Here is a 144,179-nt window from a genome sequence, read left to right on the forward strand (position 1 = left end):
CCGAGCTAGTCAAGTGGATATCCAAGGTGACTTTTAGGGTCTGAAACAACCAATGTTAATGAGATTAAGGCAGGCTCAAATTCAATCCCCTTTCAAGCAAAGCACCGGAAGCAGTTTCCCTTTTCATTCTCACCCATCCACTCACAAGTCTTCCTCAGGTGTAAACACCAAAGGGGAGGGCCACGCTTTGCCACCCAAGTTGGGGATTGTGAATGTTCTGCACTTCCTCCACAGGGTAAAAATACCCAACAGCAGCCTGGCAACCTCAGCTGTGGCTGCAATTGTCATCTGCAGTTTATTATTATTATTATTATTATTATTATTATTATTTAATGTATATCCCGCCCTTCCTCCCAGCAGGAGCCCAGGGTGGCAAACAAAGCACTAAAAACACTTTAAAACATCATAAAAACAGATCTTAAAATACATTAACAAAACAGCGTTAAAAACATTTTTTTAAAAAAAAACTTTTAAAAAGGGTTTAAAAACATTATTAAAAACATATTAAGCAATTCTGACACAGACGCAGACTGAGATAGGTCTCAAAAGGCTTGTTGAAAGAGGAAAGTCTCCAAAAGATGCCGAAAAGATAGCAGAGATGGCGCCTGCCTAATATTCAAAGGGAGGGAATTCCACAGGGTAGGTGCCACCACACTAAAGGTCTGTTTCCTATGTTGTGCAGAACAGACCTCCTGATAAGATGGTATCTGCAGGAGGCCCTCACCTGCAAAGCGCAGTGATCGACTGGGTATACACAGAGCTTGGAAGATTACTTTTAAAAAGTAATAAATTACAGTTACAGTTACATGGCCCAAAAAAGTAATCACTACAATTACATTTCAGTTACTTTAAAAAACCTCCTACAAGGTGCTGGCCTTGGCTGCTGCACATCTAAGTAGCCTAAAACAACATTAAAAATAAACACACACATACAGAGGTAGTAGAATAATTATTTTTATCCATAAGATAGCAATGGTGGTCTCTCTGCTGGTAAGGGAGGTGGGGAGGGAGGCAGAGGCCACTACGCAGAACATTGCACGTCAAACCAAGTGCAACACCCTCCCCCACTCAGCCAACAAGCATAATCTCTCTCACTCAACCACCTCCCAGACCCTGCCCTGCCACCAACTAAGGGACACTCACTCAAGCAAACATTTTCCCCTGAGATGCAAAAATGTTAAAACACTGCAAATGCAGCACAGTAGCCAGAGAGGGTGGTGGAGGCCACTTTGTGTGCCAAGTGCAAACACAGTATTCTCTCTCTCTCTCTCTCTCTCTCTCAGACACACACACACACACACACACACACACACATGTTGTCATCTTTCACCTCCACAGTTCTTAATCTCCATTCTGCTGCTGCCTCCTTCTCCTCCTTTATTCATGTTCTTGACCTCCGGATCCTTTTTCCCTCCACTCCATTCTTTACCACCACTATCCATTTTTTTAAATGATTGTTTTCTCCACTCCACCCCGTCTCACTCTCCGCCTCCTCCCCATCCACAGAGCATGAGGAAAAAGCGACACTGCACAGAAGCCCAGTTTGAGGCACATGATTTTCATCCACAAAACAGAGGAGCAGAAGACTTCCCCTGCTCCCCCCCCAAAGTAATGCCCAAAAGTAATTCTGGAAATGTTACAATGACTCCACAAAAGTAGTAAAATTACTCCTAGTTCTATTACAATCAAAATATAAAGGAATTACCCACTCGTTACTCAAAAAAGTAATGAATTACAAGTAATGCGTTACTTGTAACTAGTTACTTCCAAGCTCTGGGTATACATTACATTAGATCTAATGGATTACATTAGATCAGTGTTTCTCAGTGGCCCGGGAATCACTGGGAGGCCTTTGGCCACTTTCAGGTAGGCCTCAGTGCCACAGCCTGCCCATTGTGGGCAATCTTTGGTCCTCCAGATGCTCCTGAACTACAACTCTCATCATCCCTAGTCTTCGGCCATGCTAAGGTCAGAGGCAAGACTGATGAGTTGCAATTATAATTCCCAGTGGTAGAAAATCTGGCTTGCATGCAGAAGGTTCCAGGTTCAGTCCCTTGCTTCTCCAGGTAGGCTGGGAGAGAACCTTACCTGAAATCCTGGAGGGCTACTGCCAATCAGTGTAGAGAATACTTAACGAGATGGACCAATGGTCTGACTCAGTAGAAGGCAGCTTCCTGTGTTCCCAATGCTTTTTGGCTTGCTTCATGAGGTGGATGTTTTTAGCAGTTAGCTAGATACAAAGCTCCATTGCCACCATATACACCATACATTGAGCTGTGCCCTCCCAACTTGACACATTGCTTAATAAACATTGTGTTTATTTATTTATGTAGTCGGGGGTAGCCAACATGGTGCCCTCCAGTTCAGCAACATCTTGAGGTCCAAAGGTTCTTCACACCTGATGTGGAGGGTGAGTGTTGTAAAGAAGAAGGAAGCACAAGCGTCCCTGAAGCCTACCTCGCTCCTCTTCTCCATTTGACTAGAAAGCCCTGCATTCCTTACTCCAATTCTCCCTGGGAGAAACCACTTGAGGCTTCTCAGTAAAGGGCTGTGTGTGGCAAATTCACCCCCACTCAAGCATGGGAGCAGCATATCCAATCAGAATCAGAGCTTGGAAAAGTTACTTTTTTGAACTACAACTCCCATCAGCCCTAGGCAACATGGCCACTGGATTAGGCTGATGGGAGCTTTAGTTCAAAAAAGTAACTTTTCCAAGCTCTGATCAGAATGGTACTGTTACCAGGTCTTGCAAGTTATTGAGCATTGCCAGTTTGCCACACAGGAGTATTTGCGCCTCTTCCAACATGCTGACACCCTAAACGTTCCTTATCTTTCATGAAAACTCAGCTCTGCTCCCAATAATTTTCATTTTTTAATGTGTGCTGTTCATTTAGGCTTCCCTATCAGGTGCCCAAAAGGATATCCCCTAGGAATATTCCCAGCACTCTTAACAAACTACAGTTCCCAGGATTCTTTGGGGGAAGTCATGTGCTTTAAATATATTGTGCATATGCAGTCTTTGACTGGCCTTATTAGGAGGGGGCACTTTAGATCAGGGTGGAAAACCTGTGTCTCTCCGGAGGTTGTTAGACTCCAGCTCCCATCAAACCAGTTTGGTCCAGTGATCAGGGATGATGGGAGTTTTAGTCCTACAATCTCTGGACAGCCACAAGTTCCCCATCCGTGCGTTAGTTAGTTATTTTATTACATTTATATACCACCCATAGCCAAAGCTCTCTGGGCAGTTTACAAACATTAAAAACAAATACACAATTTTAAAACCATACAAAATTTAAAACCATGTTAGATGGTAATGTTTATTGCTTCACTTACCTCTCCCTTTGATAAGCTAGCCTTGCTGCATTTGACAGCCCTACTGCTCATTCTGCTGAATGGGACCCTGGAATTCTGCCTCGGCGCCTGTTCTGACAGCGCCGCTGCATGGTGTTTCTGTTTGCCAGCAGATTCCCTGTTCTCTCTCCCCCACATAGACATTCTGGGAATGCCCCATCACACACACGCATCACCAAAAATCAATTTGTCAGGTGCAGTGTTGCCATTTCACAGCTGGGGGGGAAATGTCATTTTCAATCTGATCTTGGTGCTACATTTCCTAGAATGAATGATGGTTGCAGGAATTAATCTCCACCTACTACCAAACACGAGTACCACCGTGCAATGTTTCGTTTTCATCCACCATCTCCCATCAGCCCCCAACCAGCATAGCCAAAGGTCAGGGACAATGGGAATTTAGTCTAGCACCATTCGGAGGACCATGGAACCCCCAAAACTTTTTTAATAGGTGGTATAAGTTGCAGCAGAAACACACAGTGATTGGGGATCAGACAGAAATTCAGTTTGGTTCAAATGCAAACCTATCTAATTCACACTTTGCAAAGCAATACGCGGACTGAAAAGTAGGTATCTCTTGAAATTCCTGGTTCTTCACATTTTACACTGCAATTCTCTGCAAACCAAATTATGTGCAGAAAAATGCACACTAGGGGAAAGTGTGCCTAAAAAGTCACAGATCAGTGAAAATAGCATAAGCAATTGCATTGCATCAGGAAAAAAAATATTGCAAATTGTGTACATTAGAAGAAATGCTCACTAAAATGCTGAAGATTTTTCATGAGTTTGCTTTTTTTCAGCAAAAACTGGTGCAGAAATGTGGCAAATGGAATTTAGTATTGGGGAAAAAGACAAACTGAGAGAAGTGGAAATGAACAGTTTCATCTATCCCTAACAGTGAGGGAAGAGGAAGATGTATAAGGTTTTTAAAGATATTTTGGATCAGCCCTACAAACTTTTCTGGAAAACTTTTTTTGAGATCCTCCTGAACTGTCAGAGAACTTCTGTCCTCTCTGAAGCACATTCTGTGAAATCCCCTCCCCCAATTTTGCCATCCACAAATAACATGGGAAGTCACTTTCACAGAGTCCTAAGGGATTTTCCTGCCTCCCTTTCCTCTGTCCTCTTCACCAGTCTGATACCCTGGGTAATTACCAGTCTGATGCCCTGGGACTCCCCGCCCTGGAAGGAGCCGGAAGCAGCAAAGGGACACCGGCGGCGGCAGCACTGAAGCAGGGACAGGCCCAGCAGTCGCCTGCCTCGGTGGTGGCAGCGGCAGCCTTCGCCTCCACCTGGATTCAGACAGCCTTGACTCTTCAGCTGCTGAGCCCGATCTCCTCTTGGGCATTCTGGACAGTCTGGATCCAGACATGTTCCTGCACTGTGGTGGCCCAGGACCAGTCTGCCTGGAGAAGTTGCACCAAGAAGGGTGTAGAGGAGAAGCAGATTCCGTACCAGCCTCCCGCATTTCCACTCGGGGGCCCACATCACCCAAGCTGGAGACCATTAATGAACTGATCTGGTTTGACCATGAGTATACCAATTAATGTTTATGTGAATTTTGTATACATTTGTATATTTGTATCATTTTCTTAATAATGTTATTTGTTATTTAGTTTAATTTTTGTAAAGTGTATTGCTTTCATCGATGTATTTTTATATTTGTGTGTGTGTGTGTGTGTGTGTATGTATGTGTGTGTGTATATATATATATATATATCTGCCTTGAGGGCCTTTGGCTGAAAGGTGGGGTATAAATAAATTTAATAAATACATAAAATAAATTAGCATACAGGGTGCAAAAGTCCATGGGAGATGCATTTAGTCTCCCTTCCCCTCCTAGTGCTGCTGCTCCAATTAAATGGGAACTCCATTCTCTATGGTTTCTTTTAAGTGGGGGGAAATGTAGAAGATCCAATCATGGGCTTTCCTATCTCCAGGGCTGGCCCTGCCATTAGCCAAAGTGAGGCAACCATCTCAAGTGGCAGATGTTGGGGTAGTGTTGGCAGCCACCTTCTAGCCCAGGAGTAGCCAGTGTGGTGCCCTCTAGGTGTTGTTGGACTCCAGCTCTCATCAGCCTCAGCCAGCTTGGCCAGTTTTCAGTGGTAACGAGGAGGAGCCATCATGTTGACTTCCCAGGCTCTGGTCATTTCTCCTGAGATCAGCAACCATTGGTGGCCATCACTATCTCCTGTAGGAGTGAATTCCATAGTTTGACTAGGATCTGCATGAAAAAGAACTTCCTTTTGTCTGTCCTGAATCTTCTGACATTCAGCTTCATTGGATGTCCATGTGTTTTAGTATTATAAGAAAGAGAGAAGTTCTCCCACCCGTACACTATTCTCAACATCAAATGTCCTCCTCCGGGTGCCTACTCTGAGGGAAGCTGGGAGTCTGGCAACAAGGGAGAGGGCCTTATCAGTGGTGGCCCCCAAATTATGGAATGATCTTTTTGACGAGGTGCTCCTGGCGCTGAAAAGATAACAGTGTTGGTGCCAGGTTAAGACTGGTCTCTTCTCCCAGGCATTTTTAACAGCATTTAAATAGCGCATTTTTAACTTGCCTATCAGTTTTTATGGGTTTTAATTTGGTATGGTTTTAAATTTGTATACTTATTTTCAATGTTTTTAACTGTAAACTGCCCAGAAAGCATCAGCTAGGAGGTGGTATATAAATGCAATAAATAAATAAATAAACCCAGACTTTGTACAGATCACATAATGAAAAAGGCAAAGGAGTCAAAAACTATTTATCAATACATTTATTTCCTTTTAATGTTAATTTAATCCTGGTTATTTTTATTAACATTTTTTGAGGAGATATTTGAGGAGAAAGTGTGTGTGGCTTCTCCCTCTTCCGGTTCTCTCTCTATCCTCCTCCCTTCTCAAGAAACAGTAGACACTTAAGTAGTGCAATAGTACAGTTGTTTAGCATTTCTTTTCCAGGTTACTGAAAGAGGCTTGCCTTGGTTCAGAAGGGGTCCCTGCTGCCACAGCTGCTTCTCTGCTGGGAGAAACTGTGTGTGGCCTCCACCTCCCCTTACAGCCACCCCTTTCCTCCGAGTTTTCCATTATTTGGAGCATTGGTTCAGAAGGTTTCCATGCTGTCGCACTTGGCTATTTATTTATTTGTTTGTGGCCTCCACCACCCCTTACAGCCACCCCTATCCTCCAGAAGATTTCTCATAATGTCATATTGTATACAAAGTTTGCTCAGTCATCTCTCAACTGACAGCATTAGCAAGGCTGTCATCTGAAACAGCGTTCCTCGGGAATGTCTTCATCCTCTTCAGAGCTTCATCCTCTTCAGAGCTTCATCCTCTTCAGAGCTTCATCCTCTTCAGAGCTTCATCCTCTTCTGCTTCTGCTGTTGTCATAGGTATAGTCATGACGATTCTGAGTAACGTTTGCTCCAATGCTGGCTCCAGATTGTTCTCCAAAAGAAGGTATAGGAGCATGGAAACATCCCTGCATTTGTGCAATTCTGTCGTCTGGTGTAGGATGAAGAGCTCTGTCTTCAACCAATCTTTCTCCAGTATTAAATGCCTGCTGTGTTAATCTTTGGCTGTGTGTTGGAATCAAAGTCCCCTGTATCAGTGATGAACTTGAAAGATGACTGGTGAATACAAATTGTTCATTGGCATGTGCGATGATGATATCACAGGTTTCCGATGCCACGCAATGCAGGATCACCTTTGATTTGTTTCAGGGAAGGTGAGATTCCAAAGGTAATTCAGCAAACAAGCTTCAAATGGACTCTCTCACAATATCAGTGGAATTCCCAGACTCTGACAGAGATGTCTTCACTGCTGCAGAATCCATGGCTGTTCTTTGGAATCTATGGTAGAGGACATTGGTGGGAGACCTTATTCTATGGAACAGAGATAGCAAGTACAGGAAGAGACCACAGGGCAGAATGAAGGAGGCCGGAGTGCCTGGAAGCAAGATAAGCAACCCCAGGACAGGGGAGAAGGAGACCAGAAGAAGAGAAGAGGGCCCACAGTAGGGGTAAAGGAGGCCACTGGGCCTCAAGGTAAGGGAAGAGACACAAAAGTATGGGTGAAAGGAGGCAAGTGCAGTGCTTGGAAGATTACTTTTAAAAAGTAATAAATTACAGTTACAATTACTTGGCCAAAAAAAGTAGTAATTACAGTTACAATTGCAATTGCTCTGAAAGTAACTGATTACTTTACTTTTTCTCAAAAGTAATCACTACAATTACATTTCAGTTACTTTTTTAAAAAAATGCCTACAAGGTGCTGGCCTTGGCTGCTTCACATCTAAGTAGCCTAAAACAATATTAAAACGAAACACACACACACGGGGTAGTAGAAGGGTTGGAATCCCCACATAGCCATGAAGCTCATTGGGTGACCTTGGGCCAGTCACTGCCTCCCATGAAAACCCTATTCATAGGGTCACCATAAGTCGGAATCAACTTGAAGGCAGTACATTTATTTTTTTTATTTTGAAGAAGATGATTATGATAATGCAGCATCTCAAATTAATTCTGTATGACAAGCATTCCATGCCAAGCTTGGAAAACCAAGGAGGAGGTATAAAATGTAGGCAAAAATACTTTTGACAAAATGCCATTTATCCTTTATATCTATATCTATAATTAACCATACAGCTGAATGATGTATGTATTTTTCTCTTTCCCTTTTTTATTAGTATTTTAGTACTACTGCTAAAGTTCTGATGAAAGAATAAAGCATTCATTAGCCACATTCAAATGGTTAGAACACATCACATAAATTCCACTGAAGTTGGAGTTTTTGCCATAGAAAAGGCAAAAAATACATACCCTATGATAGCCCAATAGACAATCAGAACTAATATAAAACCCTATTGCTTCTCATTTGCAAATGTTGCAAGATCTAAGGTAACTCTAGATCATGTGAGTTCAGGTGATGCATGTTATGTAAATTTGTATAGATATTAGCAGAGATTGTCAACAGTCTGAGATGTGTGTGTGCCAATGTGTGCGTTTACCTAAGTGGCAGGCTTTTACCCTGCACTGAGATCACTGAGACTTAAGACTTAGTAAAATAAGAAAAGCTATTTTATTTATAGAAATACATAGTAGATAGGAAAGGCATACCTAGTTCTAACTAACTTGGAGGCGCAACACTCAGGTTTGGGAGTTGCCCTCCTGGCTCAGGAGGGAGAGAGCAGAGACAAAGGTGTCTCCTCTCTCTTGGATTACTTTATTGCTTAACTGCATTCTGTGTTTGCCTCTGTAATTTTCACTTTTTTTTACCCACTATTTGAATGTCTTTTGGGAATGCCTACTGATTATTTGTTATCATCTTGGACTGATTACCTTCAGCTATTATCTCACCAAAGTTGCATACAGATGACAGATTTAAAGCACGTTTCCACCACCACCCCAAAAAAGAATCCTGGGAACTGTAGTTTGTTATGGGTGCTGGGAATTGTAGCTCTGTGAGGAGTAAACTACAGTCCCCAAGATTCTTGTGGGAAAGCCATGTGCTTACATGTATGGTGTCTACTGGGAGACTCTTACGGATTGATTCTATACTCCCAGAAGTAAATCCTATTTACTGCTATGGGAATTACTTCCAAGTAAGTATGCTTGGAATTGCAGCTTTTAGGTCATGCTTAATAGCCACCTTGTGTCAAACTGAACAGTTTCCAATCAGATTTAAATACTAACCACTTAAACTGGTCAGAGTGTCATTCCCTCTATTTCTGAAGCTCAGGCTGGAAGTGTTGTTGCTTATGTAGCCATGGTATCACCATCCATACCACACATAATAAGGAGTATTAGTGGGCAAGAGGGAACCCCAAGTGTTGCAGAATACAAAAAAGTGAGAGAGAAAACAGAAAGGGGGTGACTCCCAAAACAGCCCAAATGAGTGCTGAGCATGCTCTGTTATGAAATGCTCAGTGGCTGTGTGTGTGAGTGAGTGAGTGAGTGTGTGTGTGTGAGAGAGAGAGAGATGTCTCAGCTAACAGAAAATTATAGAATAGTAGAGTTGGAAGGAACCTTTAAGGTCATCGAGTCCACACCCCTGCTCAATGCAGGAATCCAAGTTAAAGCACACCTGACAGGCCAATTCCCCCCACAGAACTCCAGCCACAGAATTGTCTGAGAAGAGGGGCTGACTGTTAAACCACTCTGGACATTGGAGCTCTGTCGGGAGAATAGGAGTCTCCTAATAACACTCAGCACCCAGCACAAACTACACTTGCCAGGATTCTTTGGGGGAAGTCATGACTGTTTAAAGTGGCATAAATGTCTGGCGTGGGTGTGGCCAGAAGGTCATCCAGCGAGTTCATGGCTGTGGTAAGATATGAACTCAGAACGTCCCAGCTGCACCCAGCATGGAACTACACTTTCAGCAGCAAATACCAGAAAACCAACTAAATGTGTGCTGTCAATGTGCAAAGCATTTGCTGGGGTGCATTTGGGTAGGTGAAGCAGGAGATAGATGGAAGGGGCTGTTTTCCATGCTTGCCACTTTACCAGTGCAATGCCCCATGTTTTTCCTTATTGACCTCCATCAGCTAGGGAAAAGTGGCCAGGGAAGGGGTTGCAGATAAAAAGTTTCAGCAGCAAATTACCCCCTCTCATCACTTCTCCCTAACAAAATGCCCCCCACATCAGTAGCAGACACCAGCAGGGAACTTCTTTTTTGAGTTGTAATTCAGCTCTCGTTCTGTTAATTCCCAAACTACACCAGTTGTCATTTTGACCTACATGCATAGGGAGAAAGACAGTGTAAAGGGTGTGCACAAGGGGGAGGGGATGACAAAGGATTTAGGACTTAAAGATTTAATATTCCATGAGTAGAAAAAATACCCTATGCAAATGTCTATATTATTGCAGAAAAGTTCAGTTCTACATATGTTTGCCATCTTTTCCTCAAGAGCAACTGTTTTTGAGATAACAGTCTTATTCTCTCTTGCCCTTCACCAAAAAGCCATGTTAGTTGTCCAGTATGTGAAATGACTACAAGCAGGTGCAGCCCAAGACATTTTGCTACTTGAAGCAGAAGAGCAAATGGTGCCCTGCCCCCAAGTCAAGGTCATAGTACCATAGCTTGAAAAGTTATGTTGTCATCTGAGGCAGAAAATCTCACAAGTACCTCTTCCTGACAGTAAATATACAACAACCAAAACTTAAAATAGCTAATAATTTGTTGCATGGTGCCCCAAATTAGTTGCTTGGGGTAGTCATCTCTTGCTGCCTAGTGAGAGTCGCTCTATGAGAGGCACCTAACTGAAGCAAAACACACAAACAGAAGTATGAGACTGCACCTACCTCCTAGTCTCTTGCCAGTTCCCAATTTTCACCCTCTCTGGAGGGGTGCAAGGACAAGCGGAGGGGATGCAGAGAGGGTGCAAGGACAAGCGGAGGGGGTGCAGAGAGGGTGCAAGGACAAGCGGAGGGGGTGCAGAGAGGGTGCAAGGACAAGCGGAGGGGGTGCAGAGAGGGTGCAAGGACAAGCGGAGGGGGTGCAGAGAGGGTGCAAGGACAAGCGGAGGGGGTGCAGAGAGGGTGCAAGGACAAGCGGAGGGGGTGCAGAGAGGGTGCAAGGACAAGCGGAGGGGGTGCAGAGAGGGTGCAAGGACAAGCGGAGGGGGTGCAGAGAGGGTGCAAGGACAAGCGGAGGGGGTGCAGAGAGGGTGCAAGGACAAGCGGAGGGGGTGCAGAGAGGGTGCAAGGACAAGCGGAGGGGGTGCAGAGAGGGTGCAAGGACAAGCGGAGGGGGTGCAGAGAGGGTGCAAGGACAAGCGGAGGGGGTGCAGAGAGGGTGCAAGGACAAGCGGAGGGGGTGCAGAGAGGGTGCAAGGACAAGCGGAGGGGGTGCAGAGAGGGTGCAAGGACAAGCGGAGGGGGTGCAGAGAGGGTGCAAGGACAAGCGGAGGGGGTGCAGAGAGGGTGCAAGGACAAGCGGAGGGGGTGCAGAGAGGGTGCAAGGACAAGCGGAGGGGGTGCAGAGAGGGTGCAAGGACAAGCGGAGGGGGTGCAGAGAGGGTGCAAGGACAAGCGGAAGGGGTGCAGAGAAGGTGCAAGGACAAGCGGAGGGGGTGCAAAGAGGGTGCAAGGACAAGCGGAGGGGATGCAAGGACAAGTGGAGGGGATGCAAGGACAAGCAGGGGGGGCCAGGAAGAGCAGAGGGGGTGGGCAAGCAGGCTGAGGGAGGCAGGACGAGCGGGGGGGCAGGGAGAGTAGGCTGGAAAGGGTAACACATACACTCACCTCCACAGCTCTTCACTTCCATTCTGCTGCTTCTGCCTTCTACTCCTCCTTGCCCTCCAGCTCTGTCTGCCTCTCCACTTCCTCCCTCGTGCCTCCATAGAGCACGAGGGAAGAGCTAAACAGCGCAGAAACCCAGTTTGAGGCACATATCTTTCCTCCACCGTTCCACCAATCACAGCAGCAAATGATTTCCCCTGCTTCCCCCCCAGTAACATCCAAATGTAACGCAAAAAAGTTACATTTGCAGCTCAAAAGTAATGAAATTACCACTTGTTATGTTACATACAAAATGTAATGAAGTTACCCACTCGTTATGCAAAATTGTAACAAATTACAAGTAACTCGTTATTTCTAACGAGTTACTTCCAAGCTCTGGGCAAGTGGGCCTGGAAGCAAGAGAAGAGACTTACCCAAAGGTGGGGATGAAGTAAGCCAGTAGGCCAGGAAGGAGATATGTGGGATTAATATATTGTCATTCCTACAGTGCTTTTTTTGAAATGGTACTTACCGGTGCAGAGACCCGTCACCTCTTTTGTTGCTACCCAAGGAAACCATTTTATGCCAGCACGCATGGCACTTTTCTCAAGATATGACTCCTGGCACCTCATTTCTTTCTCCACTTTGACCCCACACTCGGGGAGGTCATTTGCTTCCATGCCATTCCTTTAACCGCACACTGGGATGGGGATCTCTTCTTTTGTTTCCTGGCCCACTGCCTTCTTTCACCTAAACTCTGTTGTATGTGTGTGTGTGGTTTGGTGCGCTGGCCCGGTGCCTCGTTCACTGCAACTCTGAGGGTGGTATCTCCTCTTCCTTTGAGGCCTGCTGGCCCAACCATAAGAGTCATGCCATCCCCTAAGAGAAGAGACCTCAGGGAGTCAAAGGAGGCCAGTGGAGTTGAAATTAAGAGAAGAGGCCTCCCTGAGGTTAGGATAAAGAAGGCCAGTGGGTCAGAAGGTAAGAGAAGAGACAGACCCGAGGTTGGGGTAAAGGAGGCCAATGCATTTTGGCCATCAAAACAAAATGCATGGATACAGGATGGGAAATACCTGGCTTAGCAGTAGTGCATGTGAGAAGGAGCTTGGAATTGTAGTGGATCGCAAGTTGAACATGACCCAGCAGTGTGATGCTGCAGCAAAAAAGGCAAACGTGGTTTTGGGCTGCATAAACAGAGCTATAGTTGTTGGATGTTGTATCTGGTGCAAGCAGGTGCCCAGGATGCAGAACAGAATAGTGACAGGCTAGATTCCAGTTGAAAGCACTCAGCCAGACAAGTAATAAATTTTAAGAGTCACTTTACTGACAATAGAATATATCACAAGCTCTCTCTCTCTGTACAAACTCCTCGACCCCCACACTCACAAGTGTCTGCTGGCCCTCTATATAGATAAGGCCAGCTGCCCGAGCCTAGGTTGCATAGCAACGTGTCCTTGAAGATGGCTCGAGCTCTGCCAACTTTCGCTTCTAAGTCACGTAGCTCACTTGTGGAAATTTAACCTCTGCTTTCTCGGTTTAATAGCCAACAATCCCCCACCTTAAATTTCCACATTCAGCCAGTTACATTTCTTTTCCATTTACATGTGTTACATTTCATATTTACATTTGCATCATCTGGTTTTACAGCCATTACATTTCATTAGAATCTTAGCATCATTTTTATTATATACATTTATTACAGCAATTATTCTTCATGATTCCCATCATCCCACTTTTTCCAGTTACTGAAGTCTATATGTTTAATGGAATTTATTTTAAATCTAACAGGTGGAATACCTTTGGTTGTTCTCTCTGATCTGCGTGGTTGTATTTCTGCCTTAGTGTCTGTGTCTGTGTCAGGTGATTCCTCTGTTTCTCTCTCAGAGCTAGAACTTGATTCACGAATGCTGCCTGTTTCTTCTTGTTTTATAGGTACTGTGTCTGCCTGTTCTTGTTCATTACTACCTTCAGTGTTTCCCAACTCCACATATGTTTTCTCTTCCCAATCCTGCTCTATTGCTTGCACGCTTCTGCTTAACACTACAGACCTTTGTTTTGGCAGCCATATTCTGTAATACGTGTTTTCAAATCCCAGCATGTACCCTTTGTCTGCTCTCCTTTGCAGCTTCCCTGTCCTTTTATTTTTGGGAACATGTACCCAGCATTCTGCTCCAAACCTAATCAAATGGTTTAATCTGGGTTTTCTGTCATACAATTTCTGATAAGGAGACATTCCAGTGGCCTTATGGAATATTCTGTTTTGAATGTAAGCTGAATACAGAACACACTCTCCCCAGAAACCTTGTGTTAAAGAGGAACACAGCATTGATCTTATTGAGTCCTGAAGCAACTTGTTCCAGCGTTCAGCTAACCCGTTCTGATGAGGACTATAAGGGGCTGTTAACTCCTGTTTTATTCCTCTTTTATCCAAGTATTCAGTAAAAGAGTGTCCTAAGAACTCTCCTCCTTGATCTGATCTTATTCTCTGTATTTTGACACCAAACTGCACTTCAATTTTTGTAATAAATCTTTTCAGTTTCTCTGCAGCTTCACTTTTAGCTTTTAGTAAATAAACAGTGCAGAATTTTGAAAAATCATCAACTATTGTCAGGAAATATCTTGCACCCCCCTGAGTAGGTTGAAATGGCCCCACTAAGTCCACGTGTATTAATTGATAAGGTGCATTTGTGCTGGGCATGGCTTCTTTGTTCTTTGCAGCCACAACTGCCCTAGTTTGTTTACACACGTGGCAGTCTACATATTTTTCACAGTTTCTCAATGTCACATCATTACTGTTCTCTGTTGTTTTCACCACATTTTCATATCCTATATGGCCTAGTTTTCTGTGCCATAAATGAACACAATTATTATGGGGTTTCTTATTAGCACACATGAGTACATGATTTGTTTGTTTCACGTGTAAGAAGAACAATGAGTTCCTCACTATTCCTTTCATGAATATTTTTTCTCCTCTCATTACATGCACTGAACCCCTTTTGAACATTACTGTGAACCCCATTTCATTGAGTTTCGACACAGCCATAATGTTGCATTCAATATCAGGAACAAACAGCACATCTGTCATAATGGTATTGAAACCTGCTAATTTCACTGTTCCTCTACTTTTGATAAGTTTCTTAGATCCATCAGCCATTATCACATGATCCTCTACGTCACAATATGTATGAAACATGGATTTATCTTTGATTATACTATTTGTTGCCCCACTGTCAATTGCCCATACATCTTTAGTTATTTCCCTGCTCATTGTTAATACATTGCTTATTCTTACTAGCATAGATCACCTGTACACATGGTTTTCTTCCTCTTTCTCTTCTTCTTGCTTCACAATTCCTTTGAAGATGTTGTTTGGAACCACAAAAGTAACATGCTTTTTGTCCATACAGTCTCTCTTGTGCAGCTTTGTTGTTCTGCTTTTCCACGTTGTGTTTAGACTCAGTCTTTTCCTGCTTTGCCATTTCCTGCCTCCTTTGGAATTCTTGTAAAAGTTTGCCTTCTATATAATCCATATTGAGATTTGCATCGTCCATTGCTTCCAAAGAGCTCACCAGACTATCATAACTTGAATCTAGTGAAGATAATGTGATATACACTTTTTGCGTTTGAGAATGTTCAATTTCACGTTCTGACAACTCAGTAAACAGTCTGTTTATTTCCAACAAATGCTCTGACATGGTTGTATCTCCAGATAAGCGCATCTGATACAATTTTCTGGCAAGATATATTTTAGAACTAGCAGTCTTTTTCACATGAATATTTCTTAAAGTTTCCCAGGTTTCCTTTGCCGTTGTTGCATCACGCACGTGCAGTAATTGAGAATCATCAATAGCAAGAACAATTAACGTCTTTGCCCTCTCATCCAGCCTTCTCCAATCTGCTGGAATAGGCACTCCGGCGGGTGGGTCTTCTGCGATAGCTTTCCACAGGTCTTCTTTCACTAGAAAAGCCTGCATTCTCTGTTTCCAAGTGCCATAATTTTTCCCTGTCAGCCTTTCCAAGGGAATCCCGGCCGATAACGTAACAGACATACTTTCACTTTTCACAGTTCACCGCCTTTGTAATTAGAGCTTCTCACCTCTGTCCTTCAGTCAGGTTTTTTTTTTCCCATGGCTCTCTCACAGCTTTCAGCTCAGCTTTCGGTTTCGCCGTCTCTCTGCTGTTATTACTCGCTGGTCTGCAGTTCTGGCTTTTCTCTGCCACTTTTCTGCAATTCTCAGCACCAGGTAACCATCAGCACCAGGTAACCATCCTCTGCTACCACTTGTTGGATGTTGTATCTGGCGCAAGCAGGTGCCCAGGATGCAGAACAGAATAGTGACAGGCTAGATTCCAGTTGAAAGCACTCAGCCAGACAAGTAATAAGTTTTAAGAGTCACTTTACTGACAATAGAATATATCACAAGCTCTCTCTGTGTACAAACTCCTCGACCCCCACACTCACAAGTGTCTGCTGGCCCTCTATATAGATAAGGCCAGCTGCCCGAGCCTAGGTTGCATAGCAACGTGTCCTTGAAGATGGCTTGAGCTCTGCCAACTTTCGCTTCTAAGTCACGTAGCTCACTTGTGGAAATTTAACCTCTGCTTTCTCGGTTTAATAGCCAACAATAGTTTCCAGGTCGAGGGAAGTAATAGTCCCACTATATTCTGCATTAGTCAGGCCTCATCTGGAATACTGCATTCAGTTCTGGGCTCCTCATTTTAAGAAAGATATAGACAAGTTGGAGCGGGTTCAGAAGAAGGCGACGAGGATGATAGCCGGTATGGAGAACAAGTCTTATGAGGAAAGGTTGAAGGAACTTGGCACGTTCAGTCTGGTGAAGAGAAGGCTGAGGGGTGACATGATTGCACTCTTTAAGTACCTGAAGGGCTGTCATATAGAGGAGCGTACAGATTTGTTCTCTGCTGCCCCAGAGGGTAGGACTAGGTCTAATGGTTTTAAGTTGCAGGAGCGTAGATTCAGATTGGACATTAGAAGGAACTTCTTGACAGTAAGGGCAGTTCGGCAATGGAACCGACTGCCTAGGGAGGTGGTGGGATCCCCTTCGCTGGATGTCTTCAAGCAGAGGCTGGACAGCTATCTGTGGGAGATGCTCTAGCTGTGGATTTCCTCCTGTGAGCAGGGGGTTGGACTCGATGGCCTACAAGGCCCCTTCCAATTCTATGATTCTATGATTCTATAACAGACATAACTAATTTGTTTTGTTATTTTCAAACTGATTTTAAAGTGTTGTAACGAGTGTTGCTCGTGGGAGATAAGAGAAAGTTGGGAGATATAGACCTGATGTTCAATGGGGTAAGACTACCCCTGAAGGAGCAGGTCCGCAGCCTTGGGGTCATCCTTGACTCCCAGCTCTCCATGGAGGCTCAGATTTCAGCAGTGAGCCAGGCAGCTTGGTATCAATTACATCTGATACGGAGGCTGCAACCCTACCTTCCTGTCCACCTACTACCACGGGTGATACATGCTCTGGTCTCCTCTCGCTTAGACTACTGTAATGCGCTCTACGTGGGGTTACCCTTGAAAACGGTCTGGAAATTACAGCTGATACAGAATGCGGCGGCACGTATGATTAAGAATGGCCGTCACCGTGATCATATCACTGCTGTGTTAGTAGACCTACACTGGTTACCAGTTGTTTACCGGGCCCAATTCAAGGTGTTGGTGTTGACCTTTAAATCCCTATACGGTTTCGGCCTAGTTTATCTGAAGGAGCACCTCCAGCATCATCAATTATGCCGCCTGACGAGATCAGCCACACAGGACCTCCTCTCGGTCCCGTCGGCCAGAACTGCTAGACTGGCCCGGACCACAGAGAGGGCCTTCTCGATTGTGGCTCCCACCCTCTGGAACTCCCTACCTTTTGACCTTCGCCATGACCCTCCCTGATGGGGTTTCGCTGAGCCTTGAAGACCTGGCTATTCAGGCAGGCCTACGGTATTTCTGGAGGGGATTAATTTTTATGTTTTTATTAACTGGAAGATGTTTTAGACGTTTTAGATGATTATTGAATTGTGGCCTTTTGGTCTATATATTGTAATTGCTTATATTAATGTACGTTGCCTAGAGTGGCCGTTCATTCGGCCAGATAGGCGACTCACAAATAAAATTTTATTATTATTATTATTGTTATTATTATTATATTATTATTATAAATATTAATAATAATATTAATAATAACAACACCATCTTATCAGGAGGTCCGTTCTGCACAACATAGGAAATGGACCTTTAGTGTGGTGGCACCTACCCTGTGCAATTCCCTCCCCTTAAATATTAGACAGGCGCTGTGATGACTGACGTGGGTCCTGCCACCCCGCCCTTCACCTTCCCAGGAGCCAATTCCCCACCCTGAGTAATTGATCCTGGCAAATATCCTTCCCTGCCAAGGCTGTGCACACTCACAACAGCCCTGCAGTGTAGGTAGCTGCCGCCCCCCCTTTATCTGATTAATCACCCTGAGCCAAGGGGAAGCTCAGAGCCCCGTAACTTGCCTGGGATCCCTAGAGACAAGAGACAAGCAGACACTCCTTGCCCTGGGGCCCTAAACAAACATCCCCATTTACACAGTAGATAAAAACCATGTGCTTCCAATTGGGCTTCTGTGCATAGGAGGCAATGAAGGAGGAGGTGGAGAGCGAGACGGGATGGAGAAAACAATTGTTTAAAAATGGACAGGAGTGGGGGGAGAAAAGAGCTGGAGAGCAAGGAGGCAGCAAGGAGACGTCAGTAATATGGGCACGAAGAACTGGCTGCAGAGGTGAGAGACAGGAGCAGAGCCAAAAGCAGGGCTTCAGGGTGGCAGGCAGAAGTTGCAGCAGGGTCCTAAAGAGCTGCTGCTTTGTTTCTTGCCTTCCCTTTTCCTACCAAGCAGAATGCATCTTTGTCTTGTGAGGAAGATATTCCCTGGAAGCGCTTTTGTGTAAATCCTTCTCCCCATGGCAAATGCAAAGAGTTCCAAACAGGCACTTGTTAAAAATGACTGTGTAGCTGACTTACACTACAATATATACCAGTCTACTCAGAAGTAAGTCTCTTTATGTTTAATGCAGCTTACTTCCAGGTAAATCAAATTGGGTATAGGATTGCACTAATTAGGCTACATGAGGACTGGATGAAGCTGTACCAATTTGTGGGGGGGGGAGAGAAAAAATATGACCCTTTATAGTACAAAGATGCATCAATCTGGTTAAGGCAAGTAAAATTTGATGCATGTAATACAAGGACTAACCTGCAATCCACTACCTGTCTACTCAGAAGTAAGTCCCATTGAGTTTAATGGGACTTACTCTCAGGCAAGTGTGTATTGAGTACACACTTACCTGGGAGTAAGTCCCATTGAACCCAATAAAGCTTACTTCTGAGTAGATGTATTGGATTGCAGCCTTGGTTTCCTTTTTCTCCCATTTTAATTCTGCCTTCTGTATCTTCACAACAGCCCTGTGAGGTAGGTTAGGCTGAGAGTTAGGGACTGGTCCAAAGCAATAAATAAGCAAAAACAATGATGAGTAAAAAATTAAAATGTGAAAATGCTCATGCTCAGAGCATTTTTGTTGCTCTTTGTCAATGCTTTGTGTGTGGGTTTTTATGTCTACTGTCTCATAACTTCTTTTTGCCTGAGAGTGTTGTATTTCTTACTGTTACAGATGTTCTTTTTTAAAAGAAATTGCCCAAATTCTGTGGCGTTTATTTTTTATCTTGAGTTCTTTGCATGGTTTAGGGGTGGCATTGTAGGAGTCCAGTCATATATGTGTCTGCTCCAAATTAAGCCTCATTGGGTTAAATGGATAAGTATATAGGATTGCAGATTATTTTTTACCTCTGAAAGGAATGCACTATCAGACATACTTTTCTGGATGTGTTTGAAACAGATGGGTAGGTGGGAAGAGAGTTGGGTCTTCAACATAGTGCCCTCCAGATCAGAGCTTGGAAAGGTTACTTTTTTGAACTACAACTCCCATCAGCCCAATCCAGTGGCCATGCTGGCTGGGGCTGATGGGAGCTGTAGTTTAAAAAAGTAACTTTTCCAAGCTCTGCTCCAGATGATGTTGGACTACAACTCCCATCAGTCTGGGATAACATAATGATGCTGAAGTTGGTTCCTAGTTCCCAGTTCCAAGTTCACAGCTACAGTAACTCCAAGCCAAAGTTAACGTGTCTCTGAATCCCAAAATATATGTTGGAGTACCCCATATCACATATCATGGTGATCTGGGGACTCTCCCCGTCAAGAATAACAACAAATTTAATCAATAAAAATTATCAGGCTTCTGAAATGCTCATAAATGCATAATGATGTCATAAAATCATAAAAAAAGGAACTGGGTGTGCCCACCCCATAGTCTGTTCTGGGCCAGGACAACTCATACACCCCAGGGAAGGGGAGGGTGTCCTCTACAAGATGCCAGTGTGTTCTGCCTGGCCCAGGGCTTTTGCAGGGTGCAGGGAAGGGATAAGGGCATATATGTACAACCCAAAGCAACACAAATATGCAGAAAACAATAAGAAACTGGGGGTGCCCACCCAAAAATCTGCACTGTGCCAGGCAGTAGTGTAGTGGCAAATTCAGAAGTGCAAGGTCCCTTCATGATAGTATCAGCCACAGCCCGACCCCCCCTCCCTCCTTATTTTGCTCCTGGGTTGAGAATGAGGTCCTTGTTAATGCCTTCTCCCATAACAACTGATGTCCCTAGGAGATGATCAGTATGAAAGGGGAGAGTATTAGCTACTGAAAAGAGTATTCTCAGTGGGTGACTCTCCTTTTTTCACTCTGATTGGCTCCAAGGAAAGGACAAGGAAGCATATTAGAAGACTCTTCTCAGTGGCTAACACACTCCCCTTTCATGTCGATCAGCTCATATGATGCTGGAGACATAGGGACCCTGATCCCAAAAAAGTAAGGGGTAACTTACTGGACAACTACACCCCTGCTGCCAGGACAAATCATACATCCCAGGAAGCGGAGGATGGTCTCTACAAGATGCCAGTACTTCCCACCTGGCCTATAGTTTCTGCTGGGTGCAGGGCTCCCATAAGGTCATCTGTGTAGAACTAAAATAATGAAGAGTAAGTAGAGAAAAATATGTAATTTGGGGTGACCACTCCAAAATCTGCTGTGGGCCAAGAAACATCATTCACCTTAGCAAAGGAGAGAGTGTCCTCAACGAGATGCCACTGCATCCTGCCTGGAATGGATTTTCTTGTGGACACACGAAACAGGTATGTGTATCTATGCACAACAAGCAATGTAGAACGTATACAAGGAACTGCGGGTTCCCACCCTGAAACATGCTTTGGGCACTACAAGTCATACACCCATGCATGCAGGAGAGGGTTCCTACCAGTTCAGAGCTTCTTTTGTATGTATGCTACAGACAAGGGCATATATGTATTAGAAAAATAGTGAATATGTAGAGGAAAGAGAATAAGAAACGGGAGTGCCCATCCTAAAAGATGATTTGGGGCACCACATATCATACTTCCCTGCATCTGGGAGAGTGTGTTCTATGAGATGCCATCCATGCATACTTTAGAGTGTCATCTATGAAATTACATCTTCTTCAAGAAATTGTTGTTTGTTGACCCTGCCGCAAGTCCTTCTGTCACCAACATCAATGGCTTTTAATAATAATAATAATTGAGCTATAACAAAGTAAGTAACAGGGAAGACCAATACATTTTTTTTTTAAATCCACATAGATCATAAGCACTGGCTGTGAGCACTGGCATAGCATAGAAGACACCCTATCATTTGCTGCGCTGTCTGATTTATCTTGGCCCAGAGAAGATTTTGTGGTGAACACCCCCAGATATTTATTCTTTGCTTTGCTTTTTGTCTCCTTTGGTTGTGCATAGATGCTCTTATACACGCCCTGAATCGAACAGAAACTCTGGGCTAGGTGGGAAGCATTGGCATCTTGTAGAAGATATCCTCCACTTTCCCTGGGTGTATGATTTGTCCTGGCCCAGAGCAGATTGTGGGGTGGGCACCCTCAGTTTCTTATTTTCCCCCCACATCTTTTTGTCAGTTTTGGTTGTGCATAGATGCCCTTATCCCTGCCCTGCATCCAGCAGACACTGTGGGCCAGGCGGGACGTACTGGCATCTCGTAGAGGACACCCTCCTCTTTCCTGGGGTGTATGATTTGTCCCGGCCCAGAGCAGATTTTGTCTGATGTGCTCTTTAAGCATCCTGTTCTTTTGAAACATAACAGAAATGTATTGTAAAAGCAGCATTTCAAGTGTAAAATTTGATTTCGAGTGAATTATGTGTGTGTTGGGCTATCACCATTGCTGGAGGTGGAGTGGGAGGATGTGAGATTCTGTTAATCTTACAGATAAAAAAAAAATTATTCTAACCTCTGTGTGTGTGTGTTCTTATCTTTAATGTTGTTTAAGCTACTTAGATGTGCAACAGCCAAGGCCAGCACCTTGTAGGCAATTTTTAAAGTAACTACAATGTAATTGTAGTGATTACTTTTGAGTAAAAGTAAAGTAATCAATTACTTCCAGAGCAATTGTAATTGTAACGATAACTACTACTTTTTGGGCCATGTAACTATAACTGTAATTTATTACTTTTTAAAAGTAATCTTCCAAGCTCTGAATGGAACAGAGCAAGGAATTTCAGAAGAAAATCACCCTGTGCTTTATAGATTACAGCAAAGCCTTTGACTGTGTAGATCATGAAAAACTATGGAATGCTTTAAAAGAAATGGGGGTGACACAGCATCTGATTGTCCTGATGAGCAACCTATACTCTGGACAAGAGGCTACTGTAAAGACAGAATACGGAGAAACCGATTGGTTCCCCGTCGGAAAGGGTGTGAGACAGGACATAGAGATAAGGCAGGCTGTACTGTCTACACTGATATCAGCAAGCCTGGAATATTAACCCAATTGTGGCTGAAATAATTTTTTGTTTCTGTGGTTTTAAGAATGGCAACCAGGAAAGTGATTGAGACCATGGAAGAAATTATGTTTCAGAAAATAATGGGTGAGATTGAGATAACGAAACAAACCCTGAGACAGGGTAGACAGGAGATGAAAATTGAATTTAACAAAATGATGCAGGAGCTTAAAGAAATAGTGGATTCTGTGAGAGAGGAGTTTGATGGGATTAGAGATGAGAAAAGAAAAATTAAAGGGAAGCTACAAGCCCTGGAGATTGGAACAAATGTGAAATTGGAAAAAGATTTGGAGTTTATGGATGTTAGAAATAAAGTTTACTGTTTGGAATTCAACGTTGTCTCTGAAGAAATTAATGAAGATTTTGGTGGTAAAGTTATCAATGTCTTGGATAATTTTCTGGACTGGAATGATGTGATGGAGCTTGACATAGAAAAAATCTATGGAGTTGGCTACAGATATGTGACAGTGGAGAAACTCTTAAGAGATGAGCCAGTGCATTTTGTAAAAAAGAAGAACAGAGATATGACTTTGCAGCAATATTTCAGCAACATATTCAGAATTCTTGACTGGAATGATGTGATGGGGCTTGACATAGAAAAAATTTATGGAATTAACTACAAATATGTGACAGAGCAGAGATGCACCCAGAGCAGAGATGTGACTTTACAACAATATTTCAGCAACATATTCAGAATTGATGGCAAGGACATATTTGTGATGGGGGAAATTCCCATCAGACTCTTGTTATATGACTATGGCTATGACAGCAAGATCATCATAGGATACTGATAATGGATGAATGGATACTGAAACCACTGGATTTAACAGGACTATTGAAGATGGAAGATGGAATTAATATTGATAATGGAAGAATGGTTATGGAAATTATTGGACCTAACAGATTTGACGAGATGGATTAATCGATATGTTTATTTGGACTATGGCTATGACAACAAGACTATTATGGGATACTGATAATGGAAGAATGGCTACTGAAATTACTGGACTTAACAGGATTATTGAAGATGGAAGATGGAATTAATATAGATAATGGAAGAATGGCTATTGAAATTATTGGGCCTAACAGATTTGAATCAGATGGATTAAGCGACATGTTTATTTGGAGAAAAATTGAAAGATATATCTCTCAAGGAATTGAAACCTCTCTTTGACTTTTTGTGGAAAGAATAAAGTGAGACACCCTATTTTTATCACCCTATTTGTTTAATCTGTATGCAGAACATATCATACGGAAAGTGGAATTGCACCAAGATGAAGGAGTTGTGAAAATTGGAGGGAGAAATATAAATAATTTAAGATATGCTGATGATACCATACTACTACCAGAAGCCAATAATGATTTGAAACAAATGCTGATGAAAGTTAAAGAGGAAAGCACAAAAGCAGGACTACAGCTGAACGTCAACAAGACTAAAGTAATGACAATAGAAGATTTATGTAACTTTAAAGTTGAAAATGAGGACATTGAACGTGTCAAGGATTATCGATACCTTGGCACAGTCATTAACCAAAATGGAGACAATAGTCAAGAAACCAGAAGAAAGCTAGGAGTGGGGAGGGCAGCTATGAGAGGACTAGGTCCTCCAATGCAAAAATGTATCACTGAACACTAAAGTCAGGATCATTCAGACCATGGTATTCCCAATCTCTATGTATGGATGTGAAAATTGGACCATGAAAAAAGCGGATAAGAGAAAAATCAACTCATTTGAAATGTGGTGTTGAAGGAGAGCTTTGCGCATACCTTGGACTGCAAAAAAGACAAATAATTGGGTGTTAGAACAAATTAAACCAGAACTGTCACTAGAAGCTAAAATGATGAAACTGAGGTTATCATACTTTGGACACATAATGAGAAGACATGATTCACTAGAAAAGACAATAATGCTGGGAAAAACAGAAGGGAGTAGAAAAAGGGGAAGGCCAAACAAGAGATGGATTGATTCCATCAAGGAAGCCACAGACCTGAACTTACAAGATCTGAACAGGGTGGTTCATGACAGATGCTCTTGGAAGTCACTGATTCATAGGGTCACCATAAGTCGTAATCAGAGCTTGGAAGTAATTCGCTACAAGTAACGAATTACTTGTAATTCATTACTTTTTGAGAAACAAGTGGGTAATTCCTTTACATTTTGATTGTAATAGAACCAAGTGTAATTTTATTACTTTTTGGGAGTAATTGTAATGTTTCCAGCATTACATTTGGGCATTACTTTGGGGGGGGATGCAGGGGAAGTCTTCTGCTCCTCTGATTCGTGGATGAAAATAATGTGCCTCAAACTGGGCTTCTGTGCAGCATCGCTCTTCCCTCAAGCTCTGTGGGTGAGTAGGAGGCGATGAGGGAGGAGGTGGAGAGTGAGACGGGGTGGAGTGGAGAAAACAATTGTTTAAAAAACTGGATGGTGGTGGTGAAGAATGGAGTGGAGGGAAAAAGTAACCGGACGGCAAGAACATGGATAAAGGAGGAGGGGGAGGCAGCAGCAGAATGGTGATAAAGAGCTGTGGAGGTGAAATATGACAACATAAGAAGAGCTACCTGGGGGGTTGCACTTGGTTTGACATGGTTTGACATTGAGATCTGAGTAGTGGCCTCTGCCTCCCTCCCCACCTCCCTTACCAGCAGAGAGACCACCATTGCTATCTTATGTATAAAAATAATTATTCTACTAGCTCTGTATGCGTGTGTTTATTTTTAATGTTGTTTTAGGCTACTTAGATGTGCAGCAGTCACCTTGCAGGCATTTTTTTTTTTAAAGTAACTGAAATGTAATTGTAATGAATACTTTTGAGAAAAAGTAAAGTAATCAGTTACTTTCAGAGCAATTGTAATTGTAATGGTAATTACTACTTTTTGGGGGCCATGTAATGGTAGCTGTAATTTATTACTTTTAAAAAGTAGTCTTCTAAGCTCTGGTCGTAATTGACTTGAAGGCACATAAACAACAATAGCAGCTGTGAGTCTGGCTTTTAGAACACTGACAGTTGGTTACTGAGCATGCCCAACATCATTGAGTTCAAGCCAAAATTTCTTAAATTAATTAATTAAAAACCAGCCAGGCATTTTTTTAACTTTTAAACTGCAAAAGATGATGGTCAGAGTATGGGACAAGGTCAGAATCAGGATTACAGGTACTCTGTGAACATGGCTGATTTTTAATTAATTTCAACAGATTATGAGAACTGTGAGAGAAAAAAGTCCGAAAGGGGTCTGTTTCCCCCTCTCTCTTTTTAGACTTTGAACTCTTGATTCTCTCTGACTGTTTTGTGTATCACCATGAAAACTTACAGGGTTGTTAAGCAGGCGTTTCTGAGTTCAGGACTATAAGTTTTGTAAGGTTTTGTTTTCAAATGAGCTAATGGGAAGCATCAGAATGGGAAGGAGGGGTATTTTCAATTTAACATTGTGGAATGTAAAACATCCACGCTGGCTATAGTATACAGCCACTCTCTCATAGCAGTTTTGAAATGACTTAACCCATCAGCCTCTAGGACCCTGACCAAAAAACCCCACAACTTTATTTCTGGCTTATAGAGTTGGAGCGATGAGACATACTTCAGTGCAGAGGTGATTCCACAGACATGGAGCCACCACCAAAAAATTATTTGGATTGATCAGTTCTCTTTAATAATGGCCCATCTGCACTATACATTTAACGTTTCCTTATACCACTTTACACAGTTATGACTTCTCCCAAAGGATCCTGGGAACTGTAGTTTGTGAAGGCTGCTGAGAGTTGTTAGGAGACCTCTTATTCCGCGCACATAACTGCAATTCTCAGAGTGGTTTAACAATCAATCCCTCTTCCCAGGAAACTCTGGGAATTGTAGTTCTGTGCAGGGAATAGGGGTCTCCTAACAACTCTCAGAACCTTAAACTATAGTTCCCAGGATCCTCTGGGGGAAACTATGATTGTTAAAGTGATATAAGAGTGCTTTAAATATGGATTATTGTTTCTTGCAAACCTGTTGTTTATTGCTGTCCCCCTTCGAGATGTAAAACCCTCCGTTGTTCCTGGGATATTTGTCAGATGATATGTGAATTTCTGAGCAGATCTCCACCATAAATTGTGGGGTGGGTGGAAATAATTAGTAGGAGGTGAGGCAAAAAAATGCACATGTATGGGACACCATCAATGCACACACATGTGCCAGTGTTATGAGCTGAGAGAAAGGGCTGCAGCTCAGTGCTAGAGCATCTAAGCAGAAGGTCCCAGGTTCAATCCCTGGCATTGCTAGGTAGGTCTGGAAGAAGATTCTGGTTGGAAACACTGGACAGCGGCTGCCAATTAATGTAGATAATACTGAGCTAGATGGAGCAATGGTCTGACTCAGTATGAGGCAGCTTCCTATATTCCTATGTTTTGAACTACAATTCCCATCAGCCCCAGCCAGCATGGTAAATACTCATGAATGATGGGAGCTCTCTGGAATATCGGGAAGACACCAGGTTGGGGGAAGGCTGGGCTAAAGATTTGCTTTTGGGAAAAAATGTAGGTTGAAAATTCAAGGAAGGGACCTGAAACATCCAAAGGTGGGCAGACCTTTGCTCATGGCCATCATCCCATAGCTATGGTTCTCATTGCACTCCAGAAACAGCAGTACCCTGAGATTAATTCTGAGGTTGAGCTTCAGCAAACCCATAGTTTCAGGCAGTTCAAACTTGGGATAAGCAGTGGGGAAAGCAAAATAAATAACAGCCGAATAAATAAGCTGTGCATTAGCGCCAGCATGTAGTATGCTTCAGTCGTCAAAGGGCCAACTCCTGACCTGGCGAAGATCCCATCTTGCCCTGTGGACAAATGCAAGAAGCTAATCACCACTGAATTTGGCACAAAGCAGTGTACAAACATGCACTAATTAATCCACCCAGCTCCCCTGCAAGGCAGGAAGGGAGCTATTAATATTCTTCTTTATGCCCAGGGCATTAACTGTAATGGGGGATTCAGCCACAGAGGTGATCATTACTGGGATTTGCATTAGAATAGATTTCCACACAGACCAGTGAGTTTTTCAGTGCTCCTTTGTAAAGACTTTTATTTTATTTTATTTATTTGGAAGCATTACTACACCACTTAATTTTTTTTTAAAAAAATCCAAGTGGTGTACACTATGTGCAATATGAAAACAATATCAATTTAAAGAAAAATACAGCATAACATCATAAAAGCATATAAAAGTAAATGCGTCCAGGGCTCAGTGGATCATACATAAATCAGGATCCAATCTTGTGGATCATGGAAAGCCTGGGCAAAAAGATATGTCTTTACAAGATGACAGAACCAGCTGACGGCTGCTGCTTCACATGTGGCAAAGGGAAGGGCATCCCACAGAACAGGAACAATTGCAGAAAATGCCTTTTTTGGGTCACCGCCCCACGATATTCTGTAGGGTATAGTCAGGGCCAGCGCCAGCCATGCCGTGGCACTTGGGCACCAGCCTGTCCTGGGCCCTGGCACACACATGTATGCATGCCACGCCCCACATACCTACCTACTGAGCAGGGGGGCAGGACAGTGGGCCGATAGGTGAGCGAGTGGGCGGGGGAGGGCGAGCAAGTGGATGGGGGAGGGAGGAGGAGCGGGGGCCCTGTGGGCCACGGGGCCCTTGGCCAGGGCCCCACCTGGCCACCCTTTGGCGCCAGCCCTGGGTACTGTGTCATGAGTAGAATTTCTTTCAAGTCTATACAGGGGCAGGTGGTCTTTCAGGTAACCTGGTTCATAGTTGTTCAGTGCTTTAGATTTTAACAAGAAGCCCTTGAACAGCCTGGGAGCTGATAGGCTGCCTGTGCTGAGCCCTCAGTGCTCTACTCCACAACCTGGCTGCTGCATTCTGCATCAATTGCAGCTTCCAGACCAATCTCAAGGGAAGCCCCTCCTAGAGCGCATTACAGTGCTCCATTGTGAGGTCACCAGCACATGAATCACAGTGGCTAATGGCTCATCTTTCACTTAAAAATGCAAGTGTCTGGTATCCACTAATTAGGTACTGGGGTGGGGGTTTCAGGGACCTGCTTTTGGATGTATTCAGAATTAAATTGGTAAAAAGCCCTGTAATGGTACAACTCTCATTTTTTTTCTACTTCATAATACCTATAGAAATCAGTACAGATGTGTCGACTCAGTTCTGTGTTTTTAACTATCACACGCATAAGAACATAAGAACATAAGAAGAGCCTGCTGGATCAGGCCAGTGGCCCATCTAGTCCAACATCCTGTTCTCACAGTGGCCAACCAGGTGCCTGGGGGAAGCCCGCAAGCAGGACCCGAGTGCAAGAACACTCTCCCCTCCTGAGGCTTCCGGCAACTGGTTTTCAGAAGCATGCTGCCTCTGACTAGGGAGGCAGAGCACAGCCATCATGGCTAGTAGCCATTGATAGCCCTGTCCTCCATGAATTCGTCTAATCTTCTTTTAAAGCCATCCAAGCTGGTGGCCATTACTGCATCTTGTGGGAGCAAATTCCATAGTTTAACTATGCGCTGAGTAAGGAAGTACTTCCTTTTGTCTGTCCTGAATCTTCCAACATTCAGCTTCTTTGAATGCCCACGAGTTCTAGTATTATGAGAGAGGGAGAAGAACTTTTCTCTATCCACTTTCTCAATGCCATGCATAATTTTATACACTTCTATCATGTCTCCTCTGACCCGCCTTTTCTCTAAACTAAAAAGCCCCAAATGCTGCAACCTTTCCTCATAAGGGAGTCGCTCCATCCCCTTGATCTTTCTGGTTGCCCTCTTCTGAACCTTTTCCAACTCTATAATATCCTTTTTGAGATGAGGCGACCAGAACTGTACACAGTATTCCAACTGTACACAGCATACCAAACACCTGTGCAGATTTAGGCATGCAGAAGGTGATTGATTTGAATGGCCCTAAATGTGCATAGGACTGAGCTAAACCAGTGAGTTGACTAGAGATATGCGTGTTCCTGAGGCATATTAATTCATGAGAGTAGTGCCCCCTTGACTTCCTTAACTTCTCACCAGGCCTCCTCTCCGTGAGACCAAGATTGTTGACTGCATGTACTGGAGGTTGGGCCCAAAGGGCAGTCTAGGGATGCTGCTCTTGTACCGTCCACCCCGCTGCATGACAAACTCCCTGGCTGAGGTACTGGAGATGGTCTCGGATGTGCGTGCAAAGTCCCCAAACCTATTGGTATTGGGGAACTTTAATGTACATTCAGAGGCCATCCTCACAGGGGCGCCTCAGGACTTCATAGAACCCATGGCTTCCTGGGAGCTGCACCTTATTCCAACGGGGCCCACCCATATAGCTGGTCATGCACTCGACCTTGTGTTTGTCTCAGGAGAGGAGGGGAGTGATCTGAAAACTGGGGGTTCATCCATCACCCCTTGTCATGGTCAGATCACTACTTGGTGAGGGTGGACTTCTTGGTGCCACAAACCCTCCGTGGGGGTGGAGGACCCATTAGGATGGTCCGCCCCAGACGTCTGATGGATCCAGATGGATTCCTGAATGCACTTGGGGATTCTTTGGAGCATGCACACGGGCACTCGGTTGAGACCCTGGTGGAGGGGTGGAATGCTGCAATCACCGGGGCATTAGACCAGGTGGCCCCGAAATGCCCTCTCCCCCTGAATAGAGCTCAGACGGCACCGGGGTATACTCCACGGTTGCGAACTCTGAGGTGGGAGGTGAGACGGCTAGAGCTCCAGTGGCAGAAATCTCGCTCTGACGACGATCACACATAGGTCAGAGCGGCTGCGGCAGCCTACCATGTGGCGATAAAGGGCAGCAAAAAAGGATTTTTTATGCTGCCTCTATTGCATCCGCAGAGTGCTGTCCCAGGAGGCTGTTCCAAGTGGTCCGGAGCCTGGTCAGTCCAGTTGCCCCGGAACCGATGAACATGCTAAGGTCTCCTGTGATGAGTTTGCAAAGCACTTTACGGAGAAAATCGATCATATTAAGAGTGCTATTCTGTGCGCTGTGGACACAATGAGCGAGCCAGAGGCGGCCAGTGGTGCTCCAGTGATGTGGGATCGGTTCCAGCTTCTTCCTTCTGATAAAGTGGACAACGTGCTTTCAACCTTCAAGCCAACCACTTGCTTACTCGACCCTTGCCCGTCGTGGCTCATTATGAGCTGCAAGGACAGACTGGGCGAGGGGATCAAGATGGTGGTAAATACGTCCCTGGAAGAGGGAGTAATGCCATCAGCTCTCAAGGAGGCAGTAATAAAACCAATTCTAAAGAAGCCCTCCTTGGATCCCCAAGATCTGAACAACTTTTGCCCAGTCTCAAATCTGCCATTCCTGGGCAAGGCGGTTGAGCGGGTGGTGGCAAAGCAGTTGCAAGTGCATTTGGAGGAAGCGGATTATCTGGATCCATTTCAGTCGGGTTTCAGGCCTGGACATGGGACTGAAACAGCCTTGGTCACCTTGGTGGATGATATGAGGAGAGCGTTGGATAGGGGTGAGTGCACCTTCCTCGTCCTCCTGGACCTCTCAGCGGCTTTTGATACCGTTGACCACGGTATCCTTCTGGACCGCCTGGAGAGGTTAGGCATAGGGGGCACTGTATTGCAGTGGTTCCGTTCCTTCCTCTCTGGTAGGTACCAGAGAGTGGCATTGGGGGATGAGGTTTCGGATCCTTGGCCTCTCACTTGTGGGGTGCCACAGGGCTCCATCCTCTCCCCAATGCTGTTCAACATCTATATAAAGCCACTGGGGGCTATCATCAGAAGATTTGGGCTGCAGTGTCACCAGTATGCAGATGAGACGCAGCTCTATCTCTCATTCAAATCTTCACCGAGGTTGGCTGTGGAAACCCTGTCCAAGTGCCTGCAGTCGGTGAGTGGCTGGATGGGAAGGAATAAGCTGAAGCTGAACCCTGACAAAACTAAGGTACTGTTTGTGGGAGACAAGGGAAGGTTGGGGGATGTTGACCTGGTGCTCAATGGGGTACAATTGCCCCTGAAAGACCAGGTCCACAGCCTCGGGGTCATTCTTGACTCCCAGCTGTCCATGGAGGCTCAGGTTTCGGCTGTGAGTCGGGCGGCATTGTATCAACTCCATCTGATACGGAGGCTGCGCCCCTACCTTCCCAACCATCTGCTCCCATCAGTGGTACATGCCCTGGTCTCCTCTTGCCTATACTGTAATGCGCTCTACGTGGGGCTTCCCTTGAAAACGGTCTGGAAGCTGCAACTGGTACAGAATGTGGTGGCTTGCCTGATTAAAGGCAGCCACCGGCGAGATCATGTCACTCCAGTGCTGAAGGAGTTGCACTGGTTACCGGTTGTTTTCCGGGCCCCATTCAAGGTGTTGGTTCTGACCTTTAAAACCCTACATGGTTTTGGCCCAGTCTATCTGAAGGAGCGCCTCCAGCATCAGCAGTGATGCCACCCAACAAGATCAGCCTCAAAAGGCCTTCTCTCTATCCCACCAGTTAAAACAGCTAGACTGGTGAGGACTAGGGAGAGGGCTTTTTCAATTGTGGCCCCCACTTTGTGGAATTCCCTCCCAAATGATCTCTGCCATGCCCCCTCTATGATGAGCTTCCACTGGGCCTTGAAGACCTGGATCTTCAGGCAGGCTTTTGGAGTGGGTTAGGTTTTATTATTATTGGTTGAGATTTTTAATATTTTAATGTATTTGTATGTTTTTATTTTGTACGTCGCCCAGAGTGGCTGGACAACCAGCCAGATGAAATTTAATAAATAAATAAATAAATAAACTGGCTCTCATCAATGGCACCCCTGAGCAGTTATTCATGATCATGCCTCTTACTCTTTCTCATAAGTGCAATAGGGACTGGAAGGGGAGAGCTACAGAATGTTACTGTTGGCATGAATGCTGTCATGCAGAAGAGATGTTCTGCTGCCCCAGAGGGTTGGAACAAGATTGTCAGCTCGGGGCTGGGATCTGGGCTGTAACTAAGCAGCCAGCAGCTAGCTAGGTCATAAATCTGACAAGGCCAGCAAATAACAGGAGCCGGCTGGAGTAAGGAATGCTTCTAGCAACTGTACCAGTAGCAGTGTCCGTAAGCGTCGTCAAGGTGGGGAAGCTAGGTTCAGAAAGCCAGGGGTTCAGTCTGAAGGGTCCGGAGTCTGCGAACTACGTTTCACATGGAGGTCACGCCCAACGTTGTAGTCAGCAACACGCTAAAGCCAGGGTCTGTCTTTTAAAGAACACCTCTGCAGACAGGTGGGAACAATCACCCCTCTGGCTTCTGCAAGCGTGCCGGCCTTAAACAGACAGGCCGGCCCCTCTGCTGCCTGACTTTCTGTCACCTCCGCTCTGCAGGTGGGAGGGGAGCCTCCTGGTCACTGCCTGATTCAGGCTGAAGAGCTTCAGCTGCATCTTGGACGCTCTCCAGCTGAGGGGGAGTAGAAGCTGCATTTTCAGGAGTTTCCTCTGTTTCCCCTTCTGGGTCTGTGGCTGTTACTCCTGAGTCGTCCTCGTCTGACGAGTCCTCCGAAGGGGCCATGACAAAGATCTAGTGAACTCAAATGACAGGAAGACAGATTTGGGGAAAACATCAGAAGTCAATAGAAGGCTTTTTCCAAGCTGAATTGTAGTGCAGAGTGGGGGGATTTTGGGGACAGGATTACAGTTGGGGAAGGGAGAGTTAAGCCTTCCTTTCCAAAGTTCTGACCCTACCCCGCCCCACGCACAGCCATCAAAAATATGCCCTCGCCGCAATTTGGCTCCAAAGAGGTACAATAGAAGGCATCTTTCAAATTACCATAGAGAAGGAGTGCTGGGGGGAGGCAAAGCTGAAGAGGGAAAGATTGCCCCTTTCTCCCCCCCAGCTGTAACCCCTCACCAAAAATACCCCTTTGCTGCAATTAGAATTCAAAATTAGAATTCAAAAAGCCCTTCTACTAGTCCATGGCCTGAGACTGATCCTGTATCTTCAGGAGAACGTCAGCCAAGTGCAGGTGTTCTTGCAACACTGTAATGAGAAAAACCACAAGGTGGGATGCTCCCTCCCCCCTGCACAACTTTTAAAGATACAGAAGATCTCTTGGAGGCTGGGCAACCCTACCTTCTACTGTAGCCAGCAGCAAGCTTTTTTTAAAAAGTCAAATTGCAAGAGGTGGGAAGGAGCAATTTAAAGGTTGACCCTTCCCTCCCCAGCAGCAACTGCTCTAAAATCACCCCTTCCCTGTGGCAACTAAGCCTAATTGTTGCAGCTGGGGTGAGTGGGTAGAGAGAGGTCATCTTCCAAGAGTCTGCAACTAAGAAAAGCAGGTTAACTTTCCCTCCCCAGCTGCACTCTCTAGCAAGAATACATCCCCCCCCCAAAAAATAGGCTTGAAAAAACACATTTTTTTCAACCATAAATGTTGGAAGGGGTGAATATGTGTGCATGGGGACACGTGTGTGGTACCCATGATTTCTCTGGTTTGCAAATGTGCCCACGGGCCCAACCACATTGTGGACACCTGTGTCAGTCTTTATGGTAGTACTTCAGTACTCTTCAGTGTTACCACTGCAACAGTTACCATCTGTAATTCTCTCTCTGGCTCTTGCAGCTTGTGCAAGTGTAAACTTTATAAAAATATCATCAAATTAAACATTTTATACAGAAGCCACTTTAATAGAGGCTGGAAGCTAAGCAGAGATTGGATTTAATTTAGGGCAATTCTCTGTTGAGCTTCAGATAAAGGACTTTTTTTTCTAATCTAGTGCTGGACCAGATAAAAATACCCCTCTTCTATCCTGCAGGCAACTTTTTTCCTGCCAATTTTCCAGGCGAGAGTGGAGAGAGAAAGAGAGAGAGAGAATATAATTGAGAGGAAGCTGTGCAACACTGAGGAAATTCACATTTTAGGCAGAAAGCCTTTTGGGATCGGGTGCCCCACTTCAACTCGCTGTTCTTGGCTACACATCTCCCTGTTGCAGCTTCATGGGATTTGAAGTGACATCAAATTGTCAGTGATAGTCTTACGGAATAGCACAGGGCTGTTCAGTGAGTCTGCTTTGAAACAGATGGGATCACCTGAAAACAAGAAAATTACTGAACTTTCTCCCTTTTCCTCCTTTTCAGCCATCTAGGCCAGTGTTCTCCAAGCTGGTGCCCTCCAGATGCTTTGGATGGGAGTTGTAGTCCAAAACATCTGGAGGGCACCAGCTTGGCAAAAGATGAACCAGACCAAGCCGAAGTATAGTTGTAGGGTTAATTTATTTGCCTTATTGCCAGCTGTATCCATGCAGTTGTCCACAGCCTTTTTGTGGTTATTATTTTCCTTGGCTTGAGGCTCTGGTAGTAACTTGGTACAGCTGCATCTGTACACGCTTTCAAGGTGATTGGTTCCATTGAATGGAACAATTTGAAAACATGATGTGAAAAATAAAAGGCCTGCCACAGGCAGATTCCTTTTCGAGGTGTGAAGTGCAAAGCTCTTCCGCATTGAACTAAATGAAAGGCTTGGCTCAGGGAAGATACTACCAAGCTTCTATATTTGAATACCGAAACAAAACACATTGTTTTTCTCCTGATTCTCCCGGACTTGGGCCGGGTCATGGAGGGCTGCAAACAGAAGCAAGAAATCTCACTTCATGTGCAATTTGACACAAGTATGTACAACAATATGGGACCCAAAACATAGTCATCCTTTGAAATTTGCACATCTCCAAATTTTGCAGTACAGATTTCCAATCAAATCATGTCTACAAAAATGTATATGCTAAGTAAAGTATGCATAAAGATATATATATATTACTGAAAATAACATACAAAAGTGCATTATGTTAGGGAAAATTGCTTGCAAAATATATTTACTGCGCAAAACTGCCTACAAAAATTTGTACATTTGGAGAAATGCTCACTGAACCGCTGATGAATTTTCATCAGAACCTTTAAAAAAATTGCAAACTGATGTGGAAGTGTGGAGAACTGATATTAAGGTTAGGAAAATGAGAAACTGAAAGTGACAAATTCGCCCATCCCTATTTGCTGCCCAAGAAGGTGAAGTCTGCAAGTCTAGTTATGTGAAGCCATTTTCTACATGCAAAAGACATCTGGATGCAGATTCATTCTCATTGTGCAGATTTATTTATACTTATTTATACTTTCCATGATGATGATGATGATGATAAGTTTCATCTGGGTTTTAAGAAAACAGGGAATTTATTAATAGCTGCAAAAATATTACTTACCATAAAATGGCATACACCCATAATCCCTACAGACATCATTTTTCAAAACTGATTTGCTGTGGCAGCTTGGCAAGTCTCATGTGGCACACTCATGTTCCTCCTCATATGCCTCTAGTGCATCGTTCGGGAATGACTCCTTTTCTACAGTGCAAAACTGGGTTATGCTGAGGCCGAAATGTGACAAAATTGGGTTGCTATTGACAGCAGAAAGATGTAGTGCTTCAGACCCGTTGTCTGCTAATGTTCCCCATTACACATTACCAAAAAAAGATGACAAAAGAGGATGTGGATTTGCATAAAATTTGCACATTCTAATACTGTAATACGATACCATACTCTTAGCAGAAACCAGTAATGATTTGAAACGAATGCTGATGAAAGTTAAAGAGCAAAGCACAAAAGCAGGACTACAGCTGAACGTCAAAAAGACAAAGGAATGACAACAGAAGATTTATGTAACTTTACAGTTGACAATGAGGACATTGAACTTGTCAAGGATTATCAATACCTTGGCATAGTCATTAACCAAAATGGAGACAATAGTCAAGAAATCAGAAGAAGGCTAAGACTGGGGAGGGCAGCTATGAGAGAACTAGGAAAGGTCCTCAAATGCAAAGATGTATCGCTGAACACCAAAATCAGGGTCATTCAGAACATGGTATTCCCAATCTCTATGTATGGAAGTGAAAGTTGGACAGTGAAAAAGGCAGATAAGAGGAAAATCAACTCATTTGAAATGTGGTGCTGGAGGAGAGCTTGCGCATACCATGGACTGCGAAAAAGACAAATAATTGGATGTTAGAACAAATTAAACCAGAACTGTCACTAGAAGCTAAAATGATGAAACTGAGCTTATCATACTTTGGACACATCATGAGAAGACATGATTGCCTGGAAAAGACAATAATGCTGGGAAAAACAGCAGGGAGTAGAAAAAGAGAAAGGCCAAACAAGAGATGGATTGATTCCATCAAGGAAGCCACAGACCTGAACTTACAAGATCTGAACAGGGTGGTTCATGACAGATGCTCTTGGAGGTCGCTGATTCATAGGGTCGCCATAAGTCGTAATCGACTTGAAGGCACATAACAACAACAATTTGTAAGCATAGAAAATAATTTCCATAATTTAAATGGAAAAACAATACATTTAGCCAAAGTGGGGAAGACTGTGATTAGGTGATATGTTTGCCTGCTCAGTCTGCTGCCCAGGTGCTGACTGTTGATGGGCAGGTTCTGGGGTGCTGGAATAAACAATAGTATTTCATTAATGCCTACTATAGCAAAAGAAAAGGCCACTAAAGGTTAACACATTTAAGCCCAGGAAGTTTAATAGCCTTCCTAAGTTCTGAGTTTAGTTTCTCTTTCCCCTTTCTTGCTTGCCTCTGCTGTAACCAGTAATGGCCGATGTTGTTGAGTAAATGGTCCATTTCAGACTGTTTAGCCTAGGGTTGCCAGGTCCATGGCCTGAGACTGATCCTGTATTTTTTGCAGAAGATAAGGTCAGCCAAGTGCAGGCGTTCTTGCAACTCTGTAATGGGAAAAACCACAACGTGGAATTCTCCCTTCCCTCTGCACAACTTTTAAAGATACAGAAGACCTCTTGGAGGCCAGGCCTGGCAACCAAGAGGTCTTCTGTATCTTTAAATGTTGTGCAGGACGAAGGGAGAATTCCACCTTGTGGTTTTTCCCATTACAGAGTTGCAAGAACACCTGCACTTGGCTGACTTTCTCTTCTCCTAAAGATACAGGATCAATCTCAGGCCAAGAAGCTGGCAACCCTAGTTTAGCCATATTTGGAATAAGATAAAGAGCCTCCTCTGCAACACCTTCCAGGCTCCTGCGCTCTTTTTCTTTAAACTGGACTTGGACCAAGGATCCCTTCACATGGAGAATTGTTCTCTGTAAAATAGAGCACACGCTCCTGCTCTGCCAAACAAGGTCCCTTCCCTTTTATTCCTAATAATGCTAGATTGGCCTCGGGGAAACCTGTGCAACCACCTGCAGCTCTATTCTTAGGCCCTTTTTGCCTCTGGCCTAATGGCTCCATTGAGCCCTTCAGAGACTTTCAAAAAACACATTACTGGACAGTGCTCTCCTGCTCTCTGGGCCTGAGTGGTGCTCCTATTCATGTTGTAATCTTGCTGTTCGTTGCTGTTCCCTCAACCTCATTATCTTTAATTTAGCTGTTGCTTTTTATTTTCTCCTGCTCTCAGACTACAGCATTTTTCTCAGCCAGAAACTACAAAGTTACAGCCAGCACAAAGGGAATATGGAAGTGCTCCGGGGCAGGCTATGGCCTGACTCTGAGCACTTGCACACAAGAGAGCCATAGTTTCTTGGATATGGCTCCTCAGCCGTACAGCCATGGGCATCTGCGGGGGGATGACGACAAGAGGGTAGTTGCTCCCCCGGATCATCCATAACCCTCAGATTCCCATCTTTCTTTCTTTTTTTTAAAAAAGGGGGCAAGTTTCCAGCATTTGTAGAACCTGGTGTGTGTGTGTGTGTAGCACTATTCTTTTCCATGCAACCCTCCCTACATTCAGCATTTGGTCTGATCCACTTGCGGGGAGGTTATATAACAATAAGAGTTCATCCTGATTTCATCCTGTTTTGTTTACAGGGTGTTTATACATCTATCCATTCATCATTCCCATTCATCATTTGTTATCCTACAGTTTTAAGTTCTTTCCCCAGTCACTTTCTTAACACAAAAGGCGTGTGTGTTTGGATGGATTTTTTAAAAAATGGATTTGAAACAGAGTGCTTTAATGCATTTTAATAGCAGTACCTTGGCACAATCATTAACCAAAATGGAGACAATAGTCAAGAAATCAGAAGAAGGCTAGGACTGGGGAGGGCAGCTATGAGAGAACTAGAAAAGGTCCTCAAATGCAAAGATGTATCACTGAACACTAAAGTCAGGATCATTCAGACCACGGTATTCCTGATCTCTATGTATGGATGGACAGTGAAAAAAGCTGGTAAGAGAAAAATCAACGCATTTGAAATGTGGTGTTGGAGAAGAGCTTTGCGGATGCCATGGACTACAAAAAAAGACAAATAATTGGGTGTTAGAACAAATCAAAGCAGAACTGTCACTAGAAGCTAAAATGATGAAACTGAGGTTATCATATTTTGGACACATGAGAAGACCTGATTCACTAGAAAAGACAATAATGCTGGGAAAACAGAAGGGAGTAGAAAAAGAGGAAGGCCAAACAAGAGATGGATTGATTCCATCAAGGAAGCCATAGACATGAACTTACAAGATCTGAATAGGGTGGTTCATGACAGATGCTGTTGGAGGTCGCTGATTCATAGGGTCGCCATAAGTCGTAGTCGACTTGGAGGCACATAACAACAACAAAGGGATGGATGAATCTGTCAATACTGGTTTCTATCAGTTTCTCATTTTTCCCAGTCCGCAGTTCAGTTCTCCACATTTCTGCAGAAATTTGCCACACAAAAAAAATCTGAATCCTTATGAAAATTCATCAGTATTTTGACTTCCGGGAAGGGTGACTTAGCCTGTGCCTGCTTTTGAGACGGGTTCCTGCCTCAAAAGAAGCTTATTCAGATATATCAGTCAGATTTTTTCTTTTTTTGACTGATTAAACTTCTCCCGGGTAGGGAGAAACGAAGAGATTAACCTCAAAGCCTATTTTTGTTGGGACGACCAGATCTCATTAATTTATGGGACGAGGTCCAGCCGACGAAGGTGGGACGGATTTTTAACAACAAGCTCTATCTGGAAAAGCGAACGTTCATCTTATCTTCTAAGAGAGAACGCACTAACAGGCAAGCACCCTTCTTTCTATATTTTTCTTTTACTTGACTTAAATTGTTGCTGTTTAAAAGAGATTTGCCAGATTGATCGGTTTTTGACATCTCACTGGGGAGCCATAACTTCTCTCTGCTACTTACTAATTAATAGCTTATCTCTGTTTTTGTTGCAAAAAGCTGTCCTGGATTTGCATTCTAAAGATATACACAGAAGAGGGATTTCTATTCCAGATTTTTATTTTGAAGAATATTATATTGTCTGAGACTACTCTCTTTTTGGTCTATTTTATTTTGACGAATCTGTTTTCTGACGACCGCCATTAATTGTTTCGATCCTGGGAACTGCATTTTGTTTACTTTAGCATGGAGAGATAAGGCTGTCTGCTCTGTTTATACTGTGATGTCACCAAGTTTGGAGTATTAACCCAATTGTTGCTGAAATAAGAAGTGGTTTTCCTATATTTTTCTTTTAAAATGGCAATTAAGAAAGTGGCTGAGAAGCTGGAAATAACTATGTTTCAGAAAATAATGGATGAGATTGAGATAACGAAACAAAACCTGCGACAGGGTTGTAAGGAGCTGAAAATTGAATTGAGTAAAATGAAGCAGGAGATTAAAGATATAGGGGTCCCTGTGAGAGAGGTGACCCTGGAAGGGGTCCCTGTGAGAGAGGAGACCCCGGAGATTGGAACAAACGTGGAACAGGAAAAAGATTTGGAGTCTATGGACTTTAGAAACAAAATTTATTGTTTGGAGACACAGGAGATTAAAGACATAGGGGTCCTTGTGAGAGAGGAGACCCTGGAGACTGGAACAGGGGTCCCTGTGAGAGAGGAGACCCTGGAGACTGGAACAGGGGTCCCTGTGAGAGAGGAGATCCCGGAGATTGGAACAAACGTGGAACAGGAACAAGATTTGGAGTCTATGGACTTTAGAAATAAAATCTATTGTTTGGAACTCAATGTTATCTCTGAAGAAATTAATGAAGATTCTAGAGATAAAGTTATCAATGGCATGGATAATCTTCTGGACTGGAATGATGTGATGGAGCCCAATATAGAGAAAATCTATGGAATTAACTGCAGCCATGTGACAATGGAAAAACTTTCAAGAGATGACCCAGTGTATTTTGAAAAAAAGAACAGAGATATGATTTTACAGCAGTATTTCAGCAACCTATTCAGAATGGATGGCAAGAAAATATTTGGGATAGAGGTAATTCCCATCAGACTCTTACTATATGACTATGGCTTTGACAGCAAGATTATTATGGAATACTGATAATGGAAGATTGGATACTGAAATTACTGGACTTAACAAGACTACTGAAGATGGAAGATGGAAAATGGAACTAATAGGGATAATAGAACAATGGCTACTGAAATTACTGAACCTAACAGATTCTGATGTGATGGATTAATTGAAATGTTTATTTTGACTATGGTTATGACAACAAGATTATCATAATTAGTAATGAGATGGATTAATCGATATGCTTATCTGGAAAAAAAAATTGATAGATATATTTCTTAAAGAATTGAAACCTCTCTTTGACTTTTTGTGGAAAGAATAAAGTAATGTTTATGAGATTTGATGATTAAGTAAGATAACTACTGGAGGAAAGTGATTTTATAATATGACTTAAGAGACAGGATTGTTATATATTATAGACTTATAACTGATTTGATCTTTGACAAATGGGAAGTCAATATTTTACTCTTTATTTTTTATTTTTGTTTGTTTTTTTCTTTTTTTCTTTTTGTTTAACTATTTTTGATTTTGTTTTTTGTCTTTGAATGTTTTATGATTTTGTCTTGTATGTTTTATGAAAATCTGAATAAAAATTATTGAAAAAAAAAAAAAAAGAAAATTCATCAGTATTTTAGTGAAACGTTCTCCTAATTTACCTGTATTCTATATGCCCTTTTGACTAATATGCACCTTTCTCCAAACCATTTCATCTAATATAATGCATTTTGTTATTTTCACTAACATATGGATTGTTATGCACAGTTTCCCCTAGTATATCCTTTTTTTTAATACCCTTCTTTTTGGTTGGAGAACTGCATTGCAAAACTCAGAGAAGTGCCAATTTCAAGGACAATTGCGTTTCGATTTGTATATTGGTTCAAAAAGTGAAAGTGAGATCGTTTCTCATTAAAAGGCAAACAAAATCAAATTCCTCCCCCATCCCTAAACAGTGCAAACCTACTTTTCCAGGAATTGCTTTGATCCCTCCTGCAAAATAACTGACAGCCTGGAGGCAACCTGAGAATCTTCAAGAAATGGAATGCCTTCTTACTTTCAGTTGTCATTATTCCTGGCCAAGAGTAAGTTAGTATAATGATCATGCCTTGCTTCTCTCTCTCCCTCTCTCTCTCCCTCTCTCTCTCCCTCTCTCTCTCTCTCTCTCCAACTTCTAGAAGTGAACTCAGATGGTCAGTGCCTCCAGGACTGCACCCAAAGCAGGTCCACTAAGACAGATGTGGAAAGTATAATCATGCCTGGGACATTATAAGGTTTACAAAAATACAATATATACATATTAAAAAACTAAGGGGTAACATCACCACCACCACCACACCGAGCACTCCTTTCAGAACGCAGGAAGAGGTGGAACATTTTTGTTGCTGCTCCCACTTGTGAACTGATAGACTGCAGTTGCATCTCTATAAAATTATATTCAAAACAACCAACAAGATAATATGTGAATGCAAAGTAGTATATTATTACTGTTAGCATTCACTAGTAAATCACCAAATGTTGGACATTCTCTATAACAAATACAGACTCAAGACAATAAAACAAACAAAACAGTAATTAATTCTATCACAAGAGCCTTGTTGGATCAGAATGAGGGTCTATCTAGTCATAGAAACATAGAATAGTAGAGTTGGAAGGGGCCTATAAGGCCATCAAGTCCAACCCCCACTCAATGCAGGAATCCAAATCAAAGCATTCCCGACAGATGGCTGTCCAGCTGCCTCTTGAATGCCTCCAGTGTCAGAGAGCCCACTACCTCTCTAGGTAATCGGTTCCATTATCATATGGCTCTAACAGTTAGGAAGCTTTTCCTCATGTTCAGTCGAAATCTGGCTTCCTGCAACTTGAGCCCATTATTCCATGTCCTGCACTCTGGGACGATTGAGAAGAGATCCCGGCCCTCCTCTGTGTGTGACAACCTTTCATGTACTTGAAGAGTGCTATCATATCTCCCCTCAGTCTTCTCTTCTCCAGGCTCAACATGCCCAGTTCTTTCAGTCTCTCCTCATAGGGCTTTGTTTCCAGTCCTCTGATCATCCTTGTCGCCCTCTTCTGAACCTGTTCCAGTTTGTCTGCATCCTTCTTGAAGTGTGGAGACCAGAACTGGACGCAGTACTCAAGATGAGGCCAGAATCCTGTTTTCACAGTGGCAAACCAGATCCCTCTTGAAAGCTCACATGTAGGCAACTGGTTTTCAGAGGCATACTGCTCTTGAACATGGAAGTTTTATTTAAAACTCAGTCAACACCAGATCCTGCTGCAGTGACTAAACTGCTCAAATGTTTTCACTTGGTGGTGGAATGTGCTAAAGAGGGGATCCAGGAGGATTTCCTTGCCAAGAAATGCAGGATCCACAGTGTTGGTGCCACCCACAAAAAGTTCCTGTAAGGATAAAAAGTGGTTTACATTTTTAGCATTCTGTCACCACCATGAGCCTTTGGGAAGGAAGGGCTATGAATGTGATGAATAAATATGAATATCAAGTGAGAGAAAGAATATGTTACTGAACTGGGAGGAAAAGGCATTAGGGAAGAAATATCCTCTGTTCCCAAGTGGTACAGATGAAAATGACTAATTAAAGAATAATATTTCATTGGCTGCCAACTCAATCAAAGTTTAGATAGACAAACCAGCAATTACAGGAAGGAGATAATTAGTTATGCATTTAAAAGACTATCTGCCAAGCAACTTGTCCTTTAATTAGATGTGCAATTTTTAAAGAAAAAAATTGGATTGTTCGGAAGTGAAGGAAAAGCAATAATCATATGAAGAGTGGAGTCTCAGTTGGGTTTATCTCCATCTAGCAGGAGCCAATTAAAATACAACAATAAATCACAATTGTTTAGATTGTATTCCGTGATTGCAATTAAAAACACCACATTAGCTATCCCAGATGGAAAAAGATGGCCTAGAGAGAGAGAGAGAAAGTTTTAAAAGTGAATAAATAAATAATACATGATAAAAATCTCAAGATGACGCAAACCTAGTTTTTGCTAATAAACCAGCACCTGGGTTGTACCATTTTAGCCTGTGTGGGGTGGGGCTCACATGACTGATTGCTGCTCCATACAAAAAAAATTTCCCTCCATGTAGAAAACTAGCATGTCGGGCAGAAAATGGCACTAGAACTCTTCTTTCTGATATCAAGTTTTCTTTGTGCAAGGATTTTTTTGGATAGAAGATTCAGTCATATGTTTTACCTTCAGGCTAGTTGCCGTAAAAACAAGAGGCAAGGCTATGTTTCTCTTTCAGCAATCTGGAGGGGGGTTGGGGAAGATGCACGTTTGAGACAAGTACCTTCTGTGCTGAGCACCACCTCTGGCCCCACCACAGTTCAATAGGTTCTGTTCTGCCCTCATGTACCCACCTGTATCTCTCCCTCACAGCAGCATCTTTAGCCGCTTTAGGAAAGCACCTGGGAGCAACTCCATGTTAATCAGCTAAGGCAGAAGTGGAGTGCAGAGCGGAGACATTGTTGGTAGGCACAGACAGATCTAGTTCGGTTTCAGTTTCTCATTTTTCCATCCTTAAGTTTATGTATTATTTATTTATTAAATTTATATCCCGCCCTTCCTCCCAGAAGGAGTCCAGGCAGCAAACAAAAATAAAAGCACTTTGAAACATCTTAAAGACAAAGTACTTTAAAACATATTAAAATAAAACATCGTAAAGACATCTTTAATAAACAACTTTAAAAACATCTTAAAAAGCAATTCCAGCACAGACATAGATGGGGATACAGTCTCTACTTAAAAGGCTTGTTGAAAGAGGAAGGTCTTCAGTGGGCATCGAAAAGACAACACAGGTGGTGCCTGTCTACTGTTTAAGGGAAGGGAATTCAAAGGGTTGGTGCCACTATGCTAAAGGTCCGCTTCCTATGTTGTGCGGAATGGACCTCCTGATAAAATGGTTTCTGCAGGAGGCCCTCACCTACAGAGTGCAGTGATCGGCTGGGTATAGAAAGGGTAAGACGATCTTTCAGGTGTCCTGGTTCCAAGCTGCATAGGGCCTTGTACACTACATTTCCACATCATATACACATTTTGTCTGTAATTTTGCCTGCTATATACATTTTTGCAAGCAATTTCCCTTATACAATATTTGTATGTTATTTTCACTACTATATGCACAGTTATGTACCCTTTCACCCTGGCATATACATTTTTGTACACTTTACTCAGCTAAAGAATTGCATTGCAAAATTTGGAGAAGTGCAAATGTTGAAGGATGGTTGTGTTTGTTTGTATATTGTTTCAGTGAGTGTGAATGAGATAGGTTCGCCTTTAAATCCAAACCAAATCAAATTTCTTCCCCATCCCAAGTTGTTGCACTCCAACGCCCAAGGACCTCCCATCCCATGGCCAATAATCAGGGATGATGGCAATTGCAGTCCAACATCTGTGCCAGCCTCTGGATTGCATGTAAGTAAGAAGACAAATAGGTGGGACCTGATTGAGGGCAGACTGAGATGGACCAGTCTCCAGTGCTCAAATACTCACATGCATGTCTTTCCCCCGCTCAGTCGTCAACCTACACTGTGTTGTGCAGTGAAGGTCTGCATGGGGCTTCTACTTGTGGCTACTTAAATGGAAGCAGAATCCTCTGCACAATCAGGGACCCTGCTTTATGTGACACTGCATCTCTTCCCTGTGTGAACAACACAGAAAGGCTCGGGAATGGTCAGGTGGGGAGGACACACACGAGGGCATTAGGGGTGGGGTTTGCATGCATGCCTCTGCCATGTCCACATTTTGAGCATTGCGCCTGAGGTGCAAAATATTGGTTTGAGGCAGAGGTAATTGCCTCTTGAGCCCCTTGATGTATACACTGGAATGATCTGCATACGTGAAGACAAATCTACGACTGAGTTGCTTACTTCAGATCCAGGATTCTAACAACCTGATTTAGAAGCCTCTTGGCTGTTGCTGTTTTTAATCCATTGGAAGGTGAAGCTGCTTCCTGAAGACCTGTTTATTGAGCATTCATCCTGATTTGTTTGCACAAAACTTTTCAGGGAGGTAATACAATGAAACAGTCAGAATCCCTATGGCATTTTCCGATCACTTTCCTTATTGGAAAAAAAAGACCCACTATGGGATTTTTTAATGTTTGTTGCACAAGAGCACCACATTAACTGTAATAGCACAACCTGAATTTGACAGCATGAAATTGAATCCCATCCACAAAACAGCAACAGCCAAGAAATTCTGGCTCATCTCCTGCAAATGGTTCAGCAATTTACCAGCGGAAGCCAACTGACCTGCCAACCCCAGCCCAGGCCAACTGAAAAAGGAAGAGCCAGGCAAGGAAGCCCAAGCTGGTGCTGCACTGAGATGCTCAGAATTCTCATATTTGAGTGTCTAGGGATGGACAAATCTGTTGATTTCAGTTTCTCTTAGTTTCTCATTTTCTCAGGCTTCAGTTCAGTTCTCCACATTTCTGTATCAGTTTATGTTTTTTTTTTTAAAAAATAGCATTTTAGTGCAAAGTTATCCTAATATAGACATGCTTATGTACCATGTTGCCTGATAAGCAGATATTTGCAAGCACTTTCCCCCTAATTCAGTACATTTGTATATGTTATTTTCACTAATATATGCATTTTGGTGTACACTTTCCCTTAATGTGCATATTATTATGCACACTAACATGCATTATCTGGCTGGAGAACAGCATCACAAAATTCAGAGAAGTGCCCATTTCAAAGGAGAGCTGTGCTTTGGTTCGCATATGGTTTCAGAATGTGCAAATTAAGTAAGTTCACATTCAAGTATGGACAGAACTGAATTTCTCCCCAATCCCTACAAGTGTCCAATATGAGGATGGCAGAGGCCAGCTGCCTCACACAAGTGCCCTCAATTCTTGAAGATGCGCAAGACGTCTTGTGTGTCTGACAACGCTGCTTTGCAAAGGCAGGGTCAGGTTCCCTGTTTCAGTGTTAGGTGTGCACTTTGTTGTTGTGCCTCCAAGTCAACTACGACTTATGGCGACCTTATGAATCAGCGACTTCCAAGAGCATCTGTCATGAACCACCCTGTTCAGATCCTGTAAGTTCAGGTCTGTGGCTTCCTTTATGGAATCAATCCATCTCTTGTTTGGCCTTCCTCTTCTTCTACTCCCTTCTGTTTTCCCAGCATTATTGTCTTTTCTAATGAATCATGTCTTCTCATTATGTGTCCAAAGTATGATAACCTCAGTTTTATCATTTTAGCTTCTAGTGATAGTTTTGGTTTAATTTGTTCTAACACCCAATTATTTGTCTTTTTTGCAGTCCATGGTATGCAGAAAGCTCTCCTCCAGCACCACATTTCAAATGAGTTGATTTTTCTCTTACCTGCTGTTTTCACTGTCCAACTTTCACATCCATACACAGGTGTGCACTGAAGAGTGTATTTATGGGAAGGCAAGGTAGAACTGTTTTGAATAGATAACATAAATAGGGCAGAATAAATAAAATCAATATTGCCAATTTGGGGTAGGCTGGTCTGCTGTGGTCTCCTTTGAATTTTCTCCTGCAGAAGTGAGGACAAAAGAGAACATTTCCTTTTCAAAGCTCTCAAACTTCTAACGGAAATAAAACTGCTTTGAACCAGAGTCCAACAGATGTCAAGGAACTGAGGACATCTCTCTCCTCTTTGCTGGGCTGGGAATAACAATATCTCTGGCAGTGTCTGGCCTGCAGGCAGAGCTACGTTTCATCTAAAGACTGTTGAGGAGAAAATAGCATCATTGTCCCACTACAGCTGTGCCTAACCTGCTCAAGTTGAATCAGGTTGGCACCAGCCCTTCATCATGCCTAACTGGATAAAAACTATTGACTTCCTGCAATTGAATGGTTTGTTTGAGAGCTCCCCCACCCCCTGCGTGTGCACAACTCTTGGTGTGCAAAGGGGACTCCAGCACACTCCATTCCAGCTGGCATCTGCTCTGTGCTGTGCTCAGCTGGATTCTTGCTAGGGGGCAATATAGGGAAAGCAAAAGCATATTGTGGAGAGCATGAATCTCTTTCAGTCCAACAGACTCTTCCGCAAATCAGTCACGCATTTGCTTTGTGTTGACTAGGGATGGAGGAGAAATTCAGTTCAGTTCACATTTAAAGCCAAATTGATCAAATTTTCACTTTCCGAAATGAAACACAGCCCTCCATTGAAATTTGCACTTCTCCAAATTCATAGAATCTCATAGAATACTAGAGTTGGAAGGGGCCTATAAGGCCATCAAGTCCAACCCCCTGCACAATGCAGGAATCCAAATCAAAGCATTCCCGACAGATGGCTGTCCAGCTGCCTCTTGAAGGCCTCCAGTGTCGGAGAGCCCACTACCTCTCTAGGTAATTGATTCCATTGTCGTATGGCTCTAACAGTTAGGAAGTTTTTCCTGATGTCCAGTTGAAATCTGGCTTCCTGCAACTTGAGCCCATTATTCCGTGTCCTGCACTCTGGGACGACCAAGAAGAGATCCCGCCCCTCCTCTATGTGACAACGTTTCAAGTACTTGAAGAGTGCTATCATATCTCCTCTTAGTCTTCTCTTCTCCAGGCTCAACATGCCCAGTTCTTTCAGTCTCTCCTCATAGGACTTTGTTTCCAGTCCCCTGATCATCCTTGTTGCCCTCCTCTGAACCCGTTCCAGTTTGTCTGCATCCTTCTTGAAGTGTGGAGACCAGAACTGGACGCAGTATTCAAGATGAGGCCTAACCAGTGCTGAATAGAGGGGAACTAATACTTCACGTGATTTGGAAACTATACTTCTGTTAATGCAGCCTAATATAGCATTTGCCTTTTTTGCAGCTACATCACACTGTTGGCTCATATTCAGCTTGTGTACAACGACAATTCCAAGATCCTTCTCACATGTCGTACTGCTGAGCCAAGTATCCCCCATCTTGTAACTGTGCATTTGGTTTCTTTTTCCTAAGTGTAGAACTTTGCATTTATCCCTGTTGAATTTCATTCTGTTGTTTTCAGCCCAATGCTCCAGCCTATCAAGGTCCCTTTGAATTTTCTTTCTGTCTTCCACGGTATTAGCTATGCCCCCCCCAATTTTGTATCATCTGCAAATTTGATAAGCATGCTCTGTACCTCCTCATCAAAGTCATTAATAAAAATGTTGAAGAGCACTGGGCCCAGAACTGAGCCCTGTGGTACCCCACTCGTTACTTCCGTCCAGTTTGAGAAGGCACCATTGATAAGCACTCTTTGAGTATGATTCTGGAGCCAGCTGTGGATACACCTGATAGTTGTTCCATCCAGCCCACATTTAGCTAGCTTGCTGATCAGAATATCATGGGGCACTTTGTCAAAAGCTTTGCTGAAGTCGAGGTATATTATGTTCACAGCATTCTCACAGTCTACAAGGGAGGTTACCCGGTCAAAAAATGAGATAAGATTGGTTTGGCATATATTAGGGGAAAGTGTGCATAAAAATGAATGTATTAATAAAAATAACATACAAAAATACAATATATTAGGAGAAACTGCTTGCAAAAATGTGTACTTTAGTCATAACTGCATACAAAAATGTGTTTAGGAGAAATTTTCTTTAAAATATTGGATAATTTTCATGATGATTTTTTTTATGGCAAAATGCTCCAGAAGTGTGGAGAACCAAATTTAAGATTGGAAAAATGAGAAACTGACAGAACCAAGTTTGACAGATCCTTCCATCCCTAGTGCTGAGGCAAATGTTCACAAGTGAGCATTTTCTATACAAAAGGGTGCCTTCAACAGGTGCCCCCTGAACCCTCCCCTTCTGCTTAGTGGTTGTTTGTTAACTGCTCACAGCCCCTCCTGATAGTTGCTCCATTGCTATATTTACAATTAACCAGTCTTGTCTTCTTCTTGCTTCCTTCCTTCCTCCGAGATCCAGCCAATCAGGGATCACATTGCCAGTGAGATAACATTTTTAAAAATTTATATATTAAATTTATATCCCACCCTTCCTTCTAAAGGAACCCAGGGCAGCGAACAGAAATGATACAACAATGAAAACATCTAAAAACAATTCCAGTGCAGATGCAGACTATATCACAATCCAATGTAAGCCTATCAGATCTGACTCAGTGATGACCTCGCAAAGCCAGCTCAGTGTGAGTGCAAGGCATTGCCTCACTCTTAATAAGTGAAGGGTGGTGAAGAGTACAGCTGCAAAAAGTGGGGAAATATTTGCACTCTCCAAACAATCTCTGAAATCGGGGGGGGGGGAGCACTCTGCTGAAAATGTTTCTTAAAAGAGCCTCCCTGTGTGGTCATTGCTACATTTGCTTGTTTGTTTGCTGATTTGGGTTTCTAAACTAACCTCATCCTGAAGTGTTTTAAAGCAAGCAGCTATGTCAGAGAATGTACATAAGCTGCAAACAATATGTTTCTACTGGAGCAGTAATTTGTCTGCTTCAGATTAATGTGAAATTCAACTCCTGCTCTTTGAATTTGCTGCCTCCTTGCCTCCTTTGCCACAAACCCTCAGCCTGAAAAGATTCTAGCAAAAGAATCCCCTTCCTTCCAATATCTATAGCATGTCATTCCTCCAGTCTCTAGACCTCATGTCTACCAGTCCAGTGGAGGCTGGTCTATTCAGTCACCCCAAACACGCCTCCATCTGCTGGCCTTCTTACTTATATTTATTTATTTAATTATGTTTATTTATTATTATTATATCCCACTTTTCCTCCAAGGAGTTCAAAGTGGCGTACATGGTTCTCCCCCTTCTAATTTATTCCCCACAACAACCCTGTGAGGTAGGATAGGCTGAGAGGCAGTGACTGGCCCAAGGCCACCCAGTGTGCTTCATGGCTGAATGGGGATTTGAATCCTGGTCTCCCAGGTCCCAGTCCAACACTCTAACCACTACACCACACTGCCTCATATCCAGTCCAGTGGGTAGGCCTGGTTGTCATCTTCCCCTCCTTAGCATCAGTATTGCCCCTTGTAGAACTCATTAGGGAGGAGGATGAGAAGAAACATATAATTACTTGGCTCTGGCTGTACCTACTGTTGGCCTCCTGCCTTACACTGTACCCGTCCCAATGGATGCCAGCTACCCTTGCAAAGCTGGTGAGGTCTCTACACAAAGTGGTTGCTGTTGTTATGTGCCTTCAAGTCAATTTCAACTTATGGCGACCCTATGAGTCAGCGACCTCCAACAGCATCTGTTATAAACCACCCTGTTCAGATCTTGTAAATTCAGGTCTATGGCTTGCTTTATGGAATCAATCCATCTCTTGTTTGACCTTCCTCTTTCTCTACTCCCTTCTGTTTTTCCCAGCATTATTGTCTTTTCTAATGAATCATGTCTTCTCATGATGTGTCCAAAGTATGATAACCGCAGTTTCATCATTTTAGCTTCTAGTGATAGTTCTAGTTTAATTGTTCCAACAACCAATTATTTGTCTTTTTTGCAGTCCATGGTATGCACAAAGCACTCCTCCAACACCACATTTCACATGAGTTGATTTTTCTCTTACCCACTTTCTTCACTGTCCACCTTTCACATCCATACATAGAGATCGGGAATACCATGGTCTGAATGATCCTGACTTTAGTGTTGATACATCTTTGCATTTGAGGACCTTTTCTAGTTCTCTCATAGCTGCCCTCCCCAGTCCAGCCTTCTTCTGATTTCTTGACTATTGTCTCCATTTTGGTTAATGACTGTGCCAAGGTATTGATAATCCTTGACAAGTTCAATGTCCTCGTTGTCAACTTTAAAGTTGCATAAATCTTCTGTTATCATTACTTTAGTCTTCTTGATGTTCAACTGTAGTCTTACTTAAGCACAGGTTTTGTAGGAGGCTGACTCCACTGTGCAACTTGAACGCTACAAGGAAAATCAAAGGGTGCCATATATTGCTGGCATCTCTATGTGAGTTGAATGAGCAGAACTCAGCAGGGAAGAGGGTGGGAACACCTGGCCTCCCTGCCTTTCACTCTATCAGTCCCAGTGGGCACCAGTACCCACTGTCCCCATCATTTGTCTTCCTTGTTTTGTCTTCTCCGCAGCTTTGTGCCATCCTTTCCTGTTTTCCCCTGCCAGATGTCTGTATCAGAAGCCAAATACAATAAGTTTTAAAAAGAGAAAAGGAATTGAAATAAAGCTGCTGATATCACAATCGCATTGTATAAATCAATGGTGCCGCTGCAGTTGGAATACTGTGAACAGTCCTGGTCGCCTCACCTCAAAAAGTATATTGTAGAGTTGGAAAAGGTTCCGAAAAGGGCAACCAATATGATCAAGGGGATGGAGCAACTCCCTATGAGGAAAGGTTGCAGTATTTGGGGCTTTTTAGTTTAGAGAAAAGGTGAGTAAGAGGACATGATAGAAGATTCTAAAATTATGCATGGCATGGAGAGAGTGGATAGAGAAAAGCATTTACCCTTTCTCATAACACTAGAACTCTGGATCATCCAATGAAGCTGAATGTTGGAAGATTCAGGATAGACAAAAGAAAGTGCTTCATCACACAGCACCTATGCAATTCACTCCCACAGGAGGCAGTAATGGCCACCAACAAGGATGGATTTAAATGAGGATTAGACAAATGCATGGAGAATAAGGGTATCAATGGCTACCAGCCACGATAGCTATGTTCTCCCTCCATTATCAGGGACAGTATACCTTTGAATTACTGGGAATCACAAGTGGGGAGAGTGCCGTTTCACTCATCTCCTACTTGTGGGCTTCCTGTAGGCAGCTGGTTGGCTACTATGAGAACAGGATACAAGACTAGATAGACCCAGCAAGGCTCTCCTTAAGTTCTTGTGAACACCACCTTTGAGCCATTTACCTACCCTGCTGTCATTGACCTCGGCCCCATTTATCCCTACCAAAGTTAGTTCTGTTGGCTGTAGCTACCTATGTGATTTTGTCAAGATTGTCACCAACAGCATAATGCAGGTCACTGCTGGATTAAACAGCATTGTGGGCAGATGAGGGCAGGATCAGTGAGAGGGAGGAGGAGGAGAGGAGGAGGAGGAGGAGGAGGAGGAGAAACAGCAGCAGCCGCCGCCAGAGGCTCACAGACAGCATCATAACAATGCAAATGTATTTTTCTTGGAAATTTGTTCAACTGCATTGAATTGTGTTAAGAGGTCTTAGTGGAGAATTATTCCACGGCACAGTTTGAAACACTGTTCATAAACTGAAAGCAAATCAATATGGATATATGATGCAAAGTGCTGTTTCTACTGGTAACATGATGGCTTGTGCCACAATGAAGCAATGGTCCATTCAGGGTTTTCCCAAAGGCTTCTGGATTAATAACAGGCATTTTTATTTTCCCCATCAGCATTTTACACAGTTGATACAAGAAATGGGCTGTACAGTGATAAATGCATGCAATGACTCATATCCGGTGGTGGTTTTCCCTGAACTCCTCTGCTCAGAAAGCATCTCTGCACATGCAAAGCCGGGCAACCAATTTTCAGCAATCTCCCTTACCCTGTATAGTTCCGCCCGCCCACTGTTCCCCAAAACTCTGCTCCTGAGGGTTGGGTGAACCCTCTAGAACTGTATGGGATATGGTGCAGAGGGTAAGTAGGCAAGTAGGACTGGTCAAAATCAGGTGCTTTGCCTTCCATGAGTGCCAAACCACCATTGGGTACAACCTGTTGCCTCTGAAATGAGGAAGGACTGTGGCTCAGTGGCAGAGCATTTGCTTGGCATGCAGATAGTCCCAGATTCAGTCCTCAGCATCTCCAGGTAAGGCTGGCAGAGACTTGTTGTGCCCCCTCACCTTGCTAACACTCTTCTTTTAGCAGAGGGAGACATGTTTCCCAATTACACACACCAAATATAGCAATGCCTTATTAGGGATACCTTTCTATGTTCCCTCAGCCCTGTTCCTATTCTGGCTCAAGGATCCAGGCAAGCTTCAACTCTCCTCTGACACGTCTCTTTCAAGCTCACAACTCTGAGTTGAGCCCCTGCAACCTGATACTGTCTCTCTCCTTCAGGCCCTTGCTGCCACCACAGATAACTGCATCTGATTCACCCTTAGTATGGCCAGTGATGAGGTGTGTGTGTGTATATATGTGAAAACCAAACGATATTTATTAAAGTACAGATGTATTCAAAAAGAGCAAGTGAAAGACCTGTGTTCATAAGTATATGGTTTCAACATATTTCGCTTGGTCCTTCGCTTAAGCGACTTGATGTTCTTTAAGCTCTTCAAATCCTGCCTGTCCTACGCACACTAAAATCTGCCTACACTATCTCCACCCTTTCACCATCTAATTCCAAAATAATAAACCAACATGCCTGTTAAGCAGACCATGGTTAGACAACATGGTGCCCTCCAGATGTTGTTGGACTCTAACTCCCATCAGTCCCACCTAGCTTGGCCAGTGGTCAGGGAAGATAGGAACTGAAGCCCAACAACAACATCTAGGGCAGCCTTTCCCAACCAGTGTGCCTCCAGACGTTGCTGGACCACAACTCCCATCAGCCTCAGCCAGCATTGCCAATGGTCAGGAAAGATGGGAGTTGTGGTCCAACAACATCTGGAGGCACACTGGTTGGGAAAGGCTGATCTAGAGGATGCCGTGTTGCTGCCCCTGATGGATAATATCTAGCTCAATGGATCAATGGGCAGACTCCATGTAAGGTTGCTTCCTGCATTCCTTTAAGAAGGCCCATAGCTTCATAGTAGTGTATCTGCTTTGCATGAAGGAAGTCCCAGGTTCCATCCACAGCATCTCCAAGCAGGCATTCCCTGTCTGAAACCCTGGAGAGCAACTCCCAGTCATTGTAGACAATACTGAGCTACATGGACCAACGGTGTGACTCGGTGTAAGGTCGCTTCCTCTGCTCTATATTCTTATGAAGGCTTTTAGAGAGAGTTGTGATGACGCCTGCTGGAGTGATTTTATTTATTTATTTATTTATTATTTGATTTATATCCCGCCCTTCCTCCCAGCGGGAGTCCAGGGCGGCAAACAAAAGCACTAAAAACACTTTAAAACATCATAAAAACAGGCCTTAAAATACATTAAAACAAGACAACTTTAAAAACATTTTTTTAAAAGCTTTAAAGATATCTTTTTTAAAAGGGGTTAAAAACATATTGTGGTTTTTTTTTTTTTTAAGGTTTTAAAAAAATATTAAAAAGCAATTCCAACACAGACGCAGGCTGGGATAAGGTCTCAACTTAAAAGGCTTGTTGAAAGAGGAAAGTCTTCAAAAGGCGCCAAAAAGATAGCAGAGATGGCGCCTGCCTAATATTTAAGGGGAGGGAATTCCACAGGGTAGATGCCACCACACTAAAGACCCATTTCCTTTAGTTATGGGATGTAAAAGCAGTGGCTCTTGAAAAATGTTTTTCTTGGGAGGCACAACAGACAGCAAAGACTTCCAAACAGGATGCAGATTTTAATGCTCCATGTTGAGAGAGAGAGAGAGAGAGAGAGAGAGAGAGAGAGAGAGAGATATTAAAGAAAATATTAATTATTAAATGTATTAAATTAAATATTTTAATTTATGAAAATGCATATCCACCTGTTCCCACAGGACTCAAGGCAGCATCCATTCATAAACGTTATTACCAAAATGCACCACCCAATCTGTATTTAAAGACGCCAGACACAACAGAGGCTGAGCTGAATAATGGAGCTGAACACAATTAAAATTTAAAGAATTTATAGTACATTCATGTGGGGGAGGGCAGACTCCACCACACTGAAATGGCTAATTTATTTTCCCTGAAAATCAAAATTAGAAATATTTGGGATATTCTGGATATTCCACAGTGGTAGAATTCTTCAGTTTGCTACTGGACCAAGTTCATGGCTGTTGCCTTAATTCACAAAGCCCTAAACAACTTGGGCCCAAAGAACCTTACAGCTTGCTTCATTCCTTATGCCTCTGAGGTTCAGTCGGCCTTGACCTTTAGTGTGGCAGACCCTGCCCTGTGGAACTCCTTGCCAACAGAAGTCTGTCAGGAGTAATCTCACCTTTTAGCCAACTTGCAAGAACTGTACCATTTAGAGTGACTTCCCTCTTTATCCAAGCTATTGGCTCTTAATGTCTGGAGTATCCGCGATTGGCGGTCTCTTTTAGTGGGATGGGACCTGTAGACCTATCCTTTATTTGTACTCATGTGGGGGTTTTTTAAGGTTTTTATTGATTGATTGGGTTTGTTTTTAAGTGATGTTAATGTATTGATGTGTTTTTAGGTGTTATTGATTGGGTTTGTTATAACTGGTTTTAATGTAAGTCGCTTTGGGTCACTTGTGTGAGAAAAGCGACTAACAAATATAATAAATAAATAAATATAAAAATAAATAATGAATATCAGCAGTTTGTTGACCTTCTGGTTCAAAAATAACTACAGATCCTTCCACAGCAGCTGCAGTACATTTGACTTTGTATTAAGAGATGTGTGTCTCCAAGACTCATATTCTCAGAGCAATTTTCCCACTTGTTTTAATGGACTAGTAATCCAAGAGCAAACCTAATTAATCACTCAACCTTGCTTTTTTTTTTTAAGAAGAAGCTGCAGTTTCAAAAGATTGCCGCATTCTTCGCTGCAAAGGCCAAGCAATATCTTTACTCCACTCTGAATTCTGGGACTTCAGTGTCCTGCAATCCAGTGCTTTTGCTATTTCCAGGTTCCCAGTTAGGGCTGGGTGAGAAAGGTGATTCAGTTCCAGCGGTAGCTGATGGCTCCATGTCAGTGGGACAGTGGAATCCACTCCGGGTTTTAGTCTGGATTTTCAAGGAGCTGTCCAAGGTGCTGAACCTTGAAACTTGGGACTAAAATCCTAGAGCTGATTCCACTGCCCCACTGACATGGAGCCACCAGCTGCAGCTGTTCAGTCCACACTTAATGGCAAGCCTGCCTAATTTGCACTTTCTGAAACAATGCACAATCTGAAACCTAGTTTGCACTTCTTTGAATTTTGCAATGCAGTTCTCCAGCCAAGCAATGTGTACAAAAATGCATATAGTAGAGTGAAAGTGTGCATATAAATCTGTACATTACTGAAAATAACATTAAAAATGCATTATATTAGGAGGAAATTGCTTTGCAAAATGTGTATATTAGGCAAAATTGCACACAGTTTTGAATATTAGAAGAAAGTCACTAAAATGCTGATGATTTAAAAAAAACACTGCGAACAGTTGTGGAAATGTGGAAAACTGCTCTTAATACTGGAAACTGGAAAAAATGAGATTGACAGATTTGTCCTTCCTTAGTCCCAATGGTGACTGAACAGTTCCTTTGTGAAAACTCCATTATTTTGTTATTACAGGGAAAAATCTGATGTTACAAACTTTAAAAATAGAGATGTGAGATGCAGATTTCCATTTGGAAATTTAACATCTAATACATTGAGTTACATCAGAAGTAGTGAACATGGGTCCTTCCAGATATTTTGGACTACAACTCCCATCATTACTGACTATTGGCCATGCTGTCCGGGGTTGATGGAAGTTGCAGTCCAAAACCTCTAGAGGGCATCACATTGGCTATCCCTGGGTTATATATTTTCAAAATATATTTTCACTGTAATCCATTTTCTCCTTGTATATAAAAACTAGAGCCAGTGTGGTGTAGTGGTTAAGGTGTTGGGCTACAGGGTTCGAATCTCCACACAGCCAGAAATTCACTGGGTGGCCTTGGGCCAGTCACTGCCTCTCAGCCTCAGAGGAAGGCAATGGGAAACCCCCTGTGAATACCGCTTCCCTTGAATACCCTAGTCATAAGGTCACCATAAATCGGGATTGACTTGAAGGCAGTCCATACATACATACATATAAAGACTAGAAGTTACTAAGAAAGTTTCTAGCATGTTCTCTATGACACGTTTGTTTTTCTGAGAGTTTGGAGTTTTCCCCTGTGGAGAGCACTGGATTATGCAATCTCACGTTTGCATACAGAAACATTTTTTACTCCTGTTTGTGTGAACTTAGAGTTTGATGTTTTGGTTCAGATCAAAACTGAAGGCTAGTTCTTCCAGATTTCTCAATAGCCATAAATCAAGACCAGAACTGAATTAGGGAAGGGCCATAGCTCAGTGGGGGAACATCTGCCTTGCATGCAGAAGGTCCCAGATTCAATCCCCAACATTTATAAGTAGGGCAGGGAAAGACTCCTGGTCTGAAACTCTGGAGAGCCACTGCCAAGCAATGCAGACAGTACTGAGCTAGTCTGACTAATGGCCAATCTGACTCAGTATAAGGCAAGGTCCTGCGTTCCTATATTAAGACTGTTCTATGTGTCAAACCCAGTGGGGACTAAGGGTTTAAAAAAGCCCCATGGGCATTCTGTGACCACCTGTCACATGTTGTCTACACCTCTCTGATGTGCAAACATTAAAGAGATGAACAATGACTTCCAACAGTATATTAGGGTTGAAATAAACCAAATCTACACACCCTCTTCTTTCAGGGATTTTTCAGCGATTGCTGTGAAAGGGGATGAAAGCTTTCCCCTTGCTCTGAATAAGCTTCAGGCCCTCGGTGACCACTGATTAGCTAGAATCACCCATATGACTGGTACAGAAAACACTGACCTCACTCTAAATTGGCTTAATTTGACCTCAATGCTATTAGACGTACCAGCTAACTGCATAGCTCCATTAAAGTATTACATTCACTACGTGAGCTCTCATTGGCTAAGATCACTTCGGAAAGAAGCCCCTCCTTTTAAAAAAATGGTGCTGAAATAGCAGCTGAGAGGGGAGACAATCGCAGCAAATAACTTTGAAAATAGGTGAACTTTTCCACATTCAAGAGTTTGACGATAACTATTCCTTTTTCCACTGCTTCCAACGTGAGAATCAAAAGGGGCAACCCTACAATATATAAAAGCCCATTTGGGGCCCCTGCGAATCCTTTGCTACTTTGAGATATATTATTCTTTGAAGTGTTTCCTTGCTGGCCAGATATATCCTTTTAATTGTTAGGGCGACGTTGGAATGCAAGGTCTTAAACCCCCCGCGTCTAATTGCAGCTGTGAAGGGGAGGGAGCGGCGAAAGGGTTAGCGGAGCACTGCAGTCTATTTTTGTTTGATGGCTACAACGTTTCTTGTTTTATCTGCCATTACACCAAACAAAGGTCTCCTGGGGGGGTGGGGAAGACAGAGGAGGACACAACAAATTCTATGCATTCAAGTCTTAACTGCCGAATGGGGAAAACGACTTACAAACAAACCCAGAGCCGGCCAAGCGTTTCCAACAGAGAGTTTCCAACCAAGAGAAACAAGAGACAAATGTTCCCTGGGATCAAACCAATAGCTAAAGTGCACATTAAAAATATTTTTCATTCATGTCTATTTCCGGAAGCTAATCCAGTCCCCCGCCCCCCGCGCCCTCCCCAGCCCACAACTCTATCCTGCCTGGTCTCAGTTGCACTAATTGTCCTACATCCAAAGTACATGGAATAGTGCCAGTTATTTCCCGCTCTGTGAATACATTCTCTGTTCGGGATGGAAGGGTTTCATCTGTTAAAGAACTGGTGGAGTTCTGCCTTTTGATATATTGTATTCCAGGAGTCACCAAGGTGGTGCCCTCCAGAAGCTACTGTTGGACTACACCTCCTGTCAACCCTGACCTCTGGCCCTGCTGGCTGGGGCCAATGGAGGCCAAAAAACTCTGGAGTGCAACACCTTGGCTAAATCTACATTCTAAGGCTCTTTATTGTTTCTCAAGTGCTGTTCCTCAACATTAGCCAAGGTGCCTCTTAATTTCTCAGGGAGACCCATGTTTGTTGGGAGTAAAGTACCAATGCTTGCAACAAGAAACCTGAACCAATGGGGGGGGGAATAGAAAGAAAAGCAACCTATTCTTCTCTTGCTGATTCCTTCTTTAGTAACTACTTGTTTGTTTTTCCTCGGGCTTTACTTCCTCCCCTTCTTTGTTAGCCAGAGAGCCTGTGAGTGCAAGCCTCTATAATCAGAATTTCCCAGTAGTAATAAACCTGAAATTTCTTTGTTCTTTCAACTACCAGTCTTACCAGACTATTTATTTCTGCACACATCTGCAATATATACCAATCTCCAAATCAATGCATAACTTCGTGACCCAGGGATTTGATTGCTGCAATGAGGTCTTCATGGGTTTACCCTCAAGGATTGTTCAGGACTTCAAATTATGTAGGATGTCCCAGGGTGCCTCCAGGCTGTCAGTACTTTTACAGGGGAGATTCAAACTCATACTGGAACTTGAGGTTTCTGCATTTGAAAGGGATTAAAGGGCCCTGTTGCCGTAGCGCAACAAATCCACTTAAAAAAAAACACCGCAAACTTTTGCAATTTGGAAAGTGACATGAAAATACACTGAAAAATTTGGGATAAACAGATTATTAATGCGAAGGCTTGTAACACCCCACAAGCAAATTCGGATGAATTCAGGATGAATGTTCATGGTAATAACTACCCTGTAAACAAATCAGAATGAATGCTTAATAAAGACTTGATATAGTCTAACCACTGCATAAGCTTTGTACAAGCAAATCAGGATGAATACTCAATCAGTGGATTGTCTGGAGGAGTCCCTGGTGTCTCAATGGAAGCAGGCCATAAGGAACACATTCTACAGTTCTCTAGAGTAGTATTCTTTTAGCCAATATTCAAGGTGCTGATTTTAACCTATAATACCTTAAAACTATCTGGGTCTGTGTGAAGAACATCTTCATCTAGACAAATTCATGGAGGATATCAGTGGCTGCTAGCCATGATGGCTGTGCTGTGGCTCCACAGTTAGAGGCAATACGCTTCCAAATACTAACTGCTGGAAACTGCAGGAGAGGAGAGTGTTTTTGCACTCAGGTCCTGCTTGCGGGCTTCCCATTGGGGCATCTGGTTGGCCACAGTGAGAACAGGATGCTGGCCTAGATGGGCCACTGGGCTGATCCAGCAGGGCTCTTACGTTCTTATGCTCTGCATTGGCACCTTCAGGCAACAGCAGGCTCTTGGCAATGACCCCCTAAGCATTCTCAAAGGTCGTTCCCCTGTTTCCAAATCTTTGATTGTACAAAGCTTCAGCGGAGGATAGACTACATCCAGTCTTTACTGAGCATTCGTTCTGATTTCTTTGCATAATGGTTACATGACAATGAACATTCATCCTGGTTTGCTTGCGGGGTGTCGATACATCTGCCCATTGCACATTTGTGCATCCCCCACTTTTCTGTATATTTACCCGTCACTCTCCAAACCACAAACAGTCACTTTTTGTCTGTTTGTTTAAGTGAATTTGCTGCAGCGGGGCAACAGAGCCCAGGGGCGTCACTACCGGGGTGCGGAGGGTACGGCCTGCACCCTGGTGTCACCATGAGGGGGGTGACACCCAGAGCCGCCCGCCCCGCGCCGTTGCCTGGCAAGGCTGCTCCAACTCTTCCTCAGAGGCGGGCGGGTGGGCGGACAGGCGAGACCGGGAGCAGCGTCGGCGGGGCGAGGGAGGCGCGCCGGCATTCCCAGACCTTCTCCGGCTGGGTGCCCCTCCAGCGTGCGCCCTCCCAGGGGCATGAATGGGGTGGCTGGCCTCGAGTGCACATGCACGCGTGCACGCAAGCCCAGCCACCTCGTCCATGCCCCTGGGAGGGCACGCACCGGAGGTCCGCACCCCCCCACACACTCCCGTTAGTGACGCCGCTGACAGAGCCCTTAAATCCAGTTTAACTGCGCTGACCCAGCATTCTGGTATGCACTTTAATCCCTCTGGCAAAATAGTGACAGTCTGGAAGTGACCTAAAATGGCTGCCCTGCTGCCATTTTTTTCCCAAGCACCTGGCCTCCAGCTGGAGTAAACCCTAGCTCGGGGGTAGAGAACCTGTTTTGCATGTAGAAGGTCCCAGATTCAATCCCCAACATCACCAGGTAGGGCTGGGAATGTCCCCTCTCTGAAACTCTGGAGAGCAGCTGCCAGTCAGTGCAGACAACATTGAGCTAAATGGACCACAGTTCTGATTCAGTATAAAGCAGCTTCCTATGTCATCATTGTTCCTTTCCCCTCTGCTGAAGCTCTCCCCACACCACGGGCATCTATAAAATAGGGAGCCATCACTTGAGCTCCTTATAGGGTCAGCAATTTGCAGGCTATCTCTGTGTTCCAGAGGTACCTTCGGCCAGATAGGCGACACAAAAATTAAATTATTATTATTATTATTATTATTATCTGCTTGTTTGCTTGCAGCTTAAGGGGACACCACCTTTACAGCTCTCCCAGCTAGGCTAAGCTCATTGTGCAGCACTGCCCTCTCAGCAGCACAGCCCATTACGATGCCACAGCAGCAACCCGTTCCGTTCCTGTCCTTCGATCAGCAAAGATTAATTGACCCAGACTGAATTAATAGCAGTGATTAAAGTTAACTGAAAGTAAATGGGACTGCAATATGACCGAGTTACCATCTTGCCAACATGACCATTCAGCAGTGGTTCCTTTATGCATGGCTTGTTCTTCATCATTATATGCTAAGAGTTTATTATGGTGTACTAATTAGGGAGACACAGCTAATATACACGAAGCATTACCGTCAGCCGCATAACTTAGCAAATTATGTGCAAAGCAGACGTCTTGGGCATTTGGAACTTAGCGCAGAGCTTGTTATAGAAACTCTTTCTATAAACTACCAGCTAAAGGTGGTATTGCTGAGTTTGGGGATCACATAGGTGCCTCTGCATTAGATCCTGCCCAATGATCAAACAGCAGCAAGGCTGATTTAACCAGAGCGGGAGAAAGATGAGAATGTAAGAGGAGCCTGCTGGATCAGGCCAGTGGCCCATCTAGCCCAGCACAGTGTTCTCACAGTGGGCAACCAAATGCCTGTGGGAAGCCTGCAAGCAGGACCTGTGCAACAGTATGTTCTTATCCTGTGGTTTCCAGCAAATGATATTCGGAAGCTTACTGCCTCCAACAGTGGAGGTAGAACATAGCCATCAGGGCTAGTAGCCACTCATAGCCTTCTCCTCCATGAATTTGTCTGCTCCTCTTTTAAAGCCATCCAAGCTGATGGCCATTACTGCCTCTTATAGGAGTGAATTCCATAGTTTATCTGCTATGTGAAGAAGTATTTCTTTTGTCTGTCCTGAATCTTCCAACATTCACCTTCACTGGATGTCTACAAGTTCTGATGTTATGAGAGAAGAAAACCTTTTCTCTATCCTCTTTCTCCACACCATGCATAATTTTATGTCACCTCTAACTTTCCCTTTCTCTAAACTAAAAAGCCCCAAACGTTGTAACCTTTCCTCTTGTTGTTGTTATATGCCTTCAAATCAATTACGACTTATGGTGACCCTATGAATCAGTGACCTCCAATATCATCTGTCGTGAACCGCCCTGTTCAGATCTTGTAAATTCAGGTCTGTGGCTTCCTTTATGGACTCAATCCATCTCTTGTTTGGCCTTCCTCTTTTTCTACTCCCTTCTGTTTTCCCCAGCATTATTGTCTTTTCCAGTGAATCACGTCTTCTCATTGTGTGTCCAAAGTATGATAACTTCATTTTCATCATTTTAGCTTCTAGCGATAGTTCCGGTTTAATTTGCTCTAACACCCAATTATTTGTCTTTTTCGCAGTCCACGGTATGCGCAAAGCTCTCCTCCACCACCACATTTCAAATGAACTGATTCCTTTCCTCATAGATGTTGTCAATATCAAGCTGAATTGATACAAAAAACAAACAAAAAGAATCCAGATGACCAGTTTGAGGAACTGATGGGAAAATGAAGAGAAGAATCCAATCAGGAAGCAAAGAATCAGTTCAAAGTAGCACAGCAGGCCATCTGGCAAAATGAAGAATGCAGAAGATCTGTCCTAATGTAGTGGTTAAGGTGTTGGACTACAACCTGGGAGACCAGGGTTCGATTCCCCACACAGCCATGAAGCTCACTGGGTGACCTTGGGCCAGTCACTGCCTCTCAGCCTCAGAGGAAGGCAATGGTAAAACCACCTCTGAATACTGCTTACCATGAAAACCCTATTTGTAGGGTCGCCATAAGTCGGAATCAACTTGAAGGTAGTCCATTTCCATTTCATCCAAGGTCAGCGAAAGCCAGTCTGCTTCCATGGGGCAGGTATAGCCCTGTGACTCTGAGCCGCCAACAGGCAAGCCTTAGAGTAGCAGACTGGGAGGAGTATAATGCTCAGGAGATTAAACCTCATGGTGGAATTTTTTCCTGACCGGAACAGGGTCCAGGTATTTGAGTCAAGCTTCTTTGGCGAGGGCAAGGCATGGGACAAAAACCTAGTGCTGTCACCTGACTTAGGAGGAGTCATGCTGGGTAAGAACAGAATTAGAACATAAGAATAGGTGCCAAGGAGCATTATAGGAAACTAGTGAAATGTCCCTGATTATTGCAAGGTGTGTGTGTGTGTGTGTGTGTGTGTGTGTGTGTGCGTGTGTGTGTGTGTGTGAGAGAGAGAGAGAGAGAGAGAGAGAGAGTCAAATATATTGCAGCGATATATACAACACGAGGCAGGTTGCACAGTGTCTCTGGATACTTTGGGTACCTGTCAGAGGAGGCCAAGCCACCCACTGTCAGAGGTGGGCTTGATTTCACTACCCTGTTCTTCCCTAATGCAGCACAGATTTTCCCATAGACATCAATGGTAGCCATTAATTGATAAGAACATAAGCAGAGCCTGGCTGCTGGAGCAGGCCAAAGGCCCATTTAGTCCAATATCCTGTTCTCACAGTGGCCAACCAGATGCCTCTGGGAAGCGCTCAGGTAGGACATTAGTGCGAGAGGACTCTCTCTCATCTCTCCTGTACAGCCAGCAATGAATTTTTTTTATAGGTCCTGAAGCCTCACCCAGGTCCTCTGAAAAAAACAAAACACTGAAGCACAGAGTCCTCCCTGTTCTCAAGACTGAGTAGCACAGTGCCAAACAGTGGCCATGTCACATTTGGAGGAGTTGCTGCTACAATGCATGGCTCAAGCCACAGGCGTCCTTGGAGGGAGTCAGTGGCAGATGCAGGCACTCAGTTCCAGCATGGGAGAGGTCCACGCGTGAGCAGGCTTCTGTGTGTGCAGCTAACATGGACAGAGATGGAGATTTAGATGCCTGTCACAATGTTCATCCTCACCCATTCAACTGGACGGATACGGTGGATGTGGGCAGGGACGCACAGTCTTCTGATCCAAAGTAAGAATGGGGAATCATGTCTGTTCATATCAGAATTCACAAAAATCAAATGTATCAAGCATCCTTAAGCCAGAGGCACTTGTTCCTGCCGCCGGATTGGAGCCATTGATTGTCTTCTTTTCACTCAATGGAAGGGCTGGAGCTCAGTGGCAGAGCATCTGCCTTGCATGCAGAAGGTCCCAGGTGCAATCCCTGGCATCTCAAGGTAGGGCTGGGTAAATCCCCTGCCTGAAACCCTGAAGAGCTGCTGCCAATCAGTGCAGACTGTAGTGGGAAACCTCAGCCTCGGGGAAGGGGGAGTGGCCCTCCAGGCCTCTCTTATAGGACCCTCGGGTCTCACCCAGGCCACACCCATCAGTGGCTCTTCTTCACACCCCAGGGTGGTTTGTTTTGTTTTGTTTTGCCTGATCTCGAACTCTGATAATGCCTCTTGCTTGCCTGGGCAGAGGACAAAGAAGGGTGGGTGAGAGTGTGTAGGAACTAGCTTCCTGTACATTCATTGCTTTATCAGCGTTCACCTCTGGCCCAGCCCAACACTGGCATGTGGCCCCTGGAAGGACGCCCCAAAGGAAATGTGGCCCTTGGGTTGATAATGGTCCCCCAGCCCTGCCGAGCACCTTGGACAGCTCCTTGAAAGTTCAGACTAAAACCCAGCACGGATTCCACTGCCCCACTGACATGGATCCACCAAGCGCCACTGGTGAAGACAGTACTGAGCTAGATGGACCAGTCGTCTGCTTTGGTATAACGCAGCTTCCTATGTACTCTCTTACCTGTCTTGCACAGACTGCAAAAAAGTGACCTCCTCCTCCTTTTAAAGAACAAGCCCTCCCTGCCTTTCCCCAAGCCTTTCCCCCCTCCTTGCTTTCTCATCTCACCAGATGGCACGAATTCCTGCACAGGCTGGCATACGTGCAGCCTGAAGCTCATCTTTCTAGGGCGAGACCCTCTGGAGCAGAGCTTGGGAAAGTTACTTTTTTGGACTACAACTCCCATCAGCCCACTCCAGTGCCATGCTGACTGGGGCTGATGGGAGTGGTAGTTTTAAAAAAGTAACTTTTCCAAGCTCTGCTCTGGAGGCAGCTACCCTTCCGCAGCAAGCACTCCCCCAAGGGAACAGCTGCCACCACTCTACCTTGCTGGGTGTCTGAGGGAGAAGGACCGTCTGACCTGGCTGGAGGGATGGAAGGAGAGAGAGAGATACTACCAGGCAGCTATGAATCTTCAGATAATCTGCTTCATGAAAACAGAACTATATTGTACAGTTCACTAATCATTCCCTACTGTGATTGGTCCAATAAGGGATCCTGCAATCTCCTGCCATACTCACAGGAAACCCATATGCTGTCTCCATGGGACCAGAGGGCAAGTATGGATTGTCCCTCCTTCTTGGGGCGGGGGGAGCAAACAAATTCCTAAGGATTTCCCATAGTCACTTGCAGCAAAACTGCCACTTGAAAGACAACCATATTGCTTGTGGCATCCTACTTTACTGCAGGGGTGTGGAACCAGTGACCCTCCAGATGTTGTTGGACTCCACTTCCCTCTGTCTCCAGCCAGCATGGCCAATGGTCAGGGATTATGGGAGTTGTAGTCCAACAACATATGGAGACCCACAGATTTCCCACCCCTGCTTGTTTCTATTGCTTGTTCAGCTCTAGTAATTAACAGGGTAATCTTACACATGTCGCCTACTCAGAAGTAAGCCCCACTGAGTTCAATAGGATTTACTCCTAGGTATGGGATTGCAAACTAAATTTCAGAATCTTCAGCAGGTGGACTTTATATACAAGGCCTTTTTAGACCTTCTGTAGGCTTTTGTGGACTGGACCCCAATCCGTTAGCCTAATTTGACAGGGAAGATAATGGATGAATGGATGAATATCCACCATTTGGTAAATGTCAACATTTGCATGTGAATGGTCGCCATTCAGATAAATCTTGTGGGCGTACAAAAACACAGAGATGCCCCAGTGAATGTTGACAGTCACCTAAAAGTGATTCTCCATGTTCACAGTGTATGTTCGACAACTGGTGGTGATGGGTGGTGGGGAATATAGCAGGAAAGACTGACGTTCGCAGCATTTGCCTGGGATCGTCAACTTCACCAACACTCAGGCACTTATTCTAACATGTAAAAGTGACAGAAGGTGAAAAAAAAACTGCTCACAAGTTAAGATGGAAAGACAAACGCATACTGAAAGGCTTAGGGTCTGACGCCATGGAGAGTCACTGCCAATAAGTATAGATCAGACGTGAGGGACCTGGGATCCAGGGTTCACATGTGACCCTCAAGGCCTCTCTGTCTGGCCCTGAGGACTCTTCCCAAGTTTCACTGCCTTACTCCACACCGCTTTGTTATGGAAATATATATATATATATATATATATATATATATATATACATACATACATACATATGCATTTAGATCACTGAGACTTAACACTTAGTAAAATAAGAAATGCTACTTTATTTATAGAAATGCATAGTAGACAGGAAAGGCATACCTAGCTCTAACTCACTAAGTTGGAGGCACAATGCCCAGACTTGGGTATTGCCCTCATCAGGAGAGAGAGCAAAGATGTCTCCTCTCTCCTTGGATAGTCGAAGAAGACAACAAAGGAAGGAGAGGCAGGTCAGCTTCCCTGAGCATATCAGTTTACAAAGGAAGGAAGTTAGGCAGAGAGCGGCACAGGTAAAGATAGGCAAGCCTAGCCAGCTGGAGGACCCTAACTCTATCTTCCCTTTGGAATGCAAACAAAAGAACCCAAACAGGAGTTGATCTTGCCCCATTTCCAACACGCTTTTGCCTGGTTGGAATGTGTGCTTGACCTGTGATAATGCCTCTTGCTTGCCTGATGGAAGTGTGTGTGTATGTAAACCCGTGACTTGTGCAGCTGAACAGTAACCTGCCATATCAAGGTAAGTTTGACATCTGTGCTGTACTCCCTTTTGTCTCTGGCCCCACCCACCAGTGGCATGGGCCCCTGAGAAGGTTGCCCACAAGCTTGCATGTACACAAGCCCACCCAGGCTGATAATGGTTCCCCACACCTGGAATGAATAACAGCGGCCTAGATCAGCCTTCCCTAATCTGGTGCCCTTCAGATATTGTTGGACTGCAGCTCCCATCCCTGCCTATTAGCCATGCTGGCTTACGGAGTTAGGGATGTAAGAAGCCATCATTTACCATTCTGCCCTCTATTTGTCTCATGCACCACTGGTTCCGTTCCGCTGCCGTTCATCTTCCGCCAAAACCAACATTCTTTGTCTCACTGTCTGCTGTGGCGAAATTACGTAACTTACAAAATTTACATAAAAGTTATGTGAATTACGTTGTTACGTTATTCCACCCTATTCATGTCAGTGCAAAGGAAATACAATGCAAATGGGGGCAGGAGATATAATCAATTACATATTGCTTGTGGACTGAAAGCAACAACCATAACATGGTGAATAACCATTGTGTTTGCTGGATTGATTTCTGTACCAGACATGGGATGAATAAGCGAACACTGGCAATTTCCACTTTTAAATTTCGTTTTCGTAGGAATTCTCTGACATACCGAGTTGGAGTCCAACAGCATCTGAAAGTCAACAGGTTGTGGAAGACTGGTCTAGATGGACAGGCAGACCTCATTCGAGGCAGCTTCATCTGTTCTCTAGCTATGCCTGAAGCCCTCTACATTTTATTTGGACAGTTCTTTGAGTTGCTCCACTCTAAACTTCTACTTCTTTTGCAGCCCTTTTGCCTTTTGCTTCCCCCCCCTCCTAAATCCAGTTACAGCAGCCACATCCTGGCTTGCCTCTGACTGAGATTTCCACACACACCCCTTGCACTGATATGCGGCCACATTTCTTCTCTATTCCCCAAAGATCAAGTGCAAGTTGCAGCTGTAGTTTTCCCCAAGGGATCAAGAAGGCAAGAGAGGATAAGCTCTCGCTCAGAGTCGACTCTCGCAGCCAACTTTCCAGGAGCTCTTACTGCCCTTCATGTTTAATGAAAGGCTTTTATTTAGCTTGGCACCGCTGCCTCTTTTTCATGTCCATTCATTTTCACTCCTTTCTTTGATGTGCAAAATATCCAGGGAGAGTGTTGTGATATGATTGAAAACCCCAATCAAAGAGACTCTGCTCTCCTTCCTCTTCACACACACACACACACACACACACACACACACACACACACACACCTGCCTCCACCACAATGTTTTAAATTCTTTACGGGCATGTCTCAGCTACTGCCGTTTCAACCAACTAATCAGTAGCATGTAATATAATATATAATGTCGACAATTTCATGGCACAGAATCTTAGCCAAATCGCATTTGGTTGGTGCAACATCCAGCTCAGCCTGGACTGTCTTTCTGCAATCATCACAGTCTAGGCCGGCAAGGAATCTTTTTCAGTCTGAGGGCCGCATTCCATAAAAGACAAGCTTCCAGGGGGCACATATCAATAGTGGGTAGGGAAACAGATGCGACTCCTGTCTTTGTACAGGAGACTATGATCTACTCAAACAATCATCATGTACATTTCTCCATCCAAGCAAGAGGATGCCTCAGATAAGAGGCATTATAGTTCAAGAACAAATTCCAGGCAACCCCCCCCCCCAAAAAAAACAAACTGAAGAAGAATGTAACCTGGGCAGTGAGGGCCAAATAGAGATATCTGGAGGGCCACATTTTGCCCCCATGCCTAAGGTTCCCCACCCCTGTTCTGAAGCAAACTGCTAATATAAATGCCTGTCATGTTTGGCACAGACACACCATCCCACAACTTTGGGGAACAACCTGGATAGGAGTCTCCATCCATCTTCACCACCAGCAGCAGCTCTTTCCAGACCAGAAGGTGTGGCATTGTCAGACTGTTTAGATTCACTCCTGGGTGGGGATGGGGGAAGAATTTGTTGGGTCCATTTCTTGCAGCAGCCCAACTTGATCCAATACGCCCAACCTGGCTTGCAGCTTGGACCACGACTCCTGGTTGGATTATGCACTTCTCCAGATTGTGCACTTCTCCCAGTTGGATTATGCACTTCTCCAGTGCAGTTTCGGTATGCAAAAGGAATGGACAAAGGTGAATTTTGTACATAAAGGATGCATGAAAAAATAGACTGCCTTCAAGTCGATCCTGACTTATGGTGACCCTATGAATAGGGTTTTCATGGTAAGCGATATTCAGTGATGATTTACCATTGCCTTCCTCTGAGCCTGAGAGGCAGTGACTGGCCCAAGGACACCCAGTGAGCTTCATGGCTGTGTGGGGATTCGAACCCTGGTCTCCCAGGTCGTAGTCCAACACTCTAACCACTGTGCTACACTGGCTCTCAAAAGATGCATACAAAACATTTATTTTATGGATGAAGGCATTGAAAAGTACATGCTTTACATTTAAAATGTATGTTTTACACTAAAATGCATATAATTTAAACGTGAAGTTTTCAAGCGTTCTTTTTTTAAAAATTCCACACCACAGTCCCTCAGACTAGCCTGGCCAGCCTTAAGAAGGCCCTTGCAACTTTGCAGAAACAACAGCTCTTCTCTGATGAGGAAATGTAGAGAACTGAACTTAAGCTTGGAAAAATGAGAAACCAAAATCGACAGATTTGCTCATCCCAGCATGCAAAGCAGTGGAGACGTGTGGTTCCAATGTTACTGGAGGACTGAAACCACTCTGGAGTTAAATTCAAATTTTCAAGGAAAGTTCAGACTAAAACCCAGATCGGATTCACTGTCCCACTGACATCAGAGCCACCAGTCTCCAATGATGCAAAGTGTGTGCTCCCCCACTGAGTTATATGGCCCTTCCTCTATAATGGCTCTCAAATGACAAATGGCCCCATGAAGCCTGGGGGGGTGTATTTTCAGCCGAGCCTTATTAATTAATTAATTACACTTTTATGCCGCCCCATAGCCAAAGCTCTCTGGGCGGTTTACAACATAAAAGCAATATCCCATCACATTTGGTACAATTGATAGTAAAAGAAAACAAATATATCACATCTTAAATAAACATAACTGAACAATAAATCACAAACAACGTACATATCTTCAAAAACAAAATATAACAATATAAAAATATCTAGACAAAAATAAAAGAAAACCATGCATCACATTATAAAACATAAACCGAACAACAAACCTCAAACAATATACATTTCATCAAAAGCAGAACAAAAAAAAAAGAATAACAATTGTAAAATATGTCTAATAACTGTTATAAAATACATCTCAAACAAAGTTCTCTACTGTCCCGTTGTGCTTCTCCCCACCTAGCCACCATCTTCTATAACCAGTAGGGCTATAAACATTTCTTCCATTGTCCTCTTTCTCCAAGACAACCTTGCCCATTTCAGATATCCAATGGGCCCTTCTCTGTCAAATCGAGGGAAGAGAAGGGTGGAAAGTTGCTAGCGAAAAAGCTTTCATTCCTGTCAAGGTTGCAAATTCTTACGCATTGTGCTGATCAACAGATACAGGCGCTCATACACAGGCTGCCTGCCCTGTCTCTGCTCATTAGCTGTTTCGCATCTCAGGCTAAAACAAGGGCATGGAACTTGTTTTCCCCAGTACCATTAACACATAAGAAGGCCAAAGTTAGACTCGGTTACTTTGAACTGGTAAACCCTTGAAGGTATAATGTGGCTTAAACACATGGAAATTCCTTCAGGTCCTAATTAGTTTAGTTTTCTGCCAGAGAAAGGCTGTTGGTGTAAATTATTCATAAGATATTACAGAAACACTGATCTTGAATTTCATACAAAATTACAGCGCAGCTTCTCAAACAGGAAGGAAAAGCAGCTGCGAAAGGCCCGTCTGAAGTGTCCTCCAAGAATGACACCCGTTGCGGACCGTAGTATTATGCCACACCCTTCTGCTCGGTTTGCTAATGTACATAATTGCCTTTTGTTTAACAAGATGTACCCACCCTTGTCCAGCTGCAGCACAAGAACAACCACTGGAGTGTCTTCCGCTACTCTTTCTGAAAATAGGATATTAAATTTAATGAGGGATGCATTAACTATTCCCTTCTCCCGATGTTTAGATCAAAACTGGTGCATTTTCGTGGAGCCAAAATCCTCTCCCAAAGTATTAACAGTGCAAGCCAATGTATGTCTGCTGAGAAGAAAGCCCCTTGGGTTCAATGGGGCTTACTCTCAGGTTAGTGCATTTAGAATTTCTGCTTAAGACTACGTGAATAGTTACACTTTCAGTACCATTGTTTCCCTGGCTGCTGCTGCTGCTTCTTTCCTGGTTAATGACATAAGTGATCCCACCCAATCAGGGATCCTGTGATAGCATGACAATGCAATCCAGTCAAGACAGGGTTGGCACCAGGTTAGGGACCCTTAGTTGGCTCCCTCAATGATAGTGAGGGCCTAGGGAGATGGTGGGCTCTCCAACACTGGAAGCATTCGAGAGGCAGCTGGACAGGCACATGTTGGTTATGCTTTAATTTGGATTCCTGCATTAAGCAGGGGGTTGGACGGCCTTATAGGCCCCTTCCAACTCTATGATTCTATGGTTCTATGGTCCACATTATCACATTTATTTATTTGTTTAATTTAAAAAATGTATCCTGGTTTTCACCATCTGGGTCCCAACAGTAAAAATAAGTTTAAAACATTAATTAAACCTCAAAAATTTAAAACGTCAAAAATTTAAAATCTCAGAAATTTAAAACCAAGATGGTCAGAAAAGTTTAAAAACATCAGAGAAGCATTCATGGTGCAAAGTTCTCTTGAAATAAAATGGTTTTAACCAGGCATTTGAAACTCAGCAGGGACAGTGCCTGTCTAACTTCTAGTGGGAGAAAGTTCCAAAGAGTTTGGCCTACAACACTGAAAGCATGACTTCTCGTTGACATGAGTCATGCTTCTAGTCCATGGGGGACCACTAATGGTTCTCCCCCAGATGGTCTCTGTGATCAATTTGGGACATACAGGGACAAAACAGTCATTGAAGCATCCTGTCCCAAGTTATTCAGGACTTTGTACACTAATACAAGAACCTTGGACCTGGCCTGGTAGAAGATGGGAAGCCAATTCAGGTCTTTTAACACAGTATCATGTGCTGCTGGTCATATTTAGGAGTTGTTTTTGTGTTCTTCCTGTTCCCCATCCTTTAAGATACATTCCCACTTAAGGTGGAACTGAAATTATGACTGTGGAGTCTTTTGTGGCCTAGTGTATGTAGCTATGGAGACCATGGCTGGCACTCCCTTTGCCTTTGTCCACCTTGTCACATGTGCTTGGATAATGAAGTCTAGAGAGGCTAACTTATCTCCTATCTCTGACAATATGAATGACTTGGAAATACAATGTGAATGAACAGTAATGAACGACTGTTTGCTACTGAGCCAACTTTCAGGTTCTTTTATAGACTTAAGACCTTGAACAGCTTGAACCGGGTTATCTGCAAGATCACCCCTTCCCATATAGACCTGTCTGTTCACTAAGATTGCCAGAGGAGGCCCTATTCGTCTGGTGGAAATTCATCTTATGATAATCCAAAAGGAAGCCTTCTCCGCTGTGGCACTCATCCTATGGAATAATTTTCCTTTTGAAGTGTGGCAGGCTCTGTTGATGTTCCACCATTTGTTAAAAAGAAATCTGTTTACTCAGGCATTCTCAGGCTGTTAATTCTTAGTACCAGCTTTTAAATAAACATCTGGATATTTTTTTATTTCTCTTTTAATTTATTGCAGCTGCATGGGTTTATTGTATTGTTATTTATGTAAGCCACCTTAAGTATGTAAGTGATTTTTGAAAAAATAATAAACAAGCAAGTTTTTCTGCATTCTTATTAACATCGTAAGAACAAGAAACATGTTAACAGCAGCTAAAATAATGATTGCTAAGCACTGGGAAACCCAACAACTACCACCTCATATACATATGAGAGAACAAGCAATTTGACATAGAATAGTAATGTACAAAATAACTGCACGAAATTGTGGGGTGGGACAGCAATAAAGAAAAAAAGACGCATTGGAATGCTGGTATAAATTTATTGAATGTTGAAATAGTAAAACTCAGTGGGTGACATCAAACTCCGAGCAAGCCCATTGAAGCCAATAAACTCAAATAAGCCCATTGATTTCATTGGGTGTACTTTGAGTGGAAAAGAACATAAACACCACCATTCATATTTACAAAAATGCACACTCTTTCTGGCACAAAGCTAATCTCTCTTTGGGAGAACCCAAGATATGATGGGGGAAGCCGCTCTGAGGTCACCTGGTGATGAAAAGCGGCATACAGATATACTAAATAAATAAATAAATATATGTAAAGAACACGTGTCCAATTCAAATAGACAGAGGCTGCAGAAGAAGAGCTTCCTCCTGTTTGTGAGATTCCAAACAGTTGTAGTCTGTTCTCCTAAAAGCGATCCAGTACTACCACTTACTGTATAACTTTCACAGACAAGTGAGTGGGGCACTGGCTCCTTCCTCTATTGAGGCTGCTGATTGGAGGCGAGAACTACAGGCAATTCCTTGACTATGTTTGACATTGTTACATTGTGTGTGACCCAGCAGCTCAGGATCCTCCTGCCCCAGGAATTCAGATGATACTGGTGGACCCATCAGGCACTAATGAAGCATCTTAAGACTTGAGATCAGCTAAATCCCCTCAATCTGGTAAACGTCTTGTTGGGGGAAGCCACTTAGCAGAACTGTGCACCTTCTGGCTTGCAGCTATCCTTAAGAACATAAAAAGAGCCCTCCTGGATCAGGCCAGTAGCCCATCTAGTCCAGCATTCTGTTCTCACAGTAGTCAACCACATGTCCATGGGAAGTCCACAAACAGGACCTGACCACAACAGAATTCTCTCCTCCTACAGTTTCCAGCAACTGGCATTCAGAGGCATACTGCCTCCAGCATGGCATTCAGAAGCTTACTGTCTTCCTTATGTGCACCTGCACTCATCCACAGTACTTAACATAAGAAACTAGGAAGCTGCCTTATACCAAGTTAGACCAGAGGTCCATCTAGCTCAGTAGCATCTACATTGACTGGCAGCAGTTCTTCCGGGTTTCAGACAGGGAGTCTTTCCAAGCCCTACCTGGAGATTGAACCTGGGACCTTCTGCGTGCAAAACAGATGCTCTGCCACTGAACTACAGACCTTCCTCCAAGCTTGACGACAAACTTAAAGAGTTAGCAGCTTTATGTATTTATTTATTTATTTATTTGATTTATATCCTGCCCTTCCTCCCAGCAGGAGCCCAGTGCAGCAAACAAATGCATTAAAAACACTTTAAAAACATGATAAAAACAGACTTTAAAATACATTAAAACAAAACATCTTTAAAGACATTTTTTAAAGTTTTCAAAACACCTTTTTTTAAAAAAAAAAGGTTTAAAAACATATTACATATTAAAACATATTAAAAAGTTTTGACATATCTCTTTGGATGGGGAAAGCTATGTAAATAAATAACTAAATGGCAACAACAAGAAAAGCTCATGTGGAACATCAGGCTCAACCTAACAGCATCTCCTGATGCCTCTGTGGGAATCGATCCCAAGGAATGGGATTGTAAATTACAACTAAATGGCTGAAAGGTAGGGCGAGATCCATAATGTTTCAATGTAGCATACGGCCATGCCCAATATGTGAGTGGGAAAGGCAAGGCTGTGGCACGCTGCCATTACAAATGCCGAGCTCAATAAATAATCACCCGGCTAACTATGATTCATTGCCACCCACTGAGCTTTTAGGCTACATGAAGCCCAAACAGAATATTTAATTTGTTTTGCTTCTCTCACTCACTCTCAGCACCCCATAGACCAATGAGACTCGAGTTTGTGTCAGGTGCATCCACCTACTGAAAGAAACCGGTTCAAACAAACAACCGTTATCCTGTTTTACTTATGGAAACAGCCCAAACCCATAAAAGGTTGGCCAAACAGCCATTAGAAGGGCTCCATGGGGAATATAAATATCCTCCTAGACTTTAATGTGCATTTGTTTGGTATTCATTATTCAGCAGCAAAGAGGACTGATCACAGGAGGCCTTTTCGAAGGAGAAGAGAGGAGCTAAGTGGATGGTGGTTCCTTTGTAAGCCACACAGCGGCTCTAGTGAGCATGCAGGGCCTTTGAGATGCCCATGGCACTACTGTACACAAGCAAAGGGTGCTTCATTCTCTGCAATCCACCTGGAGTTTCCCTTTGTTCATTTCAGAGTCCGGGGCAGGATCAAGGATCAGCTGGATGTCTTCAAGCAGAGGCTGGACAGCTATCTGTGGGAGATGCTCTAGCTGTGGATTTCCTGCTGTGAGCAGGGGTTTGGACTCGATGACCTACAAGGCCCCTTCCAACTCTATGATTCTATGATTCTATGATTATAGGGCATTTGCAGATGCCTACACCCTGGCAGGGGCCTCACTGATGACACCCCCAGAGTTCCCTGGTCCTCCTTGTCCTCTTGTTGTTGTTGCAGACTGTCCACCTGCCCTTTCTAAGAGTGCCAGTAGTGAAACAACAAGGAGAAGAAGCACCAACAGCCATTCATAGAAAGATAGGAAGCTGCTTTATATTGACTCAGACCATTGGTCTATCTAGCTCAGTACTGTCTATGCTGGCTGATGGCTGCTCTCCAGACATGGGATGTTCCCAGCCCTGCCTGAAGATGCTGGCGACTAAACCTGGAACCTTCTGAAAGCAAAGGAAATGCTCTGCCATGGAGCTACGGCCCTTCCACTTGCCTTGTCCCCTCTTTCTGGGCAATCTGAAGTTTGAATCATAGCCATTGTGTGTAGGTGACAAATCTCTGGTCTGAGCACATCCAGTGCGACTAAACAGATTACACAGGAAGCTGCTTTGTATCTGCTCAGACATTTGGTCCATCCAGCTCAGGTTTGTCCACACTGATTGCCAGCAGCTCTCTAGATTCAGATTGCTGAATATTCACACTGATTCAATCCTGTGCAGTGCCCTCTTTTTTTCCTGTCTGGTTGCTTCTTCCCAGCACTATTTTCTTCCTCCTCCTTTACATTAAATGCCTTTTCATGGCCCAATCACTGGGACTGGGGACTGCAGCACATGGAAAAGGGGTTAATAAGGCTTTCTGCCACTGCACTGAAATTGCTGCTTGCTATGGGAAGGAAGGTGCTATTGATCTACCTTCCCAAGCCATATAGCAGGTCAGGTTAGGGTTTGGGGCTTTTTGCAAGGGGGGGGCAGATTTTTATCATGGTCACAGTACAGAGTACAAGTCTTAGATCTCCCCTCCCTGTGCCCCTTGGTCCCAGTTGTGACAGAGAGTCTGAGCGGCTGCTATGTTTTATATATTTATTATTACATTTCTTCTTCTTACCTTTTTTTCCAAGGAGCTCAAGGGGGCATGCAGAGTTCTCTTGCCCTCCCTGATGTATCCTCACAACAGCCCTGTGAAGTAGGTTAGGCAGATAGACAGGGACTGACCCAAGCTCACCCAGGGTTGTATCCAATGCAATCCGGGTCCCATCAGTGCAGGGATTACCACTAGCACAAGGGGACGTCCCCCCTCCTTCCCCCCACATGTCCCAAATCTGTTCCAGAGGTTATTATTTATTATTATTATTATTATTATTTATTAGACTTTTATACCGCCCGACTAGCAATAGCTCTCTGGGCGGTGAACACAAGAAATACAATAAAATCACACAATATAATACAACAGAACATGTAAAAATAAAACAATCTAAAATCAGTTACAACACATTTAAAATTAAGTTAACTTAAATTAAAATGCCTCGGAAAAGAGGAAGGTTTTAACTTGGCACCGAAAGGATAACAATGTCGGCGCCAAGCGCTCCTCCTCGGGGAGACTATTCCACAGTTCGGGGGCCACCACTGAGAAGGCCCTAGATCTTGTCACCACCCTCCAGGCCTCCCTATGAGTCGGAACCCGGAGGAGGGCCTTTGTAGTAGACCGTAGTGTACGGGTCAGTTCGTAACCAGGTTCCAGATTTGGGGAGGGTCTGGAGGAGGGGGGGAGTCCTGTGCGCAAGTAGTAACCCTTGTGCTGATGGGAGCTTAGCCGTGATCTCCAGGTCCTAATCCAACACTCTAACCACAACACCACACTGGCTCCTTTAAAAAAACAAAGTTAAATGTGATGAGCACTAAAGAGTGCTCATTTGGATGGGCACAAACGGCTAAATTTAGCTTGAAGCTGGAGGCAATTAGGGGTTCAGGAATGGAATGCAAGCATGGTGCTATCAGTAATTGATTTCCTTTGGGATAAAGGCTTGTGCTGAATAGCAAAAGAGCAAAGGAGTATCCAACATATCTTGTAGTTTGGCCTGAAGTCGCACAAGCATTCTCATGCACCAGGGGAAGTGTCTGCATATCCCTACCTAGGATCAACAAAAAACTGTGCTTGGGTGTCAAATGCTATTTTAATGCTATTTTAGGCTGCATTAACAGAAGTATAGTTTTCAAATGGCATGAAATATTGGTTCCCCTCTATTTGGCACTGGTCAGGCCTCATCTTAAGTTCTGCATCCAGTTCTGGACACCACACTTTAAGAAGGATGCAGACAAACTGGAATAGGTTCAGAAGAGGGCAACAAGGATGATCAGGGGACTGGAAACAAAGCCCTATGAAGATAGACTGAAAGAACTCAGCATGTTTAGCCTTCAGAAGAGAAGACTGAGGGGAGATACGATAGCACTCTTAAAGTACTTGAAAGGTTGTCACACACAGGAGGGCCAGGATCTCTTCTCAATCATCCCACAGTGCAGGACATGGAATAATGGGCTCATGTTACAGGAAGCCAGATTTCTGCTGAACATCAGGCAAAACTTCCTAACTTAGAGCGGTACGACAAAGGAACCAATAACCTAGGGAGGTGGTGGGCTCTCCAACACTGGAGGCCTTCAAGAGGCAGCTGGACAGCTACCTGTTGGGTATGCTTTGAACTGGATTCTTGCATTGAGCGAAGGGTTGGACTCTATGGCCTTATAGACCCCTTCCAACTCTACAGTTCTATAATTCTGTGATATGAACATAGAAAGCTGCCTTATACCAAAATTCAAACTTAGCCAACTATTGTCTGTCCTGATTGATGGATGTTCTCCAATGTATCCAGCAGAGATCTTTTACTTCACCAGTTCCCAGGGATGCCAGGTGCCAGGGACTGAACTTTGGACATACCGGGTGGTACAATGGAGACTGGTGGCTCTGGGCTTGGACTAAAACCCAGAGTGGGTTCACTACCCCACTGACATCAGAGCCATCAGTCTCCACTGAAGGTGTAAAGCAGATGCTCTGCTCCAAATGAGCATGGAGAACAAGGCAGTCAGTGGCTACTACCACCCAGGATGGCAATGTTCTACCTTCACTGTTGGAGGCAGTATTGCCTCTCTGAATACCAGTCACAAGAAATCACAAATGGGGAAAGTTGTGTCAGGTCCTGCCTGTGGGCTTCCCAGAGGCGTTTTGTTGGCCACTATGAGAACAGAACACTGGACTAGATGGGCCTTTGGCCTGATCCAACAGGACTCTTCTTATGTTCTTATCTCCCTCTCAGCAGCCTCTCATCAGTATTGGAAGTCCTGTTGGGAGTAAAAAGCTAGTGAAGAAATTGTCTGCACTGTGGGAAATTTGATAACATGTAGGGCTTCAGTTGCCATCAGCTCTATGCAAAAAAAACCAACACAGTTGAGGCAGATTTAGAGCACTGGTTCCCAACCTTTATGAGTATGGGACCCCTTTTATAAGCTCAAAATGTTTTGTTACCCCTTCCCCTAGGGAGGCAGGCTGGCTGCCAGGGAGGAAGGGGGAAAGCAGCCTTTCCTTACAGCCTTGCTTCTTTCTGCACCACAAAAAGCCCTCTCCTCTCATTCTGAGCAAGGGCAGCAGCAGCAGCAGTGCGAGGAGTCGGGAGTCGGTGATAGTAATCCCCTCTTCTTCCTGGTATCTCTACCCTCAGCCTCCTTTGGCATCTTCCATGTATTTTATACGCAGATGCCTGCCCTCAGTGCACTTAAAGACACTCTGGCTCTTCAGCAAAATCCTCATGTCTCATCTGGAGCAAGGGAGAGGTGTAATCTGCAGTGGCAGCGGGAAGCAGACAGTGTCCAGGGAGTGAAGACCTTTTTTTAAAAAAATGCATTTCTTTACTGTTCTTGGCACCCTCTGGATTACTTCGCAGCCCCCCTGGGGATCATGGCCCCCAGGTTGGGAACCACTAATTTAGAGGATCCTGCTCAGGAGAAGCATCCAAAGCATTTCAGGGGAAGCAAAATTACACTTCTCCAGTCGGGGTGGCTCCAAACACCCCTGCTCTCATAAGCTTGCTGTCAGGGGCTCAAGACTTTATTGCAAAGGAATCAATTACTGATGGTGCACATATCTGCATTCCATTCCTGAACTTAGTAATTGCCCCCAACTTCAAGCTAAAATTCGCTCTTTGTTCCCATCCAAATGAGCGCGGTTTAGTGCTGATGCGTAGAAGCTGTGTTGTTGAGATATGGTAGAGCTGAGCTTCACTTTGACAAGACCTTGGTACAAAAGCAAAGTGTGTAGTTTGCTGCTGCTGCTGTTTTCCCTTCACACTGGGAACCACTTGGAAGGGACTGATGTTTGAAAGGTGGCGCTGGATGAGAGGAGTGATGTTATTAAAAGAGATAGAGATAGAGAGAGCTAGCTCTCCAAACTGGAAAGCTGACAGAGGCAGAAAGAAATATAAATCTGTATTTGGAATTCACCTCTTTCTGCATGTGCGGGTTTGTTTGGGGGTTGTTGTTGTTTCACCTGCCTCACTGTCAACATCAGAGCTTGGAAGATTACTTTTAAAAAGTAATAAATTACAGTTACAGTTACATGGCCCAAAAAAGTAGTAATTACTGTTACGATTACAATTGCTCTGAAAGTAACTGATTACTTTACTTGTTCTCGAAAGTAATCACTACAGTTACATTTCAGTTACTTTTTTAAAAAAATGCCTACAAGGTGCTGGACTTGGCTGCTGCACATTTAAGTATCCTGAAACAACATTAAAAATAAACACACACATGCAGAGGTAGTAGAATCATTCTTTTTATCCATGATAGCAATGGTGGTCTCTCCACTGGTAAGGGAGGTGGGGAGGGAGGCAGAGGCCACTACTCAGATCTTTGCACTTCAAACCAAGTACCACCCCCCACTCAGGCAGCAAGCATAATCTCTCTCACTTAACTCCCAGACCCTGCCCTGCCACCAGCTAAGGGACACTCACCCAAGCAAACATTTTCCCCTGAGATGCAAAAAAGTTAAAATACTGTAAATGCAGCACAGTAGCCAGAGAGGGTGGTGGAGGCCACTTTGTGTGCCAAGTGCAAACACAGTATTCATACACACACACAAACGTTGTCATCTTTCACCTCCACAGTTTTTTATCTCCATTCTGCTGCTGCCTCCTTCTCCTCCTTTATCCATGTTCTTGCCCTCTGGCTCCTTTTTCCCTCCACTCCATTTTTTTAAATAATTGTTTTCTCCACTCCTCCCTGTCACCACCTCCTTCCTTGTCACCTCCAACCCACCCACAAACCATGATGGTAATGAAAGTTAAAGAGGAAAGCACAAAAGCAGGACTACAGCTGAACGTGAGGAAGACTAAAATGATGACAACAGAAGGTTTATGTAACTTTAAAGTTGTCAATGAGGACATTGAACTTGTCAAGAATTATCAATACCTTGGCACAGTCATTAACCAAAATGGAGACAATAGTCAAGAAATCAGAAGAAGGCTAGGACTGGGGAGAGCAGCTATGAGAGAATTAGAAAAGGTCCTCAAATGCAAAGATGTATCACCGAACACTAAAGTCAGGATCATTCAGACCATGGTATTCCTGATCTCTATGTATGGCTGTGAAAGTTGGACAGTGAAAAAAATGGATTGGAGAAAAATCAACTCATTTGAAATGTGGTGGAGGAGAGCTTTGCGCATACCATGGACTGCGAAAAAGTCAAATAACTGGGTGTTAGAACAAATTAAACCAGAACTGTCACTAGAAGCTAAAATGATGAAACTGAGGTTGTCATACTTTGGACACATAATGAGAAGACCTGATTCACTAGAAAAGACAATAATGCTGGGAAAACAGAAGGGAGTAGAAAAAGAGGAAGGCCAAACAAGAGATGGATTGATTCCATCAAGGAAACCACAGACCTGAACTTACAAGATCTGAACAGGGTGGTTCATGACAGATGCTCTTGGAGGCCGCTGATTCATAAGGTCGCCCTAAGTCATAATCGACTTGAAGGCACATAACAACAACAACAACAGGTAAGTGTACATAAGAGGTACCTTGACACCCAACTCTAAAGAAATAAGCCCCAATAGGAAGAAATTACCCCCAAAGAAATAGGCCCCAATGGGGGGGATTGCCCAACCCTGGTCTCAGTGCTACAGTAAGCCTTCTGTTAGTAACTACACTGCTAATGGACTTTTCTACTTGTCCTGTGAGAAACATGTGCAATTATTTCTTCAGCCACATGATGTGGAGGAGCAAGCAAGAACTGACTATAGGAAGCAGCCTGTTATAACTTCTCAGGAAATGTCTCTTGCCCTTGCTAACTCTGTCCTAAATTACCAGCCTGGCACATTTATTTATTTATTCCCCTGAAAGTATGGATATTTGTGATAGGATTTAGAAGGGGGAGGAGGAGAAAGAGGAGACAAGAGTCCCTATGAAGATCTATGAAATCATAGTAGCCAGCCTTATGAAATTCATGCATCAGGAGTAGTCTAAACTTCAGACTTGCACAGTTTATTTGTGCAAGAATATCATGGTCTATCAATACGATAAATGTACAAAGCAGGAGTGCACACTCAGGATCTATTATTATCTATACACAGCATGTGCCTGGCATCTTGCAATGGTCCCTGCCCCAAGGAGATTGTCATCTAAAATCTGACACAGAGCAAACCACAGAACAAGCGGTGGAGGGAGAAAAGAGATGAAGGCAGCAGTAGCATTTTACATATATTTTGGTTACATACACTTAGGAGCAATCAAATACATGTCTACTCAGAAGTAAGTGCCACGGTTCAACGGGACTAACTCCCAGTAAGTGTGTATTGGATTGCAGCCTTTAACTTAGTAACTGTGGAGTATAGGGAAATTAAGGCATACCTAAGCAGTGTAAGGTGCTCCTGAGTATGCAGTCCTGCTAAAGAAGTGCATTGCTTGCTCAGACCAAGGCCCATCAAGCCCAGCATGCTTTGCAAGAATCCAAGCAGGCATTAGGTCAGCCACCATAAATTGGCCAGTGGTTCATCAGTGAACCATGGTCTATCTTCACAGTACATCCTTTTGGTAGAATTTCACCTACTGCTTTAAGGTGCTTTTTCTCAAGTTGAAGACCCAAACTAGCATTCATAATATTCTCCCTTCTCCTTCCATATACAAGTCGTTGTAAGACTCCCAAGCAAAAAATATACAAACACAGAATGCTATTTTTTTAAAAAATCAAGTCATCTAAAATTACATCTTTGGTTTCCACAAATCCCCTAACAACTCATGTACCCTCTGCCCCCAAATTCCTCTTTATGCTCCAGGGGTAGCTATTTTATCCTTAAGTCTACACACAGAAAATGCCACATCCTCCCCCCTTTACCCCCCAAGCACAGCAGATCAAAGTAGCAAGTGAAAAGGAAACAGTGTTCTAATGCACAGAGGGAATTAAGACCAGGGGTGTGTGTGAAGAACAGGAGTTTAAAGTCCCCAAACCGAATCTATCTGGAAGCCAAACCCGGAGGTGAATGCACTGCTCGGGTACAGACATGTGCTCGCACACACACACACACGAACTTGGAGACAGAGGAGGGGGTCAATATATAAACTTTTTTTTATGTTGGAGATTTTGGACACTGATGTCGCTAATCTGTCCGGTCAGCTCCTCCCACTGAAGGAAGCGTGGAAGCACCACAGTCCTCCAGACTGTTCAAATGCACACTAAGATGACCCTGGCAGGTTTTCAGACACCATGCCTATCCCAGAGCCACCCCTTTAAAGCAACACCGGCCACATGGAGGAAAACCACACATGCCAAATACCCATCCCAGCAGGTGCAACCTTTTTAGGCACCACACCACCTTTGGCAACAAAAAACTGCCACTTCAGACAACCCTCCTCCTGCACACCCTGTGCCTCTTCTGGCAAAGGGACTGCGAGGAAATTTTCTCAGGGACCCAGGTAGCCTTCAGAGAGTGCATATGTGAGTGGAGAGGGGGACCTTTGGACGCAACTGAACCTCTGCAGGGACCCAACCCTTACCGGAACTCACAGGGGACTGTGAGCATCCCCCAAAGCCCCAAAGCAACCCAAACCAACAGAGGTTTTCCCCGACCACCCTCGCTGAAGTGGGGGCAACACCACCCCTTCTTCTTCTACTGTCCTCACAACAGTCCTCCTCAAAAGAGCCACCAGCCGAGGGACTGTGGTGCTTCCCGCACATGGGGCCAACACGCCCTCTTCCCACCGCCTAGGCAGGCAACCCGCCTCCGGAGGGTGGAAAGCCAAGGCTGCGTGCCCTGCAGCTACCTCGGCAACTAAAGCCACCAACCAGCAGAGGCTCCCGAACAGAGGCTCGCCTCAGCCCCAGGCAGAGTCGAGCCGAGCCACCCACACTTTACCAGCAGCAGCCACCGCAACTGCCCACCCGCCCCTCAGGTCCCTATGCACGCATTCAACACTCCCTCCCTCCCTCCCAGCCGCTAAGGCAGAGTCAGCCAGGCCGTGCTCTTCGGAGACCCAGGAGCGCCAAGTACCCTAGTGGTCATGCTGGCTGGGGCTAATGGGAGTTGTAGTTTAAAAAGTAACTTGTCCAAGCTCTGCAAGGGGGCAAGGGGACAACGGTCTGTTGCAGAACAGACAATGCACCCTCTTACTGAGTGCACCTGGGGTGGGCCGCCTCCCCCTGCCCTCCCCTTGGTATGCCACTGCCCCAGGGTGCCCTCCTAAGCCTTCCTGAGAAAGAAGGGAAAAGGTGGCGGTGGCTCCAAGAGGAAGTGCGGCGCGACGGCGGTGGAGGGGTGCACGGTGGCAAGGGCGGGAGCAGGACACATGGTGGGGACGGCACGGCAGGAGCTGCGGGGGTGGGGGATGAGCAGTGGGGGGTGGCAGGATGCACGGGGCACACGCGCGCACACACACACACCATCCTCACTCACCTCCACAGCTCTCTTCACCTCCATTCTGTTGCTGCCTTCTCGGTCCATTTTTTTTCTCTCCGGCACTCCACGACCTCCTCCCTCGTGCCTCCTAACACAGAGCACGAGGGAAGAGTGATGCTGCAGAGACCTCCCGTGTGAGGCACATGTCTTCTGTCCACCAATCACATGAGCAGAAGACTTCCTCTTCCTCTCGCCCCAGTAACGTCCAAATATAACGTCAGAAACGTTACAGTTACTGCTAAAAAGTATGGAAATTGCTAGTCGTTCTATTACTAGCAAAATGTAGTGACGTTACGCCCTCGTTACTTAAAAAAGAAACGAATTACAAGTAACTCGTTATTTTTAATGAGTTACTTCCAAGCTCTGGTCAACATTAAACATATAATAATCAACAACTACAACAACTACCCGTACACTGCACTCAACATCTAAGGCCCTCCTCCGAGTGCCATCTCATCGAGAAGCTCGGAGGGTGGTGACTAGATCTAGGGCCTTTTCGGTGGTGGCCCCCGAATTGTGGAACAGTGTTTCCGATGAGGTGCGCCTGGCGCCAACGCTGCTATCTTTTCGGCGTCAGGTGAAAACCTTCTTATTCTCCCAAGCATTTTAAAGTGTATTTTAATCTGTTTTTAAAGTGTATTTTAACTGTACTTTTAGTGTTGTATTATGATGCTGTTTGCTTTTTGTTGTTATTTGTTTGTTTTTGTTTTTTGACTTTATTATGTTTATTGTAGTTATATATTGTGTTGTTTTTATCTCTTATGTACACCGCCCAGAGAGCTGTCAGGCTTAGGGCGGTATATAAATGAAATAAAATAAATAAATAAAATAAATAAATAAACACAACAGAGGAGTTGTACTGACAAGTAATTCTCTTACTTTTCAAGCAATACCAAAGTCATTAGAAGGCAAACAGGAAAGGTAGGAACATAGGAATCTGCTATATACCAAGTCAGCCCATTGGCCCACCTAACTCATTACTGTCTACACTGACTGGCAGAAGCTCTCCATGGTTTCAGGCACGGGCCTTTCTGAGCCCTGCCTGGAGATTTCGGGGATTGAACCTGGGACCTTCTGCATGCAAAGCAGATGCACTACCACTGAGTTATGACCCTTTCCCAAAAGAACACAGACAGCTACCTTATGCCAAGTCATACAGTTGATCCACCTGGCTCAGTATTGTCTACACTGACTGGTGACTCTCCAGGGCTTCAGGCAGGGGATACAGAGACTTCCACTGTGCGTGGAGTGAGGATATTTTCATTCTGTCTGCCTTTTTAAGTGGACTGACCTATTTCACAACTTCCAGACTAATACAGGAATCACAACCTATTTATTTATTTATTTATTACATGTATATACTGCCCCATAGCCGAAGCTCTCTGGGTGGTTTACAGCAGTTAAAAGCAATAAAAACAAATATACAAATTTTAAAACACAAAAAACAATTTAAAAACACAATTTAAAAACAATTTAAAAAGACATGCTGAAATGCCTCAGAGAAGAGGAACGTCTTGACCTTCCCTCCCAGTAGGCACCCGGAGGAGGGCCTTAGATGTTGAGCATAGTGTATGGGTGGGTTCATGTCGGAAGAGGCGTTCCATCAGGTATTGTGGTCCTAAGCTGTGTAAGGCTTTATAGGTTAAAACCAGCACCTTGAATCGAGCTTGGAAACATACAGGCAAGCTATCTGTCCGATTTTGCACTTCTCCAAATTTAACAATATAGTTCCTGGCTCAAAAGACATACCAAAATGAACACAAACGTGCTTTTCAGAGTGCATATAGTGAAATAAGATACATATCTGAATATGGGTTTTCATACCGATTAAAAAATGAGTCCTGCTGGATCAGGTGAAGGCCCATCTAGTCCAGCATCCTGCTGTCACAGTGACCAACCAGATGCCCATGGAAAGGCCAAAACAGGACCTGAGTGCGATTCCTAGACATGGCAAAAAGTTCTAGAATATCCGTCTTCCAGTGGAAACAATAAAAGTTGTTTGGGCAGAGGCTTCAATTTCTTATCATTTTATTTATTAATTTATGTTCCTCAACAAGGACAAATCCATCCATTTTAGTTTCTCTCCGTTTCTCATTTTTCCAGTTTTCAGCTCAGTTCTCCACATTTCCACATCAGTTTGCAACTTTTTTAATTATAAAAAAGTCATCATAGAAATTCATAAGCATTTTAGTGTAAATTTCTCCTAATAATACAATTTGCTTAATGTACACATTTTTGCAAAACCATTTCACCTAATGCAATGCATTTGTATGTTCTTTACACTAATATATACATGCTTATGCACACTTTACTCTTATATGTGCATTTTTGGAAATGTTACTCGGCTGCATAACTGCACTGCAAAATTTGGAGAAATGCAAATTTCAAAGGATGGCTGTGTTTCTGTTCGCATATTGTTTCAGGAAGTGTGAATTTGGTAGGTTTGCCTTTAAGTGAATGGAATTTCTGCTCTATCCCTATGTAGGGGTGCTTCCAAAATTCTCCAAATTTGAATTTTTCCCTGGATTGTTGAGTCCTGAATTATCTGATCTAGTATCCACAGTAGAATTGATGCATTAGGAAGTGTCCATTGCTCTGTTGATTACCTGCTTTTTATCGGTGGAGCTCTGTGCATGCATAGTTTGCTTTTAGTTTATCTGATGAGCATTCAAGCCAGGTTGCTTACAGGAGTGAACATTCCTCCTTGGATTCTTGGAAGCATGACTAAAGCAAGCACACCCCTGTGCAGAAGGTCTCTGGTTGGCCATTATTGAAACATGAAGCAGATCTAGATATGCCTTTGCTTGGACCGGCAGGGCTTCTCTCCTGGTGAGCAGGGCTGTGCTTGTACTAAACCCTTGTGAAATCCTTGCACCTCAGGCCTCATCTGCACTATACATTTGAAACAGTATCATATTATTTTAACCAGTCATGGCTTTCCCAAAATAAAACTGGGCACTGTAGTTGGATAAGGGTGCTGAGAGTTAGGAGACCCCCATTCCCTTCATTTTTATTACTTATGTGAGAAAATGGCTTCTAAGTGGTTTACAAGTATAAAATCAATTGTAGAATGTCCACACAGAATTAAAATACACAACAAAACAATCCCATCGAAACATTAAAATCTTCAGTAATTAAAATTTACAACAAAGCAAGCCCATTAAGAATCATGACAACTAAAACAGTTAAGAGAGCATTTAAAAGTTATATCAGGAAGCTCAAGTTCAGGGGAATGCTTCCCTAAGCTGTGTGTTTTCAAGAGCCAGCGGAATCCCAATACCAATGGAGCCTCTCGTATTGCAGTAGGGAGGTGCCACCAGTGAGAGTGTCCACCTCTGTGTTACCAGCACTGAGCTCACCATCCTCCCCACACCTGGTACACACACACACACACACACACACACACACACACACACACCAGCTTTCTTCGTCTCAGCAGCCTAATTTAGAAAAAGGGAGAAAGCCTTTTTTATTGCTATTGTTACACTGCTCTGTTGTTTATTGATGAAATGTTTTATACTACTAGGGTTTTCTGCTACTACTGTTTTATGGTATTTGTGATGGGATATAAATTCAGTCAATACTATTATTATTATTATTAATAATAATAATAATAATATTAAATATTGATGATGATGATGATGATGATAATGTATTCTTGCCTGTTTTTATGCTGTGCCTTGGGCTCATTAATGGTTTGTGTCGCTGAGGCTTTTTCTATTCTATTCTATTAGGTCACTAACAAGTTAAATAAACAGACAAACAAATGGGAGTCAGAATCCTTGCTGATCTACCGCAGATTGTTCATAGATCTACCAGTTGATCCCAATCTATCTGCTGCCCACACGCACACCTGCCCAACACCACAATGGGCTTTGAATGGTTCAGTGAAGGTTGTGATGGTCTGTTAGGGTAGGGCTGATCGCCTGACTTCTACTCAACAAGAACTGTGTTTCTGGAATTAGCTTCTCAGAACTGCATGACTTTTATATGTAAATTGAGCCTTTATTGCCATCAGCCTTGCCAGGGTTATATCGGCAGCTAATTATGAGCTAGTCCATGTGGGGAATTCATCCTGAGGTAATAAGCTAATCAGGCTTTGTCTGAAAGAACCAACTTTGGCACACTGTACCTTCTTATTAATGGGAACGGATCTAGATTAGAAACAAACGTAATGATCATCTTGTAATAAAATTCTATAAACAACCAAGCGTACCTCCATGAAAAACAAGCACAGCAGAGAAATGAGGAACACACCACCAGTTTCTCTATCTTCCTCGGATAGCAAACGCAAACAAATTCCTTTGGTAAATGCAAAGTAGGCAGGATGCACAAGGGAACACAACGTGCACGCACACATTTCAGTCTCAAAATGTATACACCAATTAAGTGGTCTGTCTCTTTGGAATCAGATAGATTGCCTTGCTAGTTGAGTACTCACAATCAACCATCACAAATCGAGGCAAAGTGGCTCTGTGATGCTCATGTTTCACATGATGACAATGTATACAGATGAATGTATACCAAGCTGTTGATTAGGATAGTATGGGACCATGGGTCCAACTAAATCATACTCAGAGCAGACTTATTGAAATGAATGGAGTTAAATTAGGCATGCCTGTTAATTTTATTAGGGCTGCTCTGAGTAGGGATGGAGGAGAAATTCAGTTCACTTCACATTTCAAGCTGAGTCTATCAAATTCACACTTCCCAAAACAACATGAGAGCTGAAACACAGCCATCCTTTGAAATTTGCTCTTACGCAAATTTTGTGATACATTTACTAAGGAAAAATCACGTTAAAATTATGAAGCATTTTCATGAGAATTTTTTAAAAAAACACAAATGGCTGCAGAACTGAATTTAAAACTGGAAATATGTGAAACTGAGAGACCTAAAAATGACAGATCCTTCCATCGCTAACTCTGAGTATTATTTAGTTAGATCCAGCCCCATGACTTGGGAAGCCAGTTGTCCGTGTTACCTTAGCCAAGCAATCGAAAAAAAAACCTCACTTCCCTAAATGGGGAGATATAGGTTCAGGACAGACAAAAGAAAGTAGTTCTTCACACAGGGCATAGTTAAACTATGTAATTTGCTCCACAAGTAGTGATGGCCACTAACTTGGAATGCTTTAAAAGAGGATTAGACAAATTCGGTCGAGCCCCGGCTTCCCCAGATAGATCAGGGAGAGGAGCCAGAGGTGGATGAGGTTTTCGAGGGCATTGAGGGAGGGGGTGAAGTCAACAGCCCGCCAGTTCCCACCGACAGTCCTCCCATCAATGCAGACCTCGTTCCACCTACAAGCGCCCCAACAGAGCCATTGGGGGGCAACCTCTCACGCGTGCCAACTCCACCCCCCCAGGACTCCTGCCTGGCACTTCAAATGCTTCCCCTCCAGCGGGTTCCCCACCCCCTGAAGTCGAGCCGGCACCTAGCGAGCCTGCACTGTCAGATGAGCAGGTGGAGGCTTGCCCCCCCTCGCCCCACACAAGACTCCATGAGAAGCAGGTCGCTCAGAAGGTGGAACTTCGAAGGAGTCAGAGGTTACGGGCGAAGACCTTTCCTATTTAAGGCAGCACCCCCCTGATTGGGGTGCTGAGTCAACTTACTCCACACACTGCAGAGCATGCTTTAGTAGTCTAGTTAGGTCAGTAGTAAGTCAGCATAGACAGGTCTATGAAGCTCACTGCTTTCGATATAACCGTTACCCTAATAAAACAAGAATTAATTCCAGTCTTGTCTCCGTCTCGTCTCTTGGACTCTGGGCAGGACAGATGGTGGAGTGGGTTCCCTAAGGGGTTGATGCCGCTGCCACTATCTTGCTTGGTGGCAGAATCATAGAATCATAGAATAGTAGAGTTGGAAGAGGCCTACAAGGCCATCAAGTCCAACGCCCTATGCAATGCAGGAATCCAAATCAAAGCATTTCTGACAGATGGCTGTCCATCTGCCTCTTGAATGCCTCCAGTGTCGGAGAGCCCACTACCTCTCTAGGTAATTGGTTCCATTGTCGTATGGCTCTAACAGTTAGGAAGTTTTTCCTGATGTTAAGTCAAAATCTGGCTTCCTGCAACTTGAGCCCATTATTCCGTGTCCTGCACTCTGGGATGATTGAGAAGAGATCCCAGCCCTCCTCTGTGTGACAACATTTCATGTACTTGAAGAGCATTGGCTCTACACATATACACCATTCACATGACAGGAGAGGTGGGTGGGGCACGTGGGCAGGCTTATGAGCTCTGCACCACCTGTATGGGAGGGGGGTGTTGGGCTATGGTGCCATGGACCCAGGTCAGGCTGCTGCCCAAGGGTCCAGTTATGCCTGTCTCCAGCCCTGTTGGCTCCCATCCAGCCCATTACTGCTTCCACTCACTGCTCTAGTAGCACTTGTACAGCCTCTCCTGATTCAGATGGAATGGAGAGATTGACCTGTGTGTCTTATATACCCAGTCAATCACAGGTGAGGGCATCCTGCAGATATCATCTTATCAGAAGGTCTGTTCCACACAACATAGGAAGTGGACCATTAGTGTAGCGGCACCTACCCTTTGGAATTCCCTCCTCTTAAATATTAGACACAGCTGGTATAGCACAGTGGGGAGGAGAGCCTGGCTGGGAGTCCAGAGTCTGTGAGTTCAAATCCCCGCTCATGTCTCCTTGGTGTCAAGGGCCAGCTAAAGATCAGGGATTACATGCCCTGCCACCTGTGCAGCCGTGGGCAAGCTGTACAGTCCCAAGGAGTCCAGTTGCCCCCAGCTGGCAGTTGTGGACAAGGAAGGGGCTGGCTTGTGCAGCTGTGGCAAGCTGAGCAGGCCCTAGCCAGCTGGGGAGGACTAGCCTCAGAAGGAGGCAATGGCAACCCTCCTCTGAATACCGCTTATCATGAAAACCCTATTCATAGGGTAGCCATAAGTCGGGGTCGACTTGAAGGCAGTCCATTTCCATTTTCCAAATATTAGACAGGAGCCATCTCCGTTATCTTTTCGGCACCTACTGAAGACTTTCCTCTTTCAGCAAGACATCTTATCCCAGGCTGCATCTGTGCTGGAATTGCTTTTTAAGATGTTTTTAAAGTTGTTTTTTAAAGATGTTTCTAAGATGTCTTGTTTTAAAGTTTATAAAGGTTTTTGTTTTAATACGTTTTAAAGTCTTTTGTTTTTAAGATGTTTTAAAGTGCTTTTAGTGTTTTTGTTTGCTGCCCTGAGCTCCTTCTTAGAGGAAGGGAGGGATATATATTGAATAAATAAATAATAACTAAAATAATATCAGCATCCTGATGACATATTGCTGCACATCCCCATATGGTAGCTCCCACTAGTTTCACATAGATGTCGAACAGCACAGGAGATAGAATGGACCCCTGCAGAACTGAACAGCTCAAAAGCCACAGGGATGAGCAACAGTCTCCTAGTAGTACTTTCTGGTAACAACCTTGCAGGTAGGAGCAGAACCGCTGTAGGACAGTGCCTCCTATTCCCACTCCCTGAGACATTGCAGAAGGTCAATGGTGTCGAAAGCCACTGAGAGATCAAGGAGAACCAACAGGTTTCCAAGCCCCCCGCCTCTTTCCCAACAGAGGTCATCAGTCAGGGCAACCAAGGCTGTTTCAGAGCTAAACCTGGGCCTGAAACCAGACCGAAATGGGTCTAGAAAATCTTCTTCTTCCATATCTGCATCTGGCTGACCACCACCCTCTCAATTACCTTGCCCAGGAAGGAAATAACAGAGACTGGACAGTAGCTTCAAAAACTTCTGGATCCAGGGAAGGCCAACAAGGGTCATACCACTGCATCTTTCAAGTCAGTGGACACAACTCCCTCCCATAGTGAGGCACTAACCACGCCCTGGACCATCCAGTCAATCCCCTCCAGCCATGATGGGCATCAAGAGGGCATGTAGTTGGCCTCCGTGCTGCAAGCCTCCTGTGAACATTGTCAGGCTGCAGCAACAAAACTGATCCCACAAGCTGTAATTCAGGGCTTGTCCAAGGATCTCTAATTGTAGCAGGGCGGACCCAAATGATTTTGCCCTTAAAGTGTGCAGATTTGCGTATGTGTGGAGAAACCTGCTGTACAAAGGGAAAAGTCACTTTTGCTTCTCTGCCCACTTTTGCCTCTGGCTGCATCTACCACTGGCAGCCCTGGGAAAGCTCCCTGTGAGAAAATGAACCCTTTGGGCTGAAAGGGGTTCAGCAGCCTTGTAGTAGATATTACTGAGCTACATAGATGGATGGACGCAGTATGGGCTTGCTTGAGGTGTCTTGGGGCCTCTCCTGTGTTGAGGGACCTCTCTCCTTCCTGCTATCACCTCCCTTTCCCCAAGGTGAGACTCTTTGTGGGGGGAGGAGCTTGGGGAACAGGTAGTATTAGTAGCAAAAACGAGCATTTTTGAATTATCGCCAAGTTTTCTGTGAGACAATCATAGCTTTTGAGCCAAATAGCACCTCAGACCATGTCGTAAGCAGACTGTGGTATATCTGTATCTTGCGTTGGGGTTTCCCTAACATCAGTTATTCTTGAAGAGGGGCACAAACTACCGGGCTAAGTTCAAGGTGCTGGTTTTGGTGTACAAAACCCTATACAGCTTGGGACCAGGATACCTGAAAGACTGTCTTACCCCTTATATACCCAGTTGATCACTGCGCTCTGCAGGTGAGGGCCTCCTGCAGATACCATCTTATCAGGAGGTCTGTTCTGCACAATATAGGAAATGGACCTTTAGAGTGGCAGCACCTACCCTGTGGAATTCCCTCTCCTTAAATATTAGACAGGCACCATCTCTGTCATCGTTTCAGTGCCTATTGAAGACCTTCCTCTTTCAACAAGCCTTTTAAGTGGAGACCTTATCCCAGTCTGTGTCTGTGTTGAAACTGCTTTTTTAAAAACCTTCTTCTTTAAAAATGTTTTTAATCTTAGATGATGTTTTGAAATATGTTTTTAAGAAACATTTTTAAAGATGTTTTGTTTCAATGTGTTTTAAAGTTTGTTTTTATGATGTTTTCAAGTGTTTTTAGTGCTTTTGTTTTCCACCCTGGGCTCCTGCCGGGAGGAAGGGTGGGACGTAAATCAAATAAATAAATAAACAACAACAACAGCAACTATACTTGCCTCTGATTATGTCGATATCAATAAGAGACCAACTGATGCTATTCAATTGCAAGTGAGATTTTGCATGATGGGTGTGGAAAGAAGCGGGGAAACCCTTTGTAAAGCAGGTTGACACCCTATTGTGAATGAATCAGCAAGGAGGACATGAATTACAGGCAAGCAATTAATGATGCAAAGCCACCATGAGGGACCACATTAGCAAAGCCATATCTCTGTTTTAGACACAAAGATAATGAAGGAAATCAAACGTCCATGAGGATACCCTCAAGATCCCAGAGGTTCCTGCACTGTGTGGATGGTGATGGGGCATTAAGGAGAATTAGCAGATTAATTGAGTGTGTAACCTGAACTTAATTTTCTTGTTGTTGTCGTTATGTGCCTTCAAGTCAATTTTGACTTATGGTGACCGTATGAATCAGTGACCTCCAAGAGCATCTGTCATAAACCACCCTGTTCAGATCTTGTAAGTCCAGGTTTGTGGCTTCGTTTATGGAATCAATTCATCTTTTGTTTGGCCTTCCTCTTTTTCTACTCCCTGCTGTTTTCCCCAGCATTATTGTCTTTTCTAGTGAATCATGTCTTCTCATGATGTGTCCAAAGTATGATAACCTCAGTTTCATCATTTTAGCTGCTAGTGATATTCCTGGTTTAATTTGTTCTAACACCCAATTATCTTTTTTCAGTCCATAGTAAGTGCAAAGCTCTCCTCAACACCACATTTCAAATTAGTTGATTTTTCTCTTATCTGCTTCTTTCACTTTCCAACTTTCACATCCATACATAGAGATCGGGAATACCATGGTCTGAATGATCCTGACTTTAGTGTTTAGTGATATAACTTTGCATGTGGGGACCTTTTCTAGTTCTCTCATACCTGCCATCCGCAGTCGTATTTCTTCTAATTTCTTGACTGTTGTCTCCATTTTGGTTAATGACTGTGCCAAGATAGTGATAATCCTTGACAAGTTCAATGTCCTCATTGTCAACTTTAAAGTGACATAAATCTTCTGTTGTCATTACTTTAGTCTTCTTGACGTTCAGCTGTAGTCCTGCTTTTGTGCTTTCCTCTTTAACTTTTATCAGCATTTGTTTCAAATCATTACTGGTTTCTGCAGTATGGTATTGTTTGCATAGCTTAAATTATTGATATTTCTCCCTCCAGTTACCTCCTTCATCTTGGTCCAATCCTGCTTTCCGTATGATATGTTCTGCATATAGATTAAGCAAATAGGGTGATAAAATACACCCCTATCTCTGAAGCTTTCCGATTGGAAACCAATCGGTTTCCCCATATTCTAATTATTAGAATATGGCTGATTCATAGGGTCGCCCTAGGTCGTAATTACCTTGAAGGCCCATAACAACAATAAATTTCAATAATAGCAATTATTTCTAATTTGCACCTATAAATCAGCACATGGAACTTTTATTCATACTGTATTTTCCCTCTCTCTTTTTTTTGCAATGCATAAATGTGGGTCCTTATGTTGCCAAAATGGGTGGCCTGTGTCCTCTGGACTTGAGCTCTCTGAGGACAGTCCCCTGTTTAAAGGGCTATCTGGTAGAAGTCCAGCTAAAGACAGAAAACCCTAAGAAGAGAGAGCAAGCAGGGGCCTTGAAGCTGCCCATCAGCTGTTAGCAACTGGAGAGGAGTGTGAGCACAGGTGACCTGGTCACAGCCTTCCCTGCTGAGGTAAGAGATGCATTTTTATTGAAAATATAGCTAATATATATACTAAGGCAAGTTCCATGCCAATCTGTGCTCACTTGTCTTCTTTTTGGGTGGTGTTTTTCCTCATTTTTGTCAACGATGAAGTGCCACCCTTACGTAGCCTTGGCAGAAGACAAGTTGCTTTATTCCTTTCTTGCTTTACTGGGTGCAGACTCCCATGTCTGAAGCTGTGCACTTTCCCTCGCAGCTTGCAGAAAACATGGAGAAAAGGGAACTAAAGCACTGGGTTACTTATGGGCTATGCTGCAGGAATAACTGTCTAGAAGGACACCCAGTGGGAAGATGCTGGTTCCTATCAGCAGGATGCAAATACATCTGCCAGGAATCATTAGCTCAGTGTTTTGTCTGATTGGTGCATGTACTTAGCTGGAGGAAGCATTGTTGGGTAATGTTCACAGAACCTCTTGCGGGGTGGCAAAAATTGTTAAAGCGATCCACAGGGAAGTTCTCCTCTGCAAGCCCCATGGCGATGAGTGGAATCTGTGCAAAAGCACTCTTGTGATTTGCCCTAGATTTGTTCAGACTCATTAAGTGCTATCTTTTTGTGTGAAGCCATTGGCTTCACTCACAGTCCTCACCCCCTACTGGAGCAAAGTTAGTGTGATGGACAGCCAATGTGGTGCCTTCCAGTGATTGCTGGACTACAATTCCCATCATCCCTGACCATTGGCCATGCTGGCTGCAGCTGCTGAGAGATGGAGCCCAAGAATATCTGGGGGGCACCACATTGGCTACTGCTGATCTATCTCATTGCTTTTTTTTTCACATCTTCCTTGCTCACATTCTTCCTGTTTTAAAATTTTTGCCTCTTCCTTGTTGTCCCCACTTAAAAAATGTAGATTGTCAACTCCTCACGGCAGGGATCTCTCCGCCATATTTGTTTCATTTTGTATTGTAAAACACCATGTGCTTTGCTTATTTAATGTTTTATTGTTTATCAGGATGGTTTGTTACAGGTGGTTTTAGTGTTTTATTATTATTGCAACTTGCTTTGGGTCACATTTGCAAGGAAAGTGACATTTATTATTGTTGTTGTTTATTTCCAGCTTTCAGGATGCAAATCCTTCCAAAGCGACTTACAAGTAATATCAATACACATTTGAAAAAAGATGCACACAACATATGGAAAATGGACTGCATTCAAGTCGATTCCGACTTATGGCAACCCTATGAATAGGGTTTTCATGGTAGTAGCAAGCCATAAATTCTTCTCACTGGACAGCTGAGCCAGTTCAGCTGAAACAGGAGTAGGCATGCAATGTCATCTCCTGCCCATCACCTTGCACTGGGTGACCCCAACACCTAGAGATGGGAGAGAAATTCCATTTGGTTTGTATTTAAAGGGGGACCTACTTAATCCACACTTTGTGAAACAATACCCAAGCCAAACAGCCATCCTTCAAAATTTGCACTTCCATCCAGCCAAGCAATGTGGACACAAATGCACATATTAGGGGAAGGTGTGCATTCAAATGCATATGTTAGTGAAAACAGCATTAAAATGCATAATATTATGCAAAAATGTGTGTATCAGGCAAAATTGCACATAGGTGGGTATATTAGAAATTCGCTTATGAATTTTCATGAGGATTTTTGTATTTAAAAAATTGCAAACTGATGTAGAAATGTGCAGAAATGAAGTTAAGATTTTTTTTTAATGACCAATTCATCCATCCTTACCACCACCACTAAACAGAAGGAGAAGAAATAGTCCCAGGCTATGATCTGAAGGTGCATAAGGCCAGCACCCTGCTGAAGCTAAGCAGGGTCAGGTCTGGTCAGTGCCTGGATGGGAGACCGCCTGGGAACCATATGTAAGCCGCCTTGGGTTTCTATCATGAAAAGAAAGGCGGGGTATAAATGTAATAAATAAATAAATAAAATAGAGCAAGCATGGGGAACCCTGGCCCTCCAGATGTTGCTGAATTACAATTCCCATCATCCCTGGCTATTGGCCATGCTTGCTGGGGCAGCTGGAATTTGCAGCTCAGCAATATCGCAGCCAGATTTCGACTGGACATCAGGAAAAACTTCCTAACTGTTAGAGCCATACGACAATGGAACCAATTACCTAGAGAGGTAGTGGGCTGTCCGACACTGGAGGATTTCAAGAGGCAGCTGGACAGCCATCTGTCGGGAATGCTTTGATCTGGATTCCTGCACTGAGCAGGGGGTTGGACTCGATGGCCTTGTAGGCCCCTTCCAACTCTACTATTCTATGATTCTATGAACATGTGGTCAGGTTCCCCACACCTGAAATAGAGGAATGGGGGCTGGAGAAAGGGCTGGAAAAGAGGACTGTCTCTTATTCCAAACAAGCAAGCCTCTCACTAGCAAAGAACCATTGTTGTTCATATAGCACCAATGGAAGTTTGCACAATCCCATAACTCACAAGTTGAAGAGAAAGAAACTGCAATCCAACTGCAGATTGGTGAGCCACTGAGACACAGCTGTCAGGATTGAAATTCGCCGCAAGCTTTGTTTTTCTGCTCAAGGTAATCTCTAGTTTTACTCGAGAACTTTAATAAGGTGTCTAATTGCAGCTCGAGAAACCCTTAGGTATCCCAGAAATCAATTTGCCTCCCTTTAAGTATCGACCGGGGTCTGCCTGCAGATATTTTCTCACGATCCAGGATCCCAGTGAACAGGTTCCCAGAGGTAACAGAAACTCCCTTCTCTGCACTTTCTCTGATTTAGCACTTCCCCCTCCCCCTCACTTCCAAAGGTCAGTTTCTTTGCCTTGTTTGAATTATTGACTGACAGACTCAAGTGCCACTGCCTCCAGCACTTGTGCATTTAACAGGTTTGGAGGGGTGGAAAGCCATTAGGATGTAATGGCTTCCTGGTTTTTAAAACGCACCCTGGTGGGTTGCACAGCCTATTTGTAAATCAATGATTTAATTGCTGCATGGATAAGCACTGGGAGCGCAATGCTTTCCAACAGACACTATGGGGTGCCCATGGAAATGACACCAGTCAGCTTCTCCACATGCCTTCCAAACACTCCCTTGACACATTGGGTTGATATTTGGTTTCAGCTGCTTGCTCTCTTTGTCTAGAGACCATTTCACACAGCAACACCTATGGCTGGGTTATGTCTCCCGTTGCTGTGGAATCTCACAGTGGATGCCATGAGCTGTACTGGCAGCCAAAAGATTCATATTATAATGCTGAAAAGGCAAAACATCAGCTTTTCGATGACAAAGGGGCAGCCAATGTGGTGCCCTCCAGATCCCATGGACCACAATTCCCATCGTCCATGAGCATTGCCCATGCTGGCTGTGGACAATGGGAGTTGTAGTCCAAAACATCTGGAGGACGCCAGGTTGACTACACCTGTAACAATAACACAATAAACCAAAGATAATATCCTATATACAAGAACTCAACATTTACAGACAATGCTGGCAACAAGAGATATAGCAGAGTATAGGGATGGCCTATGGAAATACCTAGCACTGGGCTGCTGATTCTTCTCCCTTAACATACCTTCAAACTGTGGAGGTGTACCCTCAAACCCAAGTGGCTAACTGACAATGCCCAATCCCTCCCCTTTCTGCTCTCATGGCTACTAGCCGTGATGGCCATATACTACTTCCAAGGCTGGAGGCAGTAAGCCTCTGAATACCAGTTGCTGGGGATCACAACAACTTTCGCCCAATCTCAAACTTACCATTCTTAGGCAAGGCAGTTGAGCGGATGGTGGTGAAGCAGTTGCAAGCGCAATTGGAGGAAGCGGATTATCTGGATCCATTTCAGTCGGGTTTCAGGCCTGGACATGGGACTGAAACAGCCTTGGTCACCTTGGTGGATGATATGAGGAGAGCATTGGATAGGGGTGAATGCACCTTCCTCGTCCTCCTGGATCTCTCAGCGGCTTTTGATACCGTTGACCACGGTATCCTTCTGGATCGCCTGGAGGGGTTAGGCATAGGGGGCACTGTATTGCAGTGGTTCCATTCCTTCCTCTCTGATAGGCACCAAAGAGTAGCATTGGGAGATGAGGTTTCGGACCCTTGGCCTCTCAGTTGTGGGGTGCCACAGGGCTCCATCCTCTCCCTGATGCTATTTAACATCTATATAAAGCCGCTGGGGACTATCATCAGGAGATTTGGGCTGCAGTGTCACCAGTATGCAGATGACACGCAGCTCTATCTCTCATTTAAATCTTCACCGAGGTTGGCTGTAGAAACCCTATCCAAATGCCTGGAATCAGTGAGTGGCTGGATGGGAAGGAATAAGCTGAAGCTGAAGCTGAACCCTGACAAAACCGAGGTACTGTTCGTGGGAGACAAGGGAAGTTTAGGGGATTTGGACCTGGTGCTCAATGGGGTACAATTGCCCCTGAAAGACCAGGTCCGTAGCCTCGGGGTCATTCTTGACTCCCAACTCTCCATGGAAGCTCAGGTTTCGGCTGTGAGCCGGGCAGCACTGTATCAACTCCATCTGATACGGAGGCTACGCCCCTACCTTCCCAATCATCTGCTCCCATCAGTGGTACATGCCCTGGTCTCCTGTCGCCTAGACTACCGTGATGTGCTCTACGTGGGGCTACCCTTGAAAATGGTCCGGAAGTTGCAACTGGTACAGAACGTGGCGGCGCGCCTGATTAAAGGCAGCCGCTGGCGAGATCCTATCACTCCAGTGCTAAAAGAGTTGCACTGGTTACCAGTTGCTTACCGGGCCCAATTCAAGGTGTTGGTTTTGACCTTTAAAACCCTATACGGTTTCGGCCCAGTCTATCTAAAGCAGCGCCTCCAGCATCATCAATTATGCCACCTAACAAGATCAGCCTCAAAAGACCTTCTCTCCATCCCATCCGTCAAAACAGCCAAACTGGTGAGGACTAGAGACAGGGCTTTTTCAGTTGTGGCCCCCACCCTGTGGAACTCCCTCCCAAATGATCTCCGCCATGTCTCCTCTATGATGAGTTTCCACCAGGCCGTGAAGACCTGGCTCTTCAGGAAGGCTTTTGGGGTGGGCTAGATTTTATCTTCATTGTTTTTAGATTTTTAATGTCTAGGTATTGTATGCCTATTTTGTACGTCGCCCAGAGTGGCTGGACAGCCAACCAGATGGGCGACTAATAAATTCAATATATAATAAAATAATAATAATAAAGTGAAGAGAGTGCTGCTGTTCTCATGTCCTGCTTGTGGGCTTCAGATAGGCATCTGATTGGTCACTGTGAGAAGATGATGCTGGGCAAGAGGGGTCTTTGGTCTTCTTATACTGTTTTTCTCTGCAAGTCATTTTTTAGTTTTCCTCTTCCTTTCCCCTCTCCCCATTTTGTTCTGCTGTTTGCTCTCTTTGAGTGTTTAAGGCTGCAATCCTCTATACACTTACCAGGGAGCAGGGATGGGATAGCTGTTTGACTGAGTTCACATTTAAAGGCGAACCTGTCTAATCTGCACTTTCCAAAACACTGTGGGAACCAAAAGACAACCATCCTTTGAAATTCACACTTCTCTGAATTTTGCAATGCAGTTTTCCAGCCAATGTGGACAGAGATTCGCATACTAGGATAAAGCGCATGTTAAAATGCATATTTTATTTTATTTTGGAGATGTTTGTTGCCCTGGGCTCCTTCGGGAGGAAGGGTGGGATATAAACTGAATGAATGAATGAATGAAATATTAGCAAAACATACAAAAATGCATATATTGGGGCAATTGCTTTGCAAAAATGTGTATATTAGGCAAAATGGAATATTAAAATATGTATTTGCACACAAATGCTGATGAATTTTCATGAAGACTTCCAAAAAATTCAATGTAATGTGGAAATGTGGAAAACTGAACTTAAGACTGGAAAAATGAGAAATTGAGAGAAACCAAAATTGAGTGTTGCCCCTCCCTACCAGGGAGTAAGTCCCATTGAGCTCAATGGATGCTAACTTCTGAGTAGACATGCATAGGCTTGCCAACACTGCACAACTATTCTATATTTTCAGAGGCTCTACATCGTTTTTCTAAGGTGGCACAAAACCTTAGATCACAAGTCTCCTTGGATGACCGTGCAAGCTGCATGCGAGACAACCTTTGTTCACAACCAAGGTGAATGAAAGGAAATTCTAGTAGCTCTCAGGGCTAAATGGTCATTTTCTTTTGCATACTTAATCCTCATCCTGGTTTGCTTTTTTTCTAGTCAAAGCCTAATAACGTAACAGTTGAGAGTCAAGGCAAATGCAAATTATATATATATATAGGTACTGCTGTTCTGAGTACCAAGAAAGCAAATCCTCCTTTTTAGGATCTCCAGCAATCCTGCTACTATTACTGTGTCATATCTTTCTGCACCATTTTATACATTTTCCCCCAGGTCTTAGAATCATGGCCAAGCATCTTATTCATTGCAGTGGGATCATGCCTAGTAAAAATAATTAGACCTGCAGGGAACTGTTCCTGGGTGTTGCCTGTGCCAGCCAGCTGACCCTTCGAAGCATGCCAATTTTAGCTCAGAGGTTGACTGATGTTCTCCCAGTAGGGCTGCTCTTCATCATGAAACCTGAATGTTGCCATAGACCTTTCCTGCATTGAAGAGGAAGACTCGGCAAAAGAGAGTTGAAGATTCTAGGTCAGAAAAGGAGAAAAGAGTCACATATGAAAGGATAGGAGAATTAACAGAGGAGGAGGGAGAGGCGCTGTACAAGAGTAGTAAATACTCCGGCCAGGTGCAGAGGAGGACTGGAGCACACACGTCCTCGTCTGTTGAATAAAAAAGGGAATTTCAGTATCCGCAGTTTGACACACCTCTGCATGGCAAAAGTTCCACCAATATAGTAAAAGAAAATAGAGCCGAGCATCATTAGCATACTGGTGACACTTCAGCCCAAATCTTCTGGTGGCCAATGAGACTAAAAGGTATAGAGCTCCCCAAAGACAAATGGGCATTGCGGTAGAACAGAAATCCCCCATCACCAACTTCTAGATCCTTCCTCCTAGGAATGACCAGAGCCATTCCAGCCTGGGTTCAAGGCCAGTTTTGGGACTGCATTGACCTTGATCACCCAGATGGATGGCCTTTATCAGGAGAGGTGCAGGGGTGTTGGTGACCCTGTCACTCCCGTTCAGTCTCTCAGCAGCTTTTGATACCATTGACCACGGCATCCTTGAAATGGCCTCTGTGGCTCAAAGGACCTTTTGCTCTGCTGAGGCTGGTGTGCCAGATGGTACGGCCCTACCTGGATGGAGATGGTCTTGCTTCAGTTAACCGTGTCCTGGTATTCTCCCATTTGGATCACTGCAATCCAGAGAGAGGCTGCAGTCAATCTTGCAGCCTCTTGCATTAATTCTTGGCTGGTCAGGGGGCATAAAAGCCTGGCTGCCCTTGGGGTCCTTGGGAACAGCTGTAGTACTGCAGTACTGGAGAAGACCAGTCCTGGGTGTGAGTATTTGAGCATTTGGGTGCTTGTTTGTTTGGTCGCTCCTCTGGGTTGCTGTCTCTCGAGCAGCTGACGTCGCTGGTAAGTGCTGCAAGGACTGGAACCCCCTGCCTGACCCTGACTCCAGAGAGAGGCTGCAGTCAATCTTGCAGCCTCTTGCATCAGCTCCTGGCTGGGTCAGGCGGCATAAAAGCCTGGCTCCCCTTGGGCGGCGGGTCTGCTGCTGATGGGGTTGCCACCAAAGGGGTGACACCAAAGGGGCTTGTCCCTTGGGGTGTCCTTTAGGGAGTCCCGAGGGCAAGGGTGCTACTCTCTTGTATTTTAAAAAACCTATCTAGAGGACATTGGTAGTGGGGAGGGCATAAGGCAATTGTGTAGTTCCTTTTTCAGGGTGAGAACCTGTGTAGTGAACTGAATGATAGGAAAAAGTCACCAGATGCCTTCAGAGTGAGAGTCTGTAACTGGCAGAAGGCTGGCCCTCCCTATGTGTGAGATGGGGGGGAGTAGATGTGCCCAGTGTGAAAGATATTGAGTGGGTCTGACTTTTCCCAATTCTCTCAGAGGCCTAATGAGATAACTGGTTCAGGTAGGTTATGTTGGTGGGATCTTGTTGGGTCCATATCAGGTGTTTAAGAGGAGTCTTAGTAAGGAGGAAATGGGTGATACCACCCCAATTTCAGTGATCATGGGCAGAGAGAGGTATAGCCATGGGGAAGTCATGAGCTATCATAGAAATCGAAGGCAAGGCTATCTATGCCTTGTTCCTTGTTCCCACTTCTCCCATGGATGGGTTCTCATACTCATCTGCTGTGCCCACTGACCTGGGTGTGTTGTTGTTTAATACCAGATGGGTACACAATAAGACCCCACTCATCCATTATTTGATCATGGATGAGGGTGCCGATTTGGTGTGCATTACTGAGACCTGGGTGGATGAGCTGGGAGCAGTTGCTCGGACCCAGCTTTGCCCACCTGGCTACTCAGTGCAACACCAGCACAGGCTTCAGGGATGGGGGGAAAGGTGTTGCTGTAGTCTACAGAACTTCCATCTCTGTTACCAGGAAACCACTTTCTCTTGGAGCTGGCTGTGAGGGCCTGCACACGGTGTCGGGCCAAGGAGACAGTAAACTAGGGTTGCTGCTGGTGTTCAGATCATGTTCCCTACCCTTAAATATTAGACAGGCGCCATTTCTGTTATCTTTTCGGCACCTCTTTCAACAAGCCTTTTAAGTAGAGACCTTATCCCAGTCTGCATCTGTGTTGGAATTGCTTTTTGAGATGCTTTTAAAACTTTTTTAAAAAAGATGTTTAAGATGTTTTGTTTTAATATATTTTAAAGTCTGTTTTTAAGATATTTTAAAGTGTTTTTAATGTTTTTGTTTGCTGCCCTGGACTCCTACTGGGAGGAAGTGCGGGATATATATCTGATAAATAAATAAAATAAATAAATCTCTGGAGAAAATTAGTTGTGCTGTGTTGTTTGCATCCTGCAAACCAAGTAGCAAGCATGAAAGTAGAAAGAAGCCCTTCAGATAGACTAACTGGAAAGGCAATAAGCCCAGGTCCTTGCAAAAATAGCCAGTTCTGTCCATTGTGTTCTTGGATACAAGCCAATGATCAATAATAGTGAAGTGCACAAATGAGATGGGTTCACATGGGTTTGATGGCTCACAATATTCAGAGAAGAAGCACCAAGAGAGCCCAGTTATAGAGTCCAGTTAGCTAAGATGGCTGCTGCTGCACCACTGCTCAGGTTGGTATCCCCTCATAGACAGCTGCCTGAGGCACAGGGCAAGATGGACTAGCACTTCAAGAATTCCATCTGCAGCATACATTTAAAGCACTATTATGTCACTTGGCTTCTCCCAAAGAATCCTAGTGCCTGTAGTTTGTTAAAGGTTCAGAGAGTTGTTAGGAGACTCCTGTCCCCCTCACAGAGCTACAGTTCCCAGAATTCCCTGGGAAGAAGGATTGATTGCCCACAGAACAGGGGCAACAGTAGACAATGCCCTATGATACTCTTTAGGGCACAGCACCACAAGAATAATTCCTCCAGATGATCTAAATGATCTTACAGGTCTATACAGGGACAGGAGGTCTTTCAGGTAACCTGGCCCCAAGTTGTTCATGGCTTGATATTTTAACAACAGGACCTTTTACATGGACCAATAATCAATCGGCAGCCAGTACAGTTCTGTCCGGACAGGTGTAATACGTGCTCCTCCAAATGCTTCACTTAGCAACCTGGCTGCAGCATTCTGCACCCGTTGCAGCTTCAAGACCAATCCCAAGGGAAGTCCCACATAGAGTGCATATTACAGTAGTCCAGTCATGGGATTATCAACAAATGAATCACAGTGGCTAAACTATCCCTATCAAGGAAAGGGCACAGTTGGCATACCAACTGAAGCTGATACTAGGCATTCCTCAGCACAGAGGTCACCTGAGCTTCCACTAACAAAGATGGATGTAGGAGCACCCCCAACTATGGACCAGATCCTTCAGAGGGAGTGCAACCTATCCAGAACAGGGGAATTTCCCAACTCCTGGACCTGGGAACCACTCACCCACAGTCCCCAACGTACCAGGTTTCAATCTCAGTTTGTTGGCCCTCATCCAGCCCACCACTGCATCCAGGCACCAATTTAAAAGAGTCACAGGAAAACAGAGCATCACCATGAAGTATGGAAAGATGTGTCTGTTTCGGTTCTCTCAGTTTCTCATTTTTCCAATGTTAAATTCAGTTCTCCACATTTCCGTGCAATCTGCGATTTTTTAAAAAAAAACTCATGAAAATTCTCCACCATTTTAGTGCGAATTTCTCCAAATAAACACATTTTTGTAGGCAGTTTTTACAAAGGCACACTTTTTGCAAGCCATTTCTCATCATTTCATGCCTTTTTGCATGTTATTTTCACTCATATTCATTTTTATGAACACTTTCCCCTAATACATACATTTTTCGTAAATGTTGTCGAACTGCATCCCAAAATTCTAATAAATGCGAATTTCAAAGTATGGCTGTGTTTCAGTCCTCATATTGTTTCAGAAATGGTGACTTTGATAAATTCTGCTTGAAATGTGGACTGAATTGAAATTCTCACCCATCCCTAATCGGCATATGGCTAACACCTAATAACTGCTCCCAGGTGCTTCATATAGATATTAAACAGCACTGGGGATAAAATAGCGCTCTGCAGCATCCCATGACACAACTGCCAGGGGATGGACACATAATCCCCCAATGCTATTCTCTGAACCCAGCCCCGTAGGTAGGAGCGGAACCACTGCAACATAGCACAGCCAACTCCCAGCTCATGATGATGGTCCAGGAGGAGACCATGGTCAATAGTATCGAAAGCCATTAAGAGATTAATGGCCAGGGCTGCTTTAAAAACTACTAGGGCGCTTCCAGATGGGGATTTAAGTCCTCTATAATGATGCTGGCATAAAAATGCCAGCCTGTCCCCTCCCTGAAGGAGCCCAGGGCGGCAGGCAAGAGACCAAATGCTAAAAACATTGTAAAACATCTCAAACCCAAAACATCTTAAACATAAAACATCTTAAAAACATCTTTTAAAAAATAAAATCTTTAAAAACATCTTAAAAGCAATACCAGAACAGGCACAGACTGGGATAAAGTCTGGGATAAATGTTATCCCTTTGGGGGGGGGAATCTGGTAAAAAAAAAATTTAAACTGTTGCCACCAGCCCATCTATAATCCTGTTACAATCCTGAGCTCCCGTGGAGAAACATCCTGAGGTACTATAAACAAAATATTTTTGAACATTTCAAAGTACTGAATAAAAAATTAAGTACGATTGTACAGAGGATGCAAGTCCTGGCCTTCAACTCCAATGTCAGCTCTGCAATGCTACTGTGTGCTTGAGATGATTATTTGCTATGCTTAGTACTTTCCCTACAATGTCTCCTTTTGTCTTTTCTCATGTTAATAGTAGGGTAATTTTACGGGAACTCTTGAGAGTTGAACAGTCATTATAAGCTAATAATTTTCAACACATTCTGTAACTCGGAGGGTAGCTAGAACAACAGCCACTTGGCTCCCCAAACCCACTTCTGGAAAACTAATCCTATATAATGGAATGAAATACTTCCCTTGGTGGAAACAACCCGTTTTCTTCATTAAGGTGAAGTTTCCATGCCAAGTCTGTCTGTCTGTTTCTCGCTCTCTCTCTCTCTCTCACACACACACACATACACACACACACATACACACACACACACCCCTTGGGGGAAAGCTAAGCCAACCAAATGCCATTATGAATATTTCAGACAATTGCTGCACAATGGGACAAATCTGCCAATTTTGGTTTCACTCACTTTCTCGTTTTTCTAATCTCAAATTCAGCCCTCCGCATTCCCACACGAGTTTGTGATTTAAAAAAAGAAGTTCTCTTGAAAATTCTTCAGCATTTTAGCGTGAATTTCTCCTCATATCCACATCTGTATGCGATTTTGCCTAATATACACATTTTTGCCAAGGAATTTCCCCCAATATAATGCATTTTATATGATGTGTTCACAAATATGTTTATTTTATGCACACTTTATTTATTTATTTATTTATTTATTTATTTATTACATTTATATACTGCCCCATAGCCGAAGCTGTCTGGGTGGTTTACAGCAATGAAACACATTAAAAACAAATATACAAATTTAAAAACATTTTTTAAAAAACAAGGATAAAAACATATGCTAAAATGCCTGGGAGAAGAGGAAAGTCTTGACCTGGTGCCAAAAAGATAACAGTGTTGGCACCAGGTGCACCTCGTCAAACAGATCATTCCATAATTGGGGGCCACCATTGAGAAGGCCCTCTCCCTTGTTGCCAGCCTCCTAGCTTCCCTCCGAGTAGGCACCCTGAGGAGGGCCTTGGACGTTGAGCGTAGTGTATGAGTGGGTTTGTGTCAGGAGAGACATTCCATCAGGTATTGTGGTCTCAAGCCGTGTAAGGCTTTATAAGTTAAAACCAGCACCTTGAATCGAGCTCGGAAACATACAGGCAGCCAATGCAAGCGGGCCAGAATCGTTTATATGTTCGAACTCTCTGGTCCCTGTTACCAATCTGGCCGCTGCATTTTGCACAAACTGTAGTATCTGAACCGTCTTCAAAGGCAGCCCCACGTAGAGCGCATTGCAGTAATCTAACTTGGAGATTACCAGAGCATGGACAACTGAAGCCATGTTATTGTTCCGTCCAGAGCCGTCCAGAGGCTGAGATGAGGGTGCAAGTAAATCTCATTTTATTAGAGTAATGGATACATCAAAGGCATTGTGCTTCATAGAAAACCCTGTGCTAACTCACTAGAATCCCTAACTACACTCTAGACATGCTCTGCGGCGTATGAAGGAAGTTGACTCAGCAACTTCCCACTGTAAGCGGCAAGCTTAAGTAGGAAACGTTTTCGATCATAATCTCCGACTCCTTCGCAAGTCCTGTCTCTGCTCTGTACATTTCTCGCGGCGGCGGGAACGAGGTGAAGGGGGTCATGTTTCCAACGGCTCATCGGAAGACACTTGCTCCTGAGCAACGGGCTCAAGGTCAGGGGGCTGCACCACACTGGTAGCATCGTGGGAAGGGCTGGGCAAGGGAGGAGTTGGCACTGCCTCTGGAACTTCCCCTGGCAGGTCCTCTGCAGGAGCTGGGGGCGGCGTGCTCTGTTCCTTAGAGATCGCGCCTTTCATGGGAACTGGCTAAAGATCAGACTCATCCCCTCCCCCAAGGGCCTGCTCAGACTCAACAACTTCCAAATCTTCTGCGTCTTCTGGCAGCAGAGGTGCTTGAAACTCATGCCTCCCCCCTCCCTGTTCCTTCTGGGATAGCTGAGGCTCAACATCTATCCCTGTCCAGATAGGGGCGTAGTTGGGCCACCAACCGAAGTTGGTAGAAGGCACACCGTGCCACCGAGGCTACCTGAGCCTCAAGTGACAGAGATGGTTCTAGGAGAACTCCCAAGCTATGGACCTGCTCCTTCAGGGGGAGTGCAACCACATCCAGGACAGGTTGGACATCCACCATCTGGTCAGAAGAACAACCCACTAACAGCATCTCAGTCTTGTCTGGATTGAGTCTCAGTTTATTAGCCCTCATCCAGTCCATTGTCACAGTGAGTATATTACCCGAGTACTCATCACTTGGCTGGAGAACTGCATTGCAAAATTCAGAGAAAGTAGAATTTCAAAGGATGGCTGTGTCTCGGTTTGCATGCTGTCTTGGAAATGGCAACGTAGGCAGGTTCACCTTTAAAAGCAAAGTGGATGAAATTTCAAAAGGAAACCCACCATCTGCAAAAGCAAAAGCCTCAACCCAATTGCAGTGTACTTTACATAGATGCTGTGCCATAGTTCAAAATTGAAAGTGTCAGAAAAGAGAGGGACGTCTAAGGGTCCTCTCCACGTTTGTGCATGTGTTTTTGCCAGTGCTTTCAAAACATTTATCATAATGGCTGCAGATGGCATCCCCCAGTTTTTCGCTGCTCCCAGCCACGCAGATGTCTTTGTCACACGCAACATGACCATGTGTGAGGAAATGTGACAGGAAGCAGAGGAAGAAGGAAGTAGCATCCCTCTCCCTCTCACTTGTCTCACTCTCTCACACACACACATGCACGTCTTCTAATTCAGTTTGCCTGGCAAGCCTGCCTTTTTGCCCCAGGCGTTGGACTCCAACACAATGCCTCTTTGAAGAGCAGCAGACAGCTTGCTAGCCTGCCTTGGGATGGCTGTTGCAAACGGAATCGCTACTTTCAGGCTTGATTCCATGCAGAAATCGGAACGCAGCTCACACCCGTTGGCTCCTGGGAATAGAGGGTGATGTTTCTCTGCAGCCGTCTCTCAGGATTCCCACTGGCAAGAGAGTAGCAGCAGTAACTGCGCTTATTTCATGCTAACGAAATGCCCATAAAATAAGGGGGGGGGAGAGAGAGAGCTTGAATCCCTCTTTCCAGGAAAGCATCTTAGTCCCTTTCCCTATTTCTCAAGAATTCACAATTCACTTTCTGGTACAAACGCTTAACTTTTTTGTACAGGGCGTTCAGGTGTTCAAAGCACCCCCTAGACTGCTTTTGAGGGTGGAAGAATAGCTTCTCGAGAATAGCTTACAAATAAAAAAACAAAAATACAGCCACAAGCATGAAATCATTAATAAAGGCCAGCCATAAAAACATCAAACATACAGCATGCACACATACAGGAAAAAAGTGTACTAAAATCCATGACATAGCTATGACCAAACCCATCAGCAGAAGTATAAAGCAACAACTTAGGAGTCACGTGTGAGTCTCAAGGAAAATCTGATGTGATGGGCCTTGCCAGAGTGCAGCGGGTGATATGGTCCAGAGACACGAGGCTATTACAGAGAAGACCCTCGGGGCCCATCCATACCTAATTGCAAATCCTGCCTTTTCCATATTTGGTTGGTGGCCTCAAGTTCCATCCATGTCTTCTTTGTCATGAGATTATTGTGAAAACCTGATTAGCAAGCATGTATATATGTGAGCTTCTTTTCTTATTTTTTTGGTCTAAATTGCTTTAGCATTGGCCACTCCCCTAAGTCCACCCATTTTCAGTGATTGGTCCACTGAAATGTATATCTTTTTATTCCTACGCATGCACAGGGGATTTGGCATATTTATTATATTTATTTATTATATGATTTATATCCCGTCCTTCCTCCCAGCACGAGCCCAGGGCAGCAAACAAAAGAACTAAAAACACTTTAAAACATCATAAAAACAGACTCTAAAATACATTAAAGCAAAACATATTTAAAAAAAAATTTTTTTAAAGCTTTGAAGACATCTTGAAAAAGAAAAAAGGAAAAAAAGGTTAAAAACATATTGAGAAAGGCTTAAAAATATATTAAAAAGCAATTTCAACACAGATGCAGACTGGGATAAGGTCTCCACTTAAAAGGCTTGTTGAAAGAGGAAGGTCTTCAATAGGCACCGAAAAGATAACAGAGATGGTGCCTGTCTAATATTTAAGGAGAGGGAATTCCACAGGGTAGGTGCTGCCACACTAACGGTCCATTTCCTATGTTGTGAAGAACAGACAGCCTGACAAGATGGTATCTGCAGGAGGCCCTCACCTGCAGAGCACAGTGATCAACTGGGTATATAAGGGATAAGACGGTCTTTCAGATATCCTGGTCCCAAGCTGTATAGGGCTTTGTACACCAAAACTAGAACCTTGAACTTGGCCTGGAAGCAAATGGGCAGCCAGTGCAGTTCTTTCAGCAGTGGGTGACATGTTGGCAATACCCTGCCCAGTGAGTAGCCTTCCTGCCGCATTTTGCACCAGCTGCAGCTTCTGGACCAACCTCAAGGGAAGCCCCACATAGAGTGCATTACAGTAATCCAGACTGGAGGTTACCAGTGCATGGACAACAGTGGTCAGGCTATCCCGGTCCAGAAACGACTACAGCTGTCTTACCTGCTGAAGCTGGTAAAAGGCACTCCTAGCCATGGAGGTCACCTGGGCCACTAGCAACAAAGATGGATCCAGGAGCACCCCCACACTATGGACGCTCTTTCAGAGGGAGTACAACCCCTTCCAAAGCAGGCAACTGACTGATTATCTGAACTGGGGAACCACCAACCCACAGTGCTTCCATCTTGCTAGGATTCAAACTCAGTTTATTGGCCCTCATCCAGCTCACCATCAAGTCCAAGCAGTGGTCCAGGGTTTGCATGGCCTCTCCCAATTCAGACATTACAGAGAAATAGAGCTGGGTATCATCAGCGTACTGCTGACACCTTGCCCCAAATCTCCTGATGACTGCTCCCAAGGGCTTCATATAGATGTTAAACAGAATGGGAGACAAGATGGTACACTGCGGCACCCTACAGCACAACTGCCAGGGGGCCGAAAGACAATCACCCAATGCTATCCTCTGAAAACGACCTTGGAGATAGAATTGGAACCAGGAGGCCAAAAGACAATCATCCAATGCTATTCTCTGAAAACAACTGTGGAGATAGGATTGGTGCCTCTGATACCCATCTTACCAAGTTGGCCCAGAAGGATACCATGGTCAATGGTATCAAAAGCCGCTGAGAGATCAAGAGTAACAGGGTCGTACTCCCTCTGTCCTTCTCCTGATAAAAGTCATCCATCAGGGCGACCAAGGCTGACTCAGTCCCATAACCAGGCCTGAGCCGACTGGAATGGGTCAAGATAATCTGTTTCATCCAAGAGTACTTGCAATTGCTGCACCATGACCCTCTCAATGACCTTCAATCAAGGGGTATTTGTGACCGGTCGGTAATTGTCACAGACCAATTGGTCCAGTGTGGGCTTTTTCAGGAACGATCGTATCACCACCACTTTCAGGGTGACTGGAACCACTCACTCCTGCAATGATGCATTGACCACACCCTGGATCCACTTGGTCAACCCCTCTCCGCAAGCTTTAATAAGCCAAGAAGCGCAAGGGTCGAGAGGATACGTTGCTGGCTGTTGGAATGTATGAGATTCACCTCCAACTTGTGGGTTGAGGCTGCATGGGGCTAAAGGCGTAGCTAGATAGGAGACCTCTTGGTTGCTAGGCTACACCTGTCTATTTATTTATTTATTTATTTATTTATTTATTTATTGCACTTGTATACCGCCCCATAGCTGAAGCTCTCTGGGCGGTTTACAGCAATCAAAAACATTAAAACAAATACATAATTTAGAAACATATTTTAAAAACAATTTAAAACACAATTTTAAAATTCAAAACAATATAAAAACAATTTAAAAACACATGCTAAAATGCCTGGGAGAAGAGGAAAGTCCTTTGATCTCCTGCTGTCTCTTCCTTCCTGCTAGACTGATATGCAAGGAATGTTGATCTCAGTTCCTTCCCGCCTTCCACCAGTCTTTCTTTCTCTCGAGAGGGGAGCAGACATCTTTCCTTTGTCTCTCCTCTCAACCAGCATGAGGGCTAGCACTGGGACCAGTGCTGGCTGCTCCAACATAGCTAGTTAGCTAGATCTAGAACTCTTTCCGATCAAGCATGTACTTCCAGAATAAAGTAGTTATTTCTTATTTTAAAGCTTAAAGTCTCTGTCTGACTAATTTGCAGGGAAGGTAGAATCTTAGCAAAGATTCAAACACACACACATCAGCTCGCTCAATATCTGTTCCGCTACGCAACTCTGCAGGGTCCTACAGGACATTGGGCCCAACGTCCTATACTGGCTGCGTTATCGCAAGCACCTTGTCCACGTCATCAGGCCGCATCAACTGGAACCATTCCCAAGAAGCTGCAGTAGACGTTGCACTGCTCACCTCACTGGGGACTAGAGTAGATGTGGATAGGGCATTAAGGCTGCTATGGAGGTGAGCAACTTTAAAGTGCCTTGCAAACAATTCACAGTGGACCTCTGAGGAGTCTAAAACTCTTGATGTCAACAGACCCCTGACAATACGGAAAAGCTCCACTGGACAGCTAGTTGAAGATGAGATGGTGGCAGAGAAGTGGGCCTTCTTCGCCACCCTCATCACCACACAGTAGGTACAGTAATGATGTTTTACTTGTGGCCAGTCAGCCTCACAGCACGTCTTTCGCCATTTGCACTCTAGCTGTCATCTAGCCTGTTTCATTACCCTTAGCTCACTGATGTACCAAGGTGCAAACTGGGTTCCACAATGCCAGAGAGGGCACTCAGGGGCAACCATATCAAGAGCCCGATGTGCCTCGCTGTTCCACAGCCTGACAAGGCCTTCAACAAGGTCACCTGCTGTATCTACTGGAATCCAGGAATTCAGGGATCCAGTGGATTCCATTAGACTCCGGGGGCAGACCATCTTAATCTATCCACCACCATATCTGTCCATATGACGGAGGAACGCCCATGGGCTGCCTATTGCAGGAAAGTCTGCAGCATTGCATCTGACATTAATGTGATTGATTATATCAATACAGAAAAGCATATCAGTTTTTTGGTGGTATTTCTAATGCAGATTTGTGAATGCAAAAATCTATCCTAGCTTGCAACGTCATATGGACAACAGTGAATTAATGACACAAAGCTTTAACATTGCAGCTTATACAGTTGTATGGACCGGCCCTCAGCCTGATATTTATTCATTAATTCATAAGATTTTCTGCATCTCCAGCTCTGTTTTCTGAAGTCGGGAGACAGTCACATGTGATGCGTCCTTCCCTGGCTCTCCCTGTCAGGTTCTACCTGCGCGTGGCTACTGCCTGTCACTAGGCACCACCAGGGACTCCACCAGTCCGGACCGCTCTCTCTTATGGTTTCTCTCCCCGCTCTAGCACAGATCTCAACAGATCCCCCTGCTAGGCAACCACCAGTAACGTCCCAATACTAGTATTCCCAGAGACTCTGAATACTGGTATTGTTATTCTCTTCACCGCTGCCACCATTTGTTACAGTTCCCCTTCAGCCTTGGTCATTACCTTACCCTCCCTTCTGGTCTGTGAAACCCCAGCCAAGGATCAGGCCTTTGGTAAACCAAATTAAGTATTTATTACAGATAACAAAGCTAACAAGATTAACAAGATTTCTTCTTAAGGCACATAAGCATATGGTTTTACTCAATACTAATCCGAACTCCACCTCCCTCCTGGCAAACAACTCTCTAAACCCCACCAAGCAACCCACTCAGTTCTCTTCTCCCCCCCAGATTCCACTCTCACTCTTCCTTTTATACATTCAGCCATTTTAAACACTCAGCCAATCATCTCGCATTCTACTGCCCATTCACTCCCCCTCTTTCACTCCACTTACCATGTATACATTAATATAGGAACATCACATCACACTCTGCCCCTTTTTACTCCAACATCTGGGGAAATGCAGTTCCAGGGTGTATCTCTGTGAAATCAGTATTGCACAGAAATCAAAACTGGTTGGTACTCCGTGGTATGTCCAATGAAAAAGCTTTGGTGTAGGTTGGGCAGAGGCAGTGATTGGCCCAATGCTTTGCAGTGGGTGGTCCTAAAAGGTCTAAAATCTGCAGCAGGGAAGGGTGATGTGTCCAGCCATGGGCAAATGTGTTTTAAACCGAAGCCAGAGAAAATTCTGCATCAGTTTTCAAATATATATTTATTTTTTAATCTTCATGAAAATTCTTCGTGCACATTCGTATGCTGTTTTGACTAATATATGCGCTTTTGCAAGCCATTTCCCATTATATGATGTATTTTGGGATTATATTTTCACTAATATTTATATTTATGCATAGTTTCTTCTAATACTGGGGCTCCCAAACTGTGATCCGTGGCCCACCAGTGGTCTGCAAGCTTCATTCATGTGGTCAGTGGCAGGTCTTGGAAGAGTGGTGGGCACAGCAGCTGTGAACAGCGGCACATTGTCTGCTCCATTGTTTTTAGAACCTGGCAGCCCATCCAGAAAGTGAGCAGGCTAGACTGGAAATGATGGAGAAAGCAGGCACTTGAAAGGAGTAGAGAAGAGATTAGCAACAAAGTTAATGGGAGGCTAGAGTTAAGAAGTTTAATTTTGATTCAACAAAAATCATACACCATCTTGTACGGTGCATTACAATTGCTACAACAGGCAGAAAGATCATTAAGTGGTCCGCCAAGACCTTGAGCAATTTTCAAGTGGTCCATGGGGGGGAAAGTTTGGGAACCACTGTCATAATATATGCATTTTTGTAAGCATTGTTTGGTTGACGAGCTGCATCGCAAAATTCAGAAAAGTGCAGATTTCAAAGGATGGCTGTATTTCAGTTCTCATGTTTTGGAAAGTGCAAATTTGATAGAATCAGCTTGAAATGCAAACTGAATCAAATTTCTTCCTCATTGCTGCCCCTGAACTAGAGCTTTAAAGGTTAACACCAGAATTAATTTTTACAATAGGCCAGTAAGGTAAATCAGCATCATACTATCCCCCATTTTGCAGGTTGGGGAATAAGGCAGAGCTAATAGCAGCTGCCTAGGTGTATTCCTAGCAGAGGCAAAATTCAAGCCAGGGACTTCCTGATTTGTAGTCCAGTCACTCAGCTGCTACATTGCACAAATCCTGGCCGCTAAGCAAACAAATAAATTCCATGCCACCAAGGTGCAAAGACTTTAATACTTTAAAGTAGGTGTGTGTGATGCAGGTAATTTATCCCAAAATGTTTTGTATCAGAATATTTCATTTAGAGCTCTCTTGGCAGTAAACTCCACTTAAAGAGATTTTTTGCATTACAAATAAGGCCAAAATGACCTTGCTAATGAAAATATTAAGCTGCCATATGAGAGCCTTCTAACCCAGCATTGCCTGTTCCAGCCTTTGACAACCAGCTGTCCTCAAGATATTTTGGTCTACAATTCCCAGTGCTGGCTTGGGCTGATGGGAATTGTAGTCCAGAACTTCTGGAGAGCACCAGCTTGCCAAAGACTGGTCTTCCCTAACTGGCAGCACCTATTGTGGGAACAGCAGAGACATTCTTCCCTTAATAACTTCCGCCCAGTCTGTAATCTCCCCTTTCTTGGCAAGGTGATTGAGAGGGTGGTGGTGGCTCAACTTCGAGTTTTCCTGGATGAATCGGATTATCTAGACCCTTTTCAATCAGGCTTCAGGCCTGGTCATGGGACAGAGACTGCCCTGGTCGCCCTGCTTGATGACCTATGCCAGGCATCAGACAGGGGGAGTGCATCCCTCTTGGTGTTCCTGGACCTCTCAGCATCCTTTGATACCATCGACCATGGTATCCTTCTGGGCCATCTTGCTGGGATGGATCTAGGAGGCACTGTTTTACTGGGCATCAGACAGGGGGAGTGCATCCCTGTTGGTGCTGCTGGACCTCTCGGAGGCCTTTGATACCATCGATCATGGTATTCTTCTGAGCTGTCTTGCTGGGATGGGTCTAAAACAGTGCCTCCATTCCTACCTGATGGACAGGACCCAGAAAGTGGTGCTAGGAGAGTACTGCTCGACCCCCTGGCTGTTGGCCTATGGAGTACTGCAGGGTTCCATTCTGTCTACCGTGCTCTTTAACATTTATATGAAACCGCTGGGAAAGCTCAAGCAGAGATTTGGAGTGCAATGTCATCAATATGCTGATGATACTCAACTCTATTTCTCCCTTCCCTCTGATGGCAGGGTGGGAGTGCTCGTCCGAAACCGGTGCCTGGAGGCTGTGAAGGGCTGGATGTGGGCGAACAAACTGAAACTTAATCCAGACAAGATGGAAATGTTGCTGGCCAAGGGGAAAACTGCCCCAGGGATAAGGTTGCAACCTGTTCTGGATGGGGTTGCACTCCCCTTGAAGAGCAGGTCCGCAGTTTGGGAGTTCTTCTGGATCCTGCCCTGCTGCTGGAATAACAGGTGGCTGCGGTAGCCAGGAGTGCTTTTGACCATCTCAAAATGGTCTACCAGCCGTGTCCGTACCTGGAAGCAGCTGACTTCGCCACAGTGACACATGCATTGGTGACATCAAGGCTCGATTACTGTAATGCACTCTATGTGGGGCTGCCTTTGAAAACGATTTGGAAACTACAGTTGGTCCAAAATGCAGCAGCCAGAATGTTAACTGGAGCACAGTGCAAGGAACATATCAGCCCTGTGTTTTATCGACTCCACTGGCTCCCAATTTGTTTCTGAGCCCAATTCAAAGTGCTGGTTTTGACCTTCAAAGCCCTAAACGGCCTTGGATCAGTGTACTTAAGGGACCGCTTACGTCCGTATGTTCCTAGCCTGGATTTAAGATCATCTGCCTCTGGTCTCCTCTGCATGCCTGGAATGAAAGAAGTTAGATTGACAGGCATGTAGGAGACAGCCTTTTCATTTGTGGCTCCCAGACTTTGGAATTCCCTGCCCCAAGAAGCCCGTTTTGCTCCCTCCCTGATGGTTTTCCAGAAACTTGTAAAAACTATTTTGTTCCGGAGCGCCTTTGGTTGGGACTGACGGGTTAGCCTGACACTGGTTTAAGTATTTTATCTTTTATTTTTATCTTTTACGTTCTTTTATTCGCACTCCCTCATATGTGTATGCACATATATACATGTATGTTTGTGTGTGTGTGTGTTATGCATAATGCATTCTATGTATTTTAATTGTTTTCTATGCATTTTAATTTACTGTAATGTTTTTGTTTTTATTGTGTATTCTGTTATATCTGTGTGCAATTTTATTGCAGCCACCCTGAGTACCCTATTGTAGGGTAGAAGGGCGGGACAGAAATATTTTAAATAAAGAAATAAATTCTAGTGCTTGGCTCAGAACCTTTTGAAAAACCCAGGGCAAAACACCGATTGGCACAACACAGTGACAACACGCTTAAGTTCTCGTTGCGGTTGTTGCTGTTCTTTAATTTTCCATAAACAGATACCTTCAGAGACATATTTGTCACAGAATTAAATACAAATAAAATAACAGAGGGAAAAAAGAAAAAAACATAATTAATGACTGCCCCGTCAGGGAAACAATATCCTATTGACATAAATTAAAACTTATTTTACATTTTGGTGTGTTTGCAGATTTTTGCCAGAAGTGCAGAGTCTGACATTTCCTCATGAATCATCAGTGTTGCTTGGCAGGCATCAAGCGTTCAAAATGCTGGCATATCTTGCCAAAACAGTTTGGATATTCTTAGCATCAATTTGTTTTTAGAACCTGGCTCCTCCTTGTACCCTTGAAGTGAATTTTGTTGTTACTGTTTTTAGCAAGAGCTGGTTACCGCCTGAAACCAGTGTGCATGGAATGAAACCAACGTTCTGCAAAGCTGCAGTAGAACTGCCTGAAGTCAATCTTGGCATAAAGCATTCGGCTGTCAAGCATCGCTGTGGTTGTAAAACGCAGTGGCATTGCAACAGCAGCTCTCCCCGAGGTCTTACACAAAAGTATTCTTTCCCAGCAGTGCAGCCTGAGTTTTCTCAACGGAAGATAGGGACTGAACGTAGGCCCTTCCACATGGAAAGCAGATGCTCCACCCACTGAGCAATGGGCCCTCCTTTTGCTTCTTTACTGAGAATGCATCAGGAAGAATAATCAGCCGCATTGCACCTAGTAAAGAGGTTTTGTGTCTTGCTTAGGGTGGCCATGTGTCCAACTTTACAGAGGACAGTCCTCTGTTTGAAGGTGTCTCCTGCTTCGAGCTGTCCAGTCTGAATCGGTTTTAAAGATAACCATAAGAGGGAAGAGTAGAAGGGGCCTTCAAGTTCATAATCAACAGTGCTGACAGCAGACTGAGCCAGCATACAAGCCACCTGGATTTCTGCAATGATAGAAATTGTTTCTGTGTTTGTAACCGTACATAAAAATCAGCCTTTGCAAATTAAGAGGTTTTTTTTGTGCTCTTTTTTGGCGATGTATAAGTGGCCACTCTAGTCTTGCTTGTTGTTTTTGATAGAATAGCTGCCTTACACCAAGTCAGACCATTAGTCCATCAGGCTCAATATTGACTACACTGACTGGCAGTAGGTCTGCAGGGCTTTAGGCAAGGGCCTCTCCCAGCTCTACCTGGAAATGCCAGGGATTGATCTGGGGACCTTCTGCATGCAAAACAGATGCTCTACCACTGAGCTATGCCCCTTCCTTTAAATTGGAAAGAACCCCTCTGGAATGGCACCAATTTATTTTTATTATTTTACAAATCACAATTACAAGATATAAGCTGGTGCCCTAAGCAGGGAGTAAGTTCTGTTTAGCTCAGTGGGACTTACCTTCAAGTAGCCACGCATGGCATTTAGCTGATTGATTAGGGTATTTGTCATAAAAGGGTCATATCAGACAATAACGCTGCCCAATGGTGGGGCAGACATGCCCCTCCATCCAGAAAGAATGGGAAATGGCCAAAGAAACAGCAGCCAAGCCCTGTGAGCATTTTTTTGGAGGGGGAGAGCAGCTAGTGCCCATGAGAATTGGTGGGGTGGAAGGCAGAGAGACCATCAATAATTGCACCCAGAACCAATGACTGCATATAATTTGTTTATTATTACATTTATAGCCCACCCTTCCTCCCAAAAGGAACCCAGGATAGTTTGTTTGTTTGTTTATAATTGCTTTGAAGAGGACAAGCAGAATCTCTCAGGAAGGTATTAATGCCTAAACCATTACAACCATAAGCGCGTTGGTAACAGATCATACCAAAACGATCTATGAGCTTTAGCCCAGGGTGGTTTCAAAGGTTTAAGATTTTAAAGATTTTTTTTAAAAGAGATACTTTTCGTGTTCTGTCGTTTGTTGTTTACCTCTTGTTGTCCCTGGGCTCCTTATGGAAGGGAGGATGGGATATACATTTAATAAATTTAATAAACAACAGCAGCAGCAGCAGCAACAACAAACAACATAGGCTGTAAACACACTAGTTGCCAGATCAAAGCGCTACCATTAGCCACACCGGGGGGGACAGACAGGTGTATCTGCCAAACAGTTGCAAAATCTCTTAGAAGCTATTAAAAAAATATGCACTCAAGCGGCTCCCACCAGGTTTTACAGGGAAAAGGGGCAGGGTTTGAGTAGCGTTGTGTGCCCCGGTTTTCAGAACAGAGAGGTAGAGACGCACTGCAACTGGCAGAACAGTGAGTGTGTTGATTCTACTTTGTGGAAGGGCCATAGCTCAATGGTAGAGCATCTGCCTTGCATGCAGAAGGTCCCTAGTTCAACCCCCAGCATCTCCAGGTAGGGCTGGGAGGGGACCTTGCCTGAAATCCTGGAGAGCTGCTGCCAGTCAGTGTAGACAGAGCTGAGCCAGATGGCCCAGTGTGTCTGCCTTGGTAGAAGGGAGATTCCTGTGTCCCTGTGTAGTTTTGTTCTCATCTTCCTCCCTTTCGGTATTTGGAGGTGGAGGGGGCAAGGGAAGGATTTCGTTGTGGGCCAATATGGTGTGCAGCATAAGGCAAAAATCAAAAGAGATCAGATGCAGCCACTGTTGTGGCACCATCAATCATGGCATTGCACTAGAGCTGCAAAAAGAAAGAAAGAAAAAACCGCAGGATAATGTGTTGGTGAAGGAATGGATCATAGTTTGACAGTGCAATTGTTGAAGGCTGGCATGAATCAGAGGCATGAAGAGAACTGATGGGAATGGGAGGAAGGAGGGCAACGCTAAGCAGGTCATGCTTTATCGGGGCATGAAGCAAGCTGTGGAATCCACCAGACCAAACAAGTTACAACCGGCTGTTTTCTTTGGGACTCCAGTGCAGGTCATCCTGTTCCTAGTCTGGAGGCGAATCGGGCAAAAATAACTTTTAATAGACAAACAGATGCATTCCAAAGAATGTAACCAGCTTAACCTTTCCTAGGTTGGGGAGTGGAGGAAGTTTCTGACTGACTTCCTAACAAATCCAGCAGACCATATCGCCTGGGAACTTGGGAAATGCCCGTCATTATGACAGGCAGAGGGGGTGGGGGTGGAGCAGCAACTCCAGTACAAGGTGCGGTTACAACATTTGGGGCTTTTCAGCTTAGAGAAAAGGTGAGTGAGGGAAGGTGATAAGGGTGTGCAAAGGTGGACGGGGAGGCATTTTTCTCCCTCTTAGTCCTACAGCCTGGGGTCTTACAATGACACTGAAATGGATGGTAGAAGGTTCAGGGCAGATAAAAGGAAAACTATGCTATGGAATTTGCTACTAGAAGATGTGGTGGTGATGGCCACTACCCTGGATGGCTTGAAAAGAGGGTTAGATCATAGAATCATAGAGTTGGGAGGGGCCTATTAGGCCATCCGGTCCAACCCCCTGCTCATGCAGGAATCCAACTTAAAGCATATCCGGCAAATGGCTGTCCGGCTGCCTCTTGAAGGCCTCCAGTGTTGGAGAGCCCATCACCTCCCTAGGTCATTGGTTCCATTGTCGTCTCATCTCATGTCATCTCATGTCCTGCACGTGGGCTTCTCATATACATCTCGTTGGCCCATGATGAAAAACAGGATGTTGGGCTAGATACCCCTTTGATCTGATCCAGCAGGGCACAGACAAATAACTTACACTAGCCTTCCCCAAACTGGTACCCTGCAACTCCAATCAGACCCAGCTAGCATGGCCAATGGTCAGGGATGATGGGCATTGTAGTCCAAAACATCTGGATTGCACCAGGTTGGGAAAGACTGCCCTACATCCTCCCATGGACTCCCTGTCAGAAAGGGCCAGCCCACCCATTATTGAGGTTGGGGGGCATGCTTTGCCCTAACCATGCTAATATTGGCCCCAAGGGCAACACTTCACATCTCCCCAAAAGAACGAATAGAGACATTCACTTATGTGAGCGGAAACACACTAAGACACTCAGAGACATCACTGGGGCAAGAGCAAACCTGCTCTCTACCCCTTGTGAGCCCAATCAATGAGAATGAAGATTGCTCCTCTCTGCATGGCTCCACCTTTTAATCTGCATAGCACTTTCTGGGTTCTGGGTTGTGTCCAACATAGCACTAAGTAACAGTCCCGTCAACGCAAGGATTTCCACTCACCCAACAGAACTTTCACCCCTTTCTCCTCCCTCTGCTCAATCCCTACATATGTTCTAGGGGTTCCCCCAACCCTCTGGAGCAGTTTTGGGCAGGGAGCAGACCACATTCAGGGGAGGAAAGGAGGGACTGAAATCTTTGAGCTGACGGGACACGGGCAGGATGCGGCCCTCTGTTTCTTGGTAATGTTAGGATGTGAACTGGCAGGTAGATTGATACACAGACAGACACATGGATACAATGAACAGCATGGGAGAGCAAGAGAAGGGAAATGGAACTTCACCCCAGAGCTGCTGAACTCCAGCTTTTTTTCCCCCTCCTGGTGGGCATTACTTCCAATTCTGCAGGGAAACCTATCCAGTCTGGATCACGGGCAGCAGTCTGTAAGAGTCAGGAGTTGGGAGCTAGGATCTAATCAGGATCTGAGGGCAAACCATAGAGCAGAACCACAGAACAAGCCAGGCATTTGCACTTAGGAGCAAGACCAGAAATGCAACACACGCTAGAGGTCATGTACACCTTGCTTCTCCAGCAAGGCTCAGCTAGGAAAGGAAGTCCTGACATACTCTTTCCTGTTCAGGCAAAGCCTGGCCAGATCTGGAAGGTTCTTTTCTAAGAGGGTGCAGTTGTACAGCTCACCACATGAGGCAGTGGTCAGCAGTTCTACTTCTCAACAAGGTCCATCTGGTGAAAAACAGTGGGGAACACAATGATTATGGGTTGAGTCAGGATTCAGCCTCCTCGATGCATTTTAAAATCATCTCCATACATCTCCTGTATGCAGGTCAGCTGCCATCATTAAGATTTGCCCTGATGCCTATCTGGTTATGACCCACAAAGGCAACAGGGAACTTGCCCCATCAAAGAGCCTACACAGGACATGCAAGGCCATCATTGTGAGCCAGGGTGTTTTTCCTACACCATTGCTTCACGCAGGATGTTATCTTGCACCAGGAGCTTATTCCTAAACGCTTCCGGTTGCCATTGTGTTGTAATAATAACAGTTAGTTTCTTATTATGTTAGTTACTTCCTCAATGGCACGTGGATCACCAGTCAGCTCTGTGCTAGCAAGTGGAAGAAGTGCTAATTCCCCAGAAATTGTATGTACTATATACAAGAGGAAGGTCAGGTTAATAAAAAGATTCCGTGTACCTCTTTCATCTTTATCTTGCGAAAGTAATAAGAACCTCCACCCAGAGCATTTCCGGAGGATTAATAACCAGTTTGGGGTTAATGGCCTCCTCATCTGCGCTTTGGGCCATCAGCTCCTCCCAACTAGTCATTAATCCCAAGGGAATGTCCTGCCAATCCATAAATAGCTTCCCATCCAGGATATCTCTTTGGGGAACTAATGGGTAGCTGGAATTATTGCCCCGGGCAAATGTTGCAAGACGCTCATTCATCTCCAAATAACACCAGCCAAGTTTGATTGTTATTGTTTCATTCTTGGATGGACTGAAGCAACCCTTGGGTGACCCGGACACAATGATTTTTCAGATGTTGCCATTTTTCCCCTCCCCTGCAGCAAAGACATTTCATATTAGGGGCAGTGGGGGGGGGAAACCTGGACTCATTATTTGGTTTATGTTTCCAATACACCCTTCAGGCATCATTTCAGCAACATTCTATTAACTGAGTCTGACTTATTGGCGGAGGTTGTGAAATTCTCAGAGGAAAAGCTGCTTGCAATGCAGGTATAAAACCTTTTCTTGACTGCTACTATTATATACAAATAACAGTATGCTAAGATCGATCAGATTCACAACAGTAATATATAAGCTCTATATTTTCCAGCCATCTGCTCCACTTGGTACTCTTCATTCCTGACCAAAGTTCTGACTGTCCTGGAACAGCATCTCTAAGTTTGATGGTGATGGAGGAGAGGGTTGTGCATACCATGGACTGCGAAAAAGACAAATAATTGGGTGTTAGAACAAATTAAACCAGAACTATCATTAGAAGCTAAAATGATGAAACTGAGGTTATCATACTTTGGACACATAATGAGAAGACATGATTCACTAGAAAAGACAATAATGCTGGGGAAAACAGAAGGAACTAGAAAAAGAGGAAGGCCAAACGAGACGGATTGATTCCATCAAGGAAGCCACAGACCTGAACTTACAAGATCTGAACAGGGTGGTTCATGACAGATGCTGTTGGAGGTCACTGACTCATAGGATCGCCATAAGTCGTAATTGACTTGAAGGCGCATGACAACAACAAATCCCACAGTTTCTCTAAGGACCCTGGGGTGAAATGAAATGTGAAGCAAGTCTCAGGGCTGCTGCCAAAAACGGGTGGTGAGGAGGAGAGTAAAAGAGATGAAAGGGGATGCGGTAGGGATGTGCAACGACTTTGATTCAGTTCACACTAAGCCGAACCTATCAAATTTGCACTTTCCAAAAAAAAATGAGACCCGAAATGCATCTGTCCTTCAAAATTCACACTTATTCAAGTTTTGCAATGCAGTTCGCCAACTAAGCAAATAAAAATGCATATGTTAGGAGAAGTGTGCATAAAGATGAATATATAAGTGAAAACAACACACAAAAACTACACAAATATGGTAAGAAATAGCTTGCAAAAATGTGTATGTTAGTGAAAGTTGCCTACAAAAATGTGTTTATTGGAGCAAATTCACACTAAGATGCTGCCACCAGCTGTAGGGTCAGAGCATAGCCGTCAGGGTGAGTAGCCACTGATAGCCTTATCCACCATGAATTTGTCTAATCCTTTTTTAAAGCTATCCAAGTTGGTGGCCACCACTGCCTCCTCTGAGAGTGATTTCCGTAGCTGAACTATGCACTGTATGAAGAAGTGATCGTCTGTCCTGAAACCTCCAACATTCAGCTGTGTTGGGAAGCCTATTGAACGTGTGCCTAATTAGGCCTGCCAGACCTTCCCATTTGGCCTACAAAGATAGACATAAGAAGAGCCTGCTGGATCAGGCCAATGCCCCATCTTGCCCAACATCTAGTTGAAATTTGGCCAAAACAAGGCTCTATTTCTCAGTAACATCTGAATTGGGAAAGGCTGTGCAAGCCCTGGACCGTTGCCTGGACTCGGTGGTGGGCTGGATGAGGGCCAATAAACTGAGTCTGAACCATAGCAAGACAGAAGCGCTGTGAGTTGGTGCTTCCCGAGTCCAGATAATTTGTCAGTTGCCTCCTTTGGATGGGGTCATACTCCCTCTGAAAGAGCAGGTCTGTTAGTCAGGGGTGCTCCTGGATCAACTTTGGCGCTAGAGGGCCAGGTGACCTCAGTGGCTAGGAGTGACTTTTACCAGCTTCAGCTGGTAAGACAGCTGTGTCTGTTTCTGGAACGGGACAGCCTGTCCACTGTTGTCCATGCACTGGTAACCTCCAGGCTGGATTACTGTAATGTGCTCTATGTGGGGCTGCCAGTGAGGTTGGTCCAGATGCTGCAATTGGTGCAAAATATAGTGGCATCACTGCTTGCTGGGGCAGGATATCACCAACATGTTACACAGTTGCTGAAAGAATTGTACTGCCCATTTGCTACCAGGTTAAGTTGATGGGGCTGGTTTTGGTGTATACATCCCTATACAGCTTGGGCCAGGATACCTGAAAGATCATCTCACCCCTTAAATACCCAGTTGATCACTGCATTCCACAGGTGAGGTCGTCCTGCAGATACCGTCTCATCTGGAGGCCCGTTCCGCACAACATAGGAAGTAGACAATGTTTTGCAAGCCCCAACAATCAGCTGATCATGTAGTTGTAATGAAACATGTTTTATGGTTTCAGTTCCAAACCTTTGCCCAGCTTGCTTCCTTTAACAAATAGTAACTGAAGCTGCAATCCTAACCTCATTTAATAGGAGTAAGCCTCATTGAACTGAATGAAAGTTCTGTCTAGACTTGTCTTCTGTCTAGTCTTCTGCAACTAAGGGTTACAGTAAGCAACATCTGAGCATGCACAAAGATGGTGGAGTTCGGCTTCTTAATTATTTTTATTATTTATTTATCTATTTATTTATTTTTATGTATTAGACATAATCGTGCCAACCACAAAGACCACACAGGTGCAGAAAACAGAAATTAGCTCATGATAACATAAAATAAAAAGAAGTTGGAAGCAATACACTGAAGAACTATATAAAAGAGATGAAAGGATGACAGGCTCATTCACAGAGGAACTATATGATGAAGAACCAGAAATTTTGGAATGTGAAGTGAAAGCCGCTCTTAAAATACTTGGAAGAAACAAATCACCAGGAACAGATGGCATACCAATAGAGTTGCTACAAGCAAATGAGACTGAATCTGTCCAAATTGTGACAAAACATTGTCAACAAATATGGAAAATAAAACAATGGCCCACAGACTGGAATATATATATCCCAATTCAATATATATCCCAATTCCAAAGAAAGGGGATCCCAGGGAATACAGTAATTATTGAACTATTGCCTTAATATCCCATGCAAGTAAAGTAATGCTCAAGATTCTACAACAAAGGCTCTTACCATATATGGAGAGAAAATGCCAGATGTCCAAGCTGAATTTAGAAAGGGAGGAGGTACCACAGATCATATCGCAAACATACGTTGGATAATTGAACGGACCAAGGAATTTCAGAAGAAAATCACCCTGTGCTTTATAGATTACAGCAAAGCCTGTGCTTTATAGATTACAGCAACTTGTGTAGATCATGAAAAATTATGGAATGCTTTAAAAGAAATGGGGGTGCCACAGCATCTGATTGTCCTGATGCACAACCTATAATCTGGACAAGAAGCTACTGTAAGGACAGAATATGGAGAAACCATATTGGGAACCAATAGGAAAGGGTGTGAGACAGGGGTGTATTATTAAAAACGTGGCTGTTTCAGCGTGCATACAGGATTCCTAGGAAATTTTAGTTTTATAACGTACAGATGTGGGTGGGCTGATTAACTGAAGACTGATGTTATAATTGTTATAATTGTATTTATATGTGGTATCTTATTTTAATCTATGTACGCCGCCTAGAGTGGCCATTCATTCGGCCAGATAGGCGGCCTAAAAATAAAATTTTATTATTTATTATTATTATTATTATTTATCACCCTATTTGTTTAACCTATATGCAGAGCATATCATACAGAAAGCGGGATTGACCAAGATGAAGGAGGTGTGAAAATTGGAGGGAGAGATATCAATAATTTAAGATAAGCAGATGATACCATACTACTAGCAGAAATGATTTGAAATGAATGCTGATGAAAGTTAAAGAGGAAAGCACACAAGCAGGACTACTGCTGAAAGTCAAGAAGACTAAAGTAATGACAACAGAAGATTTATGTAACTTTAAAGCTGACAACGAGGACATTGAGCTTGTCAAGGATTATCAATACCTTGGCACAATCATTAACCAAAATGGAGACAATAGTCAAGAAATTAGAAAGCTAGGACTGGTGAGGGCAGCTATGAGAGAACTAGAAAAGGTCCTCAAATGCAAAGATGTATCACTGAACACCAAAGTCAGGATCATTCAGACCATGGTATCCCCAATCTCTATGTATGGATGTGAAAGCTGGACAGTGAAAAAAGTGGATAAGAGAAAAATCAATTCATTTGAAATGTGGTGTTGGAGGAGAGCTTGCACATACCATGCCCTGCCCCTGCCGAAAAAGCTTGACTCAAACATCTCGACCTTGTTACGGTCAGGAAAAATTTCCACCATGAGGTTTAAGCTGCTGAGCATTATATTCCTCCCAGTCTGCTACTCTAATGCTTGCCTGTGGGCGGCTCAGAGTCACAGGGCTATACCTGCCCCATGGAAGCAGACTGGCTTTCGCTGACCTTGGACAGGTATAAGTAATTCTAGGACAGATCTTCTGCATTCTTCATTTTGCCAGATGGCCTGCTGTGCTCCTTTGAACTGATTCTTTGCTTCCTGATTGGATTCTTCTCTTCATTTTCCCATCTGTTCCTCAAACTGGTCATCTGGATTCTTTTTGTTTGTTTTTTGTATCAATTCAGCTTGGTATTGACAACATCTATGAGGAAAGGAATCAGTTCATTTGAAATGTGGTGTTGGAGGACAGCTTTGCACATACCATGGACTGTGAAAAAGACAAATAATTGGGTGTTAGAACTAACTAAACCAGAACTATCGCTAGAAGCTAAAATGATGAAACTGAGGTTATCATACTTTGGACACATCATGAGAAGACATGATTCACTAGGAAAGACAATAATGCTGGGAAAAACAGCAGGGAGTAGAAAAAGAGGAAGGCCAAACAAGAGATGGATTGATTCCATCAAGGAAGCCACAGACCTGAACTTACAAGATCTGAACAGGATGGTTTATGCTGTTGGAGGTCACTGATTCACAGGGTCGCCATAAGTCAAAATCGACTTGAAGGCACATAACAACAACAATAAGATCTTGGTTTTAATTATAAAGATGTTAACATGTTGTTGGATCAAAGTCAGTGCTCATGATGCTTATGGGAATTAGGGACATGCTCATTTCATCATATGGACCAACTAATTATGAACTTCAGCATCACCAGGGGATCTTTAGGTGACCTAATATGCCACCAAAAAGCATCCCCAGACCAACTCACAGGGCTAGGTATGAAAATGAGATGAGAACATATATTGACATTTGTCTTTAGGCGGGGGCAGGAAAGAAACCTAAACAATAAACTTGGCAACTGCCATGTAACTCATGAAGGGATGCCAGTAAATATTTGGCACCCTCTAATTTTCCTTGTAGCATTCAAATTGTGCAATGTAGTCAGTCACCCACAGAACCTGTGCTTACATTATTCCTGTATGAGGAATACAGAGTGGCCGGTATCTGTTGGGACTGGTAGGGCATAAGACAGGAGTCCAACAGTAGGTGGAGGCGGAGGTAACTATTTCTAGGTTTGTCCCCATCCTCCTCCCTGCTCAGTTCTAAAAAGGGCAACACTGAGACTAAAGGCGAGACAGCTGATAGTGCCACCCTCTGAAGTGGTTGTAAGCAAGAAGGCACGCAGGTGGAAGCTGGCAGAGGGCAGACTGAGGCTGATGGGGCAGTGCCCCATTCACCCTAATGGTCCAGCCTCCACCAGTATAGTGGCAAATTCAGAAGTGCAGGGTCCTTTCATATGAGTCACAGCCATGCCCTTCCCTCCTTTGTTTGCTGCTGAGAATGAGATTCTTGTTAATGCCTTCTCCCACGCCAACAGTCATCCCTAGGAGCCAATAGCCACAAAAGCTACGATAAACATGCTATCTACTAAGAAGAGTCTTCTCAGTGGCTGACTCACCTCCTTTCACTCTGATTGGGTAGAGGAGGAAAGGACAAGGAAGCATGCCAAAAGACTCTTCTCAGTGGCTAGCACACTCCCCTTCCATGGTGATTGGCTCCTAGAATGCTGGAGACATAAGGACCCTGCTGGAACCCTGCTCTCAAAAGGTAAGGGGTCTAAGACCCCCTGAGATGCTGGACGACTACACTCCTGGCCTCCACTGCATCTATGCAAGGATGGTGGATACCAGGCCTACTGTCTTTCTCATTCCATACTGCCACATGCCCTGCAGGATACGTGAACAATTCAAAGACCAATTTATCTCCCATCAGTTGAGTCAGATCTGCAACAAGAAAGATTTCTCAACAATATGACAACCATAAGCTCCTTGTAAATAGCAGCACACACGTGGCTGACAACTCTTTCAGATGCAGCCTGCAAACACAAAATCAATTATTAGTTACAAAACAGTGTTTGAGTCACTGGGAAAGGTGAGAAGCAGGAAATCTGATGATTAACCGTCTAAATCAGCCTCCCCCAGCCTCATGTCTTCCAGATGTTTTGGACTACAGCTTCCCTGTATTTCATGTGTATTTGGGGGAAAGGCAGTACAAAATGGGTAGTTTGGGAGGAAATGCACTGAAAACATTTAAAAATGCCTCCACCTGCATGCGCACCACTCTGGATCTGATTTTGTTTCTTTAAGATTTATGTAAACAGTGCTTTGAGACAGTGGGTTGTAGTCAACTAAGTCCTACTCAGAGTAAACCCATTCAGATTAATGAACCTAAGTTAGTCAACCTCAGCGGGCCTACTCTCAGTAGAACTAGCAACAAGTCTCACCCTGTATGATGTTACTGACATGTTGCTTGCCATTACCCTTGGTTAGAGATGAGGAGAAATTCAATTCAGTTCTCATTTAAAGCTGAATCTTTCAAGTTCACACTTTCTGAAACAATATGAGGACCAAAACACAGCCATCCTTCGAAATTGACACTTATCAAAATTTGTCAACGCAGTTCTCTAGCCAAGTAACATCCACAAAAATGCATTTACTAATGTGAAAAGGGGAATAAAAATGTACATATTCGTGAATAAAAGATACAAAAATGCATTATATTAGGAAAAACTGCTTTGCAAAAATATGTATATTAGGAAAAATTGCGTACAAAAATAGGTATATTGGGGAGAAATTGTACTAAACTGCTGGAAATATTTCATGAGGATTTTTTTAAAAATAGCAAACTCCTGCACAAATGTGGAGAAGTGAATTTAAGATTGGAAAAATGAGAGAGGCAAAACCTGTGACAGATCCTTTTATCCCTTTTCACAAGTTGTTTCTCTTAATATAGTGCATTTTTGTATGCTATTTCACTAATACATCCATTTCAGTGCACACCTTCCCCTGAGACATGCCTTTTTGTATACATTGGTTGGTTGGAGAAGTGCACTGCAAAATTCAGATAAGTGTGGATTTTGAAGGATAGCTGTGTTTTGGTTCTCAGATTGTTTTGGAAAGTTTAGATTTGGTCAATTTAGCTTTAAAGGCAAACTAAATCAAATTTCTCCCCCACCCCTATTGAACACTAACAATTATTAAAATGTGTATCACCCATCTCAGCTTTTTGCTCAGTCCTCCCAAAAGCTAGCTTTCATAGCAAGATCTCTTGAAATATGCTGTGGGCTTTGGAAAATCTCCAGGGAAAGGGGATAGGGCAGCCACAGTGAATGTACCTCCCTCTTGGTGTGTGCATGGGATGTCTTGTCCTGGCAGGGTAATAGCACACCTAACCCCATTTGCATGGCTGAATTCATTCTGAGCGTGTCCACAGTAAGTGGTATGAACAGGCAAGCACTTGAGTTTAAAATCCTCCAGCCCCAACTAAATGTAACTGCATAGATTTTTTTCCCCCTTTCCCGCACATCAGCTGTCATTCTCAGCAGTTAAGGATAGTGTAGAATGTCTGGAAGAAGCCTTTTAATGCACAAAACAGTCTTCAAGTCAAGGTGACCTTGCGGCTTATATTAACACTTTGATCACCTTCCTGACTGTGATGTGTGACATGATTCTATTACCATGTGTAACATCTTTGCATTTAGGACCCAATTTGTGCTTCTTAGGCATTTCTGAAGTAATTTGTATGGAAAGGTAGACTTTAAAAAAAACCTTTTAAGTGGTTAAGCTGTATTCATTCAATTTGCAGCTCAGGCTTCTTTGGGCATCTCCTCTCCCCATCCCTCTGTTAGGTTTTGTGGCAGGAAGACTAATTTGATGGGCTTATTTATTTATTTACGAAAACATGTATAAGCCACACTTGTCATAATCGTATATCATGGCAGCATTACAAAATACAAAAGTATGATAGAATTAAAAACCAATAAAAACATATTGAAAAACAATAATAAAAGCATCCATAACTACTGCATTGGTTGGAAAAGAAAATTCACATTAAAAGGTTTTAAAGTTCCATTTTCAGGAGATGCCTGAAAGAAAGATGGGATGGATGGAGTTATTAGCAGTGCTTTATCACTTTGGAATGAATGGTTAATAGCCCACTCACCAATCTGGGTTTAGCAAGCCTGTTTTATCCTGCTACTTCTGCATTTTTAGACACTTAATTAGACTACAGGCCAAATTGTCCACTGCCACCAGCGAGCCTCTGCCAGGAGTGTAGTGGCAAATTCAGATGTACAGGGTCTTTTCATGATAGTCATGCCATACCTCCTCACAACCATGCCTCCTTCCCTCATCTCCCTTGCTCCCCCTGTTGTCTTTTGAGTCCACACTCCATTACAACAGACATCCCTAGGAGCTGAACAGCATGAAAGGAGAGGCTGTGTATTAACTACTGAGAAGAGTCTTCTCAATGGCGGATGCACCTCCTTTCACTCTTTGGCTCCAATCAGCATGAAAGGACAAGGACTCTTCTCAGAGGCTAATATGCTCCCTTTTCATGCTGATTAGCTCATACACAGGGACCTAGCTGGGACACTGCTCCCAAAAAATTAACAGGTCTACGACCCCCACAACCCCAGAAGACTACACCCCTGGGCTCTGTAAAGCAGTAGGGCTACAGTCACACCTGCAGCCCAGCCACTCACAGCATTATTGGTGGAAAGGGGGTCAGGCAGATCTGCCCTGATTTCTGTGCCAGCTTTAAGTTGATGCAGCAGTCCAGCCTGGATCTAACTCAATTCCAGCTGGTGCTGGTGATGAGGACATTTTGGGATACAGTGGATCTTGCCCCTGATTCATCCTCAGAACACCCCATTTCAGGGCTATATACTGGGCTGGACTGGCAGGGATACCACTACCAGGCCTTCCACCCACCAACACATTCAGCAAACCAGAAAGGGGCGCTGGAATGATGGAGCAAGAGGCTGGCTGAGCAAGCGGAAGTGAGCAAAGAGAGGCTTCTGCTCAATCTAACGCACCCCCACCCTGGTGTAAGGGGGGTCTGGAATGCAGACTTAGCTGATTTCATAACTTTGGGGATCATGAATACTCATATCAAATCATATCAATTTAATCAAATGATCAGGGAGCCTGGGATTCTGCATTAAAACATTGCGACAAAATACCCTCCCAAATCCAATTCATTACGGGTAATCAGCAGACTTACACATAGACATAAAAGGATTCTACACATTGGGCACAATCCATTTTGCTTTCCACATGTGCTGGTGCATGCATAGAACTTTATTGTTGCTCAGTCCCCTTCCTCTCAGCCAGGGATGGACAAATATGTCAAGGTAGGCTTCTCTCGGCTTCTAATTTTTCTAGTCTTAAGTTCAGTTTGCCACATCTACACACCAGTTTGCAAAAAAAAAATTTCAAAAAAGCCCCCACAAAAATTAGTCGACATTTCTCCTAATATATACATTTTTTCATGCATTTTGCCTAACCTATTCTTGCAAGCCATTTCCCCTAATATTACATTTTGATAAGTTATTTCCACTAATTTTTTTATTTGTTCCCACTTGTGAATCACTTCTCAAATAAATCTCAAAGTGATTTTTAAAAAAGCAGAAACAATTACAATTTCATCTACAAAGACTATTAAAGCAATAATATTGCTTTCATTTTTGTTTTTATGTAATTTCATAAAAACAATTTCAGATCCAATACAGATCCAGACTGCACCTGTGCACATATATTTCTAGGCACACTTTTAATATACATATTTTTGTAGTCATTTTTTTTGTAGCAGAAGTACATCACAAAATTTGGAGAATTGCACATTTCAGAGAGCTGTGTTGTTACTTTTGTACCCCACCTTTCCTCCAAGGAGCTCAAGATGGTGTACATAGTTCTCCCCTCCCCATTTTATCCTCACAGCAACCCTGTGAGGTAGGTTAGGTTTAGAGACAGTGACTGGCCCAAGGGCACCCAGTTAGCTTCAGAGCTGAGTGTGAATTCAAACCCTGGTGTCCCAGGTCATAGTCCAACTCCTTAGCCATTCTGCCACACTGTCTCTGAGTCCTTCCAGATTCTCTCTGGATGCAGGAGTCACATCAGAGCATAGAGGAGTAATGTCTCCTTCCCCTCCATCTTAGCTCTTCCCAGGTTCAAAGCTTTGCTGGACCCTAGAAAAAGGCTCTTGGCTCATCTCCCCTCCCAAACAACAGTCCTCATTAGCAGTGGAGACTGGTGGCTCCAGGCGCCTGCACCACACTGTATTTTCATTGGAAGTTTTGTAATCGCTGTTTTTTAATAATGTTATATGTTATTTAATTTTGTAAATTGTATTCTATTATGGATGTATTCCTGTATTTGTGTTTTTCTTGTAAGCCGCCTTGAGGGCCTTTTGGCCATAAGGCTGGGTATGTATAAATAAATAAATAAATAAATAAATAAATAAATGTCAGTGGGGCAGTGAGTCCTCTCCGAGTCTTAGTCTGAACATTCAAGGAGCTGTCCAAGGTGCTTTCAGCTTTCAACACCTTGGACAGCTCCTGGAATGTTCAGACTAGGACCCAGAGCAGATTCACTGCCCCACTGACATTGGGGCTACCAGTTTCCACTGCTCATTAGTAGAGTTCACTTCCAGTCCCTCAGGGTCACAACTTGTTTTAGGAAGTGCAAATCAAGTAGGTTCACATGAAAATGTGACTGAACCAAATTTTTCCCCCTACCCCTGCCCTCAGCAGGTGTTCTGCAATCTGCTTGTTGCTAGTCCTGCAGTGACTATGTGCACCTAAAGACGTGCATTGGGGACAGACTGGATCATCCCCACAGAACACCAATGTTTCATGGAGATGGGTTCTAATCTAGTCTCCTCCTTTCCAACCTCCTAGTTTTCTATGCAGAGCAGGGGTGTAGTCGTCCAGTGTCTCAGGGGATCTTACACCACTTCCTTTTTTGGGAGCCAGGTCCCAGCAGGGTCCCAATGTCTCCAGCATCCTATGAGCCAATCAGCACAAAAAGGGAGCATGCTAGCCACTGAAAAGAGTCTTCTAACATGCTTCCTTGTCCTTTCCTGCTGATTAGAACTAATCAGAGAGAAGGGAGGTGAGTTAGCCACTGAGAAGACTCTTCAAGTTGAAACCCTCACTCAGCCATGATGTTTCCTGGGTAACCTTGAACTAGGTAACCCTATCCCTCTGAGTAACCTACCTCACAGGGCTGTTGTAATGATACAATGGGAGTAACCATGTACGCTACTTTCAGCTCCTTGAAGAAAAGGCGGAATATAAATTAAATAAATAAACAAACAGAAGTTTAACATGAAAATTCTAGTAATAATCTTCCAGATGCTCTGTCTTTCTCCCAGCCACACAATTACAGACTGGCATTCCGGTGGGCTGCATCCACAAAATGTTTTCATCATACAATCTAACCTGAGAGAGATTACATTTGTTTTGCATTATCCCTTATCCCTTGAAGGAAAATACTTGATTGCTACAGACAAACTATCTATGATGTATAAGGGCAAGTGTTACATTTTTTTTTCTTTTCTACAAATGTCAGTGCTAAATATTCCAGCTCTTATAATTAGTGGCAGCTAATTCCCATCGGCTAATTTCAGTTTCCATGTGTTTTAGATCAGTGGTTCATCAAACATAAATCCCAGAGCATAATTATTGCGGTTCTGCTTTGAGACAGGCCTAGCATCAAACAGCATCTTGTAGCATTTTCAGTTAGTCCAGGGGAAACCTCACTTTGCAGCCAAAAGTTAGTAAACTACAGAAGCCAGCTGTGAATTAGAAAGCAGATCTGTTCATAAGGGGCAGCCTCAAGAAGTGCCATCCCATGAACATAAGAAAGGACCTGTGGGATGAAGTCTGGGCTCTGCCTAGGCCAGCATTTGCCTTCCCCCACAGAACACTAGGAAGCTGACCATAACCATGGCATGGAAGCAACAGCTCTTCCACCTTCTACCTTACTTAAGGGATCACCTTAACCCCCCCAGCTGTGCCGACTTGATCGCTTCAATCTGCAGAACTTGCCCTTGTGCAAGAGCCATGCAATGTCCATTCTGCGTTTGTAAGGAGGCATGCCTTTAGTGTGGCAGCACCTGAACTTTGAAACTCCTTGCCTATCAATATTAGGCAGGCGCCATCGTTGCATTATTTTAGATGCCTGCTGAACGCATCTGTTTTGACCAGCCCTATTCAGGCATGTGCATGGTTACATGTTTTATTGTGCTTCATTATTTTTGAAACTGAGATTATCATACTTTGGACAGATCATGAGAAGACCTGATTCACTAGAAAAGACAATAATGCTGGGAAAAAGAGAAGGGAGTAGAAAAAGAGGAAGGCCAAACAAGAGATGGACTGATTCCATAAAGGAAGCCACAGACCTGAACTTACAAGATCTGAACAGGGTGGTTCATGACAGATGCTCTTGGAGGTCACTGATTCATAGGGTCGCCATAAGTCATAATCGACTTGAAGGCACATAACAACAACAGTTTTTAAATGTTATAAAGGTGTTTTTGATCCCAAGGACCAATCCCACCACACCGTGCCTCATAAACGCAGACCCCACCTTCACTGCACGTTTAAAGCAATGTCATACCACTTGAAACAGTCATAGCTTCCTCCAAAAAAACTCAAGTTTGTGAAGGGTGGTGAAAGTTGTTAGGAGACCCCTATTCTCCTCACAGAGTTCCCTGAAAAGAAAGATTGATGGTTAAACCGCTCTGATAATTATAGCTCTGTGGGGGGAATGGGCATCTCTCCTAACAGCGCTCCTTACCCTTCACAAAATACAGATTCCAGGATTCTTTGGAGGAAGCCATGAGTGTCTAAAGTGGTATGACTTTGCTTTAAATGTTTAGTGCAGATGGGGTCTGCATTTAACATGCAAGTTGTTAAAAAGCAGCTGGAGAGGGCCTGACAATTAACGGGATCAGAGCAAGCATGGAGGAAGAATTTTGCAACTACATAATGAACATAAAAGTACCAACTTGTTTAGGAAACCCTCTGATTGCTATACACGCTTACATGCTTTCAGCTTCCGCCACAAAATCCATTGTCTATAGCCAAACCTTTCAATGCAGCCACATCTGTTCAGTCTCATGAGACTCACCATTAAAAAGTTATACCACCATTCCTCAGACTACAAAATCCACCTAATGAAGGGGGGGGTAGCCAGATCAACAAGGCCAAATTGGTACCCAGTAGGTACCATCTGTCTGTTTTGGTTCTCTCAAGTTTCTCATTCTTCCAATTTAATTTCAGTTCTCCACATTTCCGCAGCAATTTGCAGGTGCTTTTTTTTTTAAAAAAAAACCCTCATGAAAATCCTCCAGCATTTTAGTCGAATTTCTCCTAATAAACCCATTTTTGTAGGCAGTTTTGATTAATGTACATATTTTTGCAAGCATTTTCTCATCATTTAATGTGTTTTTGTATGCTATTTTCACTCATATATTCATTTCTATCCACACCTTCCCCTAACAAAGGCATTTTTGTAAACGTTAGTTGGCAAACTGCATTGCAAAATCTGAATAAGTGTGAAGTTCAAAGGATGGCTGTGTTTTGGTTCTCATATTGTTTTGGGATGTGTACATTTGACAGAGTCAGCTTGAAATGCAAACAGAACCAAATTTCTCACCTATCTCTAATACCCAGGAACAATTGACTACCTAGATGAGAAATTGACAGGCCACCACTTACAGCCACTTACAGCTTCCAGTTAAAACCTTGTAAATATATCATCAATGATCTACTGCTAGGGATGTCAGAGAATTCCGACAAAATCAGAAATGGGAACAGAAATTGCCAGTGTTCTCTTATTTGTCCCTTGTCCAGAACGAAGATCAATCCAATGAATACAACTGGTATTTGCTGCTGTTGTTGCTTTCAGTCCGCTAATGATAGGTAATTGGTTATGTTTACACACACATACACTTACATTGTAGTTCCTTGGTACTGAAACAAATGATGTGGAGTAATATAGTTTACATGATTTACCAAATTAATTAATTACACAATTTAATTAATTATTATTACTTAATTAACAAATTACGCAACTTATGTAATTTTGCCACAGCAGACAGCAAGATGAAATGCGTAGTTTTTGACGGAAGATGAACTGAAGTGGAATAGAAACAGTGCTGCATGCGACAAAAACAGGGCAGAATGGAAAATGTCTTGGACTCAAGAACTTCAAAGGGAAACTGCAACACGAAACCGCTTAATTACAATGTACCAAGGCGTTCAGTGCTATGACCTGTGGATTGAATTGGCACAATGGATTTTACTACACTGCATGTGTTGATTGTCCCACCTGTGTCAGAATGCTGATGTCATCAATCCAACTGTGTTTTTTTGTGTGTGAATACCCTCTGTTACATATGTGGCTGTACTTTTGGGAATTTCAGTTCCTTCTGGCCTCACCCCTTACAATGCTCCAGTCGTGTGTACCTCCAATTCAGGGCAGGACTACATGCATCTGGGAAAGTGTGCTTGAATCCATGAAAGCTTATTCCATAATAAATGTGTTAGTCTTTAAGGTGCCACAAGACTCTTTGTTGTTTTGTGCTGCAAGAGATTAACTCAGCTCTGGAAATTGGACTTGAATGTATATTTCAATACAGATTTTTGTGCAATTTTTAAAAACAAATGCAGATTAATGCGGAAACAGGATAGAATGGGCATTTGAATGAACACATGCAAAACTGACATTGACTGGAAATAGTTTATCTGTCCATCCCTGTTCAAGACTTCTATGCATGTAAGTTCATGGACCAAACCTCACACACACACATTCCGTGGTGCAGTTAAATCCTTAAGCTATTGACCATCAACACATCTTTTGTGTATCTTGTAGGGTTATTATATTTGTTCTGAGTCGTACCTCCACTGGGATGAAAATGTGCCTCAGCATTTGCCGAAAAATTATCAACCACCTTGCCCAAAAATGGATGCAATCTTATCAAACTGCAGAAAATTGGCACACTCCAAAGCAGTATAATATTCTGCTGAAAACAATTGCATGCCAGATATGATGAATCAAACTCTGTTGTGGAGTTTCATCTTGTCAAATGTATGTGTTCTTCACACACACATATAATGTAATCAGCTCCACAGGAGAACTCTGTGTGGGGCAATTTTACGATTGGGATAAGCAGGAAAACTAGGATATGGAGACACAGCAGCAAATGTAGCTCATCACATCGTCACTGATACTTGCTGAGTTGACTGGGTTGTCCATGACACAAAATCAATCCCTGAGACTCCAAGCTTTTGACCGATCTAAGAAGTTCTAAAAATAACAAAAACCGTAGGTAGGCAATACGTTTATTAGTACCACCAATCAAACTTTCACAAAGAACCTTTGGGCTTCACTTATGGCTAGAGACAGATCTTGGTAACTGCTGGATCTATGTTTCCAAAAACGAAGGCCAGCCGTTGCCTCTTTGTCCCAGAATCCTACGTGTAACATGAGACCTGCAGTATCTAATCCAATCAAGTCTTCAGTCTCCATCTTGAGACTGAGGCTGCACACACACTAACTCACCTGTAGTACATAAATGTAGGTTTTTTACAATCTGGAGTATTTCCTGCTCATCCTCAACATGCTGCTTTCAATCTAAAATGATTCAACATCCTGCCATCCACATGGGTGGGTGAGGCTACTTGATATGCATTTGAAAACCCTCCCCTCAACTGGGTTATCCACACCTTTTCTTTCCTGCACATGCCCCAATCTTTGTATATGCTCATCCATAACATCATTGGGCAGGTGTGGATATACAAACACCCTCATTGACATGTGTTTTCTTCCATTTTCAAATGGACACACTGTGGGGATAACACAGAATCAAACTGCAATGAACTTTTATTTTTGGAATGAAACCAGTTTCTCAAGAAGTACTTTTCAGGAGGGGGGGATATACAATAGAGCTAGATTTTGTCTTGATTACGCAGGGGGGGAACCAGGTACTCGGTCTCCATTGATTCTAGAATAAAAGGTTGTGTGTACACAGCTTCAGTCTAGATGCAGATCTCATAGCCACAACATCAAGCCAACATTTTGTTCTTTTTTGTTTGCTTCCCCCTCCCCCTCCCTCCTACTCCTTGTTCATCCTAATGATGAAGAGTTCTGGAGGACATGAAAGCTTGTTCACTAGTTTGTGACATTTTGATTGGTCTTAATAATGATATCACCCAAATGGGGATTTTGTCAATTTTCTTACAGACCACCACAGCTACCTTTGTGTTCTAAAAATAACAGATTTTCAAACATTGAAGAGAATGAAAGAGGTGCGCTTGTTTAGTGTTAAATGAACAACAGAGGTAATAGTAAGGAAGTGCCTGCCAACGTGATGGGTTCTGGGTCAGGCCATAGTTGTGAACCAACCCTGGGAGGAGTAAGTAACAGCCTGGCATAGACACGGTTCACACATTATGCTAATCCAAACCATAGTGAGATTTATATTTATTTGCCACTGCAAAAAAAATCTAAACAGAGACTTGCAGTATATAAAAAAAACATCCAATATAAAATTTATCAAAGATAAAAGGAAGTTATTAACTAAAAGTGCTCATCCTGAATTACATAAAAAGGGCACATCCTATCCCGCCCAGCTATGAGATGAACAGCAATTAGGAGCAAAATGCCTGGGTTAATAAAAGCATCTCCACCTGGCACCTAAAGACTGATAGCGGTGGCACCAGGTGCACCTCTCTGTAGTGGCGTACCAAGGGCTAAGCGGAGGGTGCGGTCCATCCCGGGTAAAGGCAATAAGGGAGTGCATTGTCTGCCTTCCAGGTTGGAAGTAAAGCCCCCAAACCTAAGCCCTGTGAACAGAAAAGAAACCCCAGGAAAGTCGTGGCCCCTTCTTCCAAGTAAACATGCATGCATTTAGGATTGTGGTCAGGATTCCATTTTGAGGAAGAGAGAGGTGAGAAGGGCTCCGTCGTGTTCCTTGAAGTGGGCTTGGGGTGGGGAGTTGGCAAGGAAGGCAAAGTAGTGATGCGACCCTCTAAAGGACAATACCTGCACACACCCGATCTGGATTCCTTGAGGTCCCGTGGATTACATCCGTTGGAGTCTACTGAAGTTGGCTTAAGAAGGTTGAGGATCGCAATCAGAAGCGCTTTCAAGACGGGGCAGTAAGGGAGTGAACATGCATAGGTAGGATGGGACTTCAAGCAGGGCTGGATTATCCATTAGGCTTAGTAGGCTGAAGCCTAGGGGCCCGGAACTCTTGGGGGCCCACAATCCGCGGAAGCAGGACAGGAGCCACAGAACGTGGGACAAGAGCTTCCGAACCGCCTGCCATCCCCCCGCTTCACTTACCTTTTTCTCCGCTTTTTTTGTGGTTTGCCATCAATCAAGATGGCGGCCAAGGTTTCCTAAGGGGCTGAAGCCTCTGCCACCATCTTGGTTGATGGCAGCAGAGGCTTCAGCCCCTTAGAGAAACCTTGGCCGCCATCTTGATTGATGGGAAACCTGCGCACTCAGTGCGCGCAGCCGCAAAAAAATCAGAAAGGTAGGTGAAGCCGGGGGAATGGGATGGGATGGGACGGGACGGCAGGCGGCTCAGAATCAGCCTAAAGGCCCTTCTCAGCTTAATCTGGCCCTGACTTCAAGAAGAAAGGAATCTCCATCCTATGGGGACGGGGTGGAGGGTGGGAGAGGAGGTGGGGGTCAGATGGCAAACCTTCCATTCATTTCACCCTAAGCATTCTGCAGGACAAGAAGCTGAGTGAGGGGCATGAGAGACTATTGGCAGGAGGATCCAGCAAAATGATTTGAATTGAGCTCATTGGCAGCCAATGCATTCGAGCCAGGATCAGCGCTATATGATCACACCTCCTACCTCCAGTCAGCAACCTGACCACCGAGTTCTGCACTAGCTGCAGTTTCTGAACTATCTGCAAAGGCAGCCCCACGTATAATGCATTGCAGTAATCTAACTCAGCAGATTTTTGCTTCTCCTTTGGTCCTGCAGCTACCCTACTGTGGTGAGCCAAGCCATTGTTTGGCTTAGTGTCACATCTGAACCCAAGAGGGAAGGTCCTGCCAGCCTTCTTAAGCCTTCAGATGATTCTAGGCCTTTGCTGAGATACGAGCCGAGCAAGCAGGGCCCAGCCAAACAGGGTAATGAAGGCCATCTCTCCCCCACATAGAACAGACTTCAATTTCCTTCCCTACCAGTCCAGGGGCTAAACTAGAAAGCTGGGACTTTGTGGCCTAAGGCTGGGGTGTAGTGTAATAATGGCCTACACAGGACTGTGTTGCAGGGCCAGCCCTACTGAAGCAGCAGGTGCTTGGGGAGCAGCAGCACCACTGAGTCCCTCAGGCATTTTAAGCTGGCAGTGAAACAGGGCACGTGGAGAGCAGTAGCAGGCACACAGATCACTTGCTCACAGTCGTCCCCATTACTGTGAGATGTATTGTATTTATACTGAAATTATAGCAATTATTTCCAGTGTGTGCATATGCATATAAATTAGCATACGCAAATGCTATGCAGATGTGTCCTTCTTTGCTGATGCAGCCACTTTAGTACCATCATCCCAGATATCCGAACTGGAGCATACTTATTTTCATCTGACACACAGACAAAGATATGCTGATGTTTAAGTCCCTTTCCCCAGGGAATTCTGGAAGCTGCAGCCCTGTGAGGGGAAGAGGAGTCTCCCAGCAGTTCTCAGCCCCCTTAACAAACTATAGTGTCAAGCAGGGGTGTAGTCATCCAGGGTCTCAGGGGGTCTTAGATCCCTTGCTTTTTTGGAAGCCAGGTCCCAGCAGGGTCCCTATGTCTCCAGTGTCCTATAAGCCAATCAGCACGAAAGGGGAGTGTGTTAGCCACTGAGAAGAGACTTCCAACTTGCTTCCTTGTCCTTTCCTGCTGATTGGAGCCAATGAGAGTGAAAGGAGGTAAGTCAGCCACTGAGAAGACTCTAGCAGCAGGTAGATAAATGTGTAGACGCTGAATCCAGAAATTCAAGCAGTATCTCTGACAGTGAGAAAGGACAGTCAAATGGCGACAGTGATAGAGAAGCAGAAAGCAGTATTCAAGCCAGGTCAGATTATTTATCATTTTAGAAGATTGTGTAATCTTAAAAATGGCGTGGCTATGAGGGGGTGTGGCTGTGACTATGATGGACTGTATCCTTCTGGATTTGCCATGACACTACTGGTGCCCAGGATTCTTTGGGGGAAGCCATGACTTTTTAAAATGGTATATTATTATTTTATTATTATTTAATTACATTTCTAGACCGCCCTATAGCAGAAAGCTCTCAGGGCGGTGTACAACAAATAAAATCACAATTAAAATATGAGCAAGTGTGAAAAATATAACATGATAAAAATCCAAAATAGAATTGCCATTGAGTTTATAAATTAAAATCCATATTAGGTTTAAAATTAAATTTAAAATGTTTAAAAAGCCTGGGCGAAAAGGTAGGTTTTTACCTGGCGCCGAAAAGATAACAAAGAAGGCGCCAGGCGTATCTTGTCTGAGAGGGCATTCCATAGTTCGGGGGCCACCACCAAGAAGGCCCTAGATCTAGTTGTTGATCTCCAGGCCTCTTTATGAGTTGGGACCCGGAGAAGGGCCTTCGACGTCGAGCGTAGTGAACGGGTAGGTACATAGCGAGAGAGGCGTTCCACCAGGTATTGCGGTCCGATGCCGTTTAGGGCTTTATAGGTAAGAACCAACACTTTGAATCTGGCCCGGAAACATATCGGTAGCCAGTGCAGCTGCGCCAGGACAGGTGTTATATGGTCAAATTTCTTTGTCCCAGTGAGAACTCTGGCCGCAGCATTTTGCACTAGCTGAAGTTTCCGAACCGTCTTCACAGGTAGCCCCACGTAGAGTGCATTACAGTAGTCCAATCTAGAGGTTACCATAGCATGGATAACTGAGGCGAGATTCTCCCTGTCCAGATAGGGTCGTAGTTGGGC

The sequence above is a fragment of the Rhineura floridana genome, chromosome 2 (genome assembly GCF_030035675.1).
Source record: "Rhineura floridana isolate rRhiFlo1 chromosome 2, rRhiFlo1.hap2, whole genome shotgun sequence".
NCBI lineage: Eukaryota > Metazoa > Chordata > Lepidosauria > Squamata > Rhineuridae > Rhineura > Rhineura floridana.